This window comes from Protopterus annectens, chromosome 4.part0 (assembly GCF_019279795.1).
Source record: "Protopterus annectens isolate FY-2018-M chromosome 4.part0, PAN1.0, whole genome shotgun sequence".
In the NCBI taxonomy this organism is placed as follows: domain Eukaryota; kingdom Metazoa; phylum Chordata; order Ceratodontiformes; family Protopteridae; genus Protopterus; species Protopterus annectens.
In genome coordinates this window covers 1,899,459,539-1,899,587,038 of record NC_056733.1, presented here as the reverse complement: position 1 = coordinate 1,899,587,038, position 127,500 = coordinate 1,899,459,539, and the positions used below count along the sequence as shown (strand labels likewise).

The following is a 127,500-nucleotide window of genomic DNA, read 5'->3' as shown; positions in this document are numbered from 1 at the left end:
GATGCATATGATGTTAAACCAGTTTTTGATGACATTTGATGACATGGACTGGGACAGGGTGGTTGTGGGTTTCTTATGAGATTGTTGATGGAGATGTCATGCACTTGGCAAGGATGGTTACTATAAAAGGACAAATATGAACTATCCCATACTGGGAACAACAAAACTCCTGTTACTTTTGTGGTTCTTTTGAACATTTGGTTAGTGATTACAGTACAAAGCATTGTTCACAATGTGGGGAAATGGGAATAATTTAAAGCAATAGAAAAGGAAATGTAAGAAATGCAATGCTGTAAGACATCTGTGAGTAGAGTGTACATTTTAATACAAACAGACAGTTCAAGAAAAGGTTGATTTTTTTGGATGTTACATATAATAAGGAAGAAGAAGAAGATGGCATGGATGTGTAAAGTATGGACGAAAATGTAAAAAAAGGTAATGTAAGAACAACCATGGAATGAAGGAATGTGCTTCAGTTACAAAATAAGTATGATATATTAGACGCTAAAGAAGAGGAAGGAGGAAGATGAACAGATACCTGAAAAGGGGAGAGTGCACCTACTGGTGTTAATGTTTGGCAACACATGTGGAAGTGAAAAGTTTTAGAGAATCTCCATTCCCCTACTTCAATACCTCACTAAAACATGCCAGCAATGAACTTAAGAAAACTGTTAGAAAATGTAAAACAGAGTACAAGCTTAAGGTTGTTACATTTACCAAAGGAAACTATAATTCTTTCTCAGGAAGTTAAGAAATATGTTCAACATGCATTCGTTTATAATATCAGATACTCTAGTACTGAGGATACAGCCTATATATATTTGCAAACAAATTTAGTTCTAACTTCACCCCACTTCACATTTTGATGTCCCCACTTTCTTCTAAAAATGTAGTTTCCCCTGAAATTATTTTGATTAGTCTTATAATCAAATATTTTAGCACACCACAGTCCAAATGCTAGCATTTATTCTCAGCATCATCAGTAGACACTGGTCTTACTTTTGATTCCTCTGTCTGATATATAGATTCAGCAAATCAAGCAGCAATAAACAGAGAAAGCCTCACCATATGATATTTGCATTCAACAGAAAGGCAGAATATCAAACATACAAATAGAAATTATCATCATGTAGAAGGTTATTTTAAGACATACTAAAAAGTGTCATTCAATCCTGGAAAGAGTAAGGCTCCCAAATAAACAATCTATATTTTTCTTTTTGTGGAAGCTTCTTTTGCCATACAAAAGATTTAGAAATAGTATCAAATCCTATAAAAGAAAACTTTGTGGACTATATGCACTAGATGCACAATGGCATCTAAAGCCACTTGGATGTTCATCCTTACATAGTCTAAACGCTCAAGCGGTCATATCAACACAAGAAATCATTGCATGGACATGCCACAAGATACCTTACAGCTACAACTTCTGAATTGCTTGATGGTAACATTTTTTGTTGTTCTGTGATGAAGAAAAATGCATGCCTTAGTAATTGTTTGACAATAGATACAGTGACAGCATGCATAATATCCATTAATTTTGGAAGTAAGTGCTGACCTAATGTGATATTTATGATACCCTAAAATATTACCCACTTACTGAACTCTTCTAGAAGAAAATGTATGTCCATGAACCATTGTTTAAACAAAGCAGAATCATTTACTGCTGAATAACCTGGGGGTGGCCTAATGGTTAAGGTGTTTGCCTTACAAACAGAAGGTACAGTGTTTGAATCTCACAGGGGATAACTGGCTAGGCTTAAAATGGCTCGCAAGGGCAGTTAGCTTAGTACTAACCTATGAACTATGAACTTAATACTGAAGAAATACGTATCATAAGCATGGGGCAGCCACTTTCATCCAGAGATAGTCCCCTGTACCCAGCAATTATATTGATTTTGCATACACCTCAAATAATTGATTGCAATACAATATATGTAAAAAATAATATTAAGCACAGTAATTTATTTCATCTGTTTCATACATGCAGTAAGCCAGCCTCAGTTTATTATATTCCAGCTTTGTTCATTCAAATACAAAGTAGTCCTACAAAGTTAGCTGTTCATTATATCTGGTTACCAGGGTAAAAGAAAAAGAAATCTTGTCAGCTACAAAGCTATGTGTTCTGCTTAAGTTACACCTTGACCACAGAAAACACAGCATCAATGGGACCAGATGGTGTCCCCGGCTGTATGCTACACGAGCTAAATGAGGAATTAAACCCGCACATAAGGCAGCTGTTTAATCTCAGCCTTACCACAGGATACGTGCCCAAGGAGTGGCGTACGGCAATTGTGGTCCCACTCCACAAAGGCGGTGCCTCTATGGACCTACGGACACTGGTAATTACTGCCCCATAAGCTTAACAAGTCTAGTCTGCAAAGCTATGGAGAGGATCATAATGGAGCTCATAAACAAAGATATAGGGGACTTGCAGACATTGGACCCGACCCAGTTTGGCTTCGTCAAGGGCAGATCATGCCTTTTGAACTTGGTCGACTTCTTCGAAACAGTCACCAAGGCCATTGATGAGGGAAAGGCAGTCCATACAGCCTACCTTGACCTTGCAAAGGCTTTCGACACAATACCCCACTCGGGTAGTGTAGAAAAACTTACCAGCTTAAATGTAAACCCATATGTCACAAGATGGGTTGCAAACTGGCTTAAGGACAGAACCCACAGGGTTAGAGTTGCTGGCGCTATGTCAGACTCCAAGCAGGTCACAGGTGGTGTCCCACAGAGCTCGGTCCTTGGCCTCCTATTGTTCGGCATCTACTTCTCAGAAGTACAGGCCAACATGGGAGGACTTTGGCTGACAAAGTTTGCTGACGACTGCAAACTGGGCGCCATAGTGGAAAGTGCATCGGACACGGATATCCTTCAGAAGGGACTCACGGAAACAGATAGCTGGTGCCAGAGCCATGGCCTGAAGTTAAACGCCAAAAAATGTATAGTCATACCCTTTGGGAAAAACAAGGTAACCCCAAGCTACCATATAGATGGCAATCCACTAAGCACAGAAGAGGTTATCAGGGACCTGGGGACCCAGGTTGACAGTGGCCTTTCTTTTGACACTCACATTGCTAAAGTGGTTAGAAAGACCTTCTACATTGCCCACCTGATCATGAAGGATTCACATCCAGATCTAGTGAGGTCATTGTTCCCCTGTACTCTTCACTTATCAGACCAATGATCGAGTACAATGCCCCATTCGGGATGTATCTCACCCGACATCTGCAGCAATTGGAGAGACCCCAAAAGTTCCTCACCAAAAGGATAAAGGGACTCCAAAATCTGTCATATGCTGCCAGATTGAAGAAACTCCAGCTCTATTCAGTTGCATACCATCTGCTCAGAGGTGACATGTGCCTGACATACAAGGCCATGTCCAACCCGGAATTAATGGACATGCTCCACCTCAAAAATCCAAATCCACCAAAACCACTAGAGCAAGCAACTTAAACCTTAGCACGGATATAAATAGGACGTGCTGGAGGGATAGATTTATCACTCAGAGACTCCCTATGCTGTGGAATAAAATCCCAGTCCATGTGAGGCAGAGTACCTCGCTGGCTCTGTTCAAGAGAAATCTTGACCTGTGGATGGGAGATCGTAGGTTTATCTCGGGAATCATCTCTGTGTCACTGCTGGACAGAGGCACAACAAACTAATGGGCACAGTATTTTTTCATATAAGGGGTGGCGTAAGCCACAAAAATTTGGGCTAGGCTTATAAATGCCTTAGGGCAGATAGCCTAGTATAAACCTATGAACCTATGAACCTATGATCACTGAGGCATGAACATTTTTTTGCCAAGTGGCACAATGGACAGCTGCCTATCATGTTTATGCATAATGCTGTTCATGTCATCTCAAGTAAGAGGCTAGAAGAGGGCTGAGGATTGGTAAATAGATGAGGATAAACTTAAGAAAAAATAAGTCCTGGAAAACATCACCTTCAAGGAGAGGTTAATGGCATTTTCTAGCCCATAGGTAATAAAAAATGAAACATATTTTTGATTTATGTATTACATATTTTCTCTGTGTGTAAACCAGTAAAAATGAGCATGTATGTTGTGAACTAAATCTTAAACCATCTATGTTATGGAGACTGTGACATTACAATGATAAGTCAAAACATGAGTTGGGTTTTCATTATGATTTCCACTACTTTAACTGTAGAATGTGTCGCTTCTGAGGGAGTGCATCAAATGTGACTGTGAAGTCCCATAGTAATTTAGTTTGGTTCAAAACCATAACAAGGGCAGGGCAAAGTGGGCGGCCTCTCCATGTGCAAGGTGTTAGGGGGCATGAACCACTGGTGCTGATACTGCAGTACTGGTGCTGATTTATGAAGCTACAGGCATAGCCGGAGTTAGGCTCCTGTGATACGCATGGCTGCAGGTGGTCCCTTGATCATCCATGAGTATGAGGTGGACATGCAAAAGCTGCAGTTGCTTGTGGGAAAAGGACACAAAAAAATGCTCATTTCTGATAATGGGTTTATCTTAAACAGGAATACACTGTAACACTGGTGAAGATCAAGCCAGTAATCAGCTAATGCATGTCAGGTAAGAGATATAAATTGGCAGCCCTGATCATGATTTTTAGGGTCAGTTTTCTCTTTCAGGCATTTTTCAAATACTTGCTAATCAGCAGGTATCATATTTCTGCTGAATACTAGCAGGACAGCAGTTATTATATCCCTGCTGATTTTGCTTCATGTGTTTGCCCTTTCCCTCGTAAAAGTTTTGATTTTCTGGTAAATCACTGAAGGTTACAGTCAGTAATGCCAGGTATCAGTGTTTAATAATCTTTTACTGTTTTTTGTGTAACTGAATGACCTGCTGCTAAATTCTGATTCTGCACAGACTGCTCTATTTTGTTTTTCAGAGGCTCTATAAGTAGCTAGTGACTTTACTGAATTTCTGTGGTAATATTTGTGTTTAAACTGAACCTGTACCTAGAGAAAGTGTATAATCAGAGCTCCTCCTTGCTGCATGTGTTTTTTACTGTTTAAATTGCACACACACATTGAAGAAGTGCTTTTATGACTTGAATAACTTGGGCTAGCTATACCTGAAGTGCTTTTACTGGCAATTTTCTAGTTGTACAATTGTGAATAATTGATTTAGTTTTTCTGGTATATCTTTAAAATTTGGCAAGTGTTTATTTACTGAATTGCTCTCTTGCTTAGGTTTCTTAGCTATAAATCTTAGTTCATTCATAAGTATGCTACTTTACCCCCCACCAAACCTTTCTGAATGCATTATTATATAATAACTGCCTGTTTTTGTCTTCATGCTTATCCTAGAATTTCTGCTTTTCTCTTTACCTAGCTGAACTCTACAGTTCCCTACAAAACGGTGTCTACAGGACAGCAATCAGTTGTTTTCAACATTTAAACAGAATAGGTTACACAAAAAGCATTTGTTAAGCTTTCACTTACAGTGCTTTGTAATTAAGCAGGTTACCATATTGGTCAGCCATAGGGCTCTTTGTTTCTACTTGAGTGGTTGCCTCCTTCCCCTGTAACTGCAGTAAATTGACTCTTACATTAGAGCTGTAATACTTACCTTATAGCTTTAGGACACCTTAGGAAACCTTGTAAGCTGCAATAGCCCCGCTACGTTCGCCCTCGCTACGCTCGGGCTCTCTTCGCTCCCCTCCCTGCCCCCAATTCCCTCCCGCCCCAGTACCTCTAAATTTATAGTACTATAGCCACTCCCCCACTTTCTAGATCCTATCTGCTTTCATCTGGGATAATTCCACCCCCCCCATTCTACTACCTACATTTTAATAGCACCTATTAGCTTTCATCTGGCATTCTCCCATCTCCCTTCCAGTACTTTTACCTCACCACTCTATCTTCTGGTGTTGCATCACCAGGTAAAACAGTTCCTTAACTCAATAGCTGAATCACAGATAATGATATACTCCTCTTTACTACCCCTCTTGTTCACACCATACCTCCTTACCTTGTATGAAAACCAGTTTCTTATGGGATTTCAGGTCCCAAAAGGACATACTATCACCCCAGCTGTAAATCCTTCCACTTTCAACCATACTTACAGTACCAGATCCTATCCACCATCTTGTTCAGTCTATCAACATCTCAACCCCAGGCACATTAGCTCTAGATCCAAACACTACCACAAACTAATAAACAAATTCCTGAAGTTCATCACCAAGTATAGACTCAACCTAATACTTGGTGGTGATATTCACCCCAACCCTGGCCCACTCACTTCAGATACACATACCCCCTCTACTTGTAATCTAAGCTACAAACCTACAATTTATAGGCCAACTAACTCTCTCCTGGTCTGTCATCTCAATATTAGAAGCATTAATAACAAGGTACATGAATTGCATGCACTTCTGGATGTCCACTCCCCTGAGATTCTCTGTTTATCTGAAACCTGGTTAAAACCTAACATTAAAGACAATGAAGTGTTACCACCTGGGTACAACATACACAGGCTGGATCGTGCTTCGAGGAAGGGGGGTGGGGTAGCTGTACTCTATAAATATGAGTTGAATGTCACCATAGATGTAATACAACCTCCTCAGATTAATAACTCTGAGATTCTTGCCACCAAATTGCAACTTAATAAAAATAAATGCATTAATATCATCTGTATGTACATTCCCCCAGGTAACAATATATCTACATTTGAAGATATCCTGCACTGGTTATCATGTCACTAACCCCAAGAAACCCTACTACTTGGAGACTTTAACATAGACTGGGGCACCTGTTCCTTAGAATCCCCAACCACCCATATTAACCTGCATGCATTTACACAAATCATATCCACCCCTACCAGGATAGGTAAACCCAACCAAAAAGAAAGTATACTTGACTGGGTACTCATAAACAGTCACCCCCAACTGTACACCTCTGGTACCCTCCTTAATGGCCTAAGCGATCACCTTCTCACATATGTAATTAAGCACAAAACCATTAATTCCCAACAACCCTTACTCAGAAAGGTTAGAAACAATAAAAACTTTGACCCTGCCAAATTCCAACAAGAACTAAACTCATGTAATTGGTCTATTCTAAAACACCTCCCCTTAGAGGAAGCAGTAGCATACTTTAACAACAAATTCCTTGAGATCCTTGATTTTCATGCACCTGTTCGTTCAAAGAGAACCAAGGCAAAAACTGCACTATGGCTTTCTATAGAGTCTAAACTCAAAATTAGCCTTAGAAACAAAGCATGGGCTTTATGGCGTTCTTCTAAAGACCCTCAAGATCACATTAAATACAGGCAATCCAGGAACGAAACCAAAAAATCAATTTTACAAGACAAAAACAATACTACTGTAATTTACAGACAGTAAATCAAAATAACCCTCAGAAGTTTTGGGCAGGTTTAAATAATCTACTACATCCTGGACAAACTTCAACCCCAATCCCTGCTGCTACTATTGATAAAACCCCTGAAGATGTTTCTGATAGTTTTAACCAATTCTTTACTGAGACAATTCAAGCCCTAGCTAGCCAACTACCTCCTAGCTCCCCTGGTCCTGAAAGTAGCACCCCTAGAAACCTACTTGCGTTCAGCTTCCAACCGGTTGCCACTTCACTTATCCGTACCTTGATCAAAAAATTAAAACCCACTACACTTTCTGCTGATCAACTCCCTGCCGAGTACCTACAAAAATCAGCTGATGCTATTGCTTACCCCGTATCAATACTAATCAATCGAACCATAGTAGAAGCTAAAATTCCCACCATCTGGAAAATATCCTATGTAATCCCACTTCACAAAGGAGGCAGCTCTACTGAATTGTCCAATTATAGGCCAATAGCTATACTCTCTCCACTTGCAAAGATTATGGAAAAATGTATTCATAGACAATTCATGCACCACCTAATCCAAAATCGCCTTATGGCAGACACTCAGAATGGCTTCCGTCCTCATCACAGCACTACTTCAGCCCTCCTAGCCTTTACTAACACCATAAACCATAATTGCAACAATAATTATATATCCTCAACCCTCTTTTTGGATCTTTCCAAGGCATTCGATATGGTTGATCACCAACTTTTAATCCACACCCTGCAAACATTCTGTCTAGATACTGGAACCCACCAATGGTTTCAATCCTACCTGAATGGTCGACAGCAGGCTGTCCTCTGGCAGAACAAACTCTCTAACCTTCTACCTAACACCCTCGGAGTACCACAAGGCTCTATACTAGGGCCCTTGCTGTTCTCCATCTTCATTAACGACCTTTATACTGTCATCCCAAAAGTCAGCTGTATCCAATATGCTGATGACTCTACTCTGATTTGCTCAGCCACATCTCCAGTAGAGTTATGGTCAGCTACCCAGACCACCTTTAATACAATAGAAAACTGGCTTTCTGAACATCGCCTGATCCTAAATCCCAAAAAACTAAAATGCTGTTATTTTCACCAACACGTAGGTCTACCGCTTTCACCTTTACCATAAAATCAAATGATGGCACAATAATCTCCCCTGACCCATCTACAAAACTATTAGGTGTCATCATAGACAATAATCTCAAATTTGACCTACATGTTAACCAAACTATCAAAACCATCAATAAAAAACTAGGGTCACTTTACAGAATAAAAGCCTTCCTAACCCCTCCAGCTAAAATTGCCATAGCTCGCTCTCACCTTCTTTCAACCCTTCTGTATGCATCCCTCTACTCTCGAATTTGAACAAGACTGTCCTTAACAAACTCTCAATTTGCTACAACCACATTGCCAGGTTTGCCACTGGGCTGCCTTTTAGGACACATCATTGCATCAATCTAAATCAGCTTGGTTGGCTTGAACTACCTAGCCTAATCCAGTATAACCAACTGATTATGGCCTATAAAATCCTCTATAATCCAGACAATACTCCTGCACTTCAAAATATTATCACCCCCTATAACAATCCTAGACCGCTTCGATCCTCTAACAAACTACTAATTCAGTCTAGCAAAATTAATAACACAGCCGGTGATTCTCTCTTTGCAAACTCTTAAGTAGATCCTGGAACTCACTTCCAGCTGATATTACCTTACTTTCCACCTTAGGTCAATTTAAAACTAGACTCAAACAACATTTGTCACTTAACTGGCTATGTCAATGTATCAAGCCTGGCTAACTCGAATGTGTAAAAATCTGTTAACCAGTTTACTGTGTAATTTAATTTAATCCTGACTTGTGCTCAGGACTAACTTTAACCTGTGGAACTTGTTTAACTTGCTTACTTATGTAATCTCTGTAAATAATCTGTTTGTAATATGTAATGCTGGTATTATGTAATGCTGTATCTGCTTACCCTTGGAGCTTTTCTCCCCGGGCCACCGCTGAAAATGGACATGCATCCAGTCAACAAATGTAAAATAAAATAAAAATAAATAAAAAATAATACTTCCTATGGTTAAGAAAGTATGCGTTGATGTAAAACATGTTGTTCTTTTAACTTTTTAAATGAATTATAGTAGATATATAAAAAATTGTCCTTGATTTGGGGACATTGCCCCCCATAGTTTTTGTCTTTGTCCAGAAATCTTGAGCAAAAAAGAATTATCGAGGAATGTTCCTTGTTTGAGCCTTAAAGAGTCTCTGTTCCACTCTGTTCCTCAATGACAAGGCCTGTTTCACATATATTGTTAAGATTTTTTTTATTTGTTTGACAAATATCACATATTAATTCATCAAAATAACTTTTTGTTTGCAGGAAGGAACACTTACATTAACTATGCTGCAAACGTCCTAGGTAAAGTATATAGTAAGTGTTCTATATTTTGCCTATTTGTTCCACACTGTTAAAAATAGTATGCCATTTTTTGGAGCTAGAAGGTTGAGATGACAGTTATTTAAAGGCATTACTATGTGGCCCTTATTTTTTTTTATGAGAGTTGGATATCTGAGATTTACTGTGGATGTCTGTGGAGGAAAATGACTGTTGCTATTTGCTCATTATTTTGGTTTTGTAGGACTAGAGTGATTTGTGTGACACAACTTGGAATACATTAATGTGTGGTTATTGTTTGTGTGGATTTCATTACACTACCACTATTTTTTCATCACAATTGAACATCTGAAGTGTACACAGATGTGGCAATAGTTTCTGGGTGGAGTTGGGAACTGTCTGTTGATGAAAGTAACTTCCCATCTTATTGTTTGCTCTGTTTAAACAGTTCCTAATCTGGCTTTGTAGGGTAGGTATACATTTGTGTGAAGTAAGATGGAATATTTTACTGTGAATATTGTGTATTGGTGTGATCATTATTACTATTTTTACCACAATATGACATCCAATGTATGCAGCCTGTGAAGTGTTTGTAAATGATGGGTACAGAAGTTACAGTGAATGAAAGTGACTTAACCCATCTGTTGTTTCATCACTATTAAACAACAGCCACTGATTTGATATGACAGTAGTTGTGTCACAAAATATACTCAATTTGTGAAATCAGTGTAAAACTAGTATGGCTTATGCTTGTGTATGTGTGTGTGAGGGGTGTGGTGGTAGTTGGGGTTGCAGTACATGTAAGAGTGGCCATAATTTCTTCTAGGTTACATCATAAACATCAGCATTGCCATTATATTTGTGTGTGTGTGTGTGTGTGTGTGTGTGTGTGTGTGTGTGTGTGTGTGTGTATGTGTGTAAAGAGGAGGTACTTGCAGTGTATTTAAGAGTAACAAGACAGCCATCATTTTTTTCACAAACCATCACAAACATCAGCCTTGATAGGTGGTCATTTTGGTAGTTTGTCAGGAGCAGGACATATGTGAAAACAGCTGCTCTTTGACACAATGGTGCAGTGAATAGTGTTGCCATGTCTCAGTGTTTTGCTGATGCAGAATTCTTGGCTGTGGACTTTTCTTTGAGGAGTCTGAATGTCTTCCTTGTCTTTTTTTTTTAATTCTTCATATCTTTTCAATTTCTAGTACCATGACCCGAATGGACCCCATTAAGTCAAAGTATGATTAAAGTTCATGAAATTAGTATTGTTTTAATCTTTGATGTCAGCCAGAAGTGCTGTTTGCAGCACCCACAATGTGTCCAGTAATGACTCCTTCTGCAATTCGTATGGAGTTACATGTATTGGCAACATATCTAAATATGATTGTAAATTCTTTTTTATAAGATCTGTTGCTCCTACTATTATTGGAACTGTCTGGGTATCTTTCTTCCACATTGCTCTCATTTCTGTCTGCAAATCCTGATATTTTATAACTTTGTGTCTCTCTGTACACAAGACACTGCAGTCACTGGGTGTAACGATTTCAATGATCAATACTACTTTTGTTTTCTTTTCATATATTCATATATCTCATTTTCTCACATCTGTCGTTTGAACTGTTGGTAATGGGTGATCCCATGTGATGTAGACTTCATCACTTTCTATGATACTTTGTGGCTCATGTTTCCAGTGTTTTTCAGCTTCTTCAGTATTATAATGTTTGCACAATCCCCAGTACAAACAGTCTTGCCACATTATTATGTCTTTCAGTATACAGTCCTTCTGCCATTAGTATATCACAACCAGCAACAATGTGTGCAACTGTCTCCAGCTCTGTTTTACAAAACCTACATTTGTCTGTTCCTCCCACATGTTCAATGGACTTTGTAAACCAACACGTACATAGTCCACCATCTTGGGCCGCCATATTAACTTTTCATCTTTTGGTTAGAATTTGCCTCTCCTTAACCATTCCTGCATTCGATCTTGATCAACATGTGGTTATTCCAGGAGTTTTCTATACTTGCAACTATATTTATGCATTTTCCACATTTCTTGCCTTCTCATCTGATCCTTCACCTTATATTCTTTCTTTTGTTTTTTGGTACATTTGGTTGCTGCCTTATCTCAGTATGGGTTTACCCATGTATTCTAATTCCCTGCAGCATACCAAAGACATATCACAGGTGAAATGGCATTCCTGCAATTTACATGAAGGTAAGAGTGCAGCATGTGTATGTTTATGTATCTTGTGATAGACCTGTACAGATAGATTTTCACATGGACTTCATGATGGCATCTGCCATCAACCTAAATTATTCTAAAACTGTCCCTGAAGGTTGCTGTAACTTGTGTGGAAGCTGGGGACAGTGTGGTCATGATTTCTTTAACTTTCCTTACAAATCACAAAAGTGTGCACAATAAGCCACTATAGCTTGTGATAGGGCTATTGATGGGGTGGTCATTATTTATTTTACTTTTTTTACAGATCTCAGAGGTGTACAAAGGAGGTCACTATAACTTGTATAGGGACAGTATATTGTCTAACAGCAAAAAGTTGTAATATATTACTGTGAAACAAACATCTAGTCATGCAAAGAAGTGACTATCTTTTGGAAGTGGTGATAAGGAAGTATGCTGTTTCTATACATCTGATAACAAGTTGAAATATATTACTGTGTTTTATTTATTTATTTCTTCAATTTTTTTTCCCAGGTCTGACATTGGAGGAGTACACTGAATGGGGTTGCCTTTTAGGAGAAGGGATTTTGCTTCCATCCCAATCTCACACCAGAAGGATGGTGGAGCTAGTGAGGCAGGTAAGCATTTGTCTTCTCATTTTACTGTGAGCTACTATTTTGTCAGTTTTGAAAATTAAGCCTTGGATTCAACTTACTTCTTCCTTGAAAGAAAAAAAAAAGACTGAATTGCTTTCCTTACTCATGGTTTTTGTTCAGACCATCTCAGGATCAAAAAGTTGGAAAAAAGTTCTAACATGTACCTCAGAGCATCTATAACTCCATGTTTGTATGTTGTGGGGAGGTCAACATGGCTTCCTAAAACTTTATAGCATGAGCTAAAAGATGTTTAGGAAGGGTGGCATGAATGGGGTGATATTTAGACCGGAAGTGTCTAGGGGCCCCCTGCTTTTCAATTGTTGGAGTGCACAAAATGCTAACAATGGCTCTGGCAATGAAAATATAGTGGCTGCAAGAAAGAATGCTGATACAGCATTTGTGGTCATGGCTGCAGAAGTGCTGAACTGCTCTTTATGTGAGTCGATAGTAGCAACTATGATAAGCTGCTTGCTATAGTAGTAGCAAGCAGCTTGCTACAGTTACAGGAGAAGAGACTAAGAAAAGAGCATTTTTGGGGGAAGGGGTCTTCAACTTAAAAATACATTTATTTGGTCAACAACTTTGAGCTGTGGCACCAATGGTGGGGAATTGAACATGGTACCAGATAGCCTAACTATGCTTCTGGCTCAGCTTGTTTTATATGCCCTTGACAATAAATATTATCCTTTGCTTCTTTTCTTTCTGTTTTCTAATTTATTCTGCCCCCTGTGCAACCTTACTAATGCATGCCAATACTAACACTAACTCTTCTCCTACCCCTAATCAAAACCTGACACCTTATCTTAGGAAAACTTTTCTGAGCTATGGATTGCTGGTGGAAGGCTTATTGTGTGTTTTCCTGACTGGTAGTTAGCTTAAAACTTTCTTCCCTTTGCTCATATTTAAGTCTTGTATTTGAGTGATGCTGCTCTTTGCACAGCAGTGGTTAGAAGTGCCCTGTATAGATGCAAAAGCCTAGAAGCTCAGTTTTCCCTAAACAGCTGTTGGTGAAACCCTTCCAAGCTTTTCTGCTGCTCTAGAAGCAACTCAGTTATGCATTGAGCACTGTTGCCTTATTAATCAACCTTAACCTACACAAAATATAGGTCTCTCTTGTAGTCTGAGTGCAAAGAGTAAATTCCTGTCAAATGAACCCATTCTCTCCCCTAATAAAACATACAGTAAGAGCCTGCTATAATGGATGGGCAGTTTCCTGTCACCTTTTTGGCTAGCCTGATAGACATGGGGATCCTGAGGCAATGTAGCAATTGTCTCATGTATACCGACAACCACTTACTCCTGAAGCAAACAAATACTTTATGTGAGAGATGTAGTTACACTATGAATCTGGAGGAAAGACTCTCACGTAAAGACAAATTGAATGCCAAACAGGTTTTCAGTACAAACACACATTTCCCACACTAAATAAAGACACGACATATAAAACCACATATGCTGAGGTACTCACTTGTAACTTACCAAAAGATCAGAGGCCTCCAAAATGGAAACCACATACATCTATAACAAGACAAAAAAAAACACAACACATAATAGCAAACACACACACACACACACACACACACACACACACACACACACACACACACACACACACACACACACACACACACACCAGTGTCTCAACAAATAAGCCCATAAGGAATAATACCACCAAAACACCTAATGTATGGTCATAGGTGACTCCATTGTGAGACACACGGATAAGGAGCGGATTACAGTTAGCTGCCTATCAGGTGCCAGGATCCATGAAGTCACTCAAGCACTCAAGTCACTCAACCACAAGTACCGGTATGACTTCTTCATAGTCCATGTGGGGGTGAATGACTTCAGATGTACCTCCATGGACTATATGAAAAGAGACATGACTGAGCTCTCAGATTATGTGTCACAAGCAGGTATAAGCTTAGCCTTAAGTAGCATTCAACCTTCTCTAAGGATGATGCCACAATACAAACAAAAAATGATTGACTTTAACAATTGGTTTAGCATCTGGTATCAGTCCAAGGGGATCCAATATCTGTCAGCCTGGGAAAACATGGCCAACAGACCATGCTGCATTGCCAGAGATGGTCTGCACCTATCTTCCCTAGGCATTCAAATACTGGCAAAGGCATTAGCCACCCCTATTGTGCCTTTTTAGGCAGTGTCAAAATAACCAAACTCCCAACATAACAAAATCCTCTCTAGATAAACTCAAGGTACTGCTGCTTAATGCTAGTAGTCTAAACAAGAAACTGAAAGATAAAGAATGAACTGATTCACCACGGCTGTAAAAATCCACTTTAATATACACCAAGAAAGTAAGCGATTTCACGGCCTCCCTGACCGCTTCCTCAGACTGAATACAAACTTCACAATAGCACTTCCTTTTAAATACATACATAGTGAACAATGACTCAATTATTCAATTAATCTGTAGAAACAATTTATACAAAACTTAGAATATATATTTAAAAACAGTTATAAATGTATATATATATATATATATATATATATATATATATATATCAAACATCATTAGTGTCTAAGCGCCCTATCTTTTAATAGGGTTTCAAAGAGACAGCTTCATTAATTCCAGGAAAAGTGTATGCATTTAGCTTTAAAATCCGTCTCTGCTCTGCCTTTTTCTGTTCTGTTCTTGATATCACCCCCTCTCATTCCTTCTTCCAAAATTTCTAAAACTATGAATTTAAAATAATGTGTGCTGCCTGCCGCTTCTACAAGTTTTGCCAAGGCATTTGTTTTTTTTTTATTTGAAATGTCCCTATAGTGTTCCTGTATGCATTCTTTAAGCATTCAGTTAGTTTTTCCAACATAGTATGCATTGCAGGCTATGCAGAATGCAAAGTATACTATGTTTTTATGCAGTCAACAGTATTGGACTACGCTTTCAAACTCAATGTTTAGATGGGATTTTATGTATGGAAACTAATCTTCTTGTAAATCAACCTGTATTCCCTGAGGGCAACAACATTAATGTTGATATAAATGTGCAAATATGCTTCAGGGAGCAATGTAGAGATTATGAAAACAAACTCTATAAGTTTAAACATCTGCAGTGGCAGAGATTTTACCTTGAGACATCTTTACGCTATAAAATTGTGCCAAGAGGTTTACAGGTTCTAACAATAACAACATATGGAGATTTGTATCCAGAGCTCCTAAAAAAAATGGCAACAGATGAATTTTCAGTTAAGCTATGTTTATGTGTATTTGTTAATTAATCATTTTTTACCACAAGAACAGGAGCTGGCGAAAGAACTTCAAGAACTTTATATTCCTTTACAGAACACGTTTTAAGAAGATATCATACTAGATAAAATAAATACATTGCATGAGCAGATCTCTAGTTATGATAAGTGGCTACAGAATGGTAAACTTAAGAAATTGCAGAGAGATATGAATGATTTCCAAACTGGGAGGGTCTTTTCATGGCTAAGGTTCGCTACAACCAATAGCGAACAGTCAACTGAATATTCAAATGTTTATCGACCAATCATGTGCAGGGAAATAGAAGAGAAAGCAAACATACTTGAAACAGTGATTGAGAAAGCGCTTACTCCTGAAGTGACACAGACTAATATAAAGAAAACACAGCTAGTGGCTAGTAGTGCTGAGAGTAGAATCGTTGATTGTAACCCTACTACCTCAATAAATCACACAACACCAGTGAATTATTTTTTGGAAGAACCGGACAGAAAGGGACTCAAATTATACATTTTCAACTACAGGACCCGTTACCCATCAAGGAGAGGTCCAGGAATCGAAGACGAAGGGGGAAAGTTCCCAAAAGACAATTTGTACCAGAGAAGCAACAGAGATTAATGAGAAGCAAAACTACAAAGGTTTGGTTTTAAATATTTTGAATATACCTCTTACTGAAGCACAGCTCTCCGTATTAGGGAAAAGACTATCCTTTATCCCTACACAAAAAACTGTTTTAGTAGATATATTACAGGAACTGAGACTTTTTGCTAGAACTCTTACACTGAAGACTATTTTTAAAGCGATTGGCAGTAAAAGTCATATTTTTGTTAAACCTAGCACCTTTGTTCCTAAACAACACCCAAATTTTGAGACATTTGTTTCTGTTTGTGAACATGAAATAAAACAAATATTTAATAATGGCACAGCACCTAATTATTTTAATATAAGTAGAGATGAAAGTATTGCTTTAAGTGAATTAAAGTTGTTGCAATCAGTAGAGATAAGACCTGCTGATAAAGGGGGAGGGGTAGTTATATTATATAAAGATTTGTATATTGCTCAAATGCAGTTGTTACTGAATGATGAGCAAACTTATCAGATAATAACTCGTACACAGGTGAAGGGAATCATAGATAGAATAGTGATCATGGTATTTGATCTTTTGATTAATGGAATGATTACTGAGGACCTGTTTAAATATTTTACTGTTGAGAATCCGGTCTATCCCACCGTATACGGGTTACCAAAAATACATAAGAATTGCAAGACCTCTCCGATGAGACCAATTGTTTTGAGTAAAGGGTGGGCCACCGAACCCTTGTCGATATATGTAGAGAAATGTTTACATCCAGTACTAGATTGTTGCAACAGTGTTTTAAGGGATACAAAGATGTTCTTAGAAAAGCTGTATGATATAATTAAAGAGGTAAACGGGGAATATTTCTTTGTCACACTTGATATCGCGTCATTGTTTACAGTTATCCCTAATATGTGGGGGATAGAAAATGTCAGAAATTTACTGAATTTTAAACAATTTTATACACATGAGAAGATTAATTTGATATGTTCCCTACTGGAGATCATTTTAAAAAATAACATATTTACCTTTAGAGAGGAGTACTACCTACAAAAGACTGGTGTAGCTATGGGCGCACCCTGTGCCAATAGCTATGCCATCCTGGCTCTAGTTTAATGGGAGTCTAATGCATTTTTGTCTAATAAATGTTATAAGGATAAATTGATCTGGTATACTCGATTCGTGGATGATATGTTTTTTCTGTGGAGAGGCACACAGAGAGAAACTGAGTTATTTATAGAGTATTTGGGCACAACCACTACCTTTTTGAATTTCACCAGTAAGATCTCCAGGGAAGAGATAGATTTCCTTGATGTAAAGTTAAAGAAATCTGATGTACTGGGAATTCAAACTAGCATCTATAGGAAACCTACTAGAAGGAATGCCCTGTTACACAGGGATAGCATGCATCTGCAGTTTGTTAGAAACAATGTAGTGAGAGGACAAATTCTGAGACTAATGAGATTGCATAATGATGACTCATTGCTTGAGTCCGCTCTGGACAATCTCAGAGCTGAATTTCTAGAGAGAGGATATTCTAGCAGCATGTTTGATAAACAGGCCTCAGAGTTGGCCAGTAAAAGAAATACCAGAGGAAAGGCTTTTTTCTCTGAGAGAGGGGATGGACCAGACAATCATAACAACAGGAGTAAGCTTAGATTTCCTATTACATATACCAGTGACATTGGTGCCTTCTGTGAGGTATTTAATAGAAACTGGAACATTTTAAAGACAGCTAAGGATTTGGAAGGTTTTGCAGAAAATGCACCGTACTTTGCCTTTAAGAATAAGAGATCCTTAAAATGCCAGCTCTGTTATAATAGTAGTAAGAAAAATAAGAATAATCTATCTCAAAGGAAAGGGACATACATGTGCAGGAATTGTTCGGTGTGTAAATATTTACATTCTTGCACTACTTTTGTACATTCAACCTTACATTTTGAGTTACATGCTAAACATTATGCAGACTGCAGAACTAAAAACATAGTATACTTTGCAGCCTGCAATACATACTACATAAGTATTACATAAGTATTAATACATACTATGTTGGAAAAACTAATCGTATGCTTAAAGAACATAGGGACATTTTGAATAAAAAAGAAACAAATGCCTTGGCAAAACATGTAGAAGCTGCAGGCAGCACACATTATTTTAAATTCATAGTTTTAGAAATTTTGGAAGAAGGAATGAGAGGTGATATCAAGAACAGAACAGAAAAGGCAGAGCAGAGATGGATTTTAAAGCTAAATGCATACACTTTTCCGGGAATTAATGAAGCTGTCTCTTTGAAACCCCTATTAAAAGACAGGGCACTTAGACACTAATGATGTTTGAGATATATATATATATATATATATATATATATATATATATATATATATATTTACATTTATAAATGTTTTAAAATATATATTCTAAGTTTTGTATAAATTGTTTCTATAGATTAATTGAATAATTGAATCATTGCTCACTATGTATGTATTTAAAAGGAAGTGCTATTGTTAGGTTTGTATTCAGTCTGAGGAAGTTGTCAGGGAGGCCATGAAAGCGCTTACTTTCTTGGTGTATATTAAACTGTCTAGTCATATACCAAGGTTATAGATGTTTTGGGGTCAAATAGTCATGTATTGATTAAGTACGATGTGATTATTCATAGTGAACTTGAGAAAATTGCATCATTTAGCATCCTTATCATCTCTGAATCTGCCCAATGACAGGATGGGGATTATCATGTAGACGTGACACTCTGTACTTTGATCATCTGTCTGGCAACAAACAGTAGGGCTCCTCCTTGATGTAATTCATGTTTTCCCAAGTTATTATCGTTTTGAATAATCATGTGTCATTTACATGAATTGTGAATATTGCAGTTAACACTATTATGTAGTAGGTATATAAAGAGCATAGAGAGGCATAGAAAAGCATAACAAGGTATACTTTTATGGCTAGATGTAAGTCTTATGTTTGTGTTTTTTGATTTTGTGTGTTTTTGTGTGGAGTCCTTTATGAATAATTGCATCTCATTTAATCAACACAAGAGTATTTGACCCAAAACATCTAATACTTTGGAAGGTTACTTGTCAAAACAATGACACTCTTAATGTTGCTAGTAAATGCAAAGAAGATTTTTTGGTAAGGGTGCAAGCCCCCTGCACCCTCTGATGTAGTGGCAAACCCTCACAACCATGCACTGTATGTACCAACTCCAAGATTGCACCTACTCAGAGAAGAGGGAAAAATGTGGAAAAATTAACATTTTTTTGCTCTTCTCTGGGACTAAGAGCAATGACAAGATGCTTGAAATCTTTTATGTGCAATGGTGAACCAGACTCCTATCAGATGACAAAAAGTAGAATATACTATTATGCATCTGTCTGGTTGCCATCTTCAATGTTCTGTGCATCAAACAACTGTCACCTGACAAACATGAACTTATTATGTATCACCAGTTAGTTTCATGACTTCAGAACTGACATGATTGCCAGAATCATGTTACAATGGCTAAACATGGAGAAGATCATGAAGGTGAATTTTCCACATTACTCATGTTCATTCTTTTCTCCAAGTGTGAGGGACTTTGGAGTTGGAATAGGGAGTTTGCTGTGCAAAACATGTTGTACATAGGTACTATGGTCCACCTCATGAATCCATTAAAGGTTGGGGGTACACCACTCCATGTGGCTTCCCATAATTCTGCTGTGTGTTCCTACTCCTGCTACATTGCACCCAGAAGAACCTTGAAAGACACCTGTGGCTGCCACATCAGTGTCTGAAGTCTGCAGTTCTAGGCTTGTACTATGTTCTGTGTGTGTGGTAATTCAGCATGCTGCACCTCTGCAACACTTAAGAATGTAGAAAGGTGGGTATTACATGGAGAGTCTGCAGTGCTAGGCTTGTACTATGTTCTGTGTGTGTGGTAATCCAGCATGCTGCACTTCTGCAACACTAAAGAAAGGGGAAAGGTAGGTATTACATGGAGAGTCCTGCCCCTTCACATACAGTAACATCATCAGTCTCTGGATGCAGTGTTCCACAATGACACGCAGTAAACAAATCTGCCTCACGTGGGACATCTGCAAGGAGATAATATATGTAGTGGGGATGCTGCCTCCATGGGTGTAGATAAAGGCCAGTGGCCTTTGGACATGCAGTGTAAATGCACGATTCCTCCAAATGGGATGGTGTGGAGGGGGGAGCCTGTACCCCTTCAAAGAGTATTTGTTTGACATTGAGCGACCATGGGAGTGTTGCTGTTTTGGGTAAGAACCTCACAAAGTTTTTGATGTTATGTGTTAAATGGATAATCATATGTTGAGTGCATGAATGCACCTACTCATTTGGGGCCCACTTATCAATAGTGACCCTGACAAACAGTATGCCTATCACAGTGGTGTCCATACATATAGCCCTATGATGTGCCCATCATTGCTGACAGTGGTTTATACTTTTGCATATGCAAGCTGTGAATGTGGCCAGAGAGATGTCGCCCCTTTAAGACAGTGGGCCTAGGAACATGTACGTATGTTTGTTATGACACACTTTCATTTTTTGCCTCTGTGAGACTCTATACAAAGCAAGTTGTCTCGGGTAAGGAGTTCTGTGGAAAAATTAGACTTGTCTGTGTCTGTTGCAGCTGGAAGTCGGTGGTCCATTTATCATGTGAAACCTTCACAGAAGGTTAAATCATGACTAATTTTTTAATGCTATCTGCATATATGGCAGCATGTGAAGGCTGGCAAGTCTTACTAGTCCTGTGTGTGCAAGGCTGAGCCACTGCCACTGCTGGTGTTTTAGGTGAGATTCTACTGAAACTCATTGGGCATAACCATTCACCAGATGCCACAGTGAAGGAGATCTCTGATGCAATGCATGAGATATGTGAAGGGACCTGCAGTCATAACAGAATTTCCTGCAGGCTGTAAAGGGCTACATGTCAGAGGAACTGTGCTACACTTTTCTAGCAAGACAGTACTTTACTAGCACATAGGCTGCAGATGAAGGGTGGCTGCCATCTCGTAGCTCAAAACCTTGTCCCCACTGAAGGGGTTTGATACTGCTCATTATAGTATGTGGTCATTCACATTTTTCACTGTGTGGGTGATGTGGGAGAGGGTTATCATCATGTTGCTGCTGATAACTGCATTCAACGTCATGGATATGGCACACAATTGCTTCTCATGGCTGGTACATTATTAACAAAAGACTTCATGCTGTGCCAACTGCACTCCCTGCATGGGTTTGTTGGGCTGGAGGGTGGCAGCAGCATATTCTACCTCTGCTGTGGTGCTTGAGTCCAAAGCTGGATGCAGAGCTATGCTGTGTACTATAAAATATGTGGTGGAGTAAGAAAGGCAGTATTTCAGCCTGGCATATGTATTCTGTGAGTTTGAAAAGGTATCCATAAATGCCCTGCACATAGCCTTTCCAGATGTCTGTTTCAAGATATGCAATTTCCACATTGCTATGACTATCAGACAGCAGGAGCAGGCACACCAGCTGGCTTTGCAGTATGGCACATATACTTCTATGTACTACTTGTTATAGTATGATGGTCCTTTGATAGCTCAGCTGGTAGAGTGGAGGACTGTAGTAACTACAATTCCAGCTTGAAGGAATTTAACTTTCTATCTTAGACTGAAACATAAGCAGAGTTCTATCAAATGATTCTGTTGTAAAATTAAAATTGTTCTATATTTAGTCTGGAAGTTAGCATAGAGGATGAAGGCTATGTGCTGTTAGCAAGCTATTTCCTGTTATTCTGGGTTTGATTCTCTCAGCCTTTATTTGCTACTGTGTGACTTGAGCAAGTCACTTAGACAGTGCTTTAGGGCAACAGGGAATTTGGGCTAGGCTCCTTAATGATCTTCCTGGACTCCATGCATAACAACTACCTATGAACAGTGGCAGAATCTCTGATCTGTATACCACCATCATTTGTGAGGACTTTTCAAATTAGATGGCTGGCTTACTTCATTTTATGAAGGAACACTTCATCCTGGGATGATGAAATATTATGTTCTAGGAAGAGGAGGATTCTCCAGTTCCCAACCACCCACCTACCTCCCTCAGCATCTGGAGCATTGCTGAGCTGATGTATTCTGGCTTTCCATACATGCAGAACATCACAGAGGCCTGGCACCATTGACTAAAGGCACTGTTTGGGCAGCCACAGGTGTCTGCTGGAGTCCTTCTTTACACTTTGCAATAGCATCAGGAGCACATAGTTGAATTATGAGATTCAGTGTTGAGATGTGCACCCCCCACCCCCGATAGGCCAGAGGTGTAGACCAAGATGTCCAACTGAAATGCATATTGGAAAACAGCTACAGAGGGGGCCTGTCTCAGACGCTCATGGTTGTAGTGCACAGTCTATGCCTGTGATGTGTGCGCACCTTATCTGCTTGTTCCTTTTGTCACTTACTGTATGTGCTGGATATTTGGGATGACAACCCCCACTTACAGAGTGTGTGTGTTGGGGGACATTTGGGATGCCCCCCACTGCAGAACAGTTGCTTTCAGTATTATACAGCTCCTTCTCACCTTGCTACTATGGTCGTCCATGTCCCCGAGTGCTTCTGCAAGTTCTTGCAGTTTATGTCTCCATTGTTGTGCTTCTGTACATCTGCTGTTAAACATGTCTAAATAAATATGCTTGCCCCACTCTTTTTGACATTATGATGCTTGTCTTTCTGTACACAATACCCTTTATTTGACGTTCTGATAACTAGCTTCTGGTATCATTAAAAGGGGGAAACAGTATATAGTAGCCTGGGTAGAGAGTGCAGACAGTTCCAACTGCTTTGCCAGGGATGGACTGCATCTCCCCTCAAAAGTGTTGTATATTGGCTAAATCCTTGTTCACCCCATAGTGCGTTGTTTAGGCAATGTTAGTCTTCTAAAGATTACAGCATAACTAAACAGAATCAAGACGAATACAAGAGACTGCAGTTCAACATTAGGAACTTTAAAAAACTCCACTCCCTACAAGCACTCCTTACCCTGGAAACATTGACATATGCATCATCACAGAGACCTGGTTCAAGATCACCGAAAGTTGTCCATCAGTGCAGGGTTTCAATTACTATCACACATTCATGATTACTGTAGTAAAGGTGGCAATGTCTCGCTATTCTTAAAAAAACACTTCAGCTTCAGACTCTTAAGATAAGATAATGACCTGTAACTATTCCACGTTCAACTTTCAATTAACAGAACCCCTTTATCATATAATAGCTAACTATAGGACCACCTCTATGCCCCTCTCAGCCTGTATCTTCTCCTAACTAGTATGGAATACTTATGTATTAAGCCAAACACCTTTCTGCTAGGACACTTTGAATACCCCTCCATAAACAGGGAGACATACATCCTCAGACTTCATCAATGCAAACAGTATCTGGGCAAGTTAGCCAACAATATAACCAGGGGTGATAAAATCCTGGAGATGGTCCTTACCAATATGAGGCAGCTTTGTTTCGTACCAATTGCAACTTCCTCCCTGGTTAAATCAGACCACAAGTCAAGTATATTCACCATAAGAGTGAACATTGAAGGATCTTCCAATATTTCTGTATTCAGAGATTATGTGAAGGATAATCTATTAAACCTGAGTAATGACTTGGCTAAATTCAAAACCATTTCCATCTTGATGACCCCACTGCTAACGTGGAATCCTTCACTGCCAAGTTTTATGTACATGTAAATAGCTGTATAGATGAATCTGTCCCCTTCAGAAAAAAACACAATGTCAGATTCAGAAATAGAGCTTTATATTGGAACACAGATATAAACAGACTCTATAACAGATACACCTTTATCTATATGTCTTAAACTCAAATTTCAGGCTGATTTTCATGCCCTTATTCAATGGGTCAGTGATAAACAATTATTGTTAACTCCTCTGAAACAAAAGCAATGTTTTTTGGTACTAGGCAAAAGCTCACTTCTATCTCCAGACTTCTTAAAATCCTTGATTTTCTGTAAAATATTAAAAATGTCACTACACTCAAATACCTAGGCATATGGTTGGACCTCTTCCTAAATTTCCATCTCCACCTGGACAATACACACAATAAAATCAACTGTCTAATATTCCGGGCTAATAGGATCTCCCCTTTTGTTTCCATACCCTGTAGGAAAGCCATAGGTAAGGGTATTTTACTGTCTCAGCTAGAACATGTTCTCCGTCTGATTGCTGCAGCCTCTAAAAGAAATGCATCCACTATTTAAACCATCTGAAATGCTATATGCAGCTTCATCTCTCTCTCTCTCTCTCTCTCTCCTCAAGGAAAGAACACCACAACAAAACTACTGAAAAAGCTAACTAGATATCTGTGAAATAATGTGCTGACCTTCTGCTTACCTCTCTGCTGTTTAACTTGACCAAATGGAGAGATGATGACATCAGCAAGCAAAGGAAAGTAATATTGCTGGGACTGAATTTATCCTTAAGTCCTGGTTAGCACCTTCATGGGGGTAGACCCTGTTTTTACAAAATCTCACCAAGACGATACTGATATCATGGACAAAAATAGGTTAAAAAATAAAAAGACAGCTGGATGCATAAGTCCCAGGATAAAAAAGTGCCCAATCCTGGTAGGCTCACTTGTGCCAGGAGTGGAAAAAATGACAGTATGGAATCCTCAAGAGACTAAAACATTCCTATAATGGGGTTAGGCCAGCCTCAGGGGGAAGATGTTCCCCCTGTTGTAAAAGGAAATAGTAGTCCACAAAAATAAAACATAAAAACTGACAGGCCAAAAAGAGCCATAAAGATGATAGAGAGGACTATTGAGGATAAGAAAGAAATTATGTATAGTTACTATTATGCAAGAAGCCCAGCATATCTGGAGAGAAAATATACAGAAAGATTAAGAGAGAAATCAGAGGAAAGAGAAATCCTTGCACGAAAAAAAAAACTGTCAAAAGCTTCAAATGCAAATTTGTGTTCATTAATACAACAGATTCATAAAAAACATGAAATAGACCAAGAAACATTGGGCCGTTTGGAAAAAGAAGCAACTGAAGAAGTGCAATAATATGAAGGACAAAATCTAGTGATTTTTGAAAGGCATAAAAAAGAAATATGAACATGGGAAAGAAAGAGAGATCTGATATGGTGCGATATTTATGGAAATTAGAAAGCCAGACTCATCAAAACAAAAACAACAACTCCAAAGATATTTGAAGAGAAATACAGGCAAAGACATCCAGATATGGAAAATTTCACATAGCAAAAATAAAAGATCAGAAAGGGGGAATGCAGAACAGAGGATTAGTAAAGCAGAAGTTAAACAGATGGTGAAGTTATGGAATACTTGCAAAGTGAAGGATTTAATGTAGAAAGTCTAACACAGGTTATGTCACAGCATGTTGGAACAATGAGTCCTCAAAGAAAGGAGAAACGGGTGGAGTGCGAGGCATCAGAAGAGGAAATATGGACATGGGAAAGAAAAAGAAGTTTAATATGGTGTAATATTTATGCAAAGGAGAAAGCAAAACTAATCACTACAAAAATACAGCACCATATATTTTAAGAGAAACACAGGCAAAATCATTTGGATATAGAAAATTTTATAACACAAAAAATAAGAAAACAAAGAGGGAAAGCAGAAAAGAGGATTAGTAATGGGAAAGTTGAAGAAATAGAAACTGACATTATGGATTACCTGGGAAGTGAAGGATTTTGTGTAGAAAATCCAACACTGGTAATATCATAGCATGATAGAACAATGAGTCCCCAAATTAATGAGAAACTGGTGGAATGGGACGCATCTGATCAGTTGTCATATGAAGATACTTTGCAGCCTTCAGTTGGAAACAAGTACAAAAGTTCAGTTGGAGTTGCACAGCAAGAGAAGTGGCAGGAAATGGTGGTAACTCTGATACAGTCAATGCTGTGGATTGATAGGTCAGTGAGTTCCCATATGAAAGATCAATGGACGACACAGGATGAAGCTGAAGAGAATATGTCACAGGAAGATGTTCTGGAACTTTCTGTAGAATGCCTGCAGGAAACAGAGAGCAAAGAATGTGCCCTTAGTTTAGAATAAAATGATCTAAGGGAAGAGTTGCTTTATATAATAGAGATGGCTAGACATATTAAGATCAATGAAATAAATAGATTACAGAAAGTCAGTAAGACACCAAATGTTAGAAGTTTGTAAAACAAATGAACACAGTAATCACTATTCACAAAAATTAATGTGATATAACAGAAATAAATAGGATATATTACTGACTAGCTAAATTAGTAACAGATAAAGTGTGACCACAAAAGCACAGGGCAGTAAGGGAAAGGAAGGGAAGAAATCACATGCTATCGTGGAAGTACTGAATAGAGAAAACTATAAAGCAGTTAAGACAAGAAGTGCTACTGTTAGAAGAGTACAGAAGAAGAACAGATCAGCAAAATACTTACAAAGATAGACGTGATAAAAATAAAGTGCACTATCAGAACAGACCAGGATCTATTGTGCACTATTGCAAATAATAAACTAAAGATATCAGCACAGGCAGAAAAACGTAGAAGACATGCAGATAAATATAAAGGAAAAGTACAAAATAAGCAATTCATTGATGACCCAAAACATTTTACAGATAACTGGAAAACAAGGCAAAAGGAATAGAAATACCACCAAAATAAAGAAGAAACAGATATATTTTGGAGAAATATCTATGAAGACCCTGTACAACATAGTAAAGATGCTGAATCAATAAAAGAATTAAAAGAAACAGTAGGAAATTCAAATGTACAGGATATGAAATGGGATGAAGTAACGGCCAGAGAAACTAAAACAAAATTATGAAAAGCTTCTAATTGGAAGACCCCAGGCCCAGATGCAATACCTAACCTCTGGCTAAAAGTATTAACACCAGAGCGTCTTCTGCGTGGAGACATACGTGAATGGGTGTACCTTCGTTGAAGGTTGTGCGTTAGGGCTGGCAAGTCAGCACATAAAAATCAACTGCCAATCATTAGCGGACCGGTGTTCTGCTGTGGCGACCCCTAACCGGGAAAAGCTGAAAGACACAACAACAACAACAACAACAACATGAAAATTTAGTCCTGAATAAGAACTATTTATATAGGTTCCTAGGTGGTTACTGGGATATTGACCTGAAGGTCTTTATATGTCTAGCTGTGTATACCCAATATAATACTAGAGAAACCCAATATAAAGGATTTTGCCTAAACTCAAGATCTTAGTTAACAACAACTGCCCATATCTAGGATGGTCATTGATAAAATCCCTGGCAGGAATTTACAGTTTCCCATCCAGACAACCAGGCTACGCTTAAACAGGGTCATAGAGGGGCTTTGTTTGATGTGAATTAGTAGCCTATTTCAGAGGAGTGGCAACCTCTGAGAGACATATCTGTCTCTCTAGCAGGTCCTATTTATACTGCAGGCCAGGTTAGGGTCCCTGGAGTGGATGACCCTTGTCCCATTTGACTTGCAGATGTACTGCATTTCCTTTAGGTTTGGATCCGAGATTGCTCTGTAGGGCAGGCACTTCTCCTCTAAGTAACCTGTATGCTACTGAGTATAGTGACAGTGACTTCAGTCTGTCAGTGCATGATATGTGGTGAGGACCTTGAATTTTCTTGGTTAGAAATATCTGAGGTCTCATGTTGCTGCAGGTGCCTGGTAAAGTACAAACCAAAGGGGCACTGTACTCAATTATTGGCCTGATGAGGGTCGAGTACAGGGGTGTTATGATCTCTTTTGCTCTTGAGGGAATGCGTTTGCTAATTTGGTATGCGACGTAGAATGCTTTACCACAGTAGACACATGGTGGCCAAAGTTTAAACTGCAGTCAACTTGCATTCCCAAGTCTCTCACTACTGAGTTGTTACTTAGGGTATTATTATTTATATGATTGTCTGCAGGGATATTGTTTTTACCGAAGGGGATGATAATGCATTTTTTAGCACTGAGTTTGAGTCCATGGCTTTGGCACCAATCACTGTTTTTTGTAAGTCCCTCTTGAAGTATATTGACATTGTTTGGGGATTGAATGATTGCACCTAATTTGCAGTCATCAGCAAACATAGTCAGCCACAGCCCCTCTGTTTTGGCCTGAACTTCTGAGAAGTATATTCCAAATAATAGGAGGCCCAGCACTGATCCCTATGGAACCCCATTGGTGACAGGTCTGCTGGTTGAGGTAAACTCCCAAACTTTGACTGAGTGTGATCTGTCGGTGAGCACTTGACAACATAAAGGTTGACATTCATCTAGAAGAGTTTATCAGTGATGTTCGAATGTAGGATTGTGTTGAAAGCCTTGGTTAAGTCAAGGTAGGCTGTATGCACATATTTGCCTTCGTCTATGGCTTTGGTGACATTTTTGAAGATGTCCACCAGGTTTAACAGGCATGGCCTGCCTTTGACAAAATCAAACTGTGTCAGATAAAGGGTTTGGAGATCACCTATATTCTTATTTACAAGGTTCATGATGATTCCTTCCATGGTCTTACAGATAAGGCTGGTTAAGCTTATGGGTGTGTGGTTCCCAGGGTCTATTGCTGTACCCAGTTTATGAAGGGGGATGACGGTTGCTGTTTTCCATTCAGCAGGGACAAAACCAGTAGTCAGGCTATGGTTGCAGACAGTACCTAATAGAGTTGCTAACTCATGTTTTAGACCATTTAAAATGCAACCTGGGATGCCATCTGGTTCCACAGAGGCTGTGTTTTTGGCCTTGGAGTGAGAGTGCATCCTGAACAGACACCAACCTGGTTAACAGCAGGAAAAATTATACTCCTCCTTAACAGTGAACCTACACACTATCCTTAAAAAGAGACCAATATTTTGCCTTCTGATGATCCATGAACTATGTACTGGAATTGATGTCCAATAGAGTTTATAGTCATTTGGAAGAAAACTCAATCATGGCAATAGAACAACAGGGTAATAAAAGAAAGTCATATGGAACAAAGGATTATTTGTTGCTAAATAACATCACAATGGAGAACTGTAAAAAGGGGAAGAATCTAAGTGTGGTGTGGATAGACTACAAAAAAGCATTTGACAGCATCCCACATTCCATATAAGGGAGTACTTACAGATGTATAAGATACACCCTACATTGATCAATTACATTACAGTGACCATGAAACAATGGCAAACCACTCTGCAGTTAAGCCATGATAATGGACAAATTATTATCCCAGGAATAAAAAGTAAAAGTGGGATATTTCAGGGTGACTGTCACCGCTGCACTTTTGTCTTGTCCTTAACCCATTAAGCTGTCTGCTTAACATATTAGGTCATGGTTACAATTTGGCTCCCAGAAAACAACAAAGTGTAAAGACTTCTCATCTTCTTTTTGTGAATGTTTTAAAACTGTAAAGTTCATCAGCTGAGGAACTGAAAGATTTAGAACTGTATAGTTCATCAGATGAGGAACTGAAAGCACAACTGCAAGTGGTCAGAACTTTCTCAGATGATATACGAATGTCATTTGGTCTTGATAAATGTGCAAAAGTACCTTTTAATGCAGGAAAGCTGCAGCACCAAGAAAGTATCAGTCTGAGACAGGAATCTGATATAAAAGAACTTAAGCAGGAAGAAGTGTGTAAATATTTAGGAATTGATGAAGGACCAACAATAAAACATGAACAAATGTGAGCAAAACTTACGAATATTTTAGAAGACTAAAATGAATACTGACAATAGCCCTGACATCTAGGAACAAAGATATAAACAAATCTGGTCTTCCTGTTCTAACTTACAGTTTTTGATGTGATTGGCTGGCCCCAAAAGGTATTGGTCCAGAAAACAAGAAAAATGCTTCACGCTTATAAAATGATATATATAAATTAGTGTATAGCAAGATTATATATTACCCATTCTGAAAGAGGTATGGGTCTCCTTGAAACTGATTACATGTATAGATCTGTAATTGTAGGACTGCATACATATCTGCTGACCTCACAAGATCCAAACATAGAGGAAGTTTTAAAACATGAGGCATATAAGTCTTTGACGACTTCCCTGCTTAGTTACTCATTATTGTATTTGAAGAAGGCTTGGATGAAGGTAAGCAAATGTGCTGTCTGGAAACTGTCTACTTACCTACTGTTTTTTTTTCACATGGTTTTGTTACAGTAGAGTGTCATGCTGGAATGGTATACTTCAACTTTATATATGTTAACTTTATCTGTTCAAAGCTGTACTGTATAACAGTCTTTTCAGTTTTACTTTCCCAGGTCTACAGTGTACAAATGACTTTGTACAGCTGAAATGCCCCTACTTAAAATTAAATAAATAAAATTAATTAAACTATTACAACTTCAAATACAAGTTAATGGCAATGTGCCTCTCCTCTTCTCTTCTGTTTGTCAAGGTTGTAAGAGAATTGATTTGACTGGCTATCACATCATGACAAACACATGGAGACAGAGAAAAATCACACACAGACCTGTTTCTCCTCAAGTTTTTATGCCAGACTGGAAACCCAGCTCTAGTCACATGGTGCCCACCCCAGCTAACTTCTATTCTTAAAGATATAGTACTCACATTCCTAGTATGTGTCATCCCCAGTTTACTGAATGCAACATTTACAACACTACACAAGAATATACACTGAGTAAAAATACTAAGCCATGTATCTTATACAGAACAAAATTACTAATTCAAAGAACTGTTTTGTGAATTGTGCATGGTCTGGACATCTGTTTTTTTAATTAATCTGTTAAAACATGTAAAAGTTACAGTCACTAGGCATGCCTAATCTACCCTGACTTGAATGTTTATAGATATAGATCCATCACACACTTTGAATTAATCTCAAATTGAATTTTGATAGAGGATATCTCTTATTTAATTGAAGACTTCACCATGACCTCAAGCAAGTTTTGGTTGATATAATTTGGTAATTTATCTGAAACCATTTCTGGCAGCTTTTATAACTATCTTTGTTAGCTTATACATAGTTGTATAACATCTCATTGGACAGCATGAGACCTTGCTTGGGTATGATGACCAACAACAGTGGCTTGCAGAAGTGACTTAATCTTCCAAATTTTGATCCAAAGCCATTCCTACTCTCCTTCCTTCAGAGAGATTCCTACCTGATTTGTCATAAAAATTATGCAGGAAACTTGGAATTTAGACTTCTGCTTCATCAACAGATATGATGATGAAAGCCAGACAGTCACAAAGGTATATTTATGTATTTATTTTTTATTCTAACAAAGCTCATTAATTGTCAGTCTAACCAGATTTGTCACATTTCTTTAGAATGTTTTTCACTGTGGGGATCATTCACTGGCAAAGCATCTCTGACAAATGAGGAATGAGCATTGACAGATACTGCACCACTCCCAGGAATTGCATAACAGACAGCTTTTTGCATATGCTCTGTTGAATGAATTATAATCAGCATCTGGTTGTATACTTTTTTTTTTGTTGTTAAGTGACCCATGAACTTTAGAGAAGGGACACTAATTTGATACTTGGCTTTTTTTTAGTTTCAACCCCTTTTTTCATCAGTCTTGTAAACAGCTTTATCAGTCATTCATCATATTATTGTCTTGTAGCCACTTAGATGAGAATGTTATCTATAATATTAGCAACTTCTTGTAACTCATAACTTGTGTCTGTTACACCATGTTGGGACACATCTAGTGCTGATGAAATCCCAAAAGGCAGCCTTAAAGGTTTGCATCTTCCTAGATGTATGTTGGATGCCTGAGTTCTGAAGTTGCTTCTAGTTTCTTTTGCCAACATCCTTGAGTTTCATCAGTCACTGAAAAGAATCGGGAAACCACCTCTTCAAAAGTCTACAAAGGGTAATGCTCCCTTTTGATCCATTCTTGGGGACTTGGGGTCCATATAAATTCTGACCTTATCTTGTTTAACAACAGTAACTATAAAATTAGCCAATTCTGTAGGTAATGTTTGCTTGAGTATTACTCCTGTTACTGATAGTGACTTATATGTTCTCATTCTTGCTTGATTTTAACTTTCAGCTCAGGGTGTACTTTGCTTCGGATCCTTGGATGTTTTGACTTTCTTCACCTTCCCTCACATATATTCTCACAGCACTGTTACAACCAGGTTCTGCACATCTCTATTATATTATTCATATTCTGCACGTTTTGACTAAACTTTTCATCTTAAAGACTTGCAAAAGGGATTTAATTTTTCACCTGGACAGCATGAGGAGTTTTTTTATATCCAAAGTCGCACAAACATCTTTGTCTAATACATTGCTTCAGTTGTGTTCAACAAACTGAAACAGTAGACTGTAGACTTTACTTTTTGTACACATAGTTCAACCAGAATTATACCCAAAACAAGACAGTAATAAATATGAAGATTTATTCAGCTTGCAATTTACATGCAACACTTGATCAACAACTGTTTTAATGAACTATGATAGAATGAGGCTATCTCACAAAAACTTTCAATGACAGTGAGGTTTTCTCTTTTTCTACTGTTGTTTGACCTCAGATCAGGTATGTATAAGTTTGGTGGGGGTTGGGTTCTTCCCCATATTGGGAGGGATTGCAGGGGATCTTGTCTATTTGCAAAAATAAAAAAACTTCTCTCTGATGTTCTCTGTAAGTGATTTCGGCAAGCTGATTTCAGACTATTTACATTCATTGAAATGTTTGTTTGTTTGATTGATTGATTGATTGATTGATTTTATATGTGCACTGAACTCCTGTATTGCCTTCTGTATCATTGACCACTTTAAACATAAACTGCTTCCCCTTTACTCATACCTTTTCTGACCAAATTTCCATTTGTTTTCCATTTATAACATTAATATCATTCACAAAGTCACTCTTGTAATTTCTGAATGTATTATGTTTTTGTGCCTACCATGTACAGCAGTTTCTGACAGCACGTTGGGTGTTATCTTACTAAACATGTTCAGGTTTTGACTGCTCATTTGATTGCACAGCATTCATATTCTGCTGTTGTGCCTTTTTTCAATTTCAAACAAAATGAATGGGAAAATGATAATTTCTTTCACAGAATATGGAGATTAGACTTTCATCACTATATGGCACATTCTCTTGTCTTTATCCACAGGTTCATACAGGGTATATTTTCTAGTTGCTTGCAGATTACCAGACACATCTTGGTTACTGCACTGTCACCTGCATTTTGCTTTTATATTTACTTCTACAGTGTATATGGTTTATTTTCACATTATTTGTCACACAGAACCTCAGCATACTACCAACTCCTCTGTTATTCCTTTATGTTGCCATTTAACAAACTGTTCTGACAGCTCACATCTAAGGCTTTTTCCATTTTTAAATCAGCTTTGCTTATAGGTTCCTAGGTTGTTACTAGGCTAATGACCAGTAGGGCCTTTGCAAGTCTAACTGCATACTCCAAACCCATTTGGATCTAGAATATCGTGGATGTCTATAGAGAGGGATTCATGTTAGTAGGGAGGTAACTAAGGGATTTGTGGAGGGGCATTAGTTAGAATAATACTTTTCTTATTGATGTCACCTGTCCCTAAGGAACATGGGGGACAGATCGGGGGGGGTTGGTAAATTTATGAATTCCCATCCAAATGTCAAGATTTCATTTGATTAGGGTCAAAGATGAACTCTGTTGTACATGGATGGGAGCCTATTTCATAGTATGGGGTGTGATGATGGGAGATACTGCCAGCATAGCTATCTGGAATTTTGTAAATAATTATGTCATTTGTGAATATCAATATGGTTTATATAAGATTCTTGTGTTACAACTGTATTAGAACTGTATGTTATGTGTATATCAAACTAGGTATGTACAGACATATGTGTTGACAAGATATTTTATAAAGTGCTTGTGCTTAAAATGGATCCATAGTGTGCCCTGCTGGAAGAGAACAGAAATGTGCATGCACTATTGCAACTGTTTAAATGTACATTTTAACAGTGGAAACTGGAATACAGGAGGTTACCTTCAGTCTAGCAAAACTTCAGAAAAATAGCTGAAATTAAATTACTTTATAGTCTACACAATAAAAGATGATATCTCTCAGTTTTCAATGCAGGTACAGACACAATGTGCTGAGAAGCTTTCTGTATTGTCTTTGGAGTGAGCTAATTACTACAATTGTTTTATGACTTCTAGCATCTGCCCAAAAATCTGAGGTCTATGTCTTTTCGCAGGAAGATGCTAAATACTGCTAGCTTCCAGCAGTGGGGGTTTCACCTAGGATAGAGCAAGATGGCAAGAAATGATGTAATTCTGCAAGCTATCCCAGCAGTAATATTTGAGATATTAATTTAAGAAGTCTCTTAGAGACACAGCATTCTGTATTTTGTCTTGGACCTGACAACAATAAGAAACATTCACCACATCTGCCTTGCTCTTAAGTAAGTTAACTAGGGTATAGTAATTCTTTTAGATATAGTCAGGAATATAGTGAAACTTAGTTTAGATGTTTTTCTTTATTTATTTGAGTCTGTCCTGCAATGTTGTTTTAAATATTTCCTGTGGTTTTGAACTCTGATGCCACTGTGAATATATATTTAGTATTGTCTTGTTCTTTTATTATTTCTTATTCAATATATTTAAATCTTTCATTGTGGCTGATCTTTATGAGACATGTTTAAGTTTTGAGAGTACTTACATATTTATTTGGTGACACTGTGGGCCCACTCCTAATAGCCTTGCTTTTGTTCAAACTACCATTTGTATTAAGATCAATACTACACAGTAAGATTGGACACCCTTTGTTAAGGGCCTTTAAGTAGCTGATAGGGAGTAGGCTGGTGGCAGTGACAACTACCTTACAGTCTGGGCAAAAAGGTGCATAGCTAGTAAACCTGTGCCAGTCTTTCCCAGGTGTGTGTGTGTGTGTGTGTGTGTGTGTGTGTGTGTGTGTGTGTGTGTGTGTGTGTGTGTGTATAAATCATACCTCAGAGAGTGTGTGTGTCAGCTATGTGGGCAGGGACACGAAGCACTGGTTGGACAGAGGGGGTGCTGGAGGTCTTGGCTTGGCCACTCAGCTGAGATCTCAACTCTATAGCTGTGCCAGTGGGGAGTCGTATTGAGGATTTGGAGAAAGAGGGAGAAACCAGTCCCGGACTGACAGTTGTCTCTGTGTGCTCTTAAGGGAAATTAAACTTGCTGCAACAAGCTGCATCTTGGAATACTGTGTATACATTGACATCCTGTCAGTGTACGTCCCTCACTGTTGCCAGTGGTGAGGATTGAGGCTCCTTGATTAGTGGTCCAGTGGTGGGTTGTCATATGGGGAATCTTTGGGACACATATCTGTCTTTCCAGTACATTCAATTTATGCCACAGGCATAGTTCGGATCTAACATTTCTGGTGCTGTTAGTTTTGTGCATATGCAACAGATCCACAGGGGCTGGGTCTGAGGAAGCCTTGTAAACCAGGCAAAGATCTCACTGTCAGCAGCCTGTAGGAGACTGAATACAGAGCCAGAGCTTATAGACAATCAATGTAGGACAGGGTATTCATGCCCTGAATTCTCCTGGTGAGGATCCTTTGTGGGCATTCCAACTGTTATAAGTGTCTGTTAGGTACATACCAAAGGGGGTACTGTACTTAGTGATAGGTCTGATAAGTGCTGAGTGGATGGTACTAAAACTTCTTTGGAGTTGGATGCCATACTCCTATTTATAAGCTGGGTGACATAGAATGATTTTTCTTACTACCTTAGCTACAAGTTGGTCAAAGGACAGATTATTGTCTATGTATGTTCCCAGATTCTTTAGTACTGGGTCGACCCTTAGGGGTGTTTTATTGTTGGAGTAATTTGGGATGACAGTTTCCCAAAGGACATTATAATGTATTTTTTGGCATTGAACTTTAGGCCATGGCTTTGGCATCAGTCATTTGTCTCTGTTTCTAACTGATCATTTCTGATTCTACAGACTGTATATCCCTAATAAGTAAATCAGCCATTCATCATACTCAGTCTTGTACTCTGTTTTAATTCAATGACATAAGCAGTGATTATCTTTTCAACTACTTGATCTCTTGTGAAAAACAAACATGTAGAACGAAGCAGACCCTTCTTTAGTATGTTGGGAATTTACTTATAATAAGTATGTTGGGAATTTACTTATCAATAAGCATGTTGGGAATTTACTTATCAATACTGCAAGTCTGACTTTTTTTCCTCTAGTTAAAAGAAAATGTTAAAATAGCTTAATGCCTTCCTCTCCTGAAACATGCAAAAGTATATTACATTTGATTTAGTCTAGATTGCTACCAAAACCACTCAATGGGAAATACAGCTCAAAACATTGAATCCATGACTTCAGCCTTCTGACAGGTTACTCTGCAACTTCAGAGATGGTGGTTTCTGAATTTTCATCCTGAGTTAAAACTGAAGCAAATAAGTGAAAAATTAAGCATGAAGACCAATAAAACACGAACTGAGTTAATTTGCTTGATGTGAAATTTGGAATGACTGTGTGGTTTAATGGAATGACTGTGTAGTTTAAAAAAACGGTTTCAGGCAATTCAGCGGAAATACACAAAATGAGGAATATTTTCAACCTTAGTAAAGGGGATGGCTTTCTTATAGACGTCTTGCTTAGATTTATTGTTGTTGTACTCAAATGTGCATCCAAATGAGAAAAATAGCCACAACACAAGAGACACAAAGAAGCTTCGACTTAAAATATTTAGTCCAGACTGAAGACCCAGCCCTAGTCACATGACTCACAGACTGGACTTCATTCTGCTGTTAAAGAGGCACTCTGTTCTTTCCTTTCTGCAAATATATAATCCTAGCAACTGAAAGCCATCTTCAAAGCTTACTTATCCCTGTATGATTTTTTTTGTTCTGTATTTTTTCACAAGAGAGCTTCCATTTTGTACTTGTTTTTATAAATCAATGCATTTCTGCAGGTACATATAAAGACATTGTGGCATTGTTCTTCCTCACAATGGTATCACTAATGTATACTACCAACACTTATGCTTTCACTGCATATTGGGGTGCTTTACACTTGCTTAAAGGACTGAAGCTGCTGGTGGCTGTAATCCAAAGACTGTTTTCATTATCTGATGTACAGATGCTAGTTATCAAGCACATAACTATGCTTGGTGGTGTTATAGCCTGATTGCCTTACCTTTAATGTACTGGCCATTAAAGGCAGTATGCCAGATTGCTGCACAGTGTTCGTGTCTGACACTCATTATGCAGAAGTCCCCACTTTATAGTCACCTTAGTGAGTGCATACACAAGTTTGGCTTGAATTAAGCTGACAAACAGGCTGCTTTTGGTTCAGTTTTCTGATTTGTTTGGAAATGTCACTTCAGTGGCTCTGCTGAACAGAGGCACAGGGAACTAATCTAAGGGGGTGGTGAAAGCCAACACATTCTGGCTAGGCTTATAAATGCCTTTGGGCAGATAGCCTAGTACCTACCTATGAACCTATGTTTTATTTGCTCCCATTTATTAATTTGGTCAATCGGATAGACTCACATGACCACACACTTACCTTTTTTTGATGGAAGACCCTGGAAATAAGTATCTCAATAAATAAACACTCAAAAATAATAACATAGATGTTATATAATGTAAAAGAATTGATCAAATCACAACAACCTCTCATTGAAATAATGGCTAATATAATGTTCATTTATTCATGTGTGTAAATGCTCCTAAATGTGATAACATTTATAAATGACAGTTGTACAGACATCTTAGTGCCACCTAGAAAACTATGATCAGTTATTGTGTTGTGTGTCATAGACTCTTCTTAAATGGATGACACTTACTGAGACTTTCCAGTGCTGTCAGTACAGTCCCTGGCACTATTTAATATATACAACATTATTTTATGAAGGAAATTGTTATTTTTATTATTTGAGGATCTCTGAAGTATTGCTTTTTTTCATTTTTTATGTTGTGAAGGACTACTGCTGTCTGTCTGACATTTTTATGATGTTAGGATATGTTTGACCGGGGAGATTGCCTGTTGCTTTTAAGTGTGCTAAGATTTAATAGCTTGATTTTATTATTTGCATTGCTGAGTGGTACCACTCCATGGCTGCCCAGTAATTAAAACTTATCAGAAAATGGGTCTGGAGATACTTGGAGAATCAGCAAACCACACTGGCTACTCAAAGTTCCAAAGGGTTGAATTAATGTATCAGGAAAGTATCTGGCCACTGTTAAGTACACTAAGTATAAATAAGAAGTATAGTAGTCCACCCCTGCCCAAGATAACTAAGATGGCTCCCCACATGTAAATAGGTACCCTAAGCTACTTATCCTATTAGGTGCTGTCACTGTCTACGACAGAAATCAAATCCAGATACATACTCTAGCAGGTTCCGACCTCTCCTGTCCCCAAAATCAGACATATCAAAATCATGGACCAGCACTTTCCCACAATTTTAACCAGTCTGCTTGAGAGTGGTATCTTGTGATGATGCTGGAATTGTCTCATGCTGTCCAATGACCACCCATTGGTCAAAAAACATAATGCAGTGTGTAATAAATGTACATATTTAGTATCATTGGACATCATATAGAGACAATACTGATGCCAGGATCATCAGCAGTTCCCTACAAAGCAATCCTTCCTATAGCCCATATAAAACACATAAGCTATCATATAGGTTCATAGGATGTTACTAGACTTTTGACCTGAGGGTTTTCATAAGCCTAGCTTTTAAATCCCAATATAATACTAGAGGAGAGATTTTGTGTATGCCCAGAGTTTTTCTAGCAAGGACTACCCATGTCCAGAAGAGAAGTCAGGGCAATCCCTGGCAGAAATTTACGTTTTCCCATCCAGTCATCCAGGTTGCACTTAAACAAGGTCATGGAGGTGCTCTGATTGATATGGATTGGAAGCCTAATCTAGAAGAGTGGCAGCCTCTGAGAGATGTATCTGTCTTTCCAGTTGGTCATGTTTATGTCACAGGCTAGATTGAGGTCCCTGGAACGGGTGACTCTAGTCCCATTTGACTTACAGCTGTGCAGCATTTACATTAGATTCGGGTCAGAGATAGTCCTGTAAACCAGACATGTCACCCCTAAGTAGTCTATAAGCTACTGAGTACAGTGACAGCAACTTCAGTCTGTCCATATAAGACGTGCTGGAAATCCTGAATTTTCTTAGTTAATAATCTCTGAGGTCTCTTAAGTTCCTGCAGGTGTCTGGTATGGTACATACCAAAGGGAGCATTATATTCAATAATAGAACTGATGAGGGATGAGTACAGGGGAGTTATAATCTGTTTTGCTCTTGAGGTGATGCCTTTGCTAATCAGGTAAACCATGTAGAATGCCTTCCTCACCACAGTAGACACATGGTGGTCAAGGTTGAGGTCGCAGTCAACTTGTGTTCCCAGGTCTCTCACTACTGAATTGGTACTTAGGGTATTATTGTTTATTTTATAATCAGTAGGGACATTGTTTTTACTGAAGGGAATGATGATGATGCATTTTTTAGAATTTAGTTTAAGACCATGGCTTTGGCACCAATCATTGGTCAGTGTAAGCCTCTTTTGAAGTACGCTGACATAGCTCCAGGATTCAATGATAACATCTAATTTGCAGTCATAACTTAGTTAGCTACAGCCCCTCCATTTTGGCCTGGACTTCTAAGAAGTATATGCCAAACAAGAGGGTGCCCTGCACTGACCCTTGTGGGACCCCACTGGTGACAGGTCTGCTAGCAGAGGTAAATTCTCCCACTTTGACTGAGTGTTGCCGATCTGTGAGCCAGTTTGCAACCCACCTGACAACATAGACGTTGATAATCAACTGATTTAGTTTGTCAATGATGCCTGAATGTGGGATAGTGTTGAAGGCCTTGGCCAAGTCAAGACGGGCTATGTGTACGGCTTTGCCCTCGTCTATGGATCTTGCCACATTCTCACAGAAGTCTAACAGGTTTAGCAGGCATGACCTGCCTTTGACAAAATTGAACTGGGATGGATCCAGCATTTTGAGTTCAGCTATACCCTTATTTAAGAGGTCCATGATGATTCATTTCATTGCCTTACAGATGAGGCTGGTTAAACTTATGGGCCTGTGGTTATCCAGGTCTGTTGCCAAGCTGCCCTTGTGGAGAGGGATAACAGTCACTATTTTCCATTCACTGGTGACAAAGCCAGTACTCAGGCTGTAGTTGAATAGAGTGCCTAATGGAGTAGCTAGCTGTTATTTTAAAACATTAAGAATGCATCCCGGAATGCCATCTGGTCTGATAGAGTCTGTGCTGTTAGCCTTGGAGAGAGCATTGATGACTTGCTCTTTGGAGATGCAGTGAGGAGAAGATGATGAAGACATGGTTTGTGGTATGCTTAGGGGGGATGGGGGTGAAATTTCTACCAAACCTGCCTGCTAGCAGGTTTCCAATTTCCACAGGGTCAGTGTGTGTGATGCCATCCACAATTAGTTCACCACACATCTCAGTCCTACCTTTTAGGTTGCGGATGTAGCTGAAGAAAGCCATATGGTTATCCTTGGCTATGGTAGCTATTGCTAAATTTTTGTCATAGTTGCTCTTTGAAGATTTTACAAGTTGTCTTATTTGCTTATTTAGGCTGAGGAAGGTGCTGTTCCAGTTTTGGGATTTCACTTCTGCATTTTTAGACAGCAGCTTCTTTCGCTTATTGTATAATTTATTAAAGCTAGATGTCCACCAGTATGGTTTGTTTTTTCTTGAGGATCTTGCTTTAATCCTATCTGTCATGGCTATGTCTATACATTTGTGTAGATGTTTATACAGGGCATCAGTGTATACCTTAGTATAGCTGTCAATGACATCTGCGGAAACTGGAGATTGGAAGTTGATTATACCTTCCCTTTGGAGGGTATAGTTAACTCTGGTGAAGTTTTTTTAGCCTGACGTCTTTGGGGAATTCTGGTGCTATTGCTATTTTAAAAATGATTTAACCAGTGAGGGCCCTACAATGAGGTGTTACATCAGTCACTCATATTGGTGAGGACCAGGTCTAGAATACTGGAGCCCCAGGTGGGATGGTTCACTATTTGTTCCAGGGCATTTGAGTTAACAAAGTCCAGGAACTTTTGTGTGAGTGAATTTGGGCTCATATAAGTTTTCATATTAATGGAAGGATAGCTGAACTCACCCATGACTAGGGTGTTAGGTTGTACTTTAATTGTCCCAAGTAGGTCTAAATAAACTGTGTGGGCAGCTTGGCTCATGGTAGGGGACCTGTAACTGATGAAGACATGATGGGGGGGAGGTCTAACCCATGGTAACTTGGACTTGGAGTAGCTCCATAGAGTTTTCCTGTCTAACTAGTCTAGAGGTGTAATTATCTTTAAAGACAGATACTCCACCTCCTTTGGTTCTCACACCTTCAATTTGCAGCCTGAAAGTGTGGAAGGCATTGTAGCTTTGCAAGGCTGGGGTACCTTTTGCGGCCTTGAGCCAGGTGTCTTTGACTGCACAGATGTCAACATTTTACAGGGAGAGGAGTGCTTCCAGAGAGTGCAGTTTCTGATTTAAACTCCTAGCATTTAGCAGCATGACCCTTAGTTTCTTTGTGTTTCATAGTTTCATGTTGGAAATTTTGTTGTGATCTTGCCTAAAAAAGGCATTATGATGAGGCAAGTGCCTTAGCCAACAACTGAAAGCCTAGAGGTGCCAGGTGAAGACCATCTCTGGCAAAGCAGCAAAGTCTATCTACCATGTCCTCCCAGGCTGACAGGAGCTCTGCCCCTTAGAATGACACCAGAAACTAAGCCAATTATTGAAGTCAGTCATTTTATGTTTATATTGTAGTATCATCTTAGGAGAGGGTAAATTGCTGCTCAAAGCTAGGGACATACCTGTCTGGGACACATATTCAGAGAGCTCAATGATGTCTCTCTTCATATAGTCCAGAGAGGTATAGCTTAAGTTGTTCACACCAACATGAACTTTGATGGAGTCATAACAGTACATGTTGTTGCCAGACTTGAGTGCATGTGTGATCTGGTGAATCTTTGCACCGGACAGGCAGCTGACTGTAATCTTCTCCTTGTTCAACCTGGTGAGGGATGCATCTATATAGTCAGTCACCTGTAACTAAAACATTTGGAATTGTTGTGCATTGCCTTAAAGGCTTATTTGGTGAGACATAGGTGCTAGTGTTTTATATGTATGGGGGGCGTTGGGTGTTGTGTTAGGTATAGCATGTTTCTATTTTGGAGGTCTCTGTTGTTTAGGTAGGTTTCTGGAGAGTACCTATGCATATCAAGGTTTATGTGTTGGGTGCATATTATGAATAGGAGATGTGATGTGTGGGCTGACAACCCATTTAGTGTTGCTGTTCTGGGCATGAGAGAGCAGTGATTCCAGATTCTTAGTGTAGGAGCATCTCTCGCAAATTGTACTTGAGTGATATAGGAGCAAAGGGTTGTCAGTGTACATGAGGCAGTTGCTACACTGCCTGAAAAAACCCATGTCCATCAGGCAGGCAGGAGAAATAGAGGGAAACTGACAGTCCATAATACAAGGTTTAAACCTGGTATCTCAGCAGATAAGGAGAAAAAGATGTGGGTATAAGGCCAGAAGGAATTGTAGGGTGACTAACGTATGGGGTGTACAGTAAGAGGTCTATAAAAGAGGGGATCTATAGGGTCTGATGTTGATAGGTATGAAGTAAAATCTCTGCTGGGAGGTTCACTGAACAGCTGAGAGCTATTTGAGAACTGCTTTACTAGATAGCAGCCACTCTAAGGGAAAATACTTCTATTGGTGCTTTAGCATCTATAACTGTCAAGAGTTACCCCTTCTGTGCAGTGGTGCATGATAGTGTAGTATGTGCAAGTAAGAGTAAAGCAGCTAATACAAAGAAACCAATGAAAAAGCTCAGACTGAGCAGCAATGAAATAGCTCAGACTGAGCCCTGAACCAGTAACCTTCAATTGGATAGTCCTGCTGTATGCTCCTGCCACAAGAGTACAGGGGGGCTTCTCCAAAAAAGGTGCCCTGATTTTTAGTGCTTAATCTATGAACAGAACTGGATTTAGCCAGTCTGAATCCAATCTATACTACGGCAAACAGAAATCCAAAGGAACAACAGAAAAAAGCAGGATATTTTTCTTTTTAATTAAATGAGCAATAGTGTAAAAAGTAGCACAGTTTTTCTTGAATTAATAATAGCTACAGATTAAAACAGCAGAAACAGATATTTTCATAACTTAAGTAAAAGCAACAGTTGGTGTGAAATACAAAGTGCTACAAATGCTGTAGTAAAATACAGTGCAAAGCAGCATCAAACAGTACAGTTTTTTTAAAATGGCTTAAGTACAGTCACAGTATATAAGAGAAGTGCAAAGAAAAAATACTTAAAGCCCTTTTGTGGGTTCCCAGCTTAGAAAGACCAGGAAAACATCTACAGCCACTAGATGGATAATCACAGTCCTTCTAATGTAAAAGCACAATAAGAGAGTGTCCGGAGTGAAGTGCTACCACAAACAAACTTAAAGTTATGGATAGATCACTGTATCTTAAACAACTCATAACAGTGTGATTAGTCTATAAAAGTACTTTGCTTTGTATAATGACCCAAGAGCCACTCAATTGTACAGAATTTATAAAGGTACTAAAACAAGATAAGCTGATTAATAAGCTCTCCAGCCAATAAAATTGCACGCAGAAATCTCAAGTGTTTCCTCAATCTAGACAGACCAGGCTACCTTTCAGCACACTAGAAGGAAAATCAACTAACCTTGATGAGAAAAGTAATGCATGCTAGAATGTAACAATACACTACTTTATGAGGCAGCTAGCTTGATAATGAATTCAGATGAAGTAAATCAGTGCAACAGACAATAAGAGGTAAGGTGCACTTTTTTTTATATAAGCACAAGGAAAGGCAAATAAATAATTCAAATAAAAAAATGAAGATCTTAGCAACAGTGTAGAAAGGGAGGAGCTTATTAAGCTCTATTTACAGTAGGGGTTGGAAGCTTAAAATCACCAGGTTTAAAAAGAAGACTGACAAACAGGAAGGTAGGTGGGAACTCTAGCAGGGAATCAGCAGCAGTGCTATACCTTATGCAGGCTTGAAATCCTTCAAACAAAGAGAAAGGTCCAGAATTTCACTTTGTATTTAAGTGTAACTCAGGAGACAATTCAAATTAATCAGTGAAAAAACGTGAAATATTAGCCTAGATAATTTAAGTGTCTGTCTCTCACATAAATGAAAATCACCAGGCCAAGATTTCTTAAAACAGAAAACAAAATGGAGCAGGTAAGACAGAAAGCAGCTTTATCAGTCAAATACAAAAAATATAGCTTTGTTTTCTTACCCATCAGGGAATCACCAGCAGTGCTATACCTGCTGAGTTTCTAAAGTTGAATCTGTCTAATCCAGAAAGATCTCTGAAATCCAACAAGGGTATTAATCACCCAAATAAACATTCCAAATCTGCAAAGAGTACCACCTCATAAGCATTAGGGTTCCTAATGTTGCAGATGTTGAGCTCATAAGGCAGGATTCTACCCAACCAAATATTCTAGTCACAGGTGAGGCCATTGTAAGACATACTGGTGATCCACTCACCAGGCTGAGTAAGGAAAGGGTGACAGTCAGTTGCTTGTCTGGTCCCAGGATTCATCAGCTCATGCACACATTCAAGTCCTTGAACAGCAATTACCAGTATGACTTTGTCATAGTACATGTGAACAACTTTGAACATACCTCCCTCTACTATATGGAGATAGACAATATGGAGCTCTCAGACTATGTGTCCCAGGCAGGTATATGCCTATCACTGAACAGCATTCTACCATTTCCATGGATGATGCCACAATATGAGCAAAAATAATTGACTTCAATAACCGGCTTAGCTTCTGGTGTCATTCGAAGGAGGTACAATATTTGTCAGCCTTGGAGGATATAATCAACAGGCCGCACTGCTTTGCCAGGGATGGCCTGTACCTATCCCCTCTAGACTTTGAGTATTGGCTAAAACATTGTTCATCCTCATAATGCCTTATTTAGATAATGCCAACCAGATAAACCTACCAACAGAATGAAACAAGCAAAAGAAAATATAAAATTGCTACTGACCAATACTACGAACCTAAACAAGAGGCTCCACTCCCTTCAAGTCCTCCTCAGGTTGGAGGACATAGATATCTGTGTAGTGACCAAGACATGGTTTATGTCAATGGAGACTACTCCAACTGTGTAGGGCTAAAATGCCTTCCACACATTTAGACCAGGTACTCTATAGGAAGGGAAAAATGGAGGAGGTGCCTCAGTCTTTATCTAGAAGAGACTCACATCAAAGCTGGTAAAGCACCATGATGTCCTAGAGCTAACTCATGTTCCATTCACCATCAGCAAAGCTCCTTACCATATTCTAGCTATCTACAAAATGGTTTCAATGACCCAGGAGTACCATAACACCTATTTATAGAAACTCAACATTAAATTCAATACCATCTCCATGGGTGACTTCAACTAGCCAGTTATAAGCTGGGAAACATATGCTACCACTAGTGTGCAACCCCAGAGATTCCTAGACTTTGTTAACACAAATACTCTGGACCAACTGGTCATAGTACCCACTAGGGGGAATAACTTCCTTGACACTGTCCTCACAAATATGGGAAAATTATGCTCCATCCCTTGTGTAACATCCTCACTTGCCCGGTCCAACCACAAAGCAGTCTCTTTTGAAATAAAACTTAAACCCGATATCTTTGATGTCTCTCAAACCTTTATAAATTTCTCCACAACAGGTTTCTTACTTGTAAGTGATATCTTTGTGAGTTTCAAATCCCCCCAAACCCATAAAACTCTATAGCTTATGTAGAAGAGCAGAGGGATGGAGCCCTGACTGGACCCCAGGTAACTGGTGTTTGATTAGCGGCACTAGCACTGGAGGAGCCAGGCAGGGAGGAGTGGAGGAGTGAAGGGACATGTCTCGATCATCCCTTACAGGAGGTGGGGAGATATGCATACTCATGGATACACAGTGTTAGTACAGTTTCCATGCATGGTACTGGTAAATCTGACACTTGTGCTTTGGGGGATGTGGTAGGGCTGCTTGTAGGAAGCGCCTTTTGTGGAAGTGATTGGATATCCTCTGTACTCAGCCCATTGGAAGACCCTTCTTGATATTTAGTAGAGTATGTGCGGGGATAGGGCCATAAAGCAGAAAATCTCAAACCACCCTGATGGCTGGGTAAATGATGACTCCTTCCAGTCGACACCCTGGTGATGGAAAATGAATGGGTTAAATGAACGGGGGGGGGGGCTGATGGCTGACAGGGTGACAGAAATTGCAAAAAAAAAATAAATAAATAAAAACAAATAAATAAATAAATAAAATAAAATAAAAATAAAATAAAAAAAACACAAAAAGATTAATTTGAATACAGTTCATGGGGAGGGAGGCATTTATTATTTTACTGTTCTTTCATCATTAAGCAGCAAACATTCCTACCTATCTCTTAGTTGCATACATTTTGTGCATTATCTGCTTCTGAGCTTAAAACATTTAAATATCCACTATTTCTACTGTTTAATACCTTCATACAAAACAGTGCTTATGTTACTAAACCAAAACAAAACAACATTTTTTTAAAACACAAAGTGTGTGTGTGTGTGTGTGTGTGTGTGTGTGTGTGTGTGTGTGTGTGTGTGTGTGTGTGTATGTACGTATGTAAACCTGAGTGAAACAAGCAATGGTGAGAATGGTTCTACATAGGTAACTAAAACTTCATAATTCTGTGAATGTAAGATACAGCTGTAGTAAAAAGATTATGACAGAGGAACTGTTTTGTATTAAAATCCTGTACATAGTGTATATTTTAATAAAAACTACAAAACACCATCAAAAACCTATAGGTAGCCCATTTTTCAAAGTGCAATAATGCACTCCAGGGTGGGTGTCACAGGTGAAATAACATACCTTTCAGTGTCGGGGAGGCCCTCCAACTGTGGCTTCAGGCCTGACATCACTCCTGGATGGTCTGTTATTTCTCTGTAATGCCCACTCTATCAGGCATTATTGCCTACTTAATTCATCAGTTACAAAGATATAATCTGAATCAGAGGTATAAATGAGGTCCAGACTACATTGCACACTTTACTGCACTAGACATATATTGACAATATAACATACCAGTGTTGGTGAGAATCCCACATTGTAATCTGGGGAAAAATAGAGTTACTTCTAAGACTTGGTAATATTGTTGAAGCATTACTTTCACCTGATGTTACTGCAGGTTCATAGGTTAGTACTAGGCTAACTGCTTTTGTGAGCTATTTTAAGTCTAGCTAATTATCCCATGGAGGTATCAAACCCTGCACTGTGCATCTGTACTGTAAACACCTTAACCATTATGCCAACCTATAATGCTTTAAATGGTCTAACTGACAAAGATCTATGTTGCCATAAGTATTTGCTAAGCTATACATACTAACGTATTGCTGCAGGATGTATTCAGTACAAGACTGTCTCTTGGGACTTCAATGAGCGATCATTCTGAGAAGATCCCCATAATATGTAAAACCACTATAATAATGTTAGTCTTGTTTACTAACTCCTAAAACAAGCAGAAAGAAGTATACATTAGGTCTACACATAATTCAAAATAATATATTTTGTGAATCTCAAGCATTTCACCCTTTGTTTTTTATGGAAGTACATAGATGACTGAGTAGACTTACTGTACAGACCTCCTTGGGAATTAATGTAAGCTGCACTCTGATACCACGACAGATGGACATGTTGTTAGAGTGGCACCTACTGACCTAAATGCATGCTGGCATGTTTTACTGGGATGTATCAACCTAATTGACTTGCATGCCTCTTCTCCTGCTAAAATCGCATTTAAAATTGATGCAGTTTCTTCTGTACTCAGCATAAGTGGAAACCGATTAACTAGACCTGACATTTGGTAAACTGCCCAGAAAACATACTCATGTAGCACAATGGTCAAGCTTCATTCTTTTCTATGTCTCTGTTTTAAAATGAACCTGCTATGATCAGGCTTGCTTTGTACTTTGCTGATAGGGTAGGTGCTTTGTTGCCAACATATTTTTTTTTCATAACCATCCAAGAACAGCCTGCCAGTTTCATTCCCTGACTATCTTATACTGCAACCTTCTTGGATACAGTAAGATCAAACGAAGCTGTTATATTAGGAATTATTTTAGCTTGTTTTTGGGGACAGGGGCTAATGGTTATAAATACTGACAGTCTTGTATCATTAGTAATGCCCAGAGATTGTATATAAGCTACAGATTTATGTTTAATTCTCATGCCCTGCACTGGTATACAGTGTTATTATTGGAGATCCATAAGCATTGTTAAAAGCAGGTATGACTATCTAGTGGGTCTTGCCTGTTTAAGGATGTCTAAATTACAATTCTGTTAGGTGTATATAAGGGAGAATGAACTGGGGCTTAGACATAGTGGTGGTTAGTGTGCTAATTGCATTTCGGATGCATTTTAGGAAGGATGGATAATAGCTCCTGTATAAAATGTGCAATGATAACGTTTTGCTCAGGCACTGCACTCTGTACAAAATACACACTGATTGCCTATGTTTTGGCTCAGTACTCAGATAAACTATGTACTGATAACTTATATCCTGTATAAAATATTCACCGATAAGCTATGTTCCGGTACAGTAATCTGCACGAACAGCACATTGATAAGCTATGTTCCATAACAGTGGCTGTTACAGAAGGTGTGACAAACTGGAAGGACTAAGCTTTATGATGTGCTTCTTTTATCAATAGATGTCATAAATGTTAGTGAAAGCAAAGAAAGAGTACGCGTTTTTATCTGTAAATATAATAATGACCAAAAGTGACACTGAATTTCAATAGAATTAATTCTCTGACACACTGAAGTGGGTCAGCACCTAAGAGGTGGCAGACCAAATGAAACTGCTTCTGCACTTTCAGATCAAGGCTCTGCAGTGAAGTGTCAACAATACACACTTTCCACACCACTGACCTTCTCATGTGCTTTCCAGAAAAGGATCAATATAGCAGCAAGCTATTTCCTATGTTGTCAAGCACAGCGGTCAGAATAGGGCAGAGGTCAGAGTATGTGAATTACCAACGTAGCAGGGGAATTCATTCATCACTAACTGAGATTGCTTCACTTTCTCCCAGAAACAGATTGAGGTGAAAGCATTTAGTAACAGTTTGAAAGACCACACCATAAAAAAACAGCTCTACATGACAGTGTTAAAAGCATCACCATACTGAAATATTATAACAGATTAATTATCAGATGACAAAGTGTTTTCCCTGATAACTTGGCACAACATCAGAGCACAAGCTTTGTTTATTTAGTATCTCAAGTTATAACTGACCTTGTTCTTTTCATCTGATTAACTTGACTGGGTCACTCTTGTCTTTGACATATTTTTTAGCATCACTGCTGAAATTTCCACATGACCCAGTAACCCCCATTTCATGCTGTTTTGAACAGATAGTAAGGAGCATGAGCTACTGTAATGCTAACAGTTTGGAAAGCATGAATGACTTGAACTCAATATTTTTTTCCAGAAGAGGTGTGTGTGTGTGTGTGTGTGTGTGTGTGTGTGTGTGTGTGTGTGTGTGTGTGTGTCTGTGTGCGGATGTGTGCGTCTGTGTGCATCTGTGTGCATGTGTTTGTGTGTGTGTGTGTGTGTGTGTGTGTGTGTGTGTGTGTGTGTGTGTGTGTGTGTGTGTGGTGTGTGTATGTCTGTCTGTGGGTGTCTGTGTGTGTTTCTACATGCACATGTGTATGCACTTGTCTGTGCTGGAACATTGAAGACCTACAGTCATTTCAGCCATCTGTAGGGTGGGTCCCCTCAATACTTGCTTTGTATGCAGTTTGCATTTCAAATGGTCATGCGACCAGATCTACTGAACTGTTTACAATACTGATTCCTAAGGCAGCTGCAACATTAAGCATTTCCTTCATAGAAAAGCAGGATAGGGGCTGGGGGTTGGTGTAACAGTTAAGGTATTTATTTCCCTCACAGTCACAAGATACGGGGTTTGATTCTTCCTTAGAAAGACAAATTGGCTAGCCTTAAAATAGCCCACAATGGCATCTAACCTAGTCTGTACTTATGTAATGTCCATCATTATTTTATTGAAACAAAGTCATTACTCTGAATTTACTCCCTGTATATCCTAAAGTTTTTTTTGCGTATTTAAAAACTGTCTTTTATTTTGGTGTAAATACATGTATGTAACTGAAATTTAGTACTTTTATTATTTTTCTATGAAATTATTCAGTAAGATAGATTGTTGCAATTGCTGTGTTCCTGGCTCTTGAAGTACATAGGTCAGCAGTGTGTGTAACAAACATTTACATTTCCAGAAGAATTTCATGTTTTCATATTTCAAAGGAAAGCTTCCCTCAATTCATAGGCTAGCAGAGTGATTCAGTGCACATTTTCTTGTGAATGTAGCTCATTTATTAAAATTAACATTGGATATCAGCACTGTTTATGCCTGCAGGCATTCCCATATAATTCCATGTGCTTTCCTCTAATGTTCAGGATAACCTACTTTTCCACTGGCAGCTCATCTTTACCATACTTTAGGATGTAAAATACTAAAAATGTAGCATCTGTAAACATATCCTATAAACTTGAAGAGGCTAAAGTCCTGTCCAATTTATTTTTTAACATAGACCACTTTTATTATCTTTTAGCTGATATCGATCTAGCTACATCATTATGAAGGCCACGTCTTCTTTAACAATGTCTTTAAACTGTACATAATCTTTAAAATCCTTATTTTAAATCAAGACTCATATACAAGTAATCAAGTGTGTTCTATGGTACTTCTCATGCCAAAGCCATCTAATACCAGACCTTTATTATTTGCATTCATATTACAATTTTAGATTATAAACTGTAAACTGTAACATCATTTGTCATAATTTTTCAATATACTCACATGTAAACATATTATTTTACTGATCTTATTTTTTTACTTTCCCATCATCTAGTATATAATTAAACATCCTTTTCAATAACTTTAAGCAAATTTCATTTCAGCCTTTGCTTTTACTATAACTTACTATGTCATATATTTTTGGTCTATTTTTTCACGCACCCTTCCTTAAATAATTTTAACTGATTTGTAATTTCTCTGATATAAATAGTTTTGCATATTAATGCATGGAAGTCCACAAGTCTATAAAGTAAGCACAGGTTATTGTAAAGCTGGCTGGTACAGTGGAGCAGTGAACAGCATTATTGCTTCATAGTTAGTGTTTTCATGGCATACTTCTCAAGTGATTGTATTTTGGAGGAGCATTCTTATTTTCAGGCCTAATTTACCCCTGCACATGATGCACCTAGGTTTGGAGGTATGTCCCTATTTTCAGTCTTGATTAATATCTTCTCTCCGTTCTCGAAACCCATCCTCATCACATGTGATTTTTGAAGCTGTCTAGTACACAGAAAACCACATTACATGACCAACATGCCAGTGGCACCAATAATTTAAAGAAGGTGGACACACATCTTATATCTTCCTTTTTCTGAAGCAAGAGGAAATAACCTTGTTTGTGAAACTTTTGCAATACAGTTCATTAAAGTCTGCTGATTTTACAGTGTCTCTTTGATAATGTAATTTATTCCAATTTTATGCTAATTAGATGTCCAGATTTTTGGCTGGATTTTCCTAGTTTTCAAGGACCTTTGTACCTATTTTCAATGTCTTTAGGTTGAGAGGTGGGTTCTCTGGTAAAGTTCTTGGCTGGAATGCCTTCTGTACTGAGTCTGCACGTCTTCCCTGCATTTGTGTAGGTTTCTCTAAGTTGTTCAGTTTATTCCCTCATCCCAAAGATGTGCAGTAGACTGCTTACTCTAAATTATCCATTAGTGTGTGAGTGTGTGTGTGTGTGTGTGTATGTGTGTGTATGTCACATGGAAGACAGTCCTGGCAATCTACTCCCATTCCCTACTTGCCTAGTAAACTATATTTATGATGGCTGTTCTTAAGGTCGCAATAGGGCTGTTCTTAAGGTCATAATAGGAGTCACCCAAGACTCAACAGCAATGCATGTATTGTAATGTCAGACAAAATCAGTGGTGCAGAGTCTTCTCATGCAAACAAGTAAACCAAGAGAATTAACCTTCTGTAATGGCAAAAAAAAAATACAAAATACCCTTTCTTTCTTTCTTTCTTTCTTTCTTTCTTTCTTTCTTTCTTTCTTTCTTTCTTTCTTTCTTTCTTTCTCTTTCTTTCTTTCTTTCTTTCTTTCTTTCTTTCTTTCTTTCTTTCTTTCTTTTTCTTTCTTTCTTTCTCAGAGTCCCATACACAAAGGGACACAGTCTCCTACATAAAGTTCAATGAAATCTCTCTGAAGCAGGACTTACTGTCCACAGCACATTAAGTGCTTTTTGTAGCTCTGCACTATGTGTATTCCTTTGTAGGAAAATTCCATATTTCATCAGGTATGGCCTTCAGAGAGTCTTCTTGCTGGAGTACATAACCCAAAGCTGATGTCCCAGGCACATAGTCCCCCCCCCTGTAAGAATCCAACTACTCTTTGAACAAGTAACATCATTTAATTGCAAAACTGGTTCTATTAACTCAGCCATACAGAAATGCTTTCTGTCTAATAAATTATGGTTCTGGCTATTTAATGCAGCAAAGCAAAAAGTACAAAGAAGTGTGTTAGGAAAACCTTTATGTCAATGGGGTGAAATGTTTATAAATAAGTTATTAGCTTTGGAAACTAAATTTATTGTCAATTTTAATACTTTGTATCCAACAGGTTTGAATTTAGAAGTAAATTTCAATGTGTAACTTTTGCATGGGAAGTGTTTTGGGAACAATGGAAATGTGTCTTTGAATTTATGTTATGTTCCTTTGTTCAAAAGGGATGTTTTCACTTTAATATGTACACGGTCTGATTGTGGTGTTGATTGATGTACTACTATATAAGGACGTTTTTTTCTGGTGTGTAATTTATCCCATGAAGTCATAAGCCGAGGTACCAGGAGACACCAGTAAAGGATTTTATGCAACTGTAAGAGGCTTCTTTGTTCTTTTTGCTTTGTGTTCCTTTTTCTGCTAGTTCGCTAGCTGGTGTTTTTCAATATTTAATGCAGCAGTCTGTTTAAAGCATTTATACACAATGTTTACATCATTTTAGAGCAATGGAATAATTATGTGTATATTGTTTGTATATAATATTTACATTATTTTTGAGACATCATTTCAGTGAGAATCTAATCAAAACTGTCAACATACTTCTTTGATTTCTAACACACTTATATGCCCTTGTACAGTTGCACAATCCCTTTGATCTAATATAAAAGAAAGATAACTAAAATTGGTATAGTTCTTATGTTTAAATAGTGCATTTTTAGATAATTCTTTCTTTCTATATTTTTGTTTTTAGAATTTTAAAAATATAACCAATTACAAAAAGGAAACATAACACACAAAATATCTATTTACAATAGTCCATATTCAATCATTTTAACATATATAAAGAAAATCATTTTGTTTTAAATAAAGAGAAAGATCAACATTCAGTTAATATTTTTTCTAGCAGACTTTCTACTTTCAATAAACTATTTCACATAGAATTATTATTATTATTATATTATGTCTCACCTTTGTAACGTGATTCATTATAACAATCGATCTCTACAATATTTATAAATTCAACTACTGAGGGATTATTTGAATTCTTCCAATTTTTAGTGACCACTTTTCTAGCTATTGCTAAAATATTCTAAATAAGATGTTGTTGTGATTTTAGAACATTCTTTCTGATGGCTAAAGATATTTCTATACCCCAAGTAAACCCAAAGAATTTTTCCTCAGGCAGACAGTAAATGTTGGAGGTATGACCGGGAAGAAAGAGATAATTAGTAACATATTTTCTGTGAATGTGGTGAATTGGCAGGGTTCCTATGAGTTCAACGAAAACGCATTATGTCGAATGTGTTTTCATCGACACATGTAGAGTGAACAGGCAAAACAGCGAAGCAGCTGTTCAGCGAATTCTTTCCCTGGGAGAAAAGTCACTTGACCGCTTCGTTGTTTTGCCGTGTTCTGAAGAGTAGTGTGGTCCCTTGTCCGGTATAGCTCCCAAGCATGATTGTGCAACAGTTACTGACTTTAGAGTTAGGGTGCAGGTTAAGGTAAGTGCATATGTATGAAAGTGTTTACTGTTTTATATTTTGTGTTAGATGTATGGTTGAATTACGTGTGTATGTGTTTTCAGTTGTTTACTTTTGTTTGGAGGGGGGGGCAGAATTAGGGTTAAGGTAAGTGTGTATGTGTTTGGAGCTGTTTATGTAAATGTGTGAGAGTTACTGACCTTAAGGTTAGGGTGCAGGTTAAGGTAAGTGCATATGGTTTAAAATGTTTACTGTTTTTTTTTTTGTTAAATGTATGGTTGGGTTATGTGCATATGTGCATTTAGTTGTTTACTGTTTTTTTTGGGGGGGGGGTATAATTAGGATTGGCTATGTGTGTGTGTGTTTGGAAGTGTGCAATGTTTTTTTTTTTTTTTTGCGGGGGTTGGAACAGCGATTTCTTCCCTAGGAAAGAAATCGCTGTTCTATGGATTCAACATTTTCAGTTTTCACTGAAAATGTGTCGATGTAACATCGTTTGCTGTTTTAAGCATTCGATGTTGCAATATAGACCCAAATTGGCAGACTTTAAGGCTTCCCTGTGGGATGCACTGTTGGAGATCGTGGGTGGGTGGACTGGTCTGATGAGGGAGATTATTTTTCTGTGCAATGATATAGAATCGGAATAGGCATGGCAAGGCTTTGCTGTATCTAATAGTCTGGCTGTCAAAAAAGCAATTACTAGAAAATGGAAATCAAAATCTAAACCAATTGTACTAGAAGTAGTGAATATAGTGACAGAGATAAAACAACTGGAACTGAGATCTTTGGAAAAGGGTAGAAGCAAACTACATAGGAAAAATAGGAACTGTGGCAACAATACATACAAGGGAGGAAGGTGGCAATACTTAAATGAGCTATATAATGTTTGACTGAAAAAGAATGGATAGATTTTAAGTGATGTATAATGTTCACAACTGGGAGTGTGACAGTATGGTTTGCGATGTAGAATGTTTGCAACTAGGATTGTGTCAGTGTGGTTTGTTTTCATTCATATAAATATATGATTGCCTATGTAGTAAGTGATGGTTTAATAAAGATGTTTCTTCTTTAAAAAGGCAGGGATTGAATACTTTATGTAATGTTGCTTAGGTTATATGATATATAGCAATATATGTGAAGTAAAATGTTTGTTATGTTAATTGTAGTGTGATTACTTTTACATGAAAAGAAAATTGCCTATGTCACAAGTGATAATTCAATAAAGGTGTTTGAAAAAATCTTTCTGATGGCTAACACATGCTCATATATTCTTTGTGATAACTGTCTCTCTCTTTTACTTACATAAATGGCTTCACATGTGTCAAAAGTGGCAAGGTAATTAACTCCACAGTTGTTGCAAGTTTAACAATGTTAGTCCAAATGTTTTGTCATCATTTTTAGCAAGAGAGTAAGGAATGTTGGATAGATATAGCTGCATTGGTTACAAAACCCACATGTAGAATTACTAGTCCTTCTCATGTCAGAGCTCGTGTTATTCCATATTTCATATTTTGTTTCTGTTTCTATAACACATATTTTTAAGGTTTGCATTTCTTTTATAAGCAAAGTAAGCTCTTCCACCCATATGCTTTAGTACCTCAACATTTACTATGAGTATTTTCCAGTTATTGCTTAGACTTTTCTTAATATTGTGGCTATTTGCTATGAATTCCAGACTGAAGGAGGCATTTATGCATTGTTTAAGGGCCGGATTCATAATGGCTTGCACGGAGTCTAAGAGTAGAGTAAGACTCCATGCAGCCATCATGTCCGACGAGCGATCCAGGAACAGCCTGTAGGGGCATGTAAGAGAGCTCCTAAAACGGCTCTTACACGGACAGGGCTGGGACATGCAAATCACCTCAATTGCAGGCGAAAGGCATGCAAATGAGGTAGATTTGCAATTCAGGAAACCTGAACCTGTCTGAGTAAGAGCAGTGTTATTTGCAGAAATGTACTCAGTCGACAACTGAGTACCGTTCTTCAAATAGTAAAACGGAGCCGTGACAGCTCCAAATAAAGGTTGCATCCAGTGCAGGAAGAATGCCAATGGCCAAATATATGGCCACTGGAAATGTTCCCTGATGCAAAATTAAAATAAAAATATTTTTTTTCTGCTGATTTCCAATGTTTAAGCGTAGCTCAGCGCCGTGCAAACTGGCTGCGCTCTAAAACAACAGAATACTACAAATTAAAACCCACAAATGTGGTTTTTATTGAAAGTGGTAATGTACAATGCAATGGAATGGCAGGCTGAAGACAAGATGGCCACCGAGTAAAGGTTGCTAAGGGGGAAAGCTCAGTCTAAGACATATAACCAAGCATTAGTAGGCAATCCTATGTAAATGAGTGTTAGGATAGTGAATCGCTAGTTTACATAGCAAATGAGCACAGTCAGTGGAGTGTAGGAGTAGGATATGGGGAGTAACAGAGTAGAAGATAGGTGATATCACGAGGGGGGTATGTATGAAAGAAGTGAAGCTCATTGGAGCAGAGTGGCATGTGTCCGCTGTCATTTAGACATCATGGAAAGAGGTGTGTCAACAGGTAGGCTAGGGAAAGCCAAGAAATGTAAGGTGTATACCGTGGATAACACCAAAGTTTCTTGCTGAGCATGCATGCGCGTGTGTGCATGCCTGTAATCCCAAGTAAGATAGAGTGCGCGCGTGTAAGTGTGAGTTCACACGTTTAAGCCGGAGTAAGCATGTATAAGGCTGTTTAAAGAGTTGTAAGCGTGTTTGCACTGGTGTGCTCGCGTTTTAACCCAAATAAGCAAGTTTTAGTCCGTGTAAGCATGTGTGCGTGCATGTTAGCTGCTGTGCGCGTGTTTGCGCTTGTGTGGCGGCGCTCCCCCCTGAGGAAACAGAAAGGAAAAAGGAAGCACAACAAATAGTAGGAAGCTACCAGGAAGTACTAGCAGAGCTAGCAGGTGAAAACAATCAGAATCAGGCAATTACACAGGCAGTACACTAGCCCAGCCCAGCCTAGCACTTAAAACTCTGCCAACAACAGTCCATTATGTTTCTCACAACAGACACTGCAGTGAGCTAATAGAAGTGAAAACTGAAAAAGCTTTACTGAGACAAAGAAATGTTAGGGGCTGCCATTGCTGTTATAAGGCGACATATGCAACATGCTGAGGGTGGTGACAATGGAAATCCTGCTGGACAACCCACAGTGAGGAGATGGAGAAGAGTATACAGGCCCAGGGTAACCTACCAGGGGCTACATGAGCTGGAGATAGTGGAGCGCTATAGAGTGGACAGAGACCTCCTGCAGAAAATTGTTGAGCTGTGCAGGCCACACCTCACACACAGAACCAACAGAAGGGAACCCATCCCAGTGGAAACCAAGGTATGTGTTGGCCTAAGAATATTAGCAACAGGTACCTTCCAGAGACCAACTGGTGATATGATGGGGATATCACAGACATTAGCATCCAGGGTACTACACCAGTTCCTGGATGCCATGTCAGCACATGTCGATGATCATGTATATTTCCTCAATTCCCGTGAGGTATTGGCCAGCAATATGCATCTCTTCTAGCAAATAGCGGAATACCCTGAGGTAGTGGGTGCAATAGACTGCACACACATATGCATCAAAGCACCGTCCGGTGAGCGGGGTAGGGTCTACTTCAACCGCAAGGGCTTCCCCTCCATCAACTGCCAGGTTGTGTGTGATGCCCAGGGCATAATACTGAATGTGTGTGCAGGCTGCCCTGGAAGCTACCATAATTCCCATATCTGGCATCTGACGCAGCTGTACCAGACATTTGCCAATGGGGACATCCTACATGGTCACCTAGTGGGGGATGCTGGCTATGCACTGGAGCCGTGGCCGATGACCCCCATCAGAAATGCACACACACCTGAACAGGAATGCCATAATGAGGCACATGCACAAACACGTAATGTAATAGAGCGTGGGTTTGGGCTGCTCAAGTCATGGTTCCGGTGCCTGGACACATTTGGTGGAGCCTTGCAGTACTCACCAATTACATGTACCCAAATTGTCATGGTATGTGCTATGCTACATAATATGATCCTGCGAAAACAGCTGCAGCAGGACCAGCATAGGCCTGGCCCAAACAGCCCCCCACCATTGCCAAGGCCATCACAGGCAGAGCGTGACTCAGAGGAGGAACAACCTGAGCCTGCGCCAGTAGGCAGAAGGAGGCATGCCCAGTATGCTTTGGCCTTGGCAAAGAGGCAACGCATAGCACATACACTGGCTCAGTAGGAACAATGGAAATGATACCCCTCTCCGACTCGCACATAAAGTAAAATGATGCCTAAGTTAACACTACCTGCTTCCAAACATGTGCAGGGAGTGTAGTATGTGCATCCGACATAGGCAGCCCTGCAGCACCACCTAAGGCATGAATGCCATGTGTTAAGCAATGTAAAGCAGTGCTAAACAGCAATTACCACCATGTAGTATATGCAAACAAAATCACACACACCAACTAGCACAACTGTGGTCAATGTTCAGTAATATTGGGCAACGTCCAGCAATGTTGGTGAATATTGAGCAATGTTGGAAAAGCCTGGTCTAAGTAGGGCATAGCTGAACAAAAGCCATCATGCTCATATTTGCTTAACAGGCCCTTAAGCAGTCTGGTCTGCTCAGTATGAAAATATAAAGCAGTGATGGGCCTCGAACCCAAGATACTGTGCACTATAGCCAAAGTACTGAACCACTAAAGCATGACAGCATTGTAGTGGTCCACCTGTATGACGGAATGTTGATAAGTCTATGCAAAGTATTCCATGGAAACCCTGCAGGCACAGCATAATCCTTGTTGAGTTATGACACAAAGGTGAGTCCTGCAGTGAGAACAGAACCTGACTTCCAACACACACAGTATAAATGTTAATATTGGTCATGTTTGCACACATCAGCAAATGTAGTGGATCTCAGATAGCAACATACTGAAGGGTGACACTGGGCATGCTCACACACTTGAATAAATGAGACAAATGTCAGGCAACAAAACATGGAATGTCAGAACTGGGCATGCTCACACACTTAGGCCATGCTTGAGTACAGCAGTGGGCCACGCATATCTGGCAGTTGCATGTGTTAACCCAGGAACCTGTCACTATACAGCAATCCGCCCTGTGCACACAGTTATATGACAACAGACACATCTATAATATAGTGGAATCCTGTCATAATCAAATATGTTCTGCAGATACTGAAGTTCTTCATGGAAACTGGTAAAGCAAAGATGATAAAGGCCTGCAAATAGTATCAGCAATAAACATTGTGCATCTTGAACATTAGCATAGGTTCAGAGGTCGATACTAGGCTATCTGCCCTAGGGCATGTACAAGCCTAACCAGAGTGTGTTTGGCATTCGCAACTCTGTCAGATTACTACATTGTGTGTGTGAATAGTAGGTCACACAAGATAGCCCATGTACGTTTATGCTAGTGTGCCTCTGTCTAGCAGGGACACAGAAGATATCCCAGGGGTAAATATACAATCACCCATACAGTCGTCAAGATGTCTCCAGTAGTGGTCAGTGGGTGGATCTGCCTATATGAAACTGGGATTACATTCTGTAGTGAGTGGAGCCTCTGGGATAAGAATCTGTCCCTCCACATGGCCTATTAACATCTGTGCTGAGGTATATGTCCCTGCAGTGTGTAGCTCCAAGGGAGTTGGATATCCTGAGGTGGAGCATATCCAGTAATTCTGGTTTGGGTATATCTGTAAACAACAGGCACACATCATATCTGAGTAGGTGGTAAGTGACTGAGTAGAGCTGGAGTTACTGCATCTGAACTATGCAGGGCATCTGTGTGCGTCCCCAGACCTGCTTGGTGAGGATCGTCCTTGGCCAGTACAGTTGCTGCAGGTGTCAGGTAAGGTACACCCCAAATGTGGCATTGTAACAAAGCATGGATGTGATGACTATAGGGGCACAATGACCTCACTCGATCTAGATGTGAAACCATATGGGATAAGGTGGCACACATAGAAGGTGTGTCCAACCACTTTGGCAACGTGAATGTTAAAGGCGACAGTACAAACAAGTCATGTCCCCAAACCCCTATCAACTCCAATCATATTTAATGGAGTACTACCTATGTGGTAATGTGTGGGCATGTTGTTACTCCCAAAGGGGATGACTATGCAACTAATGGCATTTAGCTGTAGGCCATGGCTCAGGCACCAGTCATCCATCTATGTGAGACCCTGATTGAGTATGCATGTGGCAGCTGGAGAGTTGATCATGGCACCCAGTTTGCAGTCAAGTGCAAACATGTTCAGCCATATTCCCCCTGTGATAGCCTGTATGTAAGACAAATATATACTGAACAAGAGAGATCCCAGGACCAAGTTGTGTGGGATGCCATGTGTAACTGGTGTATAGTCAGACATGGCACCTGCAATTCTGACCACGTGGGTGCTATCCCTGATCTAGGTATCAATCCATTGTGTGAGATATGTGTCCAAATTGACGCTGGTGAGCCTATGCATAATGGCCCAGTGGGTTATTGTGTTGAATGGTTTTGCAAGGTTCAGGTAGGCTGTGTGGATAGCCATCCCTATGTTGATGGACCTGTTAGCCGTTTAAAGAATATCTACAGGTTCAAGAGGCACAATCTGCCCACAACAATGCTGAAATGAGTAGGACACAGTGTCTGTAGGTTCCCAATGTCTATGTGTAGTAGTCCTATGACAATATGCTCCATAGTTTTGCAGAACAGGCTACATAGGCTTATAGGGCAATATTGTCTGTGGTCCGTTGTGGCACCAACTCTGTGGAGCGGGACCACTGTCACAGTACGCCATTCCTTGGGGACATATCCTGTGGTAACTCCGATATTGAACAGTGATGTAATGTGAGGGTTGCGTTTGTCATGATGCTCGTGTATGATGCAGGCTGGGACACCATCTGGTCACATTGATACTGTGATGTATGCTGTGGGGGGTGAGATGTTGGCTCATGAGAAGTTCACTAAGATTACCCAGGATGGGTGTGTAGAGGGTATGTGTATGTCCTGTGAGATACATGTATGTTCTGACCTTACCAATGAGGGGTATATCGCTGGTGTGGAACATAGAGTCCCCATGTTGGTGATGAGCAGGTCCAATATGTATTCCCCCTTGTGGCTGTGCTGACTGGTTGTACCAAAGCATATGAGTCCACAAATTGTAGTGACTGTTGGGTGAGGTTGTCAGGGCTTGAGTAGTATCCCCAGTCAATATGTGTGTATATGAAGTCTCACAATATAATGGTGTCTGTGGAGACCTTCATATTCTCCATAGTTCCCACAAAAGCCGAGTGTGGTTCCTGAGTTTGGGAGTGTGTTCTGTAGCAGGCAACAAACTGAAAGGCAGTATTGCACAATGGTAGTTGTATATGTATGGTCTGTGATGCTTTGTGCAGTGCTACTAACCTGGAGGTGTGTGTATCTGTGATGTTTATGGATACTCCCCCTAGTTGTGTTGTCTGTTCCAAGTCTTGTTGTCAGACAGCATGGTATGAAACATAACCTGGTAGTGCTGGTGTGCATAAGCGAGCCTGAACCAGGTGTCTGTCAGTGCACAGATATTGCTCTCCTCCATACTGAGGAGAGTCTTGAGTGGCCACAATATGAGGTTAACACAACTGTTGTTGAGCAGCATTACCCTTAGTTTAATTTAACCTGTAATGTCTATGGAGGTGGGTTTGTCTTCTGAGCCCCGCTTAAAAAAGGCACTCTGGTGGTAGCAAGAGCCTTAGCCAGCATACCAAAGCCCAATGGTGACAGGTGCAAGCTGTCCATAGTGAAGATATGTGGCATGTTGAGCATGTCACCATATGCTGGCAGACACTGTATCCCCTATGAATGAAACAAATTTGTTAGCCAGCTGTTAAATGTCATATGTGTGTCCGTATACTGTGACATCATAATTGATGGGTGTAAGATGCTAGACAAGGTCAGGGTCATACTGGCCTGTGCTAGATGATCAGAGTGTACCTCCATGTATCATGTCATGTGGTCCAGGGAGTAACGTCTGAGGTTACACACACCAGCATGGACAATGATGGTGCCAGTCTTGCACTTGCTTTGGAGTGACCTGACTGCCTGTGTTATGCGGTGGATCCTGGCACCCAACAGACAGCCCAAAGTGACTATTCCCTTGTCAGGGCTGGTGAGTGATACGTCAGTGTGTCTGAACATAAGTGTCGCCTATTACAAGTGTATTAGGTGTATTGTTTAGCCCGAAGAGCAGTGACTGTGTGGCACACTGACATTGTGAACTTTGTGATATGTGGGTATTGTAGTGGGGTAGCAGGTGTGTGTGTGTCTGCTTTGGAGGTCTCTGCTGCTTAGGTAGAGAACATTTACAGCATCCGAGTATGTCAATGTGTGCTAATGTGGTTTGAGTGCTGTTGCTAGAGGATATGTGAGACTGATATGTGGTGTGTGTGGTTACCTTCCCCACCTGATAGACTGTGCCAGTCATGGGTCGAGGGAGTTCAGCTCCCCGTATGTCTATATAGGTGCATCTCACACATATATCTGAGTTTGTTGGAAGGAGGAGAGGGTTGTCTGTGTACATGAGGCAGATGTGACATTGTGTCAATATCACAATATCCACCAGCTGGACTGAAGAGTACACACAAAACTGACCCCTGGACATGCCAGGATATTATCATGACATACTCTGTAGCCTGATCACAAAGGATCAGTAGTGTGTTAAGCGTGTAAAAGAGTATAACAGGGATTAGTGCTCATGTTCATTAGTGTTTTGTAAAGAGGAGCTGAGAAGGAGTCCAGACTGAATCATGACACCTCCTTCAGCTATGTCATAAATAGCAATGTACACCCATATGTGTCCTGAGTCAGGGCCAACTGTACCTGAGTGTCAATGCTGACATCATGACAGACAGGCCCATATGTACATACCCATCCCCCACTGACAGTAGTCCACATCATCATACCAGGAGATATCACATGTAGAATGGATGAGCAGCTGCCCCCACTGCCAAAAGCATGGCAGCAGGTGGAATACATTGATTCCCAATATGTGTCATGCACAAACTACAGAACAAACAGATCATGCACTTGAACAGTCAGCTGAGCCGCACCCCCTACACAGGATGTGGAACCATTGAATGTGTCACAGCTACATATGGCATTCTCCACAAGTGTTGGTGCACAACACACCATGGGAAGTCAAGTCCAGTATGCCTATGAGGTCTGATCTGCAAGGTCATGGAGTCCATCATGGTTGCAGTCATAAACAGAGCTATTGGTAGCTGACACACACACAACCCTACCAACTGTGGTATGTTCATGTGCGGATCATGGTTACCAAATGTGCTAGACTGTTTGCAAGGCAGCCACCCAGGACATACATCAATGAACACATCTACACATGTGTCACATAGACTTTGAATAGCCCTTTATCAACATCCCAGACACATGTAGTATCCACAAAACCAAGAAGCTGTGCATAAATATGTGTTGACATATGACGGAATGTCAATGTGTCCACAGATAGATCACACAAGGTAAGGATACTGAGGTCATGTTCAAGCTGTTGACACCTGCTGACCCACATGGACCATTCCTGGAATGGCATAAAACAAAGTGTACACACATCACCATGTCCAGTCTGATGATGTCACCATCCTATAGATACAGCAGAAGAAGGAAACCAGCAAGTAAATCAAATAGCGTGCCGTGTTAATGTGTCTCTTTCCAGTTTCATAACATAGTTAGGTAGGGGGTTGAACCCTGCAAAGTGTGTGTGTGTGTGCAGTTTCCTTTGAGAGGTGTTCCCTTTTTGGAGACTGGGAAAACTCAGTAAAGGAGGTACATTCCTCTTTGGAAAGTCTGATGATGTCACCATCCTACAAATACTGCAGGACAAGGGAAATCAGCCAGTAAAGCAAATAGCGCACCGTGTTAGTGCGTTTTTCTCTAGTATCATAAAATAGTTAGGTAGGGGGTTGAATCCTGCAGACAGTGAGTGTGTATGTGTGCAATTGTCTTTGAAAGGAGTGCCCTTTTTGGAGACTGTGAAAACACACTAAAAGAGGTACATTCCTCTTTGGAAAGTCTGATGATGTCACCATCCTACAAATATAGCAGGAGAAGGGAAACCAGCCAGTAAAGCAAATAGCGTGCCATGTTGATGTATCACTGTCTAGTATCATAACATAGTTAAGTAGGGGTTTGAATCCTGCAAACAGTGAGTGTATGTGTGTGTGTGGGGGGGTTGTGGGTATGTGTGCAATTGTCTTTGAAAGGAGTGTCCTTTTTGGAGACTGTGAAAAAACACTAAAAGGGGTACATTACTCTTTGGAAAGTCTGATGATGTCAACATCCTACAAATACTGCAGGAGAAGGGAAACCAGCCAATAAAGCAAATAGCACACCGTGTTAGTGTGTCTTTCTCTAGTATCATAACATAGTTAGGTAGGGGTTTGAATCCTGCAAATGCTGACTGTGTGTGTCACTGTTGGTCAACACAGTGTGGGTTTTGCTTTTACTATGGTATGACATAGTATGATGACAACAGTAAGTGCATTGCAGACATCAGGTATCTGTGTGGCAAATATATATGTGTACATGTCCCCTCAATCAGTACATAGGTGTGAAGCCTGCATACTACATGAATACATTTGTTTCCATTGACAGGTTGTGCCGCTGCTACTCAGATCGTAGGTCACATATGTATGTATGTGACAACAAGGTCATCTGTGGCACACACCCATGACAGTTACTTAAGATTAGTGTGAGTGAGGGTATATGCCTAGGGTATATGTCAGACATGGTCATACACAGCAAAGTCTGCCAAGAATGGACAGTCTTTATAGGTGTACGACTGCCTTGTGGATATGCATTCAGGCCTATAATGTCTGTGATACACCTTGGGACTCCACAATACCTATGGATATGTGGATACCAAGGGACACATGACATAATATGGGTCTGTATGTACACAATGGTACCCGACATACATGTTGAGGGCTACCACCGGTGTGGTACTGATGGGATAGTATGTATAGTACATGAGGATGACTATGCCATAGTTGGCTTACTGCTATACAGCATGTATCACACAACAGGTATCTGTCTGTATGATACCCTTGTGTAGGATATGCGTCCCATCCAGGGTATGCATTGTAGGCCATTCCATGCATTCCCAGATTTGGATGGACACATCCCTAGTGTGTCTGCATGTACCTAAGGGGGCTATATGACACACAGGTGTGGTCACAGTAATGGGTGGCGGTCATCACCACTGGTTAGTGTTATAGTGTAGCACCGGAAGGATCCAATTGATACTGGGTTCCCTACTACTGTGTGTCATTTGTTAGGACATCATCCAATGATTGCTTATAGTCATGCTGTTGAGGTTGTGTATACTACCAGAATGCAAATCATTGACTGATATTAACAGTATCACCTGCAGCATAGTGTCAACCCATGTCATACACACGTCTACCCATGTTAGTACATAACTGTAGTAGAATGCATACTGGCCATTGAAAGATGCAATGGGATGTTAATAATGTGTACAACAGGGTATGCCACATGTCCCATGTGTCCACTATGCACGTACATCCAGACAGTGCGCACCCATCATGTTCACAGATGTACACTTGCTAATCTGTACTGCACACATCACACAGGTACTGTCCACTCACTAACACATGCTGGCAGCACATCACACATCAGCCAAGTGGCACATGGGTGGATAATACATACTCAGACCTAACAGTGGTGTAAACAATGCTACATTGACAATCAGAGTTTTGATGCATAATGTCTGCTCAGATATACCTACAAGGATGTAGTTAGACTTCCTTGTTGACAACTTGCTATTATTGCTACACTGCTATAGTATCACCCTGTGCATCAGCACCATGTTAGCCTGTCCCTCAGTCGATAATGCAGATGACAGGAGGCGACACAGGTATCATCATATGCACAGGGCGTTTTGTTGTTTGCCAGAGCCTGACATTGACCCATCCAATCAACATGTCTGTGTGTGTGTGTGTGTGTGTGTGTGTGTGTGTGTGTGTGTGTGTGTGTGTGTGTGTGAGGGACAACAGTACAGCATGGGCCAATGTTTATGTAATGTGTGTGTGTATGTGTGAGCCTTAGTTGTTTGCTTAATGTGTGTGTGTGTGTGTGTGTCTGCATGCACACAGCTGTACCATGTGGCTGCCATATATGGTGGTTTGTGGGACAGCCACAGACTGTACCTGCTTGGCTGTACAGATCGCTGTCTCTGACCACGGACACTGTACCTGTGCCTGGCAGGGGTGCTATGGACGGTATTGGGTACCAACCCTGACTGGGTACTGTCATCAGAGGCAGAGATATGATGACTGGACCCATGTCCCTGCTGGGACTGGCCAGAGCCACATGCACGTGGTCAACTGGGACGGACAATGGACAGGCCAGCCCCAGCATTGCTGGGGCTGGTACTGCCACTATGGGAGTGACTGTGAGCTGTGGGCTGTCCGTGACCACTGCCAGCTGTTGCTGTTGCTGGCATGTGTCCGTGTCGATGTCGCAACCATCCCGCATGGTCCTGGCTCGAGGAAGACATGTTGTGGAGGGCATCTATTGTCTCCCCCCAACATCTATCAATGACCTCGGTGTATGTCCAGATGGCACCGGCAAGGTCACGGATGCTGTCATTGATAGTGGTGTTATGTGCCCTCTGTGCCCTAAGTCCCTGCCTGGTGTATCATTCCATACATGCCTGAGCCTGCATTACAGCCCGGAACATAGTGGTCATCGTAAGACCTGTGAGGACATGCCTGCCAGGGGCAGTACATCCAGTGGTGCTCCCCCGAGAACCCCTGGACATCCGCCTATGTGATACCATTCTGGGTCTATGGCTATGGCTGCTGTGAGGGGATGCACGTGCCATGGGTACCACACTCTCCTAGTCAATGCCAACTGTATGCTGTCCCTCCCCTATGGCCATTGGTGGTGAGGGATGTAATGGCAGTATGAGTGTGTGCATAGATGGGGTTGAACGCTGTGTACTGTTGATTGGTGGACCAACGACCGACCCTGTCAAATCTCCCTGTGCCAAAATACATGTGTCATCATCACCACTATCCGTGGCAGTGGCTTCAGGTCACCTGCTGCTTTCGCCAAGCCTTACCTCAGCACCTGTGAGAGGAAGACAGGAAACACACGTTACGGTCTGCACATGCACACATGCACACATGAACACATGCATACAGGCACACAGGCACACAGGCATACAGGCACACATGAACACATGCACACATGAACACATGCATACATGCACACATGCACACATGAACACATGCACACATGCACACATACACACAGGCACACAGGCACACATGCACAAAGGAACACAGGAACACATGCACACAGGAACACATGCACACTCCTCACTACAGCAGATACACACACACACAACAGAAATCCAAATCATACTCAATACTGGTTGAAGGTGGGTGACAGTATCACAAGGCAAACTGTCACGCACACATGTCAGCATGCAGAATAAGTGTTGATCAAGTCCATGCAGTGTGAGTGTAGACAGCCATAGTTGATGACAGTGTACATGGCTGTGGTGCATGTGTGTACATGTTCAGTGATTGCCTACACTCTGGAACACAATGTGTATAAGGACACGACATTTTTGTGCAAGTATTATAAGCTCTGCAATGTCCTGTGCACCATCACACACAGGTATACATACAATGGCTGCGTGTGTTATCTGTGTGTCACATGGATTTCCATGTCTGATTGCAGTGTCTGTGTCTGTAGCAGATAATTGTGGACACAGGTGTATCACATGCATGCTATGTACACACACGGGATGAGTGGTGCATGTATATGTGATGGGATACCAATCCTGGACATGGCCATTGTAACAATATGGGGTGTAGTACCATTAGCCATCATCACCATGCATCATGTGGTCACTCAAGGCCACTAAAGTGTGCTAGACCACCGCCTAGCATGCTGTACCTGAACCGCAGTGCTGTCGCTAAGTTCACAATTACACAGCCACGTTGCACAAGGGTGTGTGAGGTGTCCAATAGGGAGCATTGCCTAACATGACTGTGTTATGTGTTGAGGAGTGTTGCACAGCCCCATGCTAGGCCCCTACCCTTCAGGTAGAGTATGTGTGGTGTGTGGATGACATGTGGGATATTGAAGTGTGACCTGGCAGCGGGTGTCCGGTTACATTATGTGTAGCATGTTGAGGTGTACTGCGTATGACAAACGTGTTATGTTTTGTACATGTGTGTCAACTATGCCTATCCAATGTGCAGTACAGTGTTGCCACATTTGTGTCTGATGCTCTGTGCATTGCATGAGATTGAGGCAGCTACTGACATTACTGAGATGTTTCATGTCTCACAGCAAACATGCACAGCATGCATTATGCGTAGGTGTGTTATGTGTACATGGCCTACACCTCACCTATGACATGCACAGTTCAATATCAAGTTTAAAGTGTTAACACACTCACCAGCATGTAACGTCTGCCCTGCTGTCACACCAGAGGGACCTGCAGGAATATGACACAGTTTGTCAGTGGCCACAACTGTGGCATTGCTACTGTGAGTGTGCTAAACTACAGTAGAACAACAGGCATAGGTGTACAGATACTATTCAAATTATCAGTATTGCACACAATAGGCAGCACAACTGCTAAACACAGTACATATCTTACACATGCATTATCGAACAATACAGGTAACAGTAGTCTACAGCTAGGGCATGTTACCCGCACGCTCCATGTCACCATGCTGGGTGGCTCCGGCCTCCATGACGACACATGTGTGATGTTGTTGTTGCTGTAGGTCAGGAGCCACCACACTTAGCAGCAGTTCCTCCACTCTGGTGAGGGGAGATGTCTGGCCACCCCACCACCTGTGGCAAGCTGTTGTCTGTGGATATCAGATGCACGCCGCCGGACATGTCTAATTAAATCACTGCAGTGATGGTGTACCTGCTTATATATCCGGTTATGCATGCCTATGTCATTTACCCGACAAACAAGTTCTTGCCACAGTGCAGTACACTCCTGCTGGTGCTGGCTGGCCCTTGAAAACAGCAGGGTATAGTGCTGAACCAGGCTGTGGTGGATTTCCTGTTCCTCTGCAGCTGTGTAGCAGGGGTTCCTGTGATGAGCCATAAGCCTGGAAGACAAGTAAACGATATGTGTGAGCAAGTCATGTGGCACACTTAACATTATACAGTACAGATATCAGTTAACTGCCATATATAGCATCTGTTCGTCTGTCAGAGGATACACACATTCAATACCACATATTAGTGCTCAGCCCACAACTGGCTGACAGTGCCTGCCACACTCCATATAACACACCAGTATACACCAGTACTCGGCTTACTGTTTGGGATCCAATGCACAGCCTTGCCAGGGGAGTATATATCAAGCTAATGCATGCAGAAATATGTCATCCATTGCAATGAATGTGAAGTACAGTTACAGTATAACCAGTAACCCACCCTAGTCGTTGATGCCATACCCCTACCTAACATATGTGCACAGTTGTTAATATAGCTGGCATACTGCTGTAACAGAGTATACATGTTGCTAGGTACACACGCAAACCCTGCATCACACATGTGATTGCGGACATGGTACAGGCATCATTACACACACATCAGACATTCATACAACACACAAATGAATGCTAACACAGATGAGCATTTGCTATGTACCTTACAGTACTGTGTGCCCCTATTTACAGATACCTATGCCTGAGGAATGTAATCTGTGCAGACTACAGGAACACACAAGACAGTGTTACCAGGGAATGTGAATATACACCATACTGTGCAGTTTAGGCCTACAGCTTCAGGTGGTACAACAGTTCAAATGTCGGCTGGATTCACCAGCAGTACCACTTACTGAGCACACATGTATTGCTTCAGCCTATGATGGGACACCACAGTCATACACAAGGAACTACGTCACAACATATACCATCCTACTATGTCTGCATCCCAATAACTGACACATCTTTCTCTGGCCTCACACTTAGGACACAAACAACCATGACAGAAATGACCTCACACTTAGCTATCACACCATCACAGACCTTGCACACATTCACTGTCACACTCATTCCACCTCACATAGCAGGTATTGCACTGTGTACATGTCTGTGTGCATTGTGTCATAAGTAGGTAATACGCTATTGTCCCTGGGACCTACAGCAGCCTAGCCATATGCTACCCTGGCCTGTGACACACATGTAATTAGATTTCACTTCCTCCTGTCAACCGGATACACAGAGGTGATTCCCAGGGCGTGTTACCTATTCCCCAGACAGTCATCAGGGGTATGTCTGACATCTGCTACTGAGGAGCCTTGTTTGGTCATGCTGGGTGGTTTACTCCAGAGTATGGCATATTTGCCAATAGGAGCCTATCCCTCCAGCATGTGTTGTTTAGTGAGGTTGCAGGGACTAGGGACCTAGGCTGTGTAGCCCAGTGGGATTGTGAGGTGTTGACATGGTGGTTGTCTGACTGCTATGGGTGTGGCATACCTCTGTATGTTTGGCAGAGGTAACCTCTGGGTGGCCGGTATACAATGCACTGTAGCTGTGGTTATGTGAGTCAGTCTGCATAGGGTATGTGTTTCAGGGCAGTATTACCCTTTGTGAGGTATGTCTGTGGCCTTTCCACTTGCTGTAGTTGTCATGTGAGGTACATACCACATGGGGCATTGTGATGAGTACAGGGGAACACTAACCTATATTTCCGTACATGACACATCGTTTGTGATTACACGTACCACGTAGACAGATTACAAGACTAGTGTGGCACTGTGAATATCAAAGGGGAGGCTACTGTCCACCTGTGTCCCACGTTCCCTTCTGACACCTTCAGTGTTAGTCAGGCAACCACCTATCTGGTAGTTAGTGGGTAAAGTGTTTTGGAATGGGGTATGGCACTGCAGTATCAACACTGGTGTTCAGTCCATGCCTTGGTCACCAGGCACCTGTTACAATACGTCTGACTCTGTGTCTCCCTCTCTCACTATATATATATATATATATATATATATATATATATATATATATATAAATATTTATATACATAGATATTTATATATCACTCTCTATATACATATCTATATATATCTCTATATACATATATGTGTATATATATATATATATATATATTTATATCCATAGATATCCATATATATCTGTATATATATCTATATATCTCTATATATATCTATATATGTATATATCTATATAGCTATATATATCTATATATGTATATATCTGGATCTACCTGACAACATCAACAGTGCATAACACCAACAACGACATCACCAACACCACATAATCGACAGTTCATAAACACAACATCTCATACACTCAACACATCATAACAACAACCAACAAACAAAACAAATCCCCTGTCCAAAAACCACACACACAACACAAGCACACCAAAATCCTAACAAACAAACACTAAACCTTACATACACAACTATCTACACCCCTAACCGAAACCCTAACCCTATGGTCCGTCACTATCGCACACTCACCTAACCCACGCCCTAACCCTAACTCACTTAACCCGCCCCTAACCCAAAAAATATCACTACTGCACCCTTACCTAACCCGCACCCTAACCCTAACTCACTTAACCCACCCCTATCCCTACAGACCGTCAACATCGTACACTTACCTTACTCGCACCCTAACGTCTGTCACTACCGCATACTTACACATCCTTTCCCTGTCTCTGTGTTCTCCGCGTCGGTGTTTTCATCTGTCGGTCTTCTGACATCGGTGATTTCGTTGTCGGTCTTCTCATTTGTTGACGTTCTCAGGTAGACCCATATATCTATATATCTACATATCTATATATGTATATATGTATATATCTATATATATATATATATATATATATATATATATATATATACATATATCTATCTATCTATATATATATATGTATATATATGTGTATATATATACATATATATATATATATATATACATATATATATATATATCTATATATGTATATATATATATATATATATATATATATATATATATGTATATACAAATACATATATATATGTATATATATATATATATATATATATATATATATATATATACACATACTTGTAAACAGCCACTGCTGTACATATACATGCACATATATGCACATATACTGCCCACCTTTCATGGTGGGAATATCAATTATGGAACAGTTGTGAGACATACAATTATGTAATAATATTGCACAGTGTTGTGCGAATGCATTTCGCTGTCCTCAGGCCGTATGGCCGTAGTAGACCTCACTGGCTGTGACTCAGTCCCACAGCATTTAACCACCACATGACATATACCTGCACTGCTTGCTGTTTTCAATGCCACACACTACAACCTACATAGATATGTGCACATAGCAACCTTCATATACATATATATGTCCAGCCTTCACTAACAGTTGCAGTATGTCCCTTGCCCTATGCACATCTGCATATACATATAGATACGGACTGCTACCACATAAGGAGTGTTCACAGAATGTAGAGTACCCTTCAGACACATCATTCGGATGCCAGCAAATACATCTGTGTTACATACCTTACCTTTGTATTTCTCACCTCAGTCTGATGTACCTGTTGATGTTTTTTTTTATTTGTTTAGGTTGGTGTCTTCCACTGCCTCTGTTTGTTTTAATTTTTGTTTTGGTTGGTTGGTGTCTCCAACCGCCTCTGTTTTTTTTTTTTTTGCGTTGGTCTCTCCAACTGCCTCTGTTTGTTATTATTTATTGGGTTGGTCTCCAACTGCCTCTGTTTGTTTGTTTGTCTGTCTGTCTCTCTTGCTTGCTCTCTCTCTCTCTCCAGTTGCTGCAATGATATTATTGCATGTGTGGACAGCAAGTACAGGCTGCTTTTGTAGGTAACTGCACATGTGCATGTGATGGCCTCTGCACCAACTGGTGCCCACCATTTAGAATTGCATGCAGCCTGCTGTGTGGTAATTGCAGTTCTCACTGTGATTTCAGGACACTGCTATAAAATGATAGGTTAGGTAGGCGTAGGCCTTTCAGTTTTGCAAGGTGGGGACCATGCATGTTTGCTGTGGACACTGTTGTGTCAGTCAGAAGGTTGGTATATGTCTCATATCTGAAGCTGGGTTGTAGCCAGTGAAATGCATGTTGTACTGAAACCTGACTGTTGCTTCTTCCAGTACACTCTTCTCAGTGTGCAAGTTTACTCACACCTCCTAATGCTAACACTGGATACATGGGAGTATGTGCTTTCTTTTGGAATTAGGGAATTAACTGGCATACAACAGTAGTTATTGCAATGTATTCCTATGGCTTTCCTATTTTCCCTTTACATTCAGTCCTTGTAATGCATGTTATATTTCTTTATTGCAATGTATTCCTATGGCTTTCCTATTTTCCCTTTACAGTCAGTCCTTGTAATGCATGTCATATTTCTTTATTGCAATGTATTCCTGTGGCTTTCCTATTTTCCCTTTACATGCACTCCTTGTAATGCATGTTATATTTCTTTCAGCACCAAGTTATTGTGTATCTGCTGTGGCTTAGTGGTACATCATGCAGACTGGTGAGTCCAAGATGTGGGGTTTGAGCCTGACAAGGGTATTTTATTTTGCTGCTGAGCAATACAAGGGCCTTGTCATACAGAGTGACTAAGGCACTTTTAAGCAGTGGTAAGCGGGTTTGCGTGGGTCTGCACAATTCTTAGCTTAGCTTATTGTATTTTAGCAATACTAAGCTAAGCTAAGCTTAGCTTAATTTATGTTAGCAATAGTAAGCTAAGCTTGGTGGAGCTTATCATATCTTAGCAATGCTAAGCTGGGCGCACACATGCGCACACTGGTGCAAACCTGCTGACTACTGTTTACAAGTGCTCACTCCCACTAACCCCCGCGCTCATGTCTTTGACAGAAAAGTAAATGGGGAGATAGGAATGTGGTGATAAAGGGTGCTCAAAGAGGGGAAGACAGTAGGGGAAACTAGCTTGGGATGTACACGATGGGTGTGGAGAAGGTCCATAGCTGCCCATTTCTTTACCAGCAACAGCTGTGCATATGCAATACATTAGGTAGGATATTTGAAACCTTCCACCCCTGAGAGAGTGGTGTGGACATCTAAGTATGTTGTACTACCAATTATAATATGAGGCACATGCACTGTTTGTGAACTGCTATACTGTCATTAGTACGTTACTCACATCTGAACAGTTTGTGGTTTGTGCTGGCATTAGCACAGTCTGCTCAGGACGACTGGACATGTTATTAAGTGAGAGTCAACACCTTTCTGCCTACTGTTAGTACATTTCACAGGGAGTCAGAGGGGCACAGCTAACTTTTGTTTACTAATCAGGGTCATCACTGTAGAGCAGTCACTGTTGGGAGGTCTGGCCTGTGACCTATGCTAATATGCCAATGTATATCCTGCTCTGATACTGTGTGGGGTTTGTAAGCTGCTACTGTAACCTTATTCCCTACTAGCATGGCTGATTCTCTTTTCACAGTCATGTCATGCAATTCAACAACACCTGCTGGTTAAGGCCCACAGAACAAGATTTGTGTTATGCCATTCCTATTTTCCCTTTACATTCACTCATGGTAATGCATGATAAATTGCTTTCAGCACTAAGTTATTGTATATCTGCTGTGGTTTAGTAGTACTTCATTCAGACTGGTGAGTCCAAGGTCCTGGTTTCGAGACTAACAAGGGTATTTTTATTTTGCTGCTGAGCAATACAAGGACCTTGTCATACAGAGTGACTAATGCACTTTTAAGCAGTTGTAAGTGGATTGGCGTGGGTTTGCGCGATGCTTAGCAATGCTTAGCTAAGCGTACACAAGCTCACACCCACGCACCCCAGCTAACTACTGCTTAAAGTGCTTACTCCCGCTAACCCCTATGCTAATTTCTTTTAAAGAAAAGAAAATGGGGAGATAAGAAAGTGGTGAAAAAAGGGGGCACAGAGAGGGACAGACAGTAGGAAAACAAGCTCAGGATGTGCAGGAAGGGTGTAAGGAAGGCCCATAGCTGCCCATTTCTTTAACAGCAACAGCTGTGCATATGTTGAAAATTTGGAGTGAGTTTTGAGACCTTCCACCCCTGAGAGAGGGGTGAGGACAACATAGTTTGTTGCACTGCCAATTAGAATTATCGGTGTACATGTCCTATGGACATGTGTGCAAAATGGGAAGCTATGTATGGGGCGTAATTTATTTTCGGGTACAGATTGCCCATTTTTTTTTTTTCAGGTGAGAGTGGTAAGTGAGGTAGGAGAAATAGGTATATTTGGGGAGGTAGGTTGGGGAGGTAAACAGACAAGACAAACAAGATGCATACAGGGGCAGAGTTTGACACATGGGGTGGGTGAACACAATTGATGGGGAAGGTTGTTTGGAAATCGCAAGCCCATGAGCCCACAGATAGTAACAGTGGAACTGAGATCCCCACCCATGGGCAGTCACCACTGCACCTTCACAGCCCCGGGGGTGGCTGTGCTGGGGGCTGAGTAGGATGGGCAGGCTCACCCATGAGATGCACCTCTCGCCTCAAGCTGGCGTAGGGGATCAGCGACTGAACGCTGGATCTCCCTACGCACCACTGCCCGGACCCTTCGAAGGGTGATGGGTGGCCCTTCTCCGCCCATGCTTGCATGGGGGGGACGAGCCCCATCCCCTGCAGCGCTTCCACCCAAAGGTGGCACAGGACCGACGGAGGAGGGGAGTCCAGGCAGGGCACCAGAGCCACTGGTGCCAGGTGCACTCGCCAACTGAGGAGGGACAGGTGGGTCCGCTGGGACCAGCCTTCCCATATGTTCTGTTATTCGGTGTGTTTCATTACAACATAAACAAAATCATTCCAGATTAGTTGTAACAGCATGCAGTAATATTCCCATTAACCCAACACACCACAGTTCCAACAGTTGAACAGCAAACATAACACATGCATATATTGAACAACAGTGGTTATTCCAACCGCATGCAGGGATGATTGGTAGCAACAGGCCACCATGAACATGGTGTTTGAACAGGGCACATGCATCAACATGAGTGCAAATATTTATGGAACAATAGGACATATATCCCGACAAATATTTAAGATTACACATACCCATTGAGGTGCGGAATTGCATGGTTTATGCACAAACAGTAGGGTGTAGAAAAAACCTCCATTAACATCTTATAAACACTTTTACTCTACACTACATTCCTAGTGACTGCAGGTGTATATTCCCTACATGTATTATTACACTTGCCACCATGCATTAGGTTGTGTAATGGGTTTGGCTAGTTCAATCTATACTTGACCTATATCTCACATACTAACTGTCCATAATGCAGATGTTACTGCTACATATTTCATGGTTGCATTTATATTTCTTTATCTACATATCTGGATGTTTTCACATGACATTTTCACTTCCAATTGTACAGAACCCTGCATTTATTGAAGCACACTTACATTTCTGGGGAACATATTCACATGCTACTCGTGTGCCAGATTTACTTATGCATGCCAGCCAGTAACTGACTGTTGAGGACTGTATATTAACTTTACAGCTACTGCACTTCCATCACCCACTTTAGATGGGACTGCAGAACTCTGGGTTGCCAGCACTTTCTAACACATTACTATTTGTATAATGCAAGGGTACAACAACATTTCATATTAAGTGAAACAGACACACTCTGGGTTTTAGACCTTTATTAATGACATTACACACTTTTCCACAGGCTCACTCATTTATTTGTTTTAACGGTATATATGGCAGATATGTTCATGACATATTATACCTTTATTAATAGGTTAGCACACTCTTTTTTCAGGCTCACTCACATATCATTTTATATGACAGTGCCTGCAGAGATATTATTCCAGACATTTGTTAACTTTCTTAATGGGTTACTACACTCTTTTTCTGCCTCTCTAACGTTTTTATCTGACAGTACATGCAGAGGACTTATTCAGTCCATTTTATGGCTGTATTATTGGACTATAACACTTTCTTTCATGCTCTCTCCCATATTTTATATAACAATACATGCAGAATAATCAGTAACATGCCTGGTGGCGCAGCCTTAGCAGCCTATCTTCATAGGCTTGCTGATTCGTAACACGGTCACCTGCAGCTGTAAAGTAAATGAAGGGATATTGAGACATTCCTATCCGTTATACATACTCCATTTTAAATCCTTACATACTGCATTCCATGGCTACATACTCAGTTGTGGGGCATCCCGCATCCCACGGGCCTCCTGTATCCATTGGTTCAGGTGGTCATCCTTTCATCTCTTCAGGTCCGCATGGCGGTGACGGACCTGCTCACCAGTCCGGGGAATGCCTGTGGCACTGTTGAGGTCACGAGCTAACCGGTTCAAAGCCTCTGCCTTGTACTCCGTCTCTTGGAACTGGCCCTGCAGGAGTCTTGCCTTGTGATGGTGGACTAGGAGCCAAACCATGTATTTGGACTCCTCGGTGCCCCATCTATGCGCTTGGAAGCGCACTCCCTCTCCAACACCAGACATTCTGACCGCAGATGTGAGCTACAATCAGTTATGGCATGTATTCGCCTGTGGGGCTTAAATATGCTGCATTTCCTGCACTTTTTTGTGATTGGCCGTTTTGTAAAATTCTTGGCTGACTGCATACCTGCTTAGTAATGGTTAAACTACCATTCCTAAGTTTATGTATGTAAATAGTGGCTGTTTCTCCTATGTTGTCATGGCTTAGTGGTTCTGTACTTTGATTATGATGTAAAGGGTCCTGGGTTCAAACCTTGTCATTCTTTTATTTTAATACTGTCTAGACAGGCTAGGGGGTGTGGCTGCGTTTAAGCAACTTAGCTCTACGTTGCTCCCCTGTGCCCTACGGTGCCCTGGTTGGCGCGGTGCACACGTCTGCGCAAACAATTTGCGCTGGGTAAAGTGTTTTTAAATGTTGGGCAACTCTATTGCGCTGGGTAAAGTGCTATTATACTATGGGCAACTCTGTTTAGCTGGGTGAAGTGCTATTAAACTATGGGCAACTCTGTTTAGCTGGATAAAGCGCTATTGAACTATGGGCACCTGTGTTTAGCTGTATAAAATGTTGCTTAACGGCAGGCTATTATACATCTGGGTCTTTTAAAAATATATATTTTGTTTGCTGATACATTGGCCATGTCACTGCTTTTAATAACATTTTAATCATATTTGTCTGGTATTATTTCAAATATTGATTTAAAACATAAATAAGAAGGGGAGTGGTGGGACTCGAACTGTGAATGCCTTCTCTTTGTGCATGCGCTCTACCATTATGCTATTGCTATTTGGATTAATTTGCATAAGTAGTTCTTATATGCTCTTCAATGTCACAATTGCTAACTGTGGTTAAGCAATGGGCACACCCGCGCAAACAAGCGCAAATATGGGCAGCTATATCATGGATTTAAAAAAAATTTTTTTTCCGTTTTATAACTCTGATGGGGGGTTTACAGTGTCAGGGAGTATGGTGCTGGGTGCAAGTACATTTGAGCGGACTCGCTCTTGTCTGTTGACATTATGCTTTTTAAAACCTTGCAGGGGTGTGGACTTTTAGACTGCTCGGCAGTCGGACACGCCCCCTGCTTGCCTACTCAGTCCGTTTAAGAGTTACGGATGAGTCAGCGTGCCCTCATGAATATTCATGGCACGCTGACGTCATACCATTCAACTGCAGCCTCCGAGTAAGACATATTAAGCCTTACACGGAGGTTTCGTGAATCTGTCCCTAAGTCTTTCTCTCTTTTTTAATCTGTGTATTAGTTTGTATAGGCGTACACTATGTCTGCCTTTTTCTTAACAAATTTCATTAAGTATGGAATTTTGAAAAAGGAGCTAAGGGAAGTGGTGTCACTCTTTGGAGTCATAATAAAATTCTATCAGTTTTAATCAAGTCCACTTAAAAATTGGATTGGACAATACTACAGATTTTAGATCAAATTTACTTAGTTATGAATATAATTTTGTGTTATCGAAGACCTAATATGAGATCACAGACACATTGGGACTATGTAACTCTCTTGAGAGAAAATGTGAATTAAAAAATAACACAATATTCTTGTGGGTGATGTTAAATACTCTAGTTTATCCTGGATTACTTGAGTTTCTAAAACATGCTCTAAAAAATAATTTACAGACATTAGCTCAGTATATTTTAAGAACAGTTGGTCATGAATAGTATCAGAGGTAGCAATATTTTGGATATAGTACTCACAGATAGAACCAGATTTAATTAAAGATGTAACAATCAAGTCCTCATTAAGTACATCAGATCTTAATTCATTAACAAACAAACTGAATGTATCAGGTACTAAATGAAAAATAACAAAGAAATATAATTACAAGCTTATTGACTACACTGCTTTACTGCGGTGGTGGTGCTGCGGTAGCGTTGTCACCTCACAGCAAGACGTTGTGCCATTCGATTCTCAGCTAGAGCATCTTCTGTGTGGAGACATGCGTGAATGGGAGTACCTTAGTTGAAGGTTGTGCGTCAGGGCTGGCAATCTCGGCACATAAAAAATCTACTGCCAATCATTAGCGGACCGGAGTTCCGCTGTGGCGACCCCTAACCGGGAAAACCCGAAAGACACAAACACAAACAATTGACCACACTGCTTTGAAAACCTTTCTGTGTTATTTACTGGAATTAAGAACTAAATTTAGAAACTACTGATTATGGATATAACACATTATCCGATTTGTAGGGTAAATCCTTAGATCCCATTGCTAAATATAATAGGCAGAATTTAGTGCACCATTACGGAATAGTAAAAAAAAGATAAAAAAGAAGAGAATCTGTAGAATTTACAAAAAAACCCCAATGGTAAACAAAAGAAAATTAAACAAAATCACTAGAGAAATAAAATATAAAATGAAAGTCACAACAGTAAACACTGAAAATAAATTAGCCACTGAAACATCTAATAAAAACAATGATCACAGATACATAAATATCATCAATAATAACACATTTTAAATAAAGTCAGTATAAATTAATGACATCTTAACTGACAGTGATAAAATTGTTAATAAATTTAATAACTATTTTATTAACACCAGTACAGGGTTAGATAGCTTAAATAGGTTTACCCCAAGGAATTTAAAAAACTTTGGAGTTTGCCCAATTATTACTCAAGTGATTATATAAAATGCAGTGAAAAAGACAAGCAAGAATGGGTCTATTGTCCCAGATAGAATACCTGTGACATTACTGCTGAATGTAAAAGATATTGTTGTTCCAATACTACTTCAAATATTTAATAAAATCCATACATTTTCAATAGGAAAACATCCTGTGTTAACTATTTGTTTTTGTATTCCTAAAGTTCATATATCAACTCACTATCCACCATTTATACCAGTTATTTCAGCCAAAGGTTAAAAAATGGAACCCATGGCTAACTGACAGTTTGTTAATAAGCTTAGTCAGGAATAACAATTCTTATGTCAGAGACTCGTGGCATTTTGAAACAGTTGAAATTTATAGATATTGAATCAGATGACTGGTTAGTTATACAGAATTTATGAGTATGTGCTACCCATCAAAAGAATGATCATCTCAATCTTCCAACATTGTTCTCTGATTCAAATCCAAGGTACTCCTGATTCTCCTGATTCTTGGAAGTTAATTCCTGTACTTTTTTCTTTCTCAAGAATTTTCCTTTGGAACAATGGAAATAGGTTCCTTTGCAAAGTGTGTAAGCTTTGTTGTCAGCAGAATGAGAAGCATAGTCCCATTCTTTTTGCTGGCTCACTCTTTGTTGGATAAACTTTCCCATTTCTTCCTTGACCTGTTCTGTTTTTTAACACCTTTATTAAATTATCACTTAAGACACAGGGAAACATACATTAATATAAAATAAAAAAAAACATATCAACATGTTTCCAATTGCATACATTATACATCACATGTGTTCTATTTATAACCATGATGAGTCCAACATACATTGCTCAATTCCTGCCTTACCTTAAATCTCACTCCTCCCGAGCATTATTCTGTATGTACTGTTCCCATGATTTCCATTTATTTAGGTAATTTCCTCCTTCCCTGTTCTAAAGCTCCCACTTCCAATTCTTTTATCTCTGGTACAATATTCGGGTCTATATCACGTAAGTGAAATGTGATATAGCCGATGGCTTTAACATCGACACAAAGTCAGCGAAATGTGAATATGCTGAAACACCTAAACTACAAAATTCAATATGTCGAATTACCATGGTTGGCCAACATGAACAGAAATACACTTCCTAATTGAATAGGAAATGTAATTGCATTCGTGTTGGCCTACCATGGTAACTTGATCTATTGAATTTCGTAGTTTAGGTGTTTCAGCATTTTCAGTGTTCGTTTACTTTGTGTTGATGTTAAAGCCGTCGGTATGTCACATTTCAATTACGTGATATAGACCCCAATATTCAGTACTTCAACTACCGTTGGTTTAGACTTTGATTTCCATTTTCAAGTAATTTTTTTGTCAGCCAGCAGAATTAAACTTACCAAAATCTTACTATGTTACTATGTCTAGGCAGTTCAGATCCAGTGTCCCGCCTGAAAAAAATCATTTCTTCAGTCACACCAATTTGCTCATCCAATATTTCTGACAGAATACTTTGTAGGGAACTTTTAAAATCAGCCACCTCATAGATGGCGCAGTGGTGCAGTGGTAGCATTGTCACCTCACAGCAAGTTTTCTGGTTCAATTCCCAGCTGGAGTGCCTTCTGTGAGGAGTCTGCATGTCCTCCTTGGATTCATGTGGGTTTCCTCCAGGTGCTCCGGATTCCTCCCACATTTTAAAGACGTGCATCTTTAGCATTTCTTCCTAGACCTCTGCTGAAAATTGGCTTTGTTCCAAGTTGGACTTTCCTGGTAAACAAATGTTAAATAATAATAAAATTGCACTCCAAAATACGTGTTCCCAGTTATCTCTTTCTTCCCTAACACACCTCCAATATTTGCTATCTACCTGAGGAAAACTTCTTTGGAGTTTTCTTGTGGTATAAAATACTGATGCAAATACTTCTAAGCAAAATCTTAAACCTTCTAGACTTTACTGCATACTTGGGAGCCATACATATGTCCTTCCATTGTTCCTTTGTAAATTGCTTGTTTAGTCACACTTTCTAATCTTTTCTAAACTCTTCTGACTGATTCTTATAATTATCATGCAATATTTGTATGCCCTTGTGATGATGTGAGGTATTCCCAGCTATGCCAGGAGAACTATGGCAGTGGATGTGTAACATATGCCAGCACAGCGAGATGGAATTTAGTAAAGAATTATACATTATTTGAATATAAAACTGATTTGTACAGATGCTTGTGTTGAAAATATATTTGTAAAGTTGCTTGCGTTAAAAATATATCAACAGTGTGTCCTGCAGGACAGAGGAAGAAATGTACATGTATTATTGTAACTGTTGAAATGTACATATTGTAACAGATGATACTGGAAGAGAAGAGGTTAATCTCAACCCACCTAACTTTGGAAAATAGTAAGAAATTAAATTACTTAATTTAGGCCATAAAGATTGTATTTTACAGTTCTCAAAAAACAAGTAATCTTTATGGTATCCCAAAGTCTCCAACAACCCACTAAGCAAGTATAGTGGGACCAAAACCAAAACAGTGCAAAAAACTTCACTGTTTTCCCTGAAGTCTCACACAACCCACTAAACAAGTATAGTGGGTCCAAAACCAAAACAGTGTAAGAAACTTCCCTGTATCCCCATACAGAGAAGTATCTTACAGTTCTCAATGCAGCCAGAGACAAAAGACTCTACTAGGAAACTTCCTGCATTGTCACTGGGGTGAATTAATTGATACTCTGGAAGGGTGGAGGTTTGAAATTGTTTTATGACTTCTGGGAGCTGCAGTAGATCTTGCAAGGCTGTGTGTGTGTGTGTGCGTGTGTGTGTGCGTGTATGTGTGTGTGTGTGTGTGTGTGTGTGTGTGTGTGTGTGTGTGTGTGTGTGTGTGTGTGTGTGTGTGTGTGTGTGTGTGTGTGTGTGCATTATTGACACACATGATAAATCCTGACAGCTTCTAGACAAGGGGGGTCATGGCAACCAGAAGTCAGATGACCGGATGTATGTGATGTCATTCTGTAATCCATTACTAAAAATAATGTTTAATACTAGGTGAGATTGAAGCCTCAGGGTACTCTGTTTTTTAACCTGACAAAGAAGGCTATTTCACCTACTTCATCTTGCCTTGTTCTAGTAAGTAACCAGGGAATAATAATTCTTCAGGTCAGTCAGAAAAATATAGTGAGATTAGTTAAGTATTATTTTTATGTAATTGTGTGAACCTGTTCACATGCGTTATTTTTAATATTTCCTGTGGGTGAAACTCTGATGTTTATTGTAAATACATATTTAGTATTTTCATGTTATTTTATTATTTATTATTAAATATATTGAAATGTTCATTGTGGTTGGTCCTGTAGCGAATATTTAACCTTTGAGAGTACTTATATCTGTTGGTGACACTGTGGCCACTCTTGAACACCTGACTGTTTTGTCAACATAGCCATTAGTATTAATATTAATTTCATTGAGTATAATTGGGTACCCTTGCAAGAGCCTTAGCGTAGCTGGCTTTGGGGTGTCTGGTGGCAGTGTAACTATATTATAGTCTGGGCAGAAGAGGGCATAGCTAGTAAATTTGTGCCAGCCTTTCCCAGGTGTGTGTGTGTATGAAAATCAAATCTCAAAGTGTGTGTGTGTATGTCAGTTACTTGGAGAAGGGACATGGAGCACTGGTTTCACAGCAAGGGTGCTGGAGGATTTGGCTTGGACACTCAGCTGAGGTCTCAAACCTATAGCTGTACCAGTGGGGAGTCTTACTGGGGATGTGGAGGGAGACAGATAGAGAAATCTAGACCCTGGACTGAGTGTGATCCCTGTGTGCTCTTAAGGGAGAGAGCTGCATCTGGAAATACTAGGTGTATCCATTTTTGTTCCAAGTGAACATCCCTCTCCAGTGTCAGTGGTGAGGATTCAGGCTCCTTGATAGCTGGCCCAGATAGGGGATGTTATAACCCTATTAATTATTCCTTTTTTAACAGCAGCTTCTGTTCTAGATTCAACTCTATCAAAGCAGGTTTTTCACTTATAATTCCCCTGTCCCTTTCTCTTTGCCTATACTCTGATATCAGTCCCTTGTAGGGAAGGCAGTCTCTAGACTGCAGTCCAAATGTCTTCTTGGCCTCATCTCATTCTATTACCTTTCTGTCTCTCATTATTTGCTCCCAAAATACCTTGGCTCCTTTGCCATTTTTCTCCAGTAAATTTGCATCCCTCTCTTGCCTACTTTCTATACCCTTATTTGAAGTCAGCCACATTGGCAAAATCTCCTTTCTCCATTCTTTTATTGGCTTAGTTCTTAGAATACATTTTGTTACTTTATGAATATAATATTCTGTGAAGTTGTTGTAATTCTCATTAAGGCTCTGCATCCAAAATTCCACTCTTTTTTATTTCTTGAATTCTACCTTTTATCATCATCATCATCATCCCTTTGTTTGTTACTTTATGAATATAATATTATGTGAAGTTGTTGTAATTCTCATTAAGGCTCTGCATCCAAAATTCCACTCTTTTTTATTTCTTGAATTCTACCTTTTATCATCATCATCATCATCCCTTTTCATTTTGAATTATAACTCTCTATATGTGTTTTATATATATGTATATATATATATATATATATATATATATATATATATATATATATATATATAGAAGCCTTAATTGTATATCTCTAAACAAGGGTGCCAGAACTGTAGGGTGAGGGGGATGAGTGACCCCCCCATATTTTTGCATGCTAAGCAGCTCACCTTGTATTTTTTTTTTAAAAGAGAGCTGAATGCCTTCAGTACCGTATTCATGGCTGTGTAGTTGCTTGCTTGCCCTCCCGCATTGCCATTCATGGTTCTGCATTGCTGTTCATGATTTTCTGGTTAAAAAAAAAAAAAAAAAAAAAAAAAAGAAAAGAAAAAAAAAGAGACTTCTGGACTTTTGACCACTGGTATAATATTAACGTCATTTCTGCATTTGCTTGCCCTTCCCCGCACTGCACTGCTCTGCTCTGACTGACTAAATTGTTGTGTAAGCCATCCACCACACCACATACTGCATTGTAAGTAACTTGTTAGTTAAATGTTCATTCTTTGCTTTTGGGAAATTGGAAATGTGGGCATTATATACAGATTTTCTAATACCTTAGTGAGGAGAAAGTCCGAGAGACAAAATGATTGTGTGTCTGCAGTTAGTGATTTCTGCCTTTATGCAAATTTAAGATGGATGATTTTTCCATATCGTGGGGACATGGCTTTCCTTAGTGAGCAATTTATTAGATTAGAGACAGGATACGCCAAGACTTCAGCACCTATTTGGATGTATTCGGCAGATATGTTGCTGGGTGCAAGCATGGTGGGTGTTAGATTTTAGATTAGCTGCTTAGTAGTAAATGAGATTACTGGCTGGAAAGAGATTTTATTATTATGATTAACTATTGGGAGGTGGGAATTTATAAGGAGGTTGGGTTGGGTTTTTGATAAGTGAGGTGACTGTTTGAATGAAATGGGAATTTAACTGACTGGCAATGATTTTTGTTTCAGTTATTAAGGGTGGAGGAGGGCTGAGTGCTCTGATCTGGTTTTAATAGTTCGTTATTAGCTGAACAGAAGGCTTTGGCGTTTTCCTGGTTTTCAATTTGCAGCTTGGTATAAACTTTGTTTTTATCATGTCTGATCTAATTTTTGGTGTTATTTCTAATCTGTCTGCATTGCTGATAGCCTAGCGTTCTACTGTTTTGCTTCCAGGAGTTACAAACTTTGTCCGAGTCTTTCATTAGTTGTTCAGTCTCCTGCGTTAGCTATGGTGATGAGCTGGTTTTAATTTTCTTTGCTCTGATGGGGGCATGGGCATTAAGTATATTAATGAATATAGAGTTGAAGAGTACACCTTTATCTAGGTCTGCAGATTCTAGAACCTTCCAGTTGATTGCTTCCAGTTCAGAGATAAAGGTGTCAGAATGAAATGAGAAGAGGTTGTGTGCATTGTTATAACAATGTTGTTTTGGTATGGGATTACTATTTCTTATGGCATAGATTGGGTGGTGGTCATGTAGATTGTCTGGGAGGGTGCTGGCTGTTGGTATGTTTTTTGAGGTGTTAGTCAAAAATCTAGTCAATTGTAGTCTTGTTTGCTTGCTGTGTCTGGCAGAGCTGGAGATTAGTTAAGAGTAACAATATAGATTAATAGCATTGACAGGACAGTCTGATGTTGTGGATTGGCAATCTATGTTAAAATCTCCTGGAATGATTGTTTCTTTAGCAATGTTAGATGATGTCCAGGCTAGGAATTCTGTATTGCTTACGTTATCACCAGGGAATATGTATATTCCTATTATAAAGATACTTTTCTGTTTGTTGACTTCTAGATTGGATATTAGTATTTTTGCATTATTGATTTTGGGAGTGTTAAGGTTTGGGACTGTAAGAGTGAGATGGTTATTGTGGATGATTGCTACTCCACCACTTTTCTCTTTATTCTATAATATCTTAAAATAGTGACTTTTTTCATATTAATGTCAGGACCATTTTTTTTACTGTCTTACTATAGAGGAATGTGTTCATTTTTTATCCAGTCCTGGGTAGATAAGCTACGTTTGAGGAAAATAAAAAACAAAAACTTATATATATATATATATATATATATATATATATATATATATATATATATATATATATATATATATATATATATATACATATATACTGTTTACACTTATATTTTTTATGCTAACGATATGTGTTTTTATTGAATGTCATGCAACTTTACTGGAATGCACTTTTGTTTCGGACAGTTTAGTATTTACTTTATACATTCAAAAGCTGTTTTTTTTACTATGCTTAAATTATTTTTCAGGTCTGCTTTTTACTTTTTTGTATATTTTACTGCTGCTTTGTGCTGCTTAGTTTCCTTGGGAAAGGAGCATCATTTTCAGTCTGACCATAGAACAATTTACCAGTTCTTGGGTTCCATGAAAAAGAAAAAGTTAACTAAACAGCCTCAGCCACTACAGCTTGCTAGCAGTTTGCCTCAACCACAGGAGGGGGACTCTGCTGTGACCAAAGCTGGCTTATCAGACCACTCATCTTTTCCTGGATCCCTCTGATGTTGCCTACACAGCCATTATGGACTGTGGGTTAGTCACATCCTCTGTGGCTTTTGGGGTCCCCTCAGTGGGAAAGGGAGAGCCGCTCTTGTCAGTCTTGGGAAAAGGGGCAGGGAAGTTACCTCTGCTTAAACAAAATGTTGTACCCATCCATGGAGAAGCAGCTGCTGACAGTAGTAATCCTATTTGCCCCAACTTCCCTAGTAAAAAGAAACAAAAATAAACATTTATCATTTCCTACACCAGTGTCACTGGACAAGTGTGAAGTTTGTCATGTGCAGGCTATTGATCCTTCTTATCAAGTGGTTTCTGGTAAAAGGATAAATGGATTCTTCTTATCGTGAAGACATTCAAGAAATGGAAAGGAATGTGAAGGGTAAGATGCAGGTTTATCCTTAGATTTCTGATTCAGATTCGGAAAAGGGCATGGTACTTGACTCTCTCTGTGAGGGATTCTCTTTTTCTTAGAGTATTTCCAGAATGTGCTAGTGTTTTCAATGGGAGAACACTGAGGTTTCTCATTCCCTCAGAAAATTCCGGAACCTCTACCCACCCCCCAGTGCTGTCAGCTTTGTAGGGTGCATTTTTCACAGCCTGTGGTGTCTCTGAGAGCCAGACTGCTGTACCTAAGAAAGCAGAATGTATAAAGTTTCTCAGTCTGTCAAATTTTCATACACTCATCCCAGACCTAACCCAGCAGCTATAGTTAGTTAATTCAGCTGCTGTCAACCATTTTGTTAATTATAATCCTTCCCATTAAGACAAGGATGGTAAAACAATGGATATTTTTGGGAAAAAATGTATGCTTCTGCAACTTCAATTTTTTAAATTTTGAACAGCTCATATGTTAAATTTTATTCTGACTAATTATGAAAGTATGAGGGATGTTTTATCTGCAGATCCCTCCTGTAAGGCAAATATGCTTTGTATGAATTACTTTCTCCAGTTTCTCAGGTCACTACTTATTATTTAAAGTGCATAACATGTTTAGTTCTTTAGAGCAAGTAACATGTGCCATTTGACTTGCGGATGTGCAGCATTTCCAATAAAGCAGGGTCATACAGCTTTAAGAGTATAATAGTATAAGCCCACCAGCAATGACCATGTTTTCAATGGCAGTACGTAAATAACTATTAGTAGCCGGTGTATTAAAATGCTTTTTCATGTGCATACCTGCTTAGTTATGAGTAATTCTGTCTGGTCTTCAAAACAGCAGCAAAATTACTAGCAGCTTTAACATAACTAAACAAAAGGGTGGTTACTCATCTGTAATAAATACAATTTCCCCACCAAAATGGAGTCTACTCCTCTAATAGAACTAGGGTTGCCTCAGTTTGGTATAAGCAGAATTTCATAGTAACCATACTAGATGGCAAAAGCTTTTTTTGGTGTTGCATGAGTATGGAGCACCTTGTTATATCACTTTCTAAAAAATGGATGAAGAATAGATAACAAAAAAGGGTGGTTACTCATCTGTAATAAATGCAATTTCCCCAACAAAATGGAGTCTACTCCTCTAATAGAACTAGGGTTGCCTCAGTTTGGTATAAGCAGAATTTCATAGTAACCCTACTAGATGGCAAAAGCTTTTTTTTGGTGTTGCATGAGTATGGAGCACCTTGTTATACCACTTTCTAAAAAATGGATAAAGAATAGATAACAGGTATTATAAGAGGAACAAAACAAAGAGACCCGCGGTGGTGCTGCAGTAGCGTTGTCGCCTCACAGTAAGACACTGTCCGGTTCGATTCTCAGCTAGAGCATCTTCTGTGTGGAGACATGCGTGAATGGGCGTACCTTCATTGAAGGTTGTGTGTCAGGGCTGGTAACTTGGCATGTAAAAATCAACTACCAATCATTAGCGGACTGGAGTTCCGCTGTGGTGACCCCTAACCGGGAAAAGCCGAAAGACACAAACAAGAAGAGGAACAAAACAGCAATATTGGCTCCTATAAAAAAACACAAGCCTTGAAAATGGTTTGAAACAGGTAAACAAAAAACTTCCCAAACACTGTATTCCAACACCATGTGAAAAATCCACTACGAAACCTGCGTTTGAAATATTTATTTAAGCTTCTCTTTAAACATGCACTTTTCATCAGATTTAAGTATCCAACTTCATCAGAAACAAAACTTTAAGTTAAGAATCTACTAGAGCATTTTATAGCACCCAAATCTCATTGAAATCACATTGAAGTCACACAGCACTACACATGTACTACGCAGAGAGCTCACCCTACTGGTGAGACTTGCAACTACTAGTTAATTCTTTATTTTTTATTGTTTGTTTTTTATATATTGTTTGTTTAATTTCTACTTATATAAAATCTCATATACATGCAGGTCGCAACTCAGAAAATACAATGCTATAATGAACAATGATAAAAATAATATACTAACAAATGTAAATGTAAAACTGTATAAAAATCTCCAAGTAAAGAATTATGTTAAGCTTTATATAACTAACAATGTTAAAATAGTTAAAAATAGATAAAAATAAAGTTTTGACTTGTAATTTCGATCTCAAAGAACTGCACATGTATTTGCTCATAAAAACAGCAAAGTCTCAAATCTAAAAATACAAATGTGAATTCACTTTAACAGATTTTTCAAGTGTAGGACACACATAATCGAATTACACTCATTCAGGCCAGGAAACTGGCAGGCATTCAGCCTCAATTGCCAACAAAGCTCTAACCTTTCCAATCTAAGTGACTCCGGACCACCTCTTCCGTCATTGTATAGTTGTTGTATGACGCTAAATTTGAAATTATGTGTGGGCTGTTCTAAAATGTGTCTTGCCAATGCATTTGTGGATTTACTATTGTTAATACTATATATGTGTTCATATATCCTGTCCCTTAGTCTTCTGTCGGTTTTGCCGACATAGAACGCGGGACAGTGGGTGCATCTTGCCAAATACACTACTTGCTTACTGTTGCAATCATATTTGTCCTTGGCTTTGATCTTAACATCCCTAATACAACAACTGTTACCCTCATGGATATATTTGCATTGGTTACACATATAACATTTGAATGTACCCAGTTTCTTTTTCATCATAGTGTATTTTCTGAGTTGCGACCTGCATGTATATGAGATTTGTAGGTTGAGCTCTCTGCGTAGTACATGTGTAGTGCTGCGTGACTTCAATGTGATTTCAATGAGATTTGGGTGTTATAAATTGCTCTAGTAGATTCTTAACTTAAAGTTTTGTTTCTGATGAAGTTGGATACTTAAATCTGACGAAAAGTGCATGTTTAAAGAGAAGCTTAAATAAATATTTCAAACGCAGGTTTCGTAGTGGATTTTTCACATGATGTTGGAAGACCGTGTTTGGGAAGTTTTTTGTTTACCTGTTTCAAACCATTTTCAAGGCTTGTGTTGTTTGTGTGATGGATCCCGAACCAGTTCTTCCAGTTTCACCATCAGCTAGCCAAGCGGACTCACAGCTAAACCTTACTGTTCTTATTGAACTTTTAACCCAACGGGTCGATGACTTAAACAAAAGACTAGATGAGTCTGCACCCAGGTCAACATTGGGCAATGCCCCCATCATAAACCAGGTTAGTAATTCAAGTCCTAACCTTAATGTCTCAGCTTCTGTGCTACAGAGGGATGGATTGATTCTACCTGGGCATGGAGGGACATGCTCTGGAGATACTGGTGGAACTAGCACCCAAGTAGTCAGGGGAACTAACTTGAATACAGAAGATTTGAATATGAAAACTCCCCCTAACTTTAATGTATGGTTGAGTAAGGAATTTAATTTTGGGAGTAACCTTGTTGGGACTATACCTATAGGCATGCAGGAAAATGAAGTGACACTGGCTCACAAACTTCAAGATTTCGATACTAAGTTGATTAAACTTAAAAAGACTCAATTGGAAATAGCTTATTTCCATGAATGCATCCATTTAAAAATAGTGCCTAAGGGGTTGAGGTCATGGCAGTACCCCACTGGCCTGACTGAAGGCTCAACATTCTATAAAGATTTAATATCCCTTTTTGAGAAGCATGGGAAAGAACTGTTGGAAACTTTGTGTCTCCACTACCAAGAGAGAGCGGATGCTTTAATTACTGAAGTGACTCTGTTAGACGAGAACATTAAGAAGGACTTAGACTTTCAAAGATACCAGTTTGACTATGAGAGAATATTTCACAGCATTGACCAACATTTATTGAAGGTCAATGCAACCAAAATTAAGAAAATTCAAAGGGATTTGAAGGACTATGAAAAAGGGCTAGCATATCCTAGACCCCCACCTTCTCAGAGTAGTAACCCACCCCAAGGTGATAACGAGCAACCGGAAGGTTTGATTCAAGAGAGTGAAGTTCCCCAAGCCACTACTGTTAGTGACATGGGAGACCAGGCTCCAGACCCAGACTTGGTTCGTCGCAGTGATAGACTAGCGACGAAAAACAACATGGGCTACAAACAGGGTCCTAGTGACCATATAAATTTTCAGAACCAAGCCTCCGGCAGCCATTACCCGAAGGGGAGAAGGAACAATTCCAGAACCAGGAGGAAGAACAAGTGGTGAACATTGAAGAAAGGGAAGATTGTTTAGAAGCTTTAAACACTTGCAGTATAGTTTTGAATACTTCAAGAGACTTTAAAATTTATAACTACTCGGAGATTAATATATCGTCCGAGATGGCTGACTTATTATCAAAGGGACATAATTTTGTTCCAACTGCACACACCCAAATAGCTGACATTTTAATAGATTTAAAACTTTTTGTTCGTAAAATGAATTTGAATTTACTAATGGGTGATCATTTACCAACCCAGAATGATTACTATATTCCAAGTGTTTATAACCCTCCTACCCACTTGATTTTGTCCTTCTTTGAACAGATGTGCGAAATTGATATTAGGAACACACTGTTTAGTAGTAGGCATGGTAATTTCCAACAACACAATGTCTCAAGAGAGGAAAGGGACATACTTAACTTTTTGAGTTCCTCGTATGTGAGAATTATGAAACCAGATAAGGGAGGGGGCCTGGCGATTATGAATGTAACAGACTATAACCAAAGAATGTTATCGATCTTAAACACTGAGACATACAGTGAAGTGTCAAGGAATGAGTTAAATATAGCTATGAATAGAGTGAATTCCTTGCTGTATGATTTATATATTGAAGGGTGTATTGACAAGAATGTGTTTGAATTCTTGAAGATGCCAGCACCGAGACTACCTATTATTTTCGGAATTCCGAAAATTCATAAAAGTGTAGCAGACCCACCAATGAGGCCATTAGTAGATGCAAGGGGAAGTATGACATATGCTTGCGCTAAAGCTGTTGACAACATTCTTAAAAAATATGTTGCCCAAGAGACCCAAATTTCAAAAGATTCCTGGTCCTTTTGCAACATATTAATCAAATTCCATTTTTTGAAAACGCCTTATTTCTGACAATAGATGTCAAGGATTTGTATTCTTCAATTCCCCACCAGGAAGCCATTGAAAGGTCAGCACTTTTTATGCAAACCCATAATGCCCCTAGAGATGAAGTGAACTTGGTGACAGAATTAATAGACATAGTACTGTCTTATAATTATGTCACCTTTAATGGTAAATTTTACCATCAAAGAATGGGAGTTGCGATGGGGTCCCCATGTGGGGCTAGTGTGGCTAATACGGTCATGGCATACTGGGAGAGACAACATGTCTTACAAAATCCTTGGTGCCAACAACACATAAAATTTTATATGCAATTCTTGGACGACATTTTTGTGATGTTTGTCGGCCAGGAATCAGAGGCACTGAGAATGATCGACATGTTTAATAACAGCACGGAGATTTTGGAATTCACTTATTCTGTACACAAGGACAGGATTTCATATCTTGACATTGAATTAAGGAAAGATTATAGAGAATTAGTTTATTTAGCAAAAATTTTCCGTAAGAGTACTTACTCAAATTCCTTCCTTCATTTTTCCAGCTGCCACCCTTTTTCACAGAAGAAATCTGTGATTAAGGGGCAGTTAGTTAGGGCAGCCAGGATGTCCACAAAAGATGAGGACTTTATAACCGAATGCGATACACTAAAGAACTTTTTCTTACAGAGAGGTTACCCTCTAGATTTGTTCATGACCCTCCTTGAGGAAGTGAAAGCTAAGAGACATGGAGGAGTGTTCCCACCAATTTTGTGTAATAAAAATATGACTTTGGTTTGTAGTGACAAACAGGGGTCTGATGAGTTGTTCAGCCCTTATTGCTTTATTTCCACTTTTGCCATGCCATGGAATCCTTTGAAATAGTTAACATCATTTGTAAGAATTGGGGGTTACTGCTGAACCATAATGAGACACGTACAATTTTCCCCGAATGCCCGAAAATAGTTTTCAGACATGGTGCAAATTTGAAACAAATCTTAGAAAACAGAGCCACTGTGATGAAAAAGAAACTGGGTACATTCAAATGTTATATGTGTAACCAATGCAAATATATCCATGAGGGTAACAGTTGTTGTATTAGGGATGTTAAGATCAAAGCCAAGGACAAATATGATTGCAACAGTAAGCAAGTAGTGTATTTGGCAAGATGCACCCACTGTCCTGCGTTCTATGTCGGCAAAACCAACAGAAGACTAAGGGACAGGATATATGAACACATATATAGTATTAACAATAGTAAATCCACAAATGCATTGGCAAGACACATTTTAGAACAGCCCACACATAATTTCAAATTTAGCGTCATACAACAACTATACAATGACGGAAGAGGTGGTCCGGAGTCACTTAGATTGGAAAGGTTAGAGCTTTGTTGGCAATTGAGGCTGAATGCCTGCCAGTTTCCTGACCTGAATGAGTGTAATTCAATTATGTGTGTCCTACGCTTGAAAAATCTGTTAAGGTGAATTCTCATTTGTATTTTTAGATTTGAGACTTTGCTGTTTTTATGAGCAAATACATGTGCAGTTCTTTGAGATCGAAATTACAAGTCAAAACTTTATTTTTATCTATTTTTAACTATTTTAACATTGTTAGTTATATAAAGCTTAACATAATTCTTTACTTGGAGATTTTTTATACATTTTTACATTTACATTTGTTAGTATATTATTTTTATCATTGTTCATTATAGCATTGTATTTTCTGAGTTGCGACCTGCATGTATATGAGATTTTATATAGGTAGAAATTAAACAAACAATATATAAAAAACAAACAATAAAAAATAAAGAATTAACTAGTAGTTGCAAGTCTCACCAGTAGGGTGAGCTCTCTGCGTAGTACATGTGTAGTGCTGCGTGACTTCAATGTGATTTCAATGAGATTTGGGTGCTATAAAATGCTCTAGTAGATTCTTAACTTAAAGTTTTGTTTCTGATGAAGTTGGATACTTAAATCTGACGAAAAGTGCATGTTTAAAGAGAAGCTTAAATAAATATTTCAAACGCAGGTTTCGTAGTGGATTTTTCATGTGGTGTTGGAAGACAGTGTTTGAGAAGTATTTTGTCCTATAAAAAAACAGCTTGCTTAATATCTCTTGACAATTTAGGTAATTTTGTGCTGACAATTGGTTCCTATCTGTAAAAATATTGTGTGAAGTTTTCTGCTTTCCCACTTCCTAGACTGACACACACTTTGTATTTCTGCCTCATATTTTTGGTATGTTTTTCATAAAACTGTGTTTTTCTGGCAATTTTTCTGACTTTTTGTGTCAGTGAAGTATTGTGCAGCCATTGACAAACTACTGAATGGGTCATTGGGACTAATGTTTCATTTTGATGTCAGTGAAGTGCTTGTGCATATTTGGCCAAACTGCAGAAGGAGTTTCTGGAACAAATGCTTCAATGTGGTGCTTGTGCATACTTGGTGAGACCAGCAGTCTGTGGAAATGTTTTCTTTCGGTGTTTGTGCATACTTGGTTAAACTACTGAAGAGCTCACTGGGGGGAAATGTTTCCTTTTGTTGCTTTTGCATACTTGGTGAAAGTACTGAAGGGATTACTTGGGGAAATCTTTCATTTTAGTCCTTGTGCATACATAGACATACCACAGAAGGGATCACTTGGGGAAATGTTTCATTTTGGTGTTTGTGCATACTTGGACATACCACAGAAAGCATTGCTGGGGGAAATTTTTAATTTTAGTGCTTGAGCATACTTGGTGAAAGTGAAACTGAAGGGATTGCTTGAGAAATGTGCATTTTCCTTACTCAAAGTTTTCATGTTCTACCCCCATGCATACCCAATACTATTTGGCAAACCATGGTTTGCAATCATTCCAACTAAATTATGTGGAGTTCCTTTTAAGAGTAATCCTTTATTTCTAGCATGATATTTCAGTGTGTGTGTGTGTGTGTGTGGGGGGTAAGTGTTTGGCTGGCACTACACATTGTTATCAGCTCTGTTTGTTATTTCCACAGCTAAGGTGAATGCTAGCAATTCCTGCAATATATTTCTGGCATTAAACAACGTTCTGTGGGCATGCACAGTAAAAGAAAATGAAGCCTGTGAGTAAAGCTGTGTGAAGTCAGCATTACTGGCTTGCTTCACTTTACTCAAAGATAATATATGCTTTCTTTCAAAGGAAAGCATGAATATTATCTATGTTTAGACAATGTCTTTGAAAAAAAATGAAATGAGCAAGACTCTTTTCCTTTAGTGTAGGGAATGCTCAGTGCACCAGCAACCCCCATCCAACACCACTGGAGGAAAATGTACATGGGAAGACGTAAAGCCTGCACAGAAGGCACACCAACTGAAAACCAAACTGTACTGCAATGTGAAGCAGCAACAGTCATTGCTGTGCTACTGGCTGGCAATAATAATTAAAACTGATACACTTAGACATATATACACATACCCACTCACACACACTCATGCACATACAACAAGCACACCTGTGTGTGCACAGTCATGCAAAACACATATGCATACGAAAGTTCACACACACACACACACACACACACACACACACACACACACACACGTGCGCGCACATGCTCGCTCTCTCACTCAGACTCTACAAGCACACACATTCACACACATGCTGCAAATACATACACATGCAGAAGCACCAAACACATACACACACAGTCAAAGACACACATATACTGATACACACAGTACAAATGCACACACAAAATACACACACTCCATTTATATTTTCTAAGTGGAAACAAAGAATCACTGGGATTCAGATGGAATGTTTATTTATAATTTTACTTTTCATTGTGAGTCCTGCCTGTAATACTTTTCTATCTGCAATGGGATTGTATGTTTTTACTACAGAAAAGTATTAACCCCACAGCATATTATAGTTTTCATCTCTTAGGTATTTCTTCAGTGTTTATGGTACTATATGGGTTTATAGATTTATGCTGGACCCTTTACTATTTGGAATCTATTTCTCGGAAGTCTAGGCAAAATCAAATGGCCTGTGAAAACATGGGTATAACATGGCTAGGCTGGTAAAGGTCGTATGGCCATTAGCATAGTAACCTCCTATTATTCTATGAACCCTTGATCCTATAACTTTATTTGGATATTAATTGCAGCTTGCCAATTCTCGGTTTGGGGGCCTTTCTGTAAGAATGCAGTGTGAGAAGAGAGTAGTGTATTATAATGTTAGTAGTTATGCAATTTTTTTTGTGTTGTGCACTTTTGTCTGTATTTTGATGAACATTTCAGAGTTAGTGAACTTATTTCCAAGGAATTTGATCCATCCAAGTTGAAAACTTCTGGTAGAAGCCGTATTGTGTTTTTATCTCATTAGCCTGAGGGATTAACTGTGTAAAAGTCTTTCATCCTGCTGGTATAAAAGAATTACACTTTGTGAGACTGTGTTCATGTTTTCAGAGTTTCCCTTTGCCTGTCTTGGACACCTGTGATTACAAGACTTGGATTGCTTTTAAAACCATGTGGACCTATACCTGATATAAGTTTTTTTTGCACTTGCTGTAACTGTCTTACTGCTATATAACACTTATTTGCTGAATGTATTTATTTAGTTGAATTTATGTGTTTCAGCCTGCACTTATTAAAAAAATGCCATCTGTTTGTCACTGCACTGCTCTTACATTGTTTTAACAGTATTCTAGTATTTCCTAACCTCCTGGTACTGCAAAAGCTGTTCCAAGTTTGCCAAAGTTCCCCTGAGTGTGCCAAAATATTTCTAAGTTTTGCAAAGTTTCTTTGTGTTCTCTTTAGTTGCACACTTCTTTTCTGTATTTTCTGGAGCATTTCTCAGGGTTAGTGAATTTATTTCCAAAGATTCCTGATATTGCAGGAAATATGTTGTTGTAAAGCATTTGTTACTGCACTTGAGCTCAAAACCAGTTCATTTTGTATTACAAGGGTTGTTTTGCACTCTGGAGCTGAATTCAACACATCCAAGTTGGAAATTGTTGATTGAAAGCTTATTGTGTTTTCATCTGATTGGCCCAAGGCATTAATTGTGTAAAAGTCTTTTATTCTGCTGTGATAAAAGACTCGCATTTGCGCATTGTGCAAAGTCAGTTTTCTGTGCCTTGTGTGTGTGTGTGTGTGTGTGTGTGTGTGTGTGTGTGTGTGTGTATATATATATATATATATATATATATATATATATATATATATATATATATATATATATATATATATATATATATATATATATATATATATATATTGTGGTAGAAAATACTAGGTGGACATAGATAGGCTTCACTGGTGGTAAAAAATATGTTCTGATAATACTTTAATGTAAATATTTTATGTGCAGGTAACAAAGTCCATTGACAAGGATACATAGTGACCCTGAGTGTGGAGGACGTTATTCAGTGAGGCTGACCAACTCTGTAAGGAGAAGACCAACCTTCATCTGAAAGTAAAGATGCAAAATCTGACAGAAAGAGGACGCAGGCCACAAAAGAGCTAGCAGATATTACTGCACAGATCCCTCACTAGCTAAGTTATTGGTTTGGTTCTAAGATAACACCCACTGCATCTCATCCCAACAGTGGTAGCTCTGAAAACATCACAGACACCCAAGGCCCTTCTATTACCATTGCAAGCATCCAGAACATCACAGCAGAGACCAGTTTTGCATGTGAAATCACTTCTGAAAATATTAATGTAAACACCCCTGCTTCAAGTCACAAACCAGCAGAGGATTTCCAGAAGATGACATTAGATTTAGATTTTGCCTACCACAACAACCCTGAAAATAATGATGCTGCCAGCTGCACTTCTAGCACAGATTGAGATGCTTCCAGCATGACTGTTAGCTACAGTCACTTTACAGAAGTGCCATCTACCTTGGAAGATGCAGAATACCAACAAGGTGAAATTTCTTCACTCTGGGACAAAGGTCGTGACAAAAGAAATGTAAGTAGAGATCTGCTTCTTAAAAATGATCCTACTTTAAGTACTTAACATGCAGCTGAGAAAATGCCACTTGCTCCATTTAAGCCAGCATGTATGACTACTGATCCTTCCTGTTTTCTAGCATGCAATTCAGTTTGTTGCAGTAATATTGATGAGATTTTCCAACCAGGAACTGTAAAAGAAACTTGTATTAAGCAAGCTGTTTTGAGAAGTAAATCAAAAACTGAATGCAGAAGTTGTCAACCACAATGGTTTTCATCTTTCTCTTGGTTAACCTACTGCCAGTAAAAGGATGTGTATATTGTTATTATTACTTGGAGCTAGCACTAATGTCCAAGCCTACACCAAAAAAACTATATGAGTACCTACATAGCTGTGTGAACTCAGCAATACCTGACAGGACCAAATCATCTTCCTCAAAGAGGAGTAAACCTGTCTGGTGGACAGCAGCAATAAACAAACTCTATAATAGTAGGAAAAAAATTGCTGTCCAGGGGTAAGAAGGAGCAGGTGCCAAGTTGGAAGCAATCCCTCCTTTGTCTGAACAAGCAAATAAAGCCACTGGTGAAATCCTCTAAGGCTAACCTTGAGTCCAAATTGGCCACATCCACCAAGGACAGTCATAAGGCCTTCTTCACATATGTCCGCAATCTTAAAGGCAACACCCAAATTAGCTCTGAACTGGTGGTCAATAACACCACATACACAAATGTCATAGACATAGCCAACCTGCTGGCAGACAGGTTCAGTGAAATCTTTACCCCTATTGCCCCCCCATCAGTAAACCATGACATCGCCAGCATCTCTCCCCTCCTCTCATCACCATGGAGCAGGTCCTTAATGCTCTCTCAAAGGCAAAAAATACAGTCTCCATGGGACCCGATAACATGCCTGGCTGTATCCTTCATGAACTCAGACATGAGCTCTCAGTTCCATTAGACACCCTATTCAACCAAAGCGTGAGCACTGGCTTCATCCCAGCTGAATGGAGGACAGCCACTGTCATTCCTCTACACAAAGGTGGAGAGCCCATTGACCCAGGCAATTATAGGCCCATCAGCCTAACTAGCCTGATCTGCAAGGCCATGGAATGCATTATCATGGACCTTATAAACAAGGACATTGGCAACATCCAAATGCTTGACCCCACACAGTTTGGTTTTGTCAAAGGGAGATCATGCCTGTTAAACTTGGTCAACTTATTTGAAACAGTCACCAAAGCCATGCATGAGGGGAAGATGGTGCACATTGCCTACCTTGACTTAGCCAAAGCCTTTGACACTATTCCCCACTCAGGCATAATAGGTAAATTGTCCCAGCTAGGCATCAACCCATAAGTTACCAGATGGGTAGCTAACTGTCTCACTGATAGAACCCACTCAGTCAAACTAGGGGAAGCCACCTCTAGTAGTAGACCCATAACAAGCGATGTACCCCAAGGAACAGTCTTGTGGCCTGTACTGTTTGGGATATACTTTTCTGAGGTGCAAGCCAAAACCAGTAGTATGTGGTTGACCATGTTTGCAGATGACTACAAACTGCAAGCTATGTGCTGTCTTAAATTCCCCTAGTGATGTGAACATCCTCCAAGAGGGCCTTCCCCAAACTAATGACTGGTGCCAGAAGCATGGCCTCAAACTGAATGCCAAGAAATGCATCATTATCCTCTTTGGTGAAAATGTCATCCCCACTAATTATCACATTAATAACAATGTACTAAGCCCACAAGCAGTTGTGAGGGACTTGAGAACCCAGGTTGAGGGCACTTGACGTTTGACCACCATGTTGCCTCCATTGTACAGAAGGCTTTATACATGGCCCACCTCATAAGTAAGGGTATTTCATCCAGGAACAAGGAGGCCATAACATCCCTGTACTCCTCCCTTATCAGACCCATTATCAAGTACAATGCCCCCTTCGGCATGTACCTTGCCAAGCACATGCAGCAGTTGGAGAGACCACAGAGGTTCCTGACCAGGAAAATCCAGAGTCTCAAACACCTATCCTATACAGATCGGCTAAAAGCCCTGTCCCTCTACTCAGTCTCATACAGACTGCTCAGAGGTGACCTGTGTCTGGCATACAAGGCCATTTCAACCCAGCCTTGATGGAGTTGCTGCATATCTGTAAGACAAACTTCACTCGCACAACCTGCACACAAAGACTTAACCTGGTCTGTGACATTAATAGAACTTGTTGGCGGGATAGATTTGTGTCCCAAAGACTCCCTCATCTGTGGAATAGACTCCCTCTCCATGTCAAGCAGAGTATCTCTCTAACCTTCTTTAAGAGGAACCTGCACGACTGGATGGGAAACAGAAAATATACCCCTGGGATCCCACCTGTGTCCCTGCTGGACAGGGGAAACAAGTGCTGACTTTGAAGGAACATGTTGAAATTCTTGGCTAGGCTTATAATGTCCTCCAGGCCAATAACCTAGTATCATCCTATGAACCTATGAACCTATGCTGTGGTACAATGACAAGAAAACTCCTTACATCTTGTCACTGTGGTGTACCTACATTCTGTTTGACTGGATTCAGTGACTGGAAGAAAGCAATCAAAAAATTTAACAAACATCAAATGACCTCATTCCACTGTGAAGCTGTTGAGAAGTACAGTGCTTTCAAAAACAGTAGAATGAACATTGCTGCTCAACTTAGCCAGCAAAATTCCCAGGTATAACTGAAGAACCGTACACTGTTCCAAAAGCAGGTGACATCAATAACATTTTTAGTAAGACAAGGATTAGCTATTAGTGGAAAAGAAGAACAGGAAAGAAAATTGAGACAGTTGATGCTGACAAGAGCAGAAGATGCACTAGAGCTGATGAAGTGGGTGCTGGAGGGACAATATCAGAGTTCTGATATTGTGAATGAAATCATGGAGATCATGGCTCATCAGCTTCTATTGAAACATGAAATAAGGTGCAAATCTAAGCTTTATTCCATAACAGCAGATGAATCTCGGGACATAAGTCGGCATGAACAGATGACTGTATGTGTCTGATGGGTGTCACTTCCAGAGTTCACTATACAGGAAGATTTTATTGGAATGTATAAAATGGAAAAGACAGATGCAGAATACATCACAAATTTACTGAAAGATGTTTTATTAAGGTATAATTTGCCACTGGAAAACTTAAGAGGACAAGCATATGATGGAGCAGCAAACATGAGTGGATGCATTTCTGGAACTGTTATCAGAATTAGAAAAGACAATCCACTTGTCTAAATGTCCACTGTGCCAGTCATTGTTTAGACTTGGTGTTGCAAAACTGTGCAAAACCAAGCATTGTTATTGATTATGCCCTCTCTGTTGTTCAAGATGCTACTACTCATTCATGCATCACCTCGGAGAAAGGTCATTTTGAAAGCATAGTGTATAGTGTGATAGGACTGCATTTAGTTTGTCCAACAAGATGGACAACTAGAGCAAAGAGCATTAAGGGTATTTTAGCCAACCATAAAAGACATTTTGACACTTTACAAGACCTTCAATATGACAAGACTTCTGATGTATGAAGTAAAGCCAGAGGGTTGTTAATGGTGATGACCAAGTTTACAACATAGTTTGGACTTATTGTTTCCTTCAACATATTTAGTATATTGGAACAAGTAGCAAGTATGTTACAAGCAAAAACACTGACGGCACAAACTACAATAATTAGTATAAATTACCTCATGTTAAACTTGCAAAGTCAATATAATAGCTTTGATCAAGTGTTTGACACAAACAAGGACAGAGCAAATACAGATTGTTAAAGAGCCAAAGCTTCCTAGAAAGCATAAATCCAAGCAAGGTTACAGGATGGTACTAAACCTTATCACCACCATGATTCTGCTAAAGACTGGTACCGTCAAATGTACTTTGAGTGTATCGATGCATACCTTTCTGAACTCAACCAATGTTTTGATCAGGAAACATACACCTTGTTGTCTTCCATGGAGAATATGCTGCTTCAAGCAGCCAATAGCACTTCATTTACTATTTCACCTCAAGTTGAGAGAATGTATGGAGGTAAAGGCATAGACATTGATAGTTTGATTGCACAGCTGCAGCTGCTCCCAGGACTTATACAGCAGGTGTTCCCAGAGGTGACAACTGTACACTCTATTGTCACTATAACTGAAGCTTTGGTGGACAAGGACTGCCAACAGCAAATGCTGTACACTGAAGTAGTAAAGCTACTGCAAATTTACCTCCTTGTATGAATGGGTACAGCAAATGGGGAAAGGACATTTTCTAACCAACGCAGAATAAAATCATATTTAAGATCTACTATGACTGAGAAAAGGTACAATCATCTAATGCTTCTGCACATCACAAAGAAACAACTGACAAGCTGAGGTGTACAGAAATTCTGAAGGGGTTTGTGCAGAGAAATGAACGGAGACTTCACGTTTATGGGAAGTTGTAAAGTAATCTGTTTTAGTTCAGTGCTAACACATACATTTCATCTTCCTGGAACAATTGAATGAGTATATTGTGCAGTAAGTCATATAAAATAACATATAAGCTATATTGACTGATTTCCTCACTACTGTAGACACATGATGATCAAAAGCTACATTACTGTCTATTATTGTCCCTAAGTCCCTAAGTACTGGGTCAGCTCTAAGGGGTGTGTCAATATGATAATAGGGGTGGATGACTTTCTGAAGGATATTATTATGCATTTCTTGGCATTTAGTGTTCATCCATGGCTCTGACACTGGTTGTTTGTCTGTGTCAGCCCTTCCTGGAGAACATTTGTGTCAATATGGGATTCAATGACAGCTCCTAATTTGCAATCATCTACAAATTTAGTCAACCGGAGACCATTGACATTGGCATTGACTTCAGAGAAGTAAATGCCAAAAAGGAGTGGTCCAAGGGCCAATCCTTGAGGGACTCCACTTGTGACTGGCCTCTTTGTAAAGGTGGACTTCCCAATTTTAACTTCCTGGGTCCTGTCTGTGAGCCAGTTATCTATCCACTGGGTGACATATGGGTTTGTACCTAACCTCCTGAGTTTGTCACCAATGTCCAAGTGGGTTATTGTTTCCAATGCCTTGGCCAGGTCAAGGTAGGCAGTGAGAACCATTTTGCCCTTACCCATTGCTTTCATGACCTTTTCAAAGAGCTACACCACTTGAGTTGACATAACCTGACCTTGATGAAACCAAACTGGGTTGAGTCCAGTGTCTGGAGGTTAACTATATCATTATTGATCATTTTCATGATAATTCTTTCCATGGTTTTGCATATAAGACTAGTGAGACTTACGTGTCGGTAGTTTCCAGGGTCTGTAGATAGCCTACCTTTATGCAGAGGGATGACTGTTGCTGTTCTCCATTCATGAGGCATGAAGCCTGTTTAGAGACTATAGTTAAATATCAATTCCAGGGGATCTGATAGGTCATGTTTCATGTTATTTAGAAGGCATCCTGGTATATTGTCTGGGCCCACTAATGTAGTGTTCTTGGCCTTAGAGAGAGCATTAAGGACCTGTTCCCTATTGAGAGCAGGAAGAGTTATATTTGATGGTATTTCCTGAGGGAATGCTGAGGGGGAGAGAAGGGTAAAGCAGCAGCTGAATTTGTTGGCAAGAAGGCTTGCTATCTCTTCTGTCTCAGTATAGGTAGCTCCATTTACAATGAGCTCCGCACACAATTGTGTATTGCCTTTGAGGGTAGCTTAAGCTTTAGCTGTCTCAGTGGAGAGCCACCAATTTTAAAAGAGCAAGATACAATACTGTTTGACTTGCTGCAAATTGTATTTGAAAACATTCACTTAGGTATAATGTTTGACGCACTGTAAATTGTAAACAGCCTATATACAACTGTTGCCTGCTTTCAGTATGCCAAATCATCCTTGATACATTATTAATTTAATTCACACCATACTACAGTCCCTGTTTTGTAACCTACACTTTTGTTTTGAAGTGTTTACTGTTTTATGCGTTTTATACTCTAGTTTGTTATGATATTTCATTGCCTACCATTCTGTTACACTGTGTGAGCTCAGGTCATGGTTAAAGAGTTGTTTGAACCACTACCCTTACCTACTCAGCAATGAATAAATAAGTATACCCTAAAGTATTTTCTGTGTAGCTTGTTACTACCATAGTTTAATTGTGCTATAGTAATAATTGGTTAGGATGCATGTCATCGAAAAGTGGGGAGAGATTCAGAAACACATTCATTGAAAACTATTTCAATACAATGTCACTTTACGTTGAAAATGATGCTACATTTACTTATAAAATTTGACTGTCCTGAATGTCCATTATGCTAATCACTGTTTTCATTTAGTGTTGTGAAATCTGTGTGAAAGTATGCATTAGTGTTGAACTTCTGAGGTGATACAATACTATGTTGTGAAGTCCATTAGTGCCAACTGTATAATCTGATGATGTAATAAGTGGAGTATTTGTTTTGCAGTTCTTCTGGTAAGTGATATGTAGATGTAATCCTCTTATATGCATTTCTAGTTTGTATGATATAATATTATCCTACCAACAGGTTTGCAGTTCTATTGAGACACTTTTTACCTCAATATATGATGGATGACTTGTTTGTATACAAGCTTGTGTTGCGTTTTATTTCATTATTGCTTCTTAGACTGCAGATAGTAACTTGACTGAAAACATATAATGGAGAAATAGGCAGCAACAGTGTATGGTGTGTGTCTGCTCTTCCAAACTCAGAAACAAGATATTTATTTCCCCCACTTTTGTTACTGCGTGCCAAGGAAAATATAAGATGGGACTTTGTGTTTGTCTATTTTTGACCCCAGTCCTGGCAGCCCACTGTAAACTTTATTATGAAGTAGGAAACCAACAAGCTTTAGCCGTACTACAGCGTGCATATTTACAGCTGCACAATATAAAGTGCATGGTATGTTCTTAGTACTATGGTCAGAAATAGATCTGTTGCATCCCTGCTTACAAAGCTATTGCAGTTCTGTCTATGCAGGTCAAGTACTGCATCAAGTACTTTTGTCAGCCAATTCCTTTCCACTGATAAGTTGTACAGAAAAGAGTAACGTACTTCAGAATGGCATGCCTGATTAAACAGAATTGTCATTGCTTCTTTAACACATACCAACTTATATCAACACAGGTTGGCTTCATTTCCAATTTTGTAAGAAATTTATGTGCAATTATCCTTAATGAAACTTAGCTTGCATCACACTGATGCTCCTGTAATGGTAGTAAATACCTTTAAAATATTTGCCCTTTTTAAATCACTAAGTGCCCCTCTTTTCCTCCACCCACCCAGCCTTCAACAGCTACTGGCACCCCTGTCTCTAAACTATCCCTTCAAATCAAGTAATCCTAAATGACCTTGTTCTATTAAAAGGATCAATTTATCCCACTTAACCCATGCCCTCTTCCCCTCCCAGATAAATTCCTTCAACTCTTTATTAATCATTGTCTAAAACTTCTGCTCTGGTTGATAAAAATATGCCTGACCTGTATATAAAACTAGAAGGACTAAACCTTTTCACTGCTTGCATCTTGCTATCCATATCCATAAACAAGAGCTTCATTTTTCTCAGTTTTTGCATTATCTTTTATTTAGTTTCTTCCCACATATCTTTAGCTGCCATAACATAAGCCTTTTTGATCCATCATCCTAAATACTTCAGCTTATTGTGTTCCCATAAATATGGGTACTGCTGAACCAATTCATGTGTGGGTATATAATTTTTGGCTATAGCCTTTGTTTTATCTTTATTAACTTTATATACCAGAAAGACAAACTCAAAATGTTTCACAACACTGAGATGTCCTTTTCTGGATTTACCAGGTACAAAATAAAATCATCTGCAAATAAAGCCGACTTTTTTTTATTACCACACCAATTTTACCCTTGAATGTATGAGTCCTTTATTTTCTTTGCCAATGAAAATGTTTGATTTTTGGCAAGTTTTACAATGGTTTTCAAAATAAGCATGGAATTTTAGAGCCCTTGTGTTGGAACTGACTGCTGGATTCTGTTTTTTCTTGGATTTATTGTATATTCAGTGCTCAGGTTTTTTGGGGGCTTCTACATTTCCTGGGTATGTCTGCTTCCAATACACAGGATTCCTTCCATGATGGATTGTTTCTTTCAGCTAAACCTGGCAATTTAATATTATTAATTGAACAGCTCACACAAGTCTTGATACAGGTTAACAGAGTGTATAACAGCATGGGAAATGGCAGGAGCAGTCTACAAGCTCAAGCAGTGAGGAATGATGCATGTCCTGGCTCCTGTGGTGGTAAATGTACAAGATTTTTCTGTTACTGGTTCTGTAAACAAGTGGCTTGACACAGTTGACTTAGTTCAAGGTAAGGATTATATTTGCCCAAATGAGGGTAGACATTTAACATTGTATGAGCAAATAACAGACCTTGAGAAAAACCTGTTTAAGTTTAAAACACTGCAACTGGACAATGTTTTTCCTTGTTGAAAATGTTAAGTGGGGCCATGTCCCAAAGGAACTAAAAAATTTGAAAATATCCCCAGGGTGTGGAACTAAATTAAATTTTTCATTCAGAGCTGCTTGAGTTTTTTTGATAGAACTGGTCTTGAGTTAACATGAATGATTATTAAAGAGAATGAGAGGTGTTAAAGAAAACTCAAGGATTGTATTAACAAATTGGTAGATTCTGTTACATTCTGATTTGTTATTTAAGAAATACAAATCTCACCCCGGGATTCATGAAGCTTGCGCCATGCGCAGACGTAGCATAGGCGGTATAATGCCAAATATGGCCGCCGAGCAATTCAGGTACGATCCAATTCCACGTGCACTACCAGCGTATGCCAGATCTGTGCAGCTCTTGGCTCATGTATGCTAATCACCCTATGCGCAGTAGTGCAACATGCAAATGAAGGTACATAGTGATTCATGAAGTGGTGCAGACATAGCGTATGCATACAGAAATGTAAACCAAAAAAAAAAAACGGTTTACATTTTTCCAAACAGAACATCAAAGCCATGAAAGCAGACCAAACTTACGTATTACAAAGTTAACATATGCCAATGGCTAAATATACAACCAATGGAATAAAAAAACTTGCACAACACATAAAAAATAACATTTAATGTCATGGCCACACTAACGCAAAGTACAACCGCAGGGCATGTGTGCGCAAATGGGAACACAAGGAAAATATATACAGATGTCATAAAATTGCAATGTAACACAAATCATGATTTTCCCATAATAGTCAATGGTATGCATGCTACACCACAACCAAGCTGCAAGGGTTACTAAGGGTCTGTGACAGTGTTCAGCACGGTAACTATGAATTAGTAGTCAATGCCATGCAAATGAGGCAAGTAATACTGAATCGCAAACGTCCCGCCGGTCTAAGGATCTACCATACGGTGCAGCGCTACAACACAGAGGAGTGGTCTGGAGGTATACATGACATCAGCAGTGGGGTGTGCCACCGTAGCTGTAAGCACATTGGAGCATTGCAAATCCGGGTTGCCCATTGCTAAGCAAAGCCGCAGGATAGGGGTGTGGATGTAGGCATTGCTTTGCTTAGCTGAGAGCACACATGGTGCCCAAAAGTGCATGTGTACATGGATGACAATGTGCTCGAAACCCGGTAAGCGGCCGCACGCGGCGCGCACCACAGCTCAAACAGGAAGGTTACGGGAAGACAATAAGGAAATGCAGCAGTAGGGTAATTGGAGTACAACTGAGTAATTAACACCTATTAACTCACAGTGGGCCATTGACGGCAGCTAACAAGGCTGCTAGTAGCAACCTGCAGAACAGGATAGGGGACGTGTCGGATTGCAAAGAAAAGAGAACTGTCACTGCAGAGCAAAGCAAACCTGCAGTAGATCGGCTGTAGAACACATTTCACAACACAATCCTGGTTTGGGAAAGTACAAAACAAGAAAGCAGGCTGCTGGATGCATGCCCGACAATGGGAGGGGAATCGTTAAGAAAAGTGAAGGCAAGGGAAGAGGTGATCCATGGCAGCTAAATGTTATTCAACACCAAAGGCACCACAATAGCAGTACCTGCAGTACAACACATAAGTAAGATACCTTGCAGCTCTGATTATACATACACACCCTATGACATCATCAGTGTTCAAAGCACAATAGTATAAAGTGTGAAGGCACCTCACACACACTCATGTATTCCCAAACACTGCACCATCGGTGTAAACAGATGGGGAACTTTTACAATGTACTTGTTGGGAGCTGCCATAGCTGTGATTCATCACCATGTGTTGGAGACTGAAGGTGGTGTGGAGGATGATGCTGACAACCACCTCAGGCCCCGGAGGAGGAGAAGAGTGTTCAGACCAAGGATAACCTACCAGGGGCTACATGATCTGGAGATAGTAGAGCATTACAGGGTGGACAGGGACATCATACAGCAAATTGTTGAGCTGTGCCAGCCACGCCTCAGATCCAGAAACAACAGAGGGGAACCCATCACAGTGGACACGAAGGTATGTGTAAGCTTGAGAATACTAGCCACAGGTACCTTTCAAAGGCCAACTGGAGATATCATGGGGATCTCACAGGCATCAGCATCCAGGGTACTCCACCAGTTCCTGGATGCCATGTTACCACATGCCAATGAGCATATATACTTCCCCCGAACTCAGGAGGAGTTGGCCAGCAATATGCATCTCTTCCACCATGTGGCAGACTACCCAGAGGTACTGGGTGCAATAGACTGCATGCACATACATATCAAGTCACCACCCGGTGAGCATGGTAGGCGACACATAAACTGCAAGGGATACCACTCCATCAACTGCCAGGTCGTGTGCAATTATCACTGATGTGTGTGCTGGCAGCCCTGGAAGCTACCATGACTCCCACATCTGGCATGCCTCACAGCTGTATCAGGTATTTGTCAGGGGGGACATCCCATATGGCCACCTTGTGGGGGATGCTGGCTATGCACTGGAGCCATGGATGATGACTCCCATCAGAAATGCACACACACCCATGCAAGAACACCATAATGAGGCACACGCACAAACCAGAATCATCATAGAGCGCATGTTTGGGATGCTGAAATCACAGTTCCGTTGCTTGGACATATCTGGTGGAGCCTTGCAGTACTCTCCAGGCATGTGTGCCCACATCTTCATAGTATGTGCCATGCTACATAATATGATCCTGCGGAAACAGCTGCAGCAGGGACATAATGGTGAAGGCCCTCACAGCCCACTGCAATTGCCAAGGGCATCACAGGCACAGAGGGATTCAGACCAGGAACACACTGTGCCAGCCCCAGTAGGCAGACGGAGGCATGCCCAATATGCCCATGCCTTGGCAAAGAGGGAACGTATAGCACATACACTGACAATGTAGGCCCCTATGGACTGACACACTTCTCCACCTGCACACACAGTAAAATGGATGGCACACACACACGACCACCTGTAAATTGTTATGTATAGGTGGTCTACTGTGTGAATCCTACATAGGCAGCCCTCAACTATTGCACACACAACAGCTATTGGAACAAGGTAAGTCAACACCTGAACAGTAAATGAAGCTAACAGCATGTGTTGATACTGTATGTATAGGTTCCTAGGTACATCTGCAGGTACATGCCTGATTGTCAGAGGCCATACATCAGTCTAGGTAAAATGTGTCTGCTGTTGCCACCCCATCGATTAACTAACTGTCCATCTGTGGAGCAGAGCCAATTGCAGGATCCCTGGGTGTAACCACTGTTCTCCTCCCACTCTGCAAGGATTCCCTGGTGTGTTAATGAGGGGCTCCATATAATGTAATCAGGGATGCAGTTCCAAAGCATGGGGAGTACCCATGACAGGTATCCATCACCCCAGCATTCTCCAGTTATGGTTGTAGCAAGGTGTAGCACATTACAGTGTGTGACTCACTGTGACATGGATTCCCATAGATGGAGCACATCCATTAAACATCACTTGGAAATACCATTAATAGGTATCATCCATATGTAAACTAACTGAGTTACACATTTGTTTGCAGTATGGAGGAACAGCCGTAGTACAGTCCACATACAAAACACCATAACACTTGTACATATCCCAGATGCTCCAGTGGTAAAGCCACTGACTGTGTCATGTATGTTCTCGGTTCCACGGCCTGCAAGGGCTGTTATGTAATTCCGATGGCATGAATAATGGATGTTGGATGCAGGTCATTAGAGCACGTTTAAGCACATGTTAGCGGGTTTATGCGCCAGCAAGTGACGGTAAGCGTTGTTTAAACATGACTACATGGATATGCGCAAAACAGGTCTAAGCTTTGCTGAATATCGCACAGATCATGGTCAAAGATGGCCAGAACAGCTGAAATCTGCATTATTCACCCTTGTACTAATAGTGCCTGCTCTGAGAGGTAAAATGACCACTGCCAGGAGTAGAACACGCAACCATGTACACAATCACCTACCACTAAGCTACCTGAGATGTACCAACGGCAGGTGTGTATTGTGACAGGTTAAAACACAAAAGGGCAGAGTTCAGGAAATAGTATACACCACCATGTACCCAACGAAAGGTGTGTTCACCCCCCCCTATATATATATATATATATATATATATATATATATATATATATATATATAAAATATAGAGATAGAAAGAGTGATAGAGAGATATATGTCGATATATATGGATATACATATATCTGCAAATATATAGATAGGTTAACAACATGTACACAACCATGGAGGTACAAATAAATAGGGTACTACCAACTACCGAATGCTTTACATACCAACACACGTAATCACGAGGCTTAAAGACCGAAAGAACACAGTACCGGAACACTAGAACCGCAAGTACTATTATCACTATGTTAAGGGACATTTAGTTATTGCTGCTGGTGTTGCGGTCCAGGTAGGTACCGTGTTTAAGTGTGTTTCTGATTGCTGTAGTGTGTGTAAGTGTGTGTTCTGAGTGCAGTGTGTGTTTCCGTGGGACTGTAATGTGTATGTGTGTGTGTTTGCTTCGTGTGTCTGTCCGTGCTAACTCGGAGGTAGATTATTACAGTAGGTGTGGTCATAGCCAGCCTTAGGCATAGGGTTGCCACCTGTCCCACTTTGAGAGGGACAGTCCCTCTTTGGGCAATTGTGTCCTGACAAAAAATATTAAAAAGGGCAAATGTCATGAGATTGTAGGATATAATTATGTCCCATATTTTATGTAATAGTTGCATAAAATAGTTATTTCTGTATCTAAAATACCTAAATGTTACAAGAAACATAATAAGCAACTAAACTGCTACAAGAATAAGCTTTTATTGAGGGAAAAAAAGTTAAGTTCTATCCTTTGTACTGACTGTGGGTAAGTGTCGGCCTGTAAAATCTGATGTGTGTCCCGAAAATGTCCCACTTTGGCCATTTGAAAAGGTGGCAACCCTACTTAGACATAGGCCAACTAAGCAGCTGCCTAGGGTGCCACTTTAGTGAGGGCACTTTACCAGTATTTATTTGGTGTAGATAGACCAGGATGGGGGCACTGGGTGGTGTGGTGGGGGGTGCCATTGCGCCCTTTGCCTAGGGCACCAGTAGACCTAAGGCCACTCCTGGGTGTGGTGTGTGGGGGGAAGCCACCCACATGGGGTGTGTATGGGGCATGGCCACCTGGCCATATGTAGTGTCGGATGGTTTGTTTGGATGTGATTGGTAGCAGTGTGTCTGTGTGTGCATATGTGTGTTCTGTGTTTGTGTTAGTTCCGGGAGTTTGACTGTTCCAAGTTCAAGTGTTCGGTATTGTGTGGTTTGGAAGTCTGTGAATGGTAATGTGGTTGTTGGACGTGTGTGCATTCCTGAATCCATGGGTATGCCGTATACAGCAGTTGAAGTCTTCAAATATATGCACAACATGGACCATAGCAATCACAAATTCCGCCACGACCGAACGTTATGAGCAAAGGATATGGAGACTATATTATAGCAACAACCCATGCCTGGGTGTGGGTAATGCTGGATTTACCCACGGTTGTTTTTGTTTGGCCACTCGGGCTTCATCCTCGTGAACAAACCACACCAACCTTGGGTAAATTCACCATTACCCACACCCAGGCATGGGTTATTGCTATAATAAACTATTACAAATATGTGCTATGGACATGAGCTAAACATGGGGTTAACATCTGTCCCACCTTGCGAGGGGCAGTCCCTCTATGTGCGGTAGTGTCCTGACCAAATTGAGTAAAAATACCAATGTCCTACAATCTCAAAACATTCTGCATGTTCCATAGTGAATATAATGGTTGCATAAAATAGTCACCTGTATCTAACATACCCACATGTAACAAGAAACAGGATAAGCAAGTAAACCGCTACAAGAATATAAGCTTTTATATAGGCATATATGTAAAGTTCTATACTTTCTACTGACCATGGGTATGTGTCTGCTTCTAAAATCCGATGTGTGTCCTGCAAATGTCCCACTATGGCCATTTGAAAAGGTGGCAACCCAAGCCAAAGAGGTTCAGTCACCAACACAACTCCAATGAGTGCAAATATCTGTGATAGAAATACAGGAGACAGCTTTCATGTAGCAACATTTCATCACATACCAATGTATTTCCGGAGGGACTGAAGGATCAACATCACCTGCATGCTATATAGGAACCAATTAACAATGGCTTAATGAATAAGCCTGCAATAACTATAGTATTAGTCTACTAAATGATAGGTCTTCAATTAGGGAAGGAGCCCTCACACACATATGGAATATGTATAAATGCAGTCCCCACAAACCTTTATCTGCTATGTACACCCAGCTACATCTCCCCCACACCCGAAACAATTGCAATACAGACTGTAATAACATCACAAACATCCACTCACTCAATGACATCTGCAGAAGCCTTAACATACCTTGTGAGAGACACACTGTAATGGCACTATGTAAAATCGTTGTTGTTGTACAATGGAACAGACGCCGATGTTACAGGTTTTGTTTGCAATAGTCTCATATCAGACGGTTGAGATAACAACTACACTCACATGTAAAACTACATCCTCTAGCCATCGCACACAATCCACAGGGGACATGAAGTTAAAATATTTCTGTGTCTCTCCATATAGCAGTTGCAGTTCATCACAAACAACACATCCAGGCTGTCTTCCTCGAAGGTAGGGCAAAAGGACAAAGCCCAAGTGGAGTATTCAATTACACCCCACTGTTGCCATGTAATTGGCTAATGGAGTAGCTGCACAGCTGATGTGCATGTAATCATCTACTCCGGAACACCAATTGGTGGCAGGATACCACATGTTACTGGTATCTACATATAAAAGGATGGCTTGCCATACATTCAAACCGTATGCACATATGAGAAAACCGTTAAAACAGAAAAGGAGTAAGACTGATATTTTCATAAACTCGGACTACTAAGAAGGTATGTAGAACACTCAGTATGTTAGTGTATGTAGTGCCTGTTCTGTATTAATGAAAGTGTATGCAATGCATATAGTGGGAAAAGGTATTATGTAGTGATGTATTGTTGAGCATAGTAACGCTTGTAGAAATTGTGTGTACTGCTGTGGGCCACAAGGTAAACACCTCATACACCACAAGGGATGCTACATAAGGGCTTTAAACACAACAATTCCACTCCAGCCGCTGTCAGTGGCAGGGTTTGTCCAACAAGTATGTGCCATAACAGGGGATAGTATATGTTGATATACTGTAACAGTAGGCATATGTATGGGCGTATAACTGAGAATAACATGTCTAAGGTGGTCCTGCTGTGCAATTATGCTTTGCATTATGGGATATTGTTGCAAAAATGTGAAATGTACAGTATTGTAGGTAGATATGTCAAAAATGTTACATACCATTACTGTTATATTATTCAAACATCAGGTATGTCTATTGGCATGTACAATACACAATAACAGGAGACATATGGCTTGTAGTCACCAGACAGTTTAACAGCATGATAGCTAATTGAAATGGAAGAGCTACTTAATTATCCATGCACAAAGGACATGTAATAGCTTCATAGGTTTATAGTTAGGTACTATGCTGTCTGGCCAAGTCCATTCGTAAGCCCAACTACAGTGTTTTCACTTGCGTCACCTCCCTAGGTTAGTGTCCTGTGCCTGTGAACAGCAGAGCCATTTGTTTCCTGCACCTGTGTACAGTAGAGCCACTGCAGTGATCCCTGGCATACATGTCTGTCTCCCATCCACCCATCGAGGTATCTCTTGAAGAGTGCTAGTGAGGGTCCCTGCCTGATGTACATAGGAATCATGTTCCAAAGCATGGTGAGTGTCTGGTTCAGGAATGTATCCCTCCAGCATGTCCTAGTCATCGTTGCATTTGGGTACATATCCCAGAGCATGTTGCTCTCAGTGGCTTTTGCTTATGTTGCTTATGTGGAGCATATCCATCAATATTGTTTTGGACATGGGCCTTGTATGTTCAGCAGAGATCACCTCTGAGTATGCAGTATGCAAATGAGTACAGTTGGGGTTTCTGTAGTTGGGCTGCATACGTCATCCTTCGGAGGTCAGTAATCCTCTTGGTGTGTTAATGTTGTGGTATTTAAAGATGTTGCTGTTGTCTCGTAAGGTACACCCCAAATGGGGTGTTGTACCCTTTAATGTGTTTCATAAGTCAGGAGTAGAGAGGTACAATGGCTGCCTTTGTTCCGGCTACAAACCCATTACAGATTAGGGTGGCCATGTAGAAGGATATCCATGCCACCTTGGCAATATGGTTATCAAAGGAGTGGGTGCTATCTACTTGTGTTCTAAGATCCCTTATAATGTGTTATGTATGTAGGGGACTACCACCTATGTGATAGTCAGTGGGTGATTGGTGTAATCCAAAGGGGATGTCTATGCACCTTGTGGCATGCAGCTTGAGGCCATGTTATCGACACCAGGTATCCGTCACAGTGACACCCTTATGGAGGGTGTCTGTATCAGCTGGTGAATCAGTCATGGCCCCTAGTTTGCAGTCGTCTGCAAACCTATTCAGGGTAAGTCCTTCTGTGCTAGCCTGTACCTCAGAGAAGCATATACCAAACATGAGGGGCCCTATGACCGAGGACTGGGGTATGCCAATTGTAACTGATTTACAGTAGGAACTAGGATATGCTACCCTCACTGTGTGGGTCATGTCCATGAGCCACTTTGCATAACATTTTGTGATGTAGGGGTTGATGTGCAGGTGGATGTGTATGTTGACAATACCAGAATGGGGAACGGTGTTGAAAGCCATTGAGAGGACAAGGTAGGCTGTGTGGACCTCCTTACCCTCATCTACTACCTTAGTAACTGTCTCAAAGGACTCCACCAGGTTTAGGAGTCATGGTCTGGCCCTAACAAATCCAAACTGGGTGGTATCAAAGGTTTGGAGGCCACCAATGTCTCTGTGAATGAGTTCCATGATGATGTGCTCCATAGCCTTGCAGAACAGTCTAGTCAGGCGTATAGGGCAATAGTTCCTCTGGTCCACTGTGGCGCCACCTTTGTGGAGTGTGATAACTGTTGCTGTGCGCCATTCAGGAGCCACGATGCCTGATATAAGGCTATTAGTGAATTTGGTGCCCAAGTGGGAGACATTTCTTTCTGAGGTTTGTGTAAATCGCAGCCTGGGATGTTGTACGGTCACATGGATTCTGTGTTCCAGGCTTTAGAGAGTGCAGCTTGGAACTGTGTAGTTGTGACCGCAGGGACTCTGCATTGTTCCTGTATAGATTTGGGCCCTTTAGGGTGTGAGAGGGGTGTAAGGTTAGCACTGAACCTATCTGCCAGGATGTTGCCAATATCAGTCGGTTCTGTAATGTTCGTGCCTAACCGCTGTATGTCAGAGCAGATGTGGGTATCACCATCGAGAGTAGTGACATACCTCCAGAATGCTTTGTGGTAGTCCTTGGAATGAGTTGCAGTAATGTTTATGTAGCTAGCTTTGGAGGATGTGATAAGGGATCTCAGATTTCTACTGAGGCTGACCAGGGAGCTACCCCACCCATGGGATTGCACTCTACTTTGCAACAGTCTCCACCTTCTGTTGTACATTATGTCCATGGCAGTGGACCCCCAGAGTGGCGTCCATTACCTGGTGGGTACCATCATGGCTCTGTTTGGGATAGCATGATCCATGCAGTTGTGTAAGTGCTAATGAAGTGCAGTTGTGTATGATTCTTTATTTGTAACTATATTGTCCATCTACACGGGTGTCATGACGTTTACTACTGCTGTCATAAGAAGCCTGAAGTTGGCTTTGTAGAAATATTGTACTGTGTTTTCCGTGAAGGGTGTGGTGCCGGGATGTGGATAACAAGGGTGATCAGCATATGTTCGGATCTGACCAACGAGAGGATAACCCCAGGTGTGGAACACCAGTCACACATGTTGGTAATGTCCAGGTCTAGGATATTGTTGGCCCTGGTGGTGGTGTGGATAGGTTGATCCAGCTGATTGGAGGTTATGAATCCCAGAAAACATTGGCCTAATGTGTCGGTACATGAGTAGGTATCCCAGTTAAGTGTGGGGTAGTGTCAATCTCACATCAGTAGTTCCTGTTTGAACCCTACTTTCCAGTACACCAAGAAGTGAGGGCCGTTAACCATGGGGTATGGTGTGGAATCCGTAGCAAGCTACAATTTGTATAGCAGTTATGGCCACAGTTAGTTGCACTTGGATTACCTCTGATGCATTGTGCTAAGCAACCAGCCTGGAGGTGTGTACATCCTTGTGAAATATGGACACACCTCTGCCATGGGTGTTCCGGTCCTGGTTACATGACTGAAAGGTGTGGTCTGAGTAATAGCCTGTTAGTGCAGGGGTGCTCTCAGGAGCCTAGAAGCAGGTCCCAGTCACTGCAGAGATATTGAAGTGGTCCATTACAAGGAGTGCCTCGGCTGAGTGCGTTTGAGATGAAGATGTCAAGCATTGAGTAACATTACCCTCAGGTTTTGCTTGCCTGTTCCTGTTATGGTGGTAAATATGTTATTTGAACCGTGTCTAAAACAGGCACTATAGGAGCAGCAAGAGCCTTAGACATTATCCGTAATCCCAGGGCCGACAGGTGCAGGTCATCTGTGCCAAAGCATCATGTTCTGTCGACCATGTCATTCAAAGCAGACAGATACTGGATACCCTTGGAATGACACCAAAAGCATAGCCAACTGTTGAAGTGAATAATTCAGTCGTTGTACTGCGTTATCAGTCTGGATGAATGCAGAATGCTTCTCTGGGTTAGGGCGATACCTGCCTAGGCTACAAGATCGGAGAGCTATTGCATGTCTCTGTACATGTAGTCCAGGAAGTTACATCTCAGGGCATTCACACTAACATGGAGAATGACAGTCATATTGTACCTGTTGAGGAGTGACCTGAGTGCATAGGTTATGTTGGGGATCCTGTTACCCAACAGCCAGCTGAAAGTGACTATCACCTTGTGTAGTCTGCTGAGTGGGACATCAGTGTTACCGCCTATAGAGTCACCTATGACTAGTGTGTTGGGTATGTTATATCACCCTATTGGCTGTAGTTGATGGGCACACATGAGTCTGTGGGTTATAAGTAATTGGTGTTGTGTTTGGTGATGGGGCTGTCTGCATTTCTGCTTTGAAGTCCTCTGTTGCCTACACAGAGTAGTATTGAGAGGCTCCGCAAATGTTGTAGTCTTACTATGTGTGGCCTGTGGTGGTGAAGATCTAGTGAGACTATGTGATGAGTGTGGTGTGGTGCAAACGTTTAACATCCCCACATGATTGTCAGGTTCAGTCTGGGTTGGAGAGCATTACCTCCAGCATGGCTACATATGTGCATCTCCAACAGGTTGTAGTGTTGTATGTTAGGAGGTGAGCATTGACTGTGTACACGAGACAATTGCTATATTGCCTCATGATGCCCATATTCATCATATAGACAGGCGATAACACTGGGAATTGACACTTGGACATGCCTGAATATTCAACTATTTCTCACTAGATATGTGAGGTAAGTGTGTACAACAGCTGTTTTACTCTAAGCAAGCTGGAAATGTAAGTACAAACAGTGTTTACCTGTAGGAAATGAGTAGGATTGAGTGCTATAGTAATTAGTAGCTCATGAAGTGCTTACATGTTCTGAACAAGTGCTGAGCATGAACAAGCAATACAGATAGGGTGTTGGATAACATAAAGTTATTGCCCCCCCCAAAAGGTGCACAATCACATATCCATGAACACTACAGAGCCCCTGTAACCATAACTATGATGGTACAAGGTGCACTCAGGCTGCATGTGACCTGTCCACATCCCTGGTTGTATCATACACATATGGCAAAACAGTTTGCTCTACACATACACATAATGTAAAACATAGGTTCATGTCAGTCTGTGAAAACACTGAATGGTGCACACCAACAGTTATCACAACCCACAAAGTGGAGACACCACTCATAATGGGAGGCACTGCACTATTACCCTGCTGAGTCTGGTCTGAAAGTCCATGAACCTTAATCAACATATATGTTGTTAGCAGTATAGATGTAGATGACAGTACGGATGATTTCACACTGCATATCATACCTGTGGCAAGTCATAGGACATCATCACCCATACTGTGTTCCACCTACACTCAGTATACTAGATGTACCTTTGTATGTCACAGGAGTGTTCTGCCAATGGCCTGTTGACAGAACCAACACTACAAAGGTGTCTGAGTGACATGTGCATATCACACCATTGGCAGCTACAGTAAAAAAAGGGTTAATGTTTCGTACTCCCCCCTCATTGTAGCCCATACCACACAGACAAATGGGAGGCATCTGTGTATGTAAGTATGTGAATGGCCATGACCTAGGAGCAATAGCTGACTCACTGTTGTGGATAACATACAGAATGGGCTTTGTGGGTGAGGTGCGTGACATATGTGCACAATCTGACAGCTGCATATTGCATTGTCACCGCTAGGTTAATAACCCTGTACCCATGAACTACCACCTAGGCAGCGGTCAACATAATGGACACTGTGTGTAAGGGATGGTGCTGTGCAGTTTACCTCCCTGAGCTAGTGATGTCACCAGGCCTACTAGGTAGTCATAAGAGGCAACCCTAGTCATGACAGGGTGCCATCCATGAGCATGGAGATCATTGTACAGCCATACTCATCACTCAAGTGACCAATATCAGATCACATATCACCTTTAAGGGGTATTGCCCATGCTTGGATGAGCGACATCAGCCTTCACAATCCTCATCTCCACTATGCAGCATGCTGCCTACCCTGCATAAAGACATGTCCAACACTGTGATGTTGGACATGCTACACGTACATATCCTGATCTGAAATACATACGTCATGGACAGCCACCGTCCTAGTACAAGGATTGCCACATGCTGGACAGATCCCTGTGCCATACACGTTACATACTCCTGCCATACTATGCAACCCTGTCCAGCAAAGCTGCACATTTCATCTCTGTCAGACATGGTGTGATGACCGCATGGTAGATGCATCATTAACTGTCTGGATCAGTTATGTGGCACTGATTCACCTGGCGGTGGGAACATGGCTGTCAGATACAGCTAGAAAACCTTACATCCTATGCTCATACATGGCCCAGGGCATACACACTACTACATGACCTTGGCCGTACATGCTATAGTTGATAACCATCCCTGCAAATAATATCCGGCTAGCCATTGTCCCATGTGTATCACATGTGCAACACAGGCGATACGTGGCAGGATGTTGAACTGCTGTACAGTGCCATGTAGATGTATATGGCAAAACACATGCATGTAAAGGTTTTCCGTGCGCATGCCTGCATTGTCACAGGTCATGTCCGTTAAGGCAGTGTATGTGTTGATATGTGACATATACACAGCATCAAGGTCAACAGCATTAATGTGGACACATTCAGGCATGTGCTGATAGGTAAGAACACCAGTACAGGCAAACAGACATGCCCACATCAAGACAGCATTCACATGGAGTATGAGCAATGTAATGAGGTGACACACATATATGGTGATAATATCCAATCCCCACTGGGTGTTACATGTGTGTGACACAAACATGTCAGTGGTGTCAGTGTCATGAAGATTTGCAAAGACAACTGTTCATATGTACTAAATGTAATACACATGTATGTGCAGCTGTATCTCTGTGCATCTCTGAGATACTGTGACCTGTCCCCATCATTATGTCTTCCAGATATGCCTCGATCAAGACTGCCAGCTTATAGCCGCTTGGAGGATGAGGCCCTCATACCTTACCTCCAAGATAACTATGAGGTATTGTTCAGCCATGTGCCACAGCATGCCCAGCAGCGTGATGACCTGTGGCAGGAACTTCGCAGGAGGGTTAATGATGTGGGTGGCCATAACTGCACCTACCAGCAGGTGCGCAGACACTGCACGGACCTGATCAGACATGCAAAACAGCGTGCAAATGCAATTGCCAGGGAACAAGGTACAACAGGTGGTGGGCCACCAACCCAGCCCCCACTCACATGTACCGAGGAGCTACTGGCCAACCTGGGAATGCCATCAGAACAGCATCCACAAACTCTAGCTGCCATCGTGGAGGTGGGTGTCTCCCAACCACCAAGCCTGGAGTTGCCCGGTAAGTCACTACTGCACATATAACTATTATATCCCATTTAGTTGCATGTGTCACTGTACAATATGTAATGTAACATCATATGCAAGGTATGTTTACACACATGCCACATACTATAGTATGCTACCCTGTGTATGCACACATGTGCATACTCCATAGTATATCCTATTGTACTGGCGAATGTGTTAACATGCACATTGCACCCTGTAGCTGTCATACAGTCATGGATAATGATCATACTGCTGTGTCACCCCTATATAGGTACCTCTGGCATGCTGCAGAGACAGCAGGCCATTGCAGGTGAGACAGTTATCAGTATCAGGCATGTTAATGCACAGATCTATTCGCCATGTGGCCAGTTAACACATGTACACATAATGTATGGTCCAGTCACAATATACAGGTCGCATCTTTAATCAATCACACTGGCTACCCATGTGCAATACATACAAAATAAATGAAACACCGACATGAAACCACAGAAACTGTCATTGCTAGATGTGTGGACAGCTGTGCATACAATGGTGGAGGTGTTGTTCAATGTAGGAATATGTACTATACATCAGAACAACACGTGAGGTACGCAAACAGTACTACACAGTGAGCTATAGTATGGGCAGCCCACAGGATTCACCATTGTGGAATATGCCCCTGCAATGAGTGCACACATTGTGATGTGCCATCTGACATGTCCATGACATGTAGTGGTCCGGCTGCAACATTGTCTCACTATCCCATAAACATACCCCACATACCAAGCATACAACCCTTTGTCTGCATAACCCTGTGGACAGTGGAGTATCTGACATCTATGGGTGTATGTCATATGGGACAACACAGACATGTGAGATAGATGGCCATCACAAACATTTGGCCAACACATGTTCACACATGGCCATGGAGGATGGCCAGAGACATGTAGCAACACACAGTAGGTGTGATGTGTATCTGTGTACACCGTGTTGTACATTGACTACACATGGTCCAACTATAGCCTTTGTTGAATGGTTATATAGCAGATGTGGAACACTGGACATCCTACAAGCCTGTGCACAGCTTGTGGAGGTGTCACTTAATTCGACCACATAAGATGTCTTGAACATCATGACTGTGTCACAGCATGACAGTAGTCACCTGTACAGCATCCACATACATACACAGACACAACATCAGGCCACAGATACAGTACATTTCCCTTGCTGCTGTTGGATATTACTGTCAGCCGTGCACCTCATGTGTGTGGTGCATAAATGTCATGTGGGACATGGTGTATTGACAAGTCTGCCATGTGTGGACACGGTTGTCAGGCAGCTAAGAAATGTTAGCAGTTGTGCAGGGGTGTCATCCGTATGTCCTTTGGTGACGTGTCACACATGACACATCATGGTTTAGTGTGTATACACCTCAGCGACATGGGTCACAATTCACAGTATTTATGTATTGTGTATGCACACAGTCATGGCTATGCACTGTGTGTAATCCACACTATATAGCAATAGAGATGCCTCATGATTCCCTGCAATGGCACTGTGTCTGTACTTCACACTGTATAGCAATATAGATGCCTCATAATACGCTTCAATGGTCATGCACATCTGCTAAAAGTGCATTCTATCTGTAGGGCATACAGACAACACTGCAATGTGACACCATTACACCGCTGTACATGTGTCAGGACACCATTGTGTCAAACATGTATGTATGTCAATGCACATGTCAGCAGATTACATGTCATACCTCATGCTAATGTCAAGGTCATATGCCTCACATCAGCCATGTGTACAGTTAATCTGTGCTGGTCCACATGGTGTAACACAGGGATGCATGCTTACTACCATGATTGTGTGAAATGCATGGCTTCTGCTACGATACATGCTTGCTGTTGTGTGCAACCCAGGGATGTATGATAACTACCACTATTAATGTCTGAGCTGCATGCCGTCTGTTGTATCACATGCATGTTGCATGCCTTCTGTCAAATCACATGCATGGTGTGTGTGTGTCTGTGTGTCTTTGTCTGTGTGTGTCTGTGTGTGTCTGTGTGTGTGTGGGTGTGTGTGTGTGTGTGTGTGTGTGTGTGTGTGTGTGTGTGTGTGTGTGTGTGTGTGTGTGTGCATCTGTGTGTGCGTCTGTGTGTGTGTCTCTATTGTAATGTAGAGTCTTTGTTTGCCTTCACAGGTGATGTAGGTGCGTTACCCTCCTGCGGTCCATCTGATGTTAGTGTCCCCACAGACTCTAGCAGTGATGATGAACATATGCTTGAGGTACAGGCAGGGTTGTCAGGGGCTGAATATGTGCCATTGGTTGCCATTCCACCTATATTCCCCTCTTCCTCGCATGCAGTTCTCATGCCAACACATACCCCATCACCAGTGGACATAGAGGAAGGACAGTTAGTGTGTGTTAGCTTGGAGCAGGAAAGTGTGGTGGCTACGGAAGGTGTGTATTTACACCATGGTGTCAGTCAAATGACTGCAGATGTGCCACACAGGCATGTGGCCAGTGCTGCTCGTAGGTGGACCTCTGGCCGACATGCATCTGCAGGACAGAGCGCAGCAGCTGGTCCACCAGACACATGTTTCAGACTGTAATGGCGGCACAGGCACATGCTGAATGGCAGAACAGAGAAGGGCAGAGGCTTCAGAGGGCTGCTATCCATTCTTTAAATGACAACATCCAGGCATTGGCAAATGCTCAACAGCAGATTGCTGAAGTTTTGGACAGACGATTGGGTGACATGGTTGGAATCCTTGACCGTGTCATGACAATCTGCGAGCGTGAGCTGTCTGTGCTGGAACATCTGGTAGGAGTGAGGCATAGGGCACATGAACATAGGCCAGCTACACCACCTGGTGCAGGTCTACGTGAACAAGCTACCTCACATGCCCGCTCCCATACTGCTGGTAGCAGCAGCAGTGCAGCTGGTGCTGTCCACACCAGGACACAGAAGGCCACATGGACATGGCCCTGGACGGTCCCAACAGGGACACGGTTCCAGTGGACATGTGTCATCGGACAGTACCCAATCTGTACCTCTGCCTGGTAGTGCCTGTGCAACCCATGGCAGGCACAGGTCATGTGGCCGTGGCTGGTCACCGTGAGCTGCAAATCCTGGTCTGTACAATCTGGAGCTGTCAATAATACCCCTGTGTAGGCTGGACACATGGCAGAACTGTGTGCACACATACACACACACACCAGAAACATCTGTAGGGCACCGCAACACTCACATGCATAACAACCACACATGGCCAATTAGATCACAGGCCCTAACCCACACACATGATGTCATCCACTGGTGCAGCCTAGGCCCCTGGCAAACATTATCACCCTGTGCATATGATGATGCCTGTGCCGCATCCCTGTCATTCACACCATCAGTGCAGGGACATGTTCATATGGTTTGATGCACAGGGTGAACAGAATAGGGAGATAAGTGTGTATTACAATTATTGTGTACTGTTGACACGCAGCAGACATACCATGTAGTGCAGGTTTAGAATGCATTGTTTTATGTTCACAGTATGTGTCTTGGTAACAACAGTAACAGCATGTTGGTAATGATGCCCTGCTTCCCTCCTTAAGGTCTAATTGCATGTGCCATTAAGTACCAGTGTTTGCAGTTTCCCATTTGTAAATGTGGACTACTCACAGGCATGTATGGCAATACCAGCATGCTATACATAGCCACAACCTCACTGTTAGAAAGGCTGACATTCCAAAGATGTCTACACATCTACTGATCCAGGAGCATGTGAGCTGTGTACTAAGCTACAGTGGCTAGAGACGTGACATCCATACCGGGTGACATCACAGGTACAGTTACATGGTGCAGGGGGTTTACACAGTGGTCTAGCTGATGTCAAGGGTAGAGGCCAGTTGATAGCATGAGGCCTCACTGTGTAGCAGTAATACACCTTCACATTACAGGATGAGAACACACAATTACACACACACACACACACACACACACACACACACACACACACACACACACACACACACACACACACACACACACGCACACACACGCACACACACACACACACACACACACACACACACACACACACACACACACACACACAGGTATTGAGGACCCCTGTATGTGGTAATCACCATTAAAGTACTGTGTCACCCACTGTAACACACATACACTTGATAGTGTTGAGGTGAGGACATGTACAGGTAGTCAGTAATGTCTAAGACTGACGGCATCAACAGGGTAGTAAATTGCATCACCTGGAGGGGTTAGGGGTCCTATCTATTCACTATGGTAGCATACATCCTCACTCCATGGACCGGACAGCCATACATACATAGACACACACACTGTGGAGTCCACAATTGAATTCACCTATGTCATGCACATACAGATAGCTAACATGTGTGTGATACACACACCACCCCTGCCTATGTCTTGCTTTCTACACTGCAGTATGTACAGATCTCTACAACAGTGTACAGGGGTGTGTAACAGTTGAGATGTATTCCTCACCATATGTGGCATATATGGACACACAAGCAAACACATATGGCAGTACCGTAAATCAAACACCTGCTATCTTATGATACGTATGACAGACATGCAGCAGTATTGCCCACATTACAATGTGTACCAATGCTACCTTCGGCAATTGTGCTGCTATATGCACACGGGAGGACTTAAGTGCTACAGGTGTCAAGTGATTTACAGTCAGTGACACCCTGACCACTGTGTAGGTTGTATGTCTTCACCTTCAATTAACAGAAACATAGCTTAGTGTTTGCACATGTTATGGTAGGATGGCTTGTGACACACCTGTGAGCTGTCTTCAGCAAACATCCATCTGCAAAGTTGGCCCACCACTTTATGTACACACATCCATCCATACCTGATGTACATCTTACCATACTGTCAGTATTTCACCATATACAGGTGTCAATGATGGGGCTGCATTGCAACTGCATGTTGTAGTAAGACACAAATGAACTGCAAACATCAGCTACTGCACATGCATGGTAACTGAATGCACACCACTACATGTACATGTGTGTAGGTCCTACATTCCTGTCATTTAGCCATGTTTGTATGCATTGCAATTGGTGGACATATGTGATGACATACATGACACATGGACTGTTGTATGATATGATAGTTGCCATGGGTAACCAGTACAGAGGGAATGTTAACTCAGTCAACATTGCTATCACACCTTATGTACTGTTAGCATTCAACAGCCATGGACCTGCCTTCCATGTGCATGCGTGTAATTGCTGTAGCCACTTGTCTGCATGAAGGACAGCAAAATCTATGCTATGTACATATGTGTTGTGTGTGTGTGGGGGGCATGTACATATCAATGGCAGGTACATGTATGTCATATCGAAACATGAGTGTGTTTACTGGTGTACAGCAACAGTTATCTGTTACAGCTGTATATGATCCAGGGCCCCTGTTATATGTACAGCTGACCTGGTTATGAACAGTGGTATCATTGCATTGCATAACACATGATGGAACCCTGTCAGTACATGGGTAGTCTGCACAGTTGCTGTAGAGTTAGGTACAGTCCACTGGTCATGAGTAACATGGTGTTGTACTAATGTATGGATGTGTGTTGCTGGTCCAAGGACATGGTGATGTCTGAGGGATACATCCTAGAATGTGGCTTTTGACACTGTGATCTGCACCTGACACATCTGTGATGACTTTTGAGAGTGTACTGGTCAGTACATGTGAGTGGCCTTCATGTACGTGGGGACACTACCACCTGGAGCAGTCCATACCGGTGTTTTGGCCCACATGTCTGTATCTGAGGTATATGGTGGTAGTGCTATTGTACACAACTGAGCTTTATGTCAGGTTTTCCTCACTTCACAGATGTCAGTATTCCCCATTGTTGGATCTAGATTGGCAGCTGTGATTATGAATGCTACACATCTAGCACTGTTTAGCATACACATACAATG

The 127,500-nt window shown here is 40.4% G+C and overlaps 1 long non-coding RNA gene across 2 annotated transcripts; it reads left to right on the top strand.

Annotated features, from left to right (window-relative positions):
- The first annotated feature begins 9,712 nt into the window (after positions 1-9,712).
- Positions 9,713-99,369, top strand: LOC122800204. Of its 2 annotated transcripts, none has more exons than XR_006364557.1 (3): positions 9,713-9,763; positions 12,441-12,544; positions 98,401-99,369. It is a non-coding gene; the product is annotated as an uncharacterized LOC122800204 (long non-coding RNA). The 2 variants fall into 2 exon arrangements; XR_006364556.1 differs by lacking the exon at positions 98,401-99,369 and adding an exon at positions 16,315-16,399.
- Positions 99,370-127,500: the final 28,131 nt, after the last annotated feature.